Source organism: Megascapheus bottae, chromosome 1 (genome assembly GCF_031878675.1).
Source record: "Megascapheus bottae isolate mThoBot1 chromosome 1, mThoBot2.hap1, whole genome shotgun sequence".
Taxonomy (NCBI): domain Eukaryota; kingdom Metazoa; phylum Chordata; class Mammalia; order Rodentia; family Geomyidae; genus Megascapheus; species Megascapheus bottae.
Window position 1 is genome coordinate 21,469,311 of NC_143509.1, and position 144,179 is coordinate 21,613,489.

A 144,179-nucleotide genomic window follows, 5' to 3' on the forward strand; every position below is an offset into this window, starting at 1 on the left:
TTTGTCCAAACTAGTTTATACATGCCTCATTACTGAAAGCTCCCTATTAATAAATGAAGAGGACTGAATATTCTTGGTTCAAAGAAATAAGCAAATCTATACTAATTGGTTATTTATTTTACTTACTTATATGAGGAGCACATGAAGAAAAGTGCATTAAGAAAGAGGAATTGTCACATTTTCATGTAAATCACCCCCAAAAAGGGTCTAAAAATGACAACTCAAATAACTAAAAATAACAGTGTGAGTCAAACTCTAGGAATTGGAGATTTAGATTGCCGCTTGTTGTGTCTGCATTTCAAATAATGTCTTAAAAATACTTTCTCAAAACAGGCATGTGAACAGGAGATGATGGAAAAATGCCTACGGTCTTTATCCAAAACTTTCTTGTTCTCTTTCTTCTTAGAAGGCAACATCACACCTTCATGTCAAGCTCTGTATAGACAGAACAGGAAACATACGCAGTTTGTTTGAAATAGGATTATAGAGCTGACCTACATGAGTTATGGATAAGTATTATTTGTGGTGGATTGAGTATACAACTGGTCTGTTTCATTTGGTCCATAGGTGTTGCCATAGGCAAAGAAAAGAGGAGAAGTTTTAGCATCATGTTTGTAGAAGTATGATACTTAATGATGCTACCAGATATAACCAAGGTTGAAAAGCTTGGATGCAACTCAAAATAAACTGTCCAAGAATCTTTCTTTATCATATCATGAAGTTCCTTAGGTATGAAAGAACATGTTCTCTGAAACTGATGTTTTATAGCCAAGAAGCTGTAAGCTTTGTCTCAAGTTTCTGAGAAACTTTACCAGCCAGGGAAGATGTGTGAACCTCGTTTAGGATTGAATATCTCCATAGTTTTGTTTTAAAATAACTCAGAAGGCTGAACTAATCGATCTGAGCCAGTGAGGTTCTATGAAATGCTATTTGAAAGCAAAGTCATTCAACTTCAGGAATCAAAAGACAAAAATCAGAAACGAGGAAGGTCTGGCTAGTAATCCCCTTTATTGTCTGAGTCACAGTGAACATTCAGAAATGAAAGGCGTACAAAAGAAAAGGAGAAAATTATTCTGCAGTGTCTTATTGCAAATCAAATCATAATAACTAGGTGTTTTAAAAACAAGAAAATGGTGCATCACCCAGGCACACCAGCCACCCCTCAGCTGACCCATCATTAACAAAGCACCACAGTGGATAGCAGCTTGTGTAGAGTGGGAAAGTGGGGTGCTGGTATTATCACTCCTGTGGAAGTGACATAAGTTGTCTGTGTCACCCCAATAGCTTTCGATTCTTGTCCTCTCACAGGACCTTGTTTTCATCATCTCTCAACTTGGAAAGTTCTTTCCACAAACACAAACATGTAGGGAATCATTAAAATATGCTACTGCTCCATGATGTTATAGTATCTCATGAAGGATTTTTGGTGACATGGAAAAATGTTCTTTATCTGAACTGAGTTGTAGAAAAAGCATGAGTCTAGCTGCATCAATACATTTGATCAGACTCCTAGGATAACCACACTACAATACGACAGACCACATGACTTTCAGAATTTATTTTTCTTGCACACTGGAGACTAAAAGCCATAATCAATGTATTAGCAGATCTGGTTTCTCTGGAGACACCTCTCTTCTTCCCCGCCTTCCTCTTCTTCTCCCTGTTCTTTTCTCTCCCTTTCCCTCTCCCTTTCTCCCTCCCTTCCTCCCTCTGTTCTGTCTCTGCCTCACTGTTTCCTCTCTTTGTGACACTGTCCTCAAATGGCCTTCCTCCTTGTGATCAATTCTGACATCTATTCCTTTTTCTAGAAGATTGTAACAGAGCCCTATCTTAGTTACCCAACTATAAACGAACATTTAAAAACCTTATCTCCAAACACAGGTACATTCTAAAGTTCTTAGGGTGGAGATATCAGCATGTAGATTTTGAGAGGCCCTTACTTAGCCCTTAGCACTGGTTATATGCAGCAAGATTCTTCCCTGGCTGTATGAGGAAATGTAGTGACAGATTGAGAGGAAATAACACAAAAGTTTAATAGAAATACATGAGCGGTTTAGTGAGGTTAATTTTATTTGACTTCAGCAGGAATGAATAAAATCACTGGCCATGAACATCTCAGGGAAATATGGAGAAAGAGATACTTGTGTATCAATGAAATGCCACAGACAGCTTTCCAATTAATAATTATCTTCCTTTTTCTACTTCTTTATGTCAAGCTTCTTTTTCTCTTTTTAAACTAAAAATGTTTACCTTAACAAAGCACAGGCCACAGTCGTATTGGCAAGAACAGCCCGCTCCCGTTGATGAAAAGCAGCCACTGACTTTATAACCTGTACCCAGCTCAGAGGCTCACAGTACATTTTTCAGTCATTCGGGGCATGGACTGAGGAAATGTTAATGATCATCTTGGAAATGTTTAATGGCTGGCATCATGCCTTCCACTTCAATAAATGCATCAATAAAACAAGACACTGAAATGTTTCCTGACTTCCTTAAGTAAGACAACAGTACATAGAGCTAGATTTTGAGTCCAAGCCATTCCATTCAAGTCCTTGTTCTGCCAAATACCCTATGTGAAACTTCCAACAACCCACAGAGCTGCCCTGAGCTTTGATTTAAATAGGTGTTCACAATGCTAAGGTAAGCAAAATCCATTTCTAAACAGCTGGTCCCAGTCTAAGGGAAGAGATTTGCTTATTTGGGCAAGTCTGTGATAACATACCTGGGTTAAAAGACACAGAAGACAGAACCCATGGTACCTCTTCTCCCCTTCACAAGGAAGGGTAGGTCCTCTGAATGCATGAGGGAGACAATTAGATTGAATCTTACTATGGATGCAGAAGGAGGTCAGAAGAGAAGGAAGATGAAAATTTAAAGAAGAACATGAAGAATGAGGCAAAGAAAACAAGATAACAAATAGGGGTATTTATATAGTAGAATATTATGGAATAGAATCTTTCAGCTTTTTAAAAGCAGGAAATGTGCACACCTTAATTTGACTTGTCAGAAAATAGGGGGATTCTGAGTTCAAGTCCATAGGGATACTTTAAAACAAACAGCATACAGAAGATATTACCATCCACACAAACACACATACCTCCATATAAATACTAAGCGTTATTTCTAAAATAAACAAAGTTTACTGTGGCTGCGGGGAATAATGTTATAATGGACCTGGAAGCACAAATAGGCCCTTGACATAGTAATTTCATTTTGAAAAGGAAATTGAAGATGAGGCAGGCAATTGAAATAGGTATTTTTCTTGTAAATTGGAAGAATTAATATTGTTAAAATGTCTGGACTACCAAGGCAATGTGTAAGTCATCTAATATAACCCCGATCACAACGATCAAGGCATTTTTTTCCTATTGAGATAATATAAGCAATTCTAAAAGTCAGTTGTAATCATGAAAGACCTGGGTATTAAAAACAATCTTGCAAAAGCAAAACAGGACTTTATACTTCCTGATTTTAAATTATATTTAAATGCTACTGTCACCACAGCAGTGTGATACTAGTCAGAAATCAGATGCACAGATAGATATAAACCCAAGCTTGCATACTCTAGTAAGTCATGACAGGAACAGTGGGGTATCACTATGGGCCAGAGTGGTTTCTCTTCTTTAAATGGCTTTGAAATAAATCACACAACCACATTCAAAGGGATGAAACCAGGCAGTATATTACACCAAACATAAAAGTCAACTCAAAATGCCCAATGTAGTAGTACCTGTCTGTAATCTCAGCATTCAGGACCCTAAAAGCAAGGAGGTCCTTAAATTCTTCCAGGCCAACCATGGCTGTAACATCCAGTCTCAAAGTCAAAAACAATCAAATCTACTCAAACAAGATTAAGAATTTAAGGGTAATGCATAAACCCATAAAACTCTTGGGAAAAAAAAACAGGCTTGATATTACCTTGGTTATAAATTTTTATATCACGTGAAATGAAACTAAAATTTGATTTAATTGCATTGCCTTAAATTATCTCTTCATAGTAAAGGGGAAAATATTGGTAAAACGAACAGGCAGCTTATGTAGAGATTGGAAGAAATTATTTACATACCATACATCTGATAAGGAGTTAATATTCAAAATGCATAAGAAACTTACTTGAAGCAAAAAAATACGAACACATATCAGTTCTTGAAATTAGAAAAGAACCTGAGAAGTCATTTTTCTTCCTTTTTAAGTTGCTATTTATCTCACAGGTAAATGGTCATGTGTTCCCCATGTAGCTATCTTTAGCCTGAGTCATTCTTACACTTATTTAAGGAAATTGTGCCTGATATAAGAATTCAGAATGAAGATCTGAGTTAGAGTAAACCATTTCTTTTTTGTGTGTGGGTCATGGGGTTTGAACTCTAGGCTGGGCACTGTCCCTGAGCTCTTCAGCTCAAGGCTACAGCACTACGCTTGAGCCAGGTGTTTTCTAGAGGTTAATTGGCAATAAGAGTCTCAGGTCCTTTTGTGCCCAGGCTGGCTTTGAACCTTGATCTTCAGATCTCAGCCTGTTGAGTAACTAGGATTACAGGCGTGAGCCACCTCGCCTGGCTAGATTGAACTATTTCTATTTTCATCTTTCAAGCCATGTGCTCTGAGGTTGTAGCTATCGAAAGAGGACATTTGCTTAGATCTAAGACCTTTCAAAGTCATGTAGCCCATCATACTGAGTTCTGGCTTTCTCCTTTGTGCACTGACAACCATCTATTTAACCCCAGAGAATGCTTGAATTCCAGCATGCCCATCACTCCGGCCAACCCCTCTGCTTCTTCACCCCACACCCACTCCATATCCTATACCATATCCTACCCAACCCGCGTTTGAAAGTCAGGAGTATATTTGTTCTTTTTTCATATATTTTTAGTGTACTTAATAGAAGGGTTACATTATATTCACCAGATTGAAGGTGCATTACTTCATAAACATTGATACCCTTTCTCATGTCTTAGCCCCCATTTCCCTCCACCCCGCCCTCATCTAGTTTTCCCCCATCCTTATCCAATTTCAAATAACCAAATAAGCGTATGTACAATATATCATATAACAAGGTGAAATACGGTAACAATATATAATATAAGCAAGGGACAGCAAAAGTGATGAGAGATAACATAGTACATTAAGGACAACAATCACTCATTATATGGCTTTTGTTTCCATATCCTGGACGTCCTTTCATTTAGCATCATACTATACGGCCTTATGTATCTAGGTTTTGTTCTATTGTAAATCTATGCTAGGAGAGCCAAAGGTTTCTACTGCTTATGACAAATGAGGGAAGCCATTGAGCCTATGTTCCTTCGAGTCTGGCTTATACACAATGGAATTCTATGCTACTGTCAGAAAGAACAACATCACCCCATTAGTAAGGAAATGGAAAGACTTAGAAAAAATCATATTAAGCATATTTGTTCTTAAACTTAAAATTCCCAACAGAGTGCTACAACCACAATAGTATTCAGGAACATGGTTTCATTTTTTTTCAATAAAGCAAAAAATAAATACTTCTTAAGGGAGATAACCTAGGAAGTCAAAAATAAAACATCATGGAAACAAATTTGTGTGAAGAATCCAAGACTTGAAATTAAATTTTAGCTGACTTTAGATCTGTGATGCTAGGCCAATCACTTAACATTCCTGATCCTTAAGTTTCCTTTATAAACCTGTTTAATTAGGTTAAGTTGATAATTTTTAACTAAAGAATTTATTAACATTGATTTTTACATCATATTTCAAATGACGTGTTTAACAAACAGGTATTCAAGAAGGGAATCTCTATATATAATCACTGGCACTTAGATTTTAAAACATAATCAAAATTAGGCTGAGGGTTTGTATGTCATAGATTTTTTTTGTTTTCTATCAATTCTCTTTCTCTTCTTTCAGAAGTACGATTAATGATCAAACACCCTTGATAGTTTAATAGTCAAACTGTATATTCAGGCAAAATTTTAACCTTAAAATAATTATGTAGGTTGGGCATGGTGGCTCATGCCTGTAATCCTGGCTACTCAGGAGGCTGAGATCTGAGGATCAAGGTTCAAAAACAAGAAAGTCCCCAAGTCTCTTATCTCCAATAAATCCCTAGAAAATGGGAAGTATGGCTGTGGCTCCAGGAATAGAGTGGTAGCCTTGAGATGAAGAACTCAGGGACAATGCCCAGGCCCAGAGTTCAATCCCCATGAACAAAATAATAATAGTTAGTCGTAGTAGCATGCTTTCTAGGCCTGAGTTTGAATACCTATAGTCTCTAGACCTTTATTTTTCACTTAAGTTTACTGACAGCCTCAAAATGTAGTAATTATTTTTATTAACTAAATGAAATTAAATTTAAACATTTATTTTATTAAGTGCATGGCATTAGAAGAGAATGAGTTCTCTAACTGGGATAATTGTTGCAGTTTTCTTTTTTGACACTTTTTTAAAGATTAGCAGTCAATAAGAGTGGAATGACTGGAGATTTTAATGCCTCGAGCATTTTAACCTATGTAACAGCTCGGTTCGATCTGCTTGGCAAACACATAGAGAGGATACAGCATAGCGGGTAGGAAACAAGATAGTAGCACACTGGAATGCATGCCAATCAGCAGCCCGTCAGACTGGCTACCCACAGCAATTAAAGACATTTTGCTATATGGTTCTCAGATTTCTCCGATGTATATTGATTTAAGCTTTCTTTGTTCCGTGTATTTTTGATAAACTGGCAGGCTTAAGATGTAAATGTTGTCCAGACAGGATCAAGACCTGAATTATATCCAGCCACAGACATAAACAGCATGACTTTTTAATTTCACAGCAATAACATAGATAAAAATCATCATTAAATTGGTAGGAAATAAAATGGAATACATAGAGCTCCATCCTTGAGACTCTCTTCCAGTCTTGGGCCCAGCTTTATCTCTATGGTTCTTCTTCCAAAATATGTTCTAACACATTCCCTAAGAATGGGGACATCCTCAGATATTTCAGGTTGTTTTTAACTTAAAGACTTTTAAATATATTTTATGTGTTCAGCTTCTTAAGAGTGAATGCAAAGAGATGGTAGTGTCACTTCAGCCTTTAAGTGTATCGCTTAGGCTCTTTTCAGCAGAAATGAAGGAGTATAGGGATTTTTGCTCTACGGCACAGCCCTGATGAGCCAGGCTAAAATTTTGCAGTCTGTGTTGGATTGATCCACTCTGTCACATTGAGCATGTGCTCACGGATCTGATGCAAGGATTAAAATAACTTAGAAGAAAGACCTATTATTTCACCTTGTAGAGCCCTGACATTTAAAGACTTCAGATGACAAAATGTTAGTGGAGGAACAATGTAGATAAATGATCAGCAAGGAAGAGATTTGTAACAGTTTCTAACTTAAATATAAGATGTATCCATGCTGCATTGAAATGATTCAATATGAATCATGAATGCAAATTGAGAACTCTAACTCTGTCTGCCTTCTATCCTAGTACCCATTCTCTGGGGAAGGTGGTTTGAAAAATCATTCACAGAAACCATTCTTCTGTGGGTTGACATTTTTATGGCACTGAGTTTTGTACTCAGGAAATCATGTTTCTGAGACAGGTCCTGTCCTATTGAACCATGACTCTAGCCATGTTCTTCACTGTTTGCTTTTGATTTCTGCCCAGATACACATTTGTACTACAATCTAACTTTTGGGCTTACTCTAACTGCTGGGAAGTCAGGTTATATAATACTTTATCTGGCTTTCACCTGTTGAGTTGGAGCCTTCTGGACTCCACTGATCCACCTAGCCTCTAGCTGTGATCCTCTCATTCTCAGCTTCAAGTAGCTGTGCTGCAAGCCAAGCTGCACAGTACAATGAAGTGAATGTCTCAGAAGCTGTTTGGAGAATGCTACAGATCATCCATTTCGCTACCGACTCCTGCTGACCATTTGCCCAAGAATCTTAGATGGCAAATAAGACCATCTGTGATTCTGCATATCTCTTCCATTATGGCCAGTGTCACATCATTAGTATGTACCATTGGCAGTCCCTTTTTGCCTGTCTCCACCATGACGCCTCTAGTTAATGTGTTCCCTAAGAAATAGACATGGCTACCTTTCTGCTCTTGGAGAGAATATCAGATCTCTAAAACTTGGGATAGACTAATGGAAAGTCTTAAGATAACTTTAGCCCACAAAAATGCAGTCTTCTGTCTTCAAGCTAGAAAGGGTCCAAATACAGATATGAATGATCATTCATGAGACATGAGAAACCCAAAAGTAATCAGCACCTCTACACTTGGATAGTATCATCATGTATGTTATTTCAAGAGGGATATTAATCCCCTATCCAACCTTCCTACTTGGAGAAATGAATCCCAAGACTTAAATTGACCAATCCTTCCATAAAAGCTTTCTCTATATAACTACCAAAGATGTTGACTTGTACTCATTAATATTTTTACCTTCCTTTCAGTCTGCAAAATCCTTGGGCAGGATTCATATTTTAATCATTTATGTCCTCCAGGACTACTTCCTGGTCTAATGTATAATGGATTGTCAAAACGTTTATTAGACTGATAACAATGACTGTTGCTTAAAGTGACATGTCTCATCCAGAGATGATTTTGAGAGCTTTCTTTGTCCAAACAAAATTGGTTGAATGTACAAGACAAGGCAATATAAGGAATTTTTAATTCTTTTCAAAGAAAGATATTTCAGAGAATAAATGTCGGTCACAGAAAATATAGCTCCACTCAGATGTCTTGCTAAAAAAAAAAAAAGACCTAAGTTCCATCCTAGCAACTACAGCTAAGTTCCATTCTATAAATCAAATAATAAGCTATGCTTTATCATTGTGTTGTAAACAGAAGGACTACAGGAGTAATAATGACAGGTATAGACTCTGGAATGCGAATGTGTTTCATTTCCTTACTCAGTGACTCAGCAATGCTGAAGCACATAGGAGAGGCCATAAGGAAATCATGGGAGGAACAGTGCACATGTATGTGTCTCAAGAGTCACCGAGTGAGTGGTCCAGTGCATCAAATGATGCTGAGAGCAAAGTGACCTCTGGGAACCACGGAGGTTATTGGAAGGATCACATAGCCAAGTGGTACAACATGAAACTAATTTGAAGAGCCCAAGGAGACTTCAGACTAGGGGAAAGGGAAACATCTCTCGGAGACAGACATCTCTTTTGAAGAATTTTGCTAATAAGACAAGCGAAATAGCTGCAATAGGAAGAGATGGATGAGATATGGACTCTAAAGAACTTTTTTTTACGATGGAACCTATGAAAGTACGCAATCCTTTCTCTAAGAAGGAGCTCTCAGACAGAGAAAGATCTAGGAATTCCACCTCCTGTATAAAAAATTTGCAGCGAATCTGTGATGAGAACTCCCAAAAGTTTCCAAGAAATCTGAGGTTTAACCTGGATTTACCCTTTGTATATCTAAAAATCCATAAAGAAAACGGCAAAACACTTCTCTTCTTGTGGTAGCATAGAATAAAATAAACTAACTTCTCTAAGTCTAATTTTAAAAACTCGAGCATTTTTATTTCGACATCCAGATCCTATTAAATGAAAGACTTCCCATTTGGTGAGATTTTAATCTGTCATTCTTGTATACATAAAAAGAAAATGTCACTTATTTAAAGATACTAAATTAGGTGGTTTAATTCATGAAAAGATGTGTTGCATTTTTTAGAAATAATAAAAATGAAATTGTGGCTGCTCTCTCCTTATAAGCTCCATATTAAAATTGTCCCTTCCCTAACAGTACAATTCCCTAACAGTACAATGAACAGCGTTTCACTATTGCCAGCTAAATGTGTTTTTAATGATGTCATAATAAACCTAAGACCTTGAGAGAAGAGTGATACTGTCAAAGTATAATTGTTAAAACTTGGAAAATAAACCATTTACCCTAGCTCAATGTTTATTTGCAGATATATGGATTGTTTTCTGACATATATGGTAATTATCTAACAGCAGGAGGAGACATATCATTGGTAAAAAAAAAACGTTTTATTATCATTATCTCTTGTTTTAATCACAAGCATCTGCTTAGGGTTTAGCTATTCCTCCCTAAAGAAGAAAATAGGGCCATTGCAGGTATCAATTTTTAAAAAATGAAATATATGACACAGACTTGAGCTTCTTCTAAAGGTGCCCAGCCCTCCATATCTCGAAAGGTAGCTGCTGCCTTTGTCCTTTCCTGGGAAAAGTGTCTTAGGACACTCATAGACAGCTTGATCCAGTAGTGAATTCAATGTGAATTTTCAGTTCATAGCCTATCAAAAAGATCAATCCTAGAAACACAGATATATCCACTGAGGACCTTGAAAATGAATGTAAAATGAATCTCCAGGTTATTCCTTTTAGAAGCAAGTGTCATATTCTCTGACTCCTAGCCTCCTGCCACTAGCCCCCAGGCACTGGCCTCTTTGGATAATGCTGGCTTGAGACAAGTGGTACTGTATTTCCTACTCTGTAACCATGGAGGCAAAGGGGGCCTAAGTTGCTGCCTTCATCCTTCCATCAGAAAAGCACACTCCAGACTCCTCAATCCTGACTCCTTCTCTATTCCTCTTCCAAGGAATACTATAACATCTAGGACCCACTTCTACCTTTAAAGGATTGCCCTAATTCGTAAATCTGGACCTGGAGATGTAGAAGCCGTGTGTGTGTGTGTGTGTGTGTGTGTGTGTGTGTGTGTGTGTGTGTGTGGTGTTTTTTTCCATTAAATACATTATCTTTTAGTTATACTAAAGGGTAATAATTCAACATGCCTGTTTATGAATACATCTTCCATTACTCTCTCCCGTCTGCCCCCACCCTGAAAGTTACCTGGTTCTACCTTAATACAGGTACACTAGACTTATATTTCCCTTCCCTACACCTCCCCTCCCTTAGGCCATGTTCTAGATCAAATTTTTCTTCTTTCTCCCTCCTCTCTCTCCCATCAGGGTCTAGCAATCATTATTTTTCTCTGGCCCAGTACCAGGGTCTCATTAGTCTACCATGTGTCTGGGCTTGAAAATATAAACTAAACCACTCCAACATCTCCCTTTTGATTTAGAATCGCAAAACCAATCTGAGAGATTAAAATAGCTGATTACAGCTGAGGGGAAGGCTATAAAGTAGAGTGAGAATGGAATGGACTCAAATAAATTAAGTTGTTGGTCATAAGCAGAATGTGGAAGTAAGCACAAGCCAATCAGCAAAAAATAGAGCTACAGATCCAAGAAAAGCATTCACACACACACACACATACACCACACTACCTGCCCCAGGAAGAACTGCTTGGGCCCCTGTAAGCCTTAATTCACCTTGAAGGCAGCTTTTTTTCACTCCTGGTCTTCACATTTCTACCTCATTTTATTTCTGACTAGAACCAATCCCATTTGACTTTACTATCTTGACTGGTTTTCTGCAGTTGAAGACAAAAATTAACTAGAAGTCACCTATCGACATGGACAACTGTCTAAAGCTAGCTAACATGTGGATGGATTTCGATCAGTTGAAGAAGAGGAATGGTCTTCTGTCTGTGATTCTCTGGAATCTATTTCTATAATAAATGGATATTAGCCTATCCCATAGATAACAACTTTGTGACCATATAAATTTCAGAATATTAACTTTAGAATGGGATCCAGAATTATTCTAGTTAATCGAGATAAGGATCTAGTTAGGGTGTAGATGGTTTTTCTTCATTTTACAAAGATCCCAATTATATAAAACACTAGGAAGCATACATGTTTTCTTGGTTAGTTCATTCATTTTCACACACATTTCCAAATCAAGAAATCCTATGTCTCTCAGAAAGTTACTGGAACACAATTTCTCATTTTATATATGAAATATAAGCAATTTAATAAGTGTTGTTTTATGGACCATATTCAGAGACCCCATGTCTGGCCACACCTGATTCTACTACTCTAATATGTGATATTTCTGTAAGATATTTTATATTTGTTCTGTGTTGTATTCCTGTGAAAGTTTTCAATATCACCGGTTTCAAAATATCCTAATATGGAATATTCATTTGAGACAAATATTTCATAGCACATTGCTTTTTAACACAGTATATTGGAAGTCTTTGCCAGAGCAGATTGCAATTGGGCATTAGCCCAAAGTCTGATCTTTAAAGTGATGTGGAATGTGTTTCAAGAAGTCCTAAGGTGAAAACTTTAAGCTGCATAATGATGAGTTTTCTGCTTGTGTACATTATGCCTTTATGCAGCATAAATAAAAGACTAAAATAGAGTTGAGGGTTATATAAGAAATACAATGGCTTAAGTACTAGCAATGTTTCTGAATGTGACTCAGTTATTTCTCAAAAGATGAGTTTCAATCACCTATCTCAAATCACATTAGCTCCAAAATTTTCCATTATCTGAAAATAATGAGCTATGTATAAGTGCAAAGAAAAACACTAGTGACACTTGTAACATGGGTCAGGTTTACCCTGATTAAGCAGTGTGTTCACATCATCAGTTATAAATGCAATTCTCCTGCATCTCTATATATTGCTTAGTTAGAGAGTAGAAGTGTTGTGTAACCAGGAGGAAGTGATTTCAAGAAAAGCTTAGGTAGGAAGCGTCCATTTGTTCTTGTCACTGGTTCCATTGTGAACTCTGCGACCCAAATATGGTGGCAAGAAAAGTGACCTTGAGGGGGGACACTTCCCACAGGAAGTCCTGCCTGCCCAATATGAGACTCAATTTCCAAGAGAAAATTAAACCACGTCCTGACTGATCTAATCACCTATAATATTCTTTGAGAATTGTAGTATAGGAGGTCAGAGAAGAAAATAAATGTGATGAGTACTTTTGGGGGAAAAATCCTGCACATCTGTTCATCTCCTATCTATGCTTCCAGGTCTCATATTTAAATACACAGACATATATGCACATTATGCACATTGCCTTTTGGTTTGGTCCATTGTGGGGCTTACACCTGGGTATGGGCTCAGCCCTAGTGTTCTATCACTTTGAGCCACAGCTCATATAAATGACCAACAAAGAACACCAACAATTAAGACAATTATGCAAAACAAGAGTATTATGTAAAAATGTACCCAAAAACATTCCTTTCACATTGGTGTTAATTATATAAAGTATAATTGTAAGATAGGAATGAAGACTTTTCCCCTGGGAAATCTTCAAAGATTAGTTCTATGTATAATATATGCATTCATTTTCTTTCTGGATAAAAAGAAAGACATGTACATCCTTCTAGCAGATGTAAGAGTACAGAGAGAGAACTTATAGAGTCTATTCCATACTGTTATTGCCTATTTTATGCATTTGAAGAAGAATACCAATCAACCACTTAATTCTTTTCACTTCAAGCATAACTGGCACCTGATGGAGAGCCTTAAGAATATGCTCTCCTTTGCTTAACTATGGAAGCTATTTGCATGGAAAAGGAGGCTCTTTATTTCCTCAGAGTTCATCTGTGCCTGCTGGTTATTCCCCAGCTAAAGTCATAATTGTGTTTGCAACATCATAATCATTTACCCAGCTAACAATCAGGGTGTCACTAAGAAAGAATTATGACTTTAGGTAGGGAATAAACTACAGCAAAGATGAACTCTGAGGAAATAAACATTGTTTTCATGCAAATAGAGCTAGTGATAAATAACCAGGGATGAAAAGTATGATGAAACAAAATATCCTATTAAAACAGATTTGGGAAGATATAAATAGTATATGGTAAAAATCATTTCTTTTTGAAAGTATGATGTGCAGGGTGTTAATAAATTGCAGTTACCATTTTAGGATTTATAACCTTTTAACTTATACATGATGGGAGGAAGCTAGGAACATATGGAACAAAGTTTCAGAAAGTTTTTAATAAAATAAATCCAAATATCCAGAAACACAAGTTTTATATATCATTCAACCTGATCTTCCAACTCACTGCAAGTACCAACTGGTTTTGATAGTCAGTGATTATTGTGGTGGCCTATTTATATCAATTTTAAATTTACTTATTGTTCCATCAGTAATTTGTCTACATAACAGAATAACTGCCAGGAAATCATGATAAGGGATGGTATCAGACAATGTATTTCCAGGCCCCAGAGCATAATCAGGGAGTCTCTCACTACCAATGTGTCCCACTGGGGAAAAGTTAGAGACTGAGAACAATGTATCACCTAGGTCATTCATTCATTCCCCAGTGACATTCCAGACCACAGTAGGCATCTACTAGATTAAGTATGCAAGTAGTGAGTAAAATCGTGCCCAGGTGAAATTCATAGTCTACTTGAAAAGTAGTGTCTTTCAAAACCAGGCCAATGTATTCACAATTATGTGATCAAAAAAATACAAGATAGCCATTAGAAAGAAGCCAGAATGGGCAAGAGGAATTTATGAAGATTTAGAGGAAGCACTTTGAACAAGTATATTTCAAGGCTGAAGAGATGAGAAATAGCATGTGCCAAAACCCGAATGTGATGAGCACTCTTAAGCTCTTTCTAAAAATTGAATCAGACAGAAAGAACTGGTTTTCCTTTCTAAATCAGTGAATTCTATAAAGTATCTGATATCTAAATGTGCCTAGTACAGACAGAAAGATGTTTTGAAATAGCCACTTGGTCAAAATTGTTTTCAAAGCACCTCATATATATGAATGCAAAAAGTGCCTTTTGTGTTCATGGCCCATTAATAAATTTTCCACATATTTACTAGCATTGATTAAATCTACAAAGGGTGCTTATATTCACATATCCATACAGTCAATCAATGTACCTTGGTCAAATTCATCTGCCAATCAACCTCAATTTTCTTTCCCTCCCCAAACCAATCTCAACAACCTTTTGGTTACATTCTCTCACATGTACATGAAAGTAGCTTGATCACTCTTTTTCCTTCTTCACACTCTGGCCTTACACTTGTTTCTGTAATGTAGATTGACAAGAACTGTAAATGAATGACATTTCATATGACTTTTATGGCAATTGAGAAGTCTGGGTATGCACTGTGATCATTGTGTATGTAAAATCATATAGTCATTTTCCCAACAGTTGCTAGAGGGATCCTGTACTAACTTAGGTATTCGTAATATGGCCTGGAGCCTACTGGAATACCTTTAGTTCTCAATTTCACAAGCAGAACTAGGAGCAGGCCTTAAAAAGTAATTTTAAGCTTCAGCTCAAAATGAATGAATGAATATATTGAATCTGCTTCTGGCAAGGGCTCTCATCTTATGTAGATTTCACTTCCTCATTAGACTAATAGCAATGAAATTAAAGAACTCCTCTCAATGTGTGATTATGGAAAGCAAATAAAGGCAGAGAAGTCTTTCCTCCTCTGCTACCCAGACCCTTCATGCTTAAACTCAGTGCTATATAGGAATTCAACTAACAAAGTTATTCCAAAACTGTGATCAGAGCTGCACTAGTTAAATTTAAAATTTAATTATCAGTTTAACATTCATTTTATAACAGGCAATGAATGGCTTTAGATAAAATCTTCTTCATATCCAGATCAGAAAAGTTTAAAGCAATTGCTGCACACCAGTAAGGACATAGTAAAAAATCCTTCAGACCATCACTTGTCTGAGAAAAGCACCAGAGATTCATAAATCCTGGCCAGAACAAATATTTGCTTCTTCATTAGAAGGGAATGAAATGTCTTCAGAAGGAGGAGAGTCAAAGAACTTTAAACCTGGACAACTATCCTGGAAGGGAAAAAAAGTCTTATCTTTTCTATGTAACAGACAATCTCCATTTTAAGGACCAAACTTCTTAGCCAGAGCCTCAGGACCAGATGCCAGAAAGACTTTTGACACGAAGGGTGTTGATTCAAGCATGACTCAATGTTGTGTCTAGGGGCTTTGAAAGAGGAAATGTTAAGAGGGAAGGGAAAAGCTACTGAAGAGTCACACTCTTTCAGAAGATATTTATTTCTCTTAGGACTTTTTTTTTACAAAGTGACTGGCACTTAACTGATAGTTAAGTGTTGCCTTATCTTAATGACCTCCAATGAAGCATATTTATGTTAAAAGAAACAGAAATGACTATTAGTGTCTTCGTCATATTTTCTAACCTGTAAAGTGATAGCATAGGTGCATAATAGTTTAATTTATTGATGCTGTGGTAAAAGCACCAACGATCAATGTACACTGAACAGCCATGAGTCTTTGATAAGGAGTAACTACTAGAACCACATAGAACCACAGAAAACAGAGAAGAGCCTGAAGTAGAGGTCTTGGTGTTTGAGTAGACATAAGTAGCCATCAGAAGGGATTTTCTTCTTATCAGTCATGAATTCCATCAAAAATGGAAAAATGATACTAAAATGTTTACAAAAATTGACAAGTACAAAACAGTATCCCATGTCTTCTTGCACTTTTCAAAATCTTGCATTATGTAAAATCTTCACACCTACAGACCTCAGGATCCAGGGCTAGGTGACACCAGCAAACTTCTTCCACTGTATTATTTCTTGTGACAATCATCTGCAAATACTTTTGTATTAGGGTTCCCAGGCCTCTAATGAATATGTGTGTGTGCTTATATACATGTAGAGAGACAAAGAAAAGGAGAAAGAGAAACAGAGGGCAAGAAAAAGAACAGAAATGAGAGAGTGAGAGAAAGAGAAAAAGATAGAGAGGTGGATCACTGGCAAAACCAAAATCTATGGTACAGACTAGAAAGTTAAAAGACAGGGCTAAAATGATGTTATAATTTTATCCTAAAGGAAGTTAAGGAATTACCTCTAACTCAGAATGTCCCAATTGTTTCCTTTTTTCATATATTTTTATTGTAATTAATAGAAGGGTTACATTATATTCACCAGATAGAGAGTGCATTACTTCACATACATTTCAATTGTTTCTTTTTAAGACATTCAGATTGATGGGATAAGGCTACCCATATCATGGAGAATAATCTTCTTTACTTGATATAGTAATCTCCTCAAAAAGTTTCTCCACAGACACATTTAGAATAATATCTGATTAAACCGTTAGGTCTCACAAGAAACTAAACATTACATTGACCTTCCCAAAATAAGATGTTCTGAGGTCATTTCTGGGAGTTCCTAACATTGACTATGACAAGAATTATGTCTGGAGTCTCTTGGGTCTCCTTCTTAATTCTAGCACCAACTTTTGATGCTAGGAGATCTTCTATGATGTGAAAGAGGCTAACAGAAAATAATACTCCTTAAAGGCTCGATTGTTGATAATAACCACTATGATGTTGCTGTCACAAATACTCCCTGTGATGACATAATTACTCCAATCACCATCAAACAATGAACCATTACATATTTATCAAATTTGCAAAGCAGAATCTGCACAGTGGTTTAGTGTATTGTACGTATAGGAGGTCACTTGGAATGAAAATAGCTAAAACTTCTAATTTCATTAACCTTTATTAGTTTACAAACCTTGAAGCATCAGAAACATTAATAGTTCAACCTTTCAGTACCTGGACAGGTAATCTGTTACTGCTTCAGTTTTTGGCTTTACTCTGGGTACAAAAATGTGAAAATCATGAACAAATGATCTTTATATCTTCTTTGACCATGGGAGTTTGATGACCTGCTGCTTGTCAAGAAAATCTTCTTCTTCCTCATCTGTACTGCTTCTAGAAAATGAAAGAAAAGATTGCATTTGGGAATCTTTTTCCAGAGAAGCTGGAGATACATTAAGGGATCAATACACAATATACAGAAGCAAGATTCCACTTTCATTTGTCTTCTGATCGATATTATATACATACATTGAAGTTTTTGGAAGCTAGCAGGTAAGAGGTGGTATAACCACCACTGAGCCATAATTTTCCCTATGCCAAGGATACTAAGGCCTCCCTTTAATGAGAAATTCTCATCATTCTCCTAAGAAACACAGCCATGATGGACAAATGAGAAGTAGATGTCATGGTCTCTGGTCACATCTTTTGTTGTGAGAGTCAGGAAGCTACTTCATCAGCAAGCCAGGACTCAGAATCACCATTAACCATCTTCATCATCAGTTTGATCATTTCATAGAATCATAATGAACACACCCCCAGAGAAATCACATCTCTTGTCTCTGGTAAATTAATTAGGATAAGGTGGTCAAGATATGCTGAGACCAAAATTATGTTCAGTAGTTATTTTATTGTGCTGCATGTTTTATTTTGGGGAGAGGGGAATTGGGAGGATGGAATTGATATTGACAGATGACCTCCTTGAAGGGTATGTGACAAGTAGGAAACAAAGGCACCATGGGAGAACCACAAGAGGGCTTGTCCATTCTGAGGTTATTTAGATTATGTCATATAGATCGAGAGATAGAGATATAGATAGATATAGATATCCAAATGTGAAATCCAGTTCATCATCATTCATCTGTGGACCAGTGCAGATAGAACTTTGATAGAATTTTTACTCATTCAAGAAGAGAAGCAAATATAAGGGGAAAAGTCATGACTTCTCATGTTTTAAAAAGAAATAAAATATTGTTCGTTATATTGTTTGTTCTCTTTATGTTCTTTGTCCTTCTCTTTTGGAAATAATGGTGAATTCATGTGCATTTGGTTGAGTTTTAATGACATTTTATGGAAAACAGAAACTTCATATTGATTCATTTCTTAAAAGCTGCTTAGTGTTAAAAAAGAAAAAAGAGAAAACAATTCAAGACCCAAAGCTAAATGATTTCCTTCTTAGAATGACAATAACAAACTTCTGATTAGTTTTGACTGAAATATTAGACTTCAATCAAAGAAATTTACAACTCAAGGGAATTTTATTGCACACTGATCTTACTTAGAATTTCTAAACTGAACCACCCTCCTTCTCTAAAGATTGTAGTAGGTCAATAATGTAGTGACACAAGAGATTGCTTTCCAAAAACAGTAATTAGAAATAACCTATATTTTTTACAAATAGATCCCTTTCTCTGTCACTCCCTTATGTGAGGAAAGAAATGAAATGTGATTACACAGATACGAATACTGTTAATAATCTAGATTCTCTTTCAGGAAAGAAATGTCTCAATATTCCAGCCTAGAAACTTTGTTTCCCTTAAGAATGATTCTATAACTCTAAAATACTCTTATGTAGTAAGTCAATTAGTTCAAGGAAGATATCTGGATTTCAGCATAAACAGAACTGCGGTAAGAATATTAAATTCGACATGTTCTTTTGCTTTTATGATACACATGGTAAAGCAGAGAACTGTATCTTCCTATTAAAGTAATAACTTTACAAGACTTTCCCACAGCCATGGATTTCACTAAATTCAGCAAAGAGCCCAAACATTTTACAAAGACTGGCCACAGAAATGACACTCATGGGAGGCGGGTTTTTTTTGTTTATATAGTAAAGGTTATTAACTGGATTTGTCAAAACTTTACTATGAGCTGTCTTAATGTACAACCTACCTTAATTCCTCTGCAGGACAGGATTCCCTCATGAGTGAGGTGTTAAGCAAGTCGGTGGAACTCTGACTTATATCAGGCCAGTCATTGTGGGGTGATGGTAACTCTTCTGAGACTGGGATGCTAAATTTTTCTGAAGGATCTGAAATATTTTCACACATTGTTAACAGAGGATCCCTAGAAATAAATGTAGCAAATAGAGTTGGAAGTTTACCCACAATAAATGCAAACAGCACAATGGGAGTCAGTACAGATGGTAATTAACCCTACCCTAACTCCCAAATGTTTGCAGGAAAGTGGAGTGGGAATTTAATTGGTTATGAGATTTTGATCTGAGATTACAAATGAATATGTGGAAAATTAAACTATAGAATGCTTGCTTAGAATGTTAGGCCCTGCGTTTTACATACATACTCGCACACACACATATGTGTATCATGCCCTCTTAAAACCTATCAACTTTTAAACACACATTGTATTTGTAACATGAATCAAATGGCCTGAATCTCAAAGGAAATCAAGTGGTAATCCTTTAAAGTTAGACTTATATACGACTTCTCAGATTATCTACAGGTAAAACAATTTTTTTCTTCTAAAAAATAAAACCTTTACATGCACACCCTAAGGAAGATGCTAGCTTTTGCAAAGCTACTTACTCCTTTATGACTTCCTTGTTTTGGGCATATAACCAATTTTATTTGCAATTCCCCTCCTTCTTTTTTATGAAATCATACTAGCCCATGATTCAGCACAGGTAGGGATCAACAGTGCAAGTTAAGTAAACAAAATGTTTTTGTACCATATCTTTACATTAATAAACCCCTCATTTTAGGCTTTAATTTTTGTATATACAAAACTATGATGGCATTCAAGCTGTCATTTCATGCTATTCCTCATTTCATGTTCATGGAAGTAAGTCATAAGCTACAAGTATTACATACTACACTGCATAGATGCTTTTATTTCCTTTGCCTTAATTAGAGTAGAATGAAGGTTTTAGCCAGACTGAGATTTCCTACTGAAAGTAAATTATGTTATTCCCAGGAAACGATCTCAGTACACTTAGTGAGGTAAGGTGTCATTACAATTATTTTACCCCAGTGATGTTCAAATTATAAATACAAGGATAAATTACATGGGTTTCGTTTGATAATTTCCATTTCACTTTTCCTCACGGATTCAGAACAGGTTGATAGGATCCTGGAAGATTCTTAAGCTAAAAAGTTTAAACCACTTACTCACTTCCATCCTCACTTGTTAGGGGTTAGAAATTGGAGGAACAACAAAAAAAAAGCAATGTACTGTGTAAGTCAGAAAACTGCAAAGCAGAACAGCTTGAAATAAGCCATGCTCTTTTTGCTTGCCATATACTCTGAATTACTGTATTCCAGAATCTAGTGTTTTAGTTGTACACTTGGGTTTCCTTTTCTGGTTTCTAAAGGTGAGAGAATCTAGCTAGCCAAGAGACATTTCTACAATTTGGTAAGAAGGAAAGGCCGCTCAGTGCAGTAGACAGAACCTGATTTTGAATGGACAAAACTAAAGAATTAAAGTTTCACCAAAATGTTTAGATGTGAGGAATCCTACCAGGAAAGACATTCCAATTCTATTTATACAACAAAATAAGACTAGTTAAAGCTAAATTGGATCATACAAATGGAATAAGTCTATTTTTGAATCACCAATTTTCAAATTTATAAACAAAAGTAAAGGTGTCACATCAATAAGGGCAAAGGTGGCAGCACTTCATTTTAGTAATGGAAAATTTCAGACAGAGCAAAACAGGATTATTTGTAAAAACTATATTGCAAGTCAGTGTCGAAACTAAAAGGTATCCAAAAAAACTAAGAATCTGTTTCTTTCTAACACAATAACAAACAAGGCTGGATTGACATTTCTACAAGAAAATTTTACTTTACGATGTGGAAGTCAGCTGATTGAGAAATGGATAGAAGTCTAATCTTTCCTTATCCCTGGAGTAAGAGTCTATATTTCACTGATCAGTGAGGAGTCTCATAAGAACAATCATAAATCAATATGCTTTCAGGGTGGATTCAAGACACATCTATTAAGTTGTTCCAAAGGGGAAAGCAGAAAGGTGAATTTTTTTAAATCACAATTTTAAAAAATGATCAAAATACATAGCAGCCATGTTTAGAAAAGCAGCAGAGAGAATTCTTTTAAATAAATATATGCTAAGAAAAATCCTTTTCCCACTGGACAGAACTGGCAGGCCATTAGCATCCTGCTTGGGTCTTGTGCCTCTTGGTTTTCTTTCTCCATCCTTCTACCTTCTGGGGACCTGTACCCTCTCTCACAGAGACATATACTGATGAGAGGTGAGAGTTTTAAATCATCTGGTGGTTCTGTCATGTAAGGCAGAGGCAGATCTGCCCATGTCTGGGAAGTCCCTGCCTTGTTCAGGGCCTTCCAGGCTGAAATTAAAATGAGAAATTTATAATGGTGACTTCCTTGCCTACAAGTTGCAATGAAGCAATATGAAAAGTCCAATTCAGTAATCCATGCCTAGAATCCTGGCATCAGCCCACAGGCAACTGAAGCCATATCCTACCCAATTCAAGTTTATCCAGCCTGGGAAACATAGTACTATTCTGTGTCTTAAAAGTGGTAAAAATTAGTCCAACCATCGTGAATGGATGTCTTCATCCTCTGTTTTTTAATTTCATGTGCTACAGGGAGTAACGTCTGATTTATGTTTAAATTTTTAAATACTTTTCTGTGAACTAAAGTCACCTAAAAGCAGAATGATTGCCCACAGAGCCACCAAAACTGCTGCCTTTATAGGGAATGGATAATTTGATGCCTGGACATCTTCATTATTTTGGCATAAAATTAATTTATTACATAATGATCAACTTTGAACAGAAGCTCCAGTTCCTGCCAGTGTCAGGTTAAGTTTTGTTGTCTTTTAATGTATCTTTTCTTGTTTAAGAAAAACATACTTTCTCTCCTTGATTAGTTAGTTCGGTGAACCAGCTCTGGGCTTATGCAAACATAAGATTTCTATGAAGTCTCAAGACCAACTAACACCCTTACGCCATAAATAACTGCGAGTTTCAAACAAATGAATCTCTCTGGGCTACTGAAGAAGTAAATATTTTAAACTGCCTTTTTCACGAATACTATTTCATAATGCATATTTTTGTAAATTTCCCCAGGCCTTCACATTATCTCCAAACTGATAAGTTACCTCAGTAAGTAGATTGTACTGACACTCATTAATAAAGGGAATACTGTGTAATTTACGATGATATCTATGGAAAGAATAATAAATAAAACCCCTGAAGCAACACAGAAAAACACAGCTTTTAGAACTGAATAAAACTTAAGCCCTGTAAGAGCACCCTATCTTATTGTCTGTGGGAAATCTCACTGAATCTTTCTTCTGTAATTCATCAGTGTTTGAGGGTATGCACAATTAGCTATATGGGAAAATAAAGATAATTTTCCTGAACAGAATATTCATACCATAATACCATTCAACCATCATTTTTTTGGAATATCGTTTATTATACTTAGCTTCTATGCATAGAAATGGATGCAGACAGAGACTGATGGGGGAAAAGAGAGGCTAATGAGAGGGAGAGAGAGATTACCTGTGTACCAATACCTCATGCCTATAATCCTAGAAACTCAGGGGGTTCTGATATGACTATCATAATTTGAATAGTCTCTCCTTTTGGCCTCTAGTATCTATAGTAACTTGAATGAAAAGAGAAACAGTTTATTTTCTGTCTTTTGATCACTTTGCTCCTTGGAGTACTTGGAGCTGAGGAAGAACCTCACAGAAAACCTAAGAAACTAACAGAAAACAGAATAGAAAGGTTGCTCACCACACAGACATGGTGTTTGTGGGGAGGCAAGCACATGTGAGCTTTACTCAAGGATCACAATGCCCTCTGTGGCTTTATGAAGCCAGACCACAAAGAGGGTTTTGCAGACAGCATCCTGAGGGATGAAACAGCCATGGTATCTTTCTGCCCCAAAAGATGCTAAGCAGAGGACAGTATTCTTGTAGGGAATCCGACAGGTTTTTTGTGAGGTTTTTAATTCACTGGAGCAACTGTTACCTCTGTGACTACTGGTTGACCTGGGTGACTGGCCACATTTTCCCTTACTCAGAACTTGCACCTCATCCAAACTGCACTTTCCCGGTGGAAGCAAACCAATCCCAGTTCAGTGTTTGATCCTCTGTGAAGGAGCATTGGGAGAGGTGTGCAGTGGAGAGGTTGTGCACTGTGGAAAGGGCCTTCATGGCGAAAATGTTCTGAATTCTACTGTATACACCAGAGCTGCTGTAAAAGAAAATAAGTGGCACAGATACAGAACCAAACTTAGAAAATAAAAAAAATAATAGAGAAAATAGAAGAGTTAGAATGGACTGACTAAGCAGAAAAAAACACTACTATTGTTCATTTCTACTTTATCTTGGTAAATTATGGGATTTATAAGTTTGTCAGAATGAAAGTGTTTTGTTTTCCAGTTAAGACATGTAGATTTAGTTCAGACCTGACTGTGCTTCATTCCTAAAGCCTTTCTTGGAAGAATTCCCTTCTAGATTAATTTTGATGTTTGGTACTTAAGAGGAATAAAAAAAGCTGGGAGCTGAGGTCTCATGCCTGTAATCCTAGCTACTCAGGAGGCTGAGAGCTGTTGATCATAGTTCAATGCCAGACCAAGCAGGAAAGTCAGTGAGACTCATCTCCAATTAACCACCAGAAAACGTAAAGTGGCAGTGTGACTCAAAGTGGTAGAAAGTTAGTATTGAGTAAAAGGACTCAGGGAAAGCACCCGGGTCCCAAGTTCATGCCCCATTACCCACCAATTAAAATAAATAAGAATGAAGGTAGAAGTGGCTTTTGAAAAAATCTTTGCCTTTTGAAAAAATTATTTAGGGGGCCAGGAGTTTGGTCTAGTGGTAGAGTGCTTGCCTAGCATGCATGAAGACCTGGGTTCGATTCTTTAGTACCACTTATATAGAAAAGGCCAGAAGTGGTGCTGTGACTCAAGTGGAGAGATCTAGCCTTGAGAAAGCCCAAGGATAGTGCTTAGGCCCTGAGCTCAAGCCCAGGACTGGTAAAAAAAAAATTACTTATTTATTTATTTATACAAATAACTGAAAAGCAAAAAATTAGGGATCAAATAGAGACAGAGCTCCTGAAATAAATTTTGACATTGGACAAGCAGAGTTACAGACAATTACAGATTATGATGTGGCTGGGTGACTTACCACAAATCTCATCTACCCACCCAATACCAATACCCTGGCCCGAAGCTAGCAACAGGAATAGGAAAGTCACATGGGAACTAAATGTCTCAACCACACCACAGTAGCCTGAAGACAGGTAAGTGAAGGAAAATGAGGAAAATGAATCTACAATCTATTTAAAGCCTCTAAAATACCACAAGATCTCAGCAGGAAGAAACAAAACAAAAACCTATAAACTTGTAGATGTCCCCAGAGAAGCACAGCCAGATACAAAAAGTTTGGTGTTTAACAAAAGTTAGGGAAAGAAAAGTAAGCCCAGATTTTCCACCATTGGAGCCAGTTCTGAATGCTCTCCTCTTCCTTGTATCTCCGAGGAGCTCAGATCCATAAAGGAATATGAAACACAATGCCATGCAGAAACTCCATAGAAAACACTGGCCAATCTCACCACAGGACTAAGGGATTCAGCATTAATTAAATGTCTTTCTTATCAAAAAAAGATGTAAGATGTAAACAGAGCAACCCATAATTATTTTTAAGACAACAAGAAACAACACAGTAACTGACTTTGCCCACCCAGATGAATCCAAAGATATGAAATAAGTACACATCAGAGGGAAAAATATATAAAAAATAATCATACATTGAATCCACAAGTCCTTTGGCTAGTAAAGAAGTAATAAAGACAAACTTTAAACAGAGTAAAATTTATCTCAAAGATGATACAATATTTCAAGCACTAAAGAGGAAGTAGCTAATGATTTCTCCATTTCTTGATTGGATCTTCATTTCAGAAAACAGTAAGCTGTACCAAACACTATTAAAACATTTTTAAAAATTAAATTCTTTTTGGAGGAAGATGGCGTGGAGACAATAGGGATGCTGCCTAGCTCTCTCCCACAAAAAGAGAGAACCAGGGAATCCCATGAGCCAACTACCTTAAGAAATCCACAACAACAAACTCAAAAAGCAACAGAGAAGGACTCAAACCGGAAAAGAAATGCAGATAAAGCTCACATCCAACTTTCTCAAAGAATTCAAAACTCAATGACCCCTCCCTCACCCCTCGCCTCTGGCTCCAAGCGGGGAAAGCCACGGCGGAGGGCGCCGGCCCGGGCAGCCCCGACCACTGCAGAAATCGGCATAGGACCCAGCTAGCAAGTGGCAGAAGCCAGACGCAGGAACCAACACAGACCAGACCAGCAAGCAGCAGAACCCAGACGCAGACCACAGGCGGCAGCTGAGATCAGAATAATTCTCCAACACCGCAGAGAGGCTCACAGCAAAACGCAGAGGAGTAGCCCAGCGTGTCCCAAAACTCATCGGGAAAGCAGAACTGGTGGCAAGCTATAGAACTTAACTCAGACCCCCCACCCCACTCGAAAAAGACTGGCAAATGCAGAGGGACAAGGAATTTTGAATCCTGTCCCTTCCCTCAACAGCCCCCTCCCCCAGGCCATTGACGGGAGACAGACAGGCGGGTGGACGCTAAGAACCAGCATCCCACCAAGGGAGACGGAGGTGTCCCTGCTCCCACTCTCCCAACAGCCTCCTCCCACAGAACTAAGACTGGAGACTGACAGGCAGGCAGGCGCTAAAACCCAGCACCCCACCAAAGGGAGTAGAGGTGTCCCAGCTCACCCGCCCAACAGATTCCTCTCCCAGGCCACTGGATCTGGACATTGCGGGGCGCTGAGACCTTGCCTTCCAAAAGCGGGTGGGGTGTGCGGGAGTCGAGGAGCCAGCATCTGTCCCACTCAAATCTTGAGCCGGGCACCACCCAGCTGGGAATCTCCAGCAAGACAGCCCCAAGGGGCCCCCCACAGTCACAGACTCTGGCCAAAGCAGCAGAAACACAGCAGGGAACTGAAGGGCAAACCAGTAGCAGAGCTCCCCTTCTGAGAATCAGAAAGGGGCAGCCCCACCCTTGGAGCCCACGTCCTCAGCTGGGCCCCGCCCCTGGGAACAGAGCAGAAACCAGCTGGTCCAGCTGAGAGCTCTTGGAAATCCCCAAACTCCAGACCCTTGGCCGGGGCCCACCCCTGGAAACAGCACAGGAAAACGAACCATCCGTCCAGTGCGCTGAGACTGAAGCATGCAGATCCATCCTACGGCCCACTGTGAGGCCACTGGTTGGGCTGAGAGCTAGTAGCACACAGCCTCTGGGAACAGGCCAAACACCTGCAAAAACTGCAAACTCTGACCTAGTCAGCAGCAGAATCAATTTGGCTGAGAACCACAGGTATACACAGATTCCCAGAACCACCGGCCCCAATCCAAGTAAAGACCGCCACCTACCGACCACAGAGCAAACAACAATAGTTCTCGATGCCTAGAAGAGCGCAAAGACAAATTACGAAATACATAATCAAAGTCCCACACAAAGCCCAAAAGGAAACAAGAGCAAAGGGGCAAGAGAGATGTCACCATCCCAAGAAATGGCACCTGAAGAGACACAAAATATGACTCAAATCAAGGAGATGATTTTGGAAATGAAGGCTGAATTCCAAAAACAAAAGCAAGAAATTTCCAAGGAACTCTTTGAATTCAAAAGAGAAGTGGAAGAAAAGTTCAATACCCTCTTAGCAGACATGATCAGCTCAGTGTCCACACTTCAAGCAAAAATGGAGGCATTAAGCAGCAGATTGACTGATATGGAGGATAGAGCATCAGGAACGGAAGATAAAACACAAGAGCTGGAACAGAGAATCAACACGTTGGAAAGATTAGTCAGAATCCACCAGAGAGAACTCCAGGACCTGGCAGATGCAGCAAAGAAGTCTAACCTTTGTATAATAGGGATTGAAGAGGGGGTTGAATTTCAGGACAAAGGAATGCAACCCTTATTCACCAAAACCATAGCAGAGAACTTACCCAAACTCAAAAGGGAAAATACATTATTGAAGGTTTCAGGACTCCAAACAGGCAAGATCCTAGAAGGAACTCATCTAGACATATCATAGCAAAGACACTAGACCTGAATACCAAGGAATTGATCTTAAATGCTGCAAAAACAAAGAAAGAGCTATACTACAATGGGGAAAAAATTTGAATTACAGCAAATCTCTTCACGCAAACCCTAAATGCAAGAAAAGGTTGGAAAAATATCATTCATGTCCTGAAGACCAACAACTGCCAACCCAGACTGATATATCCAGCAAAACTAGCATTTACATTTGAGGGAGAAACAAGAATATTTCACTCCAAAGAGAAGTTTATGAATACGTGCACACTAAACCAGCATTACAAAAAATATTAATTAATCGAGAACAAATTGTAGAACATCAAGAACCCCCATCAAGAAGCAAATATCTATCATTCACTAAACACAAAAGGGGGGAAAAAGAGAGAGAAAGAAACTTAGAAGTAAAAATAAATAATGGCAATGGACACTGACCACTTCTCCATAATTTCCCTAAATGTGAACGGGCTGAACAATCCAATCAAAAGACACAGAACAGCAGACTGGATTAAGAAACACCACACATCCATATGTTGCCTCCAAGAGACTCACCTCACTCCAAAGACAGAAACAAATTCCAAGTGAAAAGATGGAAACGAATTTTCCACTCCAATGCACCATGCAAAAAAGCAGAAGTAGCAACCAATTTCTGACAAAATTAAGTTCTCAGTAAAATCAGTACATAAAGAGAGAGATGGCCATTATATATTAGTAAAGGGTACAATCCATGCCCATAATATTACAGTTTTAAACGTTTGTCAAACAAACTCTCTTATAATTATAGAACAAAATAGACTCAAACACAATCATAGTGGGAGATCTCAATACACCACTCTCAACAAACGACAGGTCAACTCAACAAAAGTTAAGCAAAGACACCATCGACTTAAACGACACCATAGCCCAGCTGACCTTAACAGATATACACAAGGTCTTCCACCCAACGGCAAAACTTTCTACATTTTTCTCAGCAGCACATGGAACACACTCCAAAATTGATCATATAATAGTTCATACAGAAAACCTAAGCAGATACAAGACGACTGATATAATCCCATGCATTCTATCAGACCACAGTGGAGTCAGACTAATTCTGAACAATGCAGTCAAAGTCAAAAAACATTCAATCACTTAGAAACTGAATGACACACTTCTGAATAACTCCTGGGTAACAGATCAAATCAGAAAAGAAATTTAAAACTTCCTTGAATGTAATGACAATCAAGAAACATCACAAAGAAACTTATGGGACACAGCAAAGGCAATTCTAAGAGGCAAATTTATTGCCCTAGGAGCATATATTAAAAAGACAGAAGAAGAGCATGTAAATAACCTAAAAAAAACTGAAACACCTAGAGGAGCAAGAAAAACAAAAATAAAATCAGAAATATCAGAGATTGAAATAAGATCTACTATACAAAAAAATTGATAAATCAAAAAGTTGGTTCTTTGAAAGAGTCAACAAAATAGACCCCTGGCAAGATTAATCAAAAAAAGGAGAGGGGAGACTCAAATAAACAAGACTAGAGACCCCACAGGAACAATAACAACTGATTTCCAAGAAATTCAGTCCATAATGAATAGGTACTACCAGGACCTATATTCAAAGAAACAAGAAAATCTAGTAGGAATAGATGATTTCTTAAATAAATATACGCTACCCACACTGAACAACGATTAGGTAAACAAATTGAAGAAACCAATCACTTACAATGAAATTGTAGAAGCAATCAGGGAAATGCCAACCAAAAAGAGCCCAGCTCCACATGGTTCACTGCAGAATTCTACAAGACGTTTAAAGATGAAATAACACCTATTCTCTTGAAACTCTTCCGAGAAATAGAAACAGAAGGAGCAATACCAAACTCATTTTATGAAGCTAATATTACTCTCATCCCCAAACCAGGGAAAGACCCAACAAAAAAAAGAAAACTACAGACCTATCTCCCTAATGAACACAGGTGCAAAACTCCTCAATAAAATATTAGCCAACAGAATCCAGAAACTAATTTAAAAAATCATACACTATGATCAAGTAGGCTTCATCCCAAGTTGCAAGGCTGGTTTAACATTTGCAAATCAAACAATGTAATACATCGCATTAATAGAGCTAAGGATAAGAATCCTATGATAATTTCTCTGCATGTGGAGAAAGCATTTGACAAAATACAACATCCATTCATGTTGAAAGCTCTAAAAAAATAGGAATAAGAGGTACATTCCCCAGAATAGTGAAAGCCATATATGAAAAACCTACAGCCAGTATTATACTAAATGGTGAAAGACTGGAACCATTCACCTTAAAATCAGGAATTAGACAGGGATGCCCACTCTCTCCACTTCTCTTCAATATATGGCTGGAACCCTTAGCCAGAGCAATAAGGCAAGAAAAGGACATCAAAGGGATCCACATAGGGACAGAAGAAATTAAACTATCCCTATTCGCAGATGGCATGATCCTCTACTTGAGTGACCCAACAAACTCCACTCCCAAACTTCTAGAATTAATAAACTACTTTAGCAAAGTGGCAGGATACAAAATTAACCTTCAGAAGTCAGTAGCCTTCTTGTACACCAACAATACACAAACAGAAGGCCAAATCAAGAAAATGATCCCATTCGCAATAGCCCCCAAAAGAATAAAATACTTAGAAATACACTTAACCAAAGATGTAAAGGAATTATTCAATGAAAACTACAAAAGCCTAATGAAAGAAATTAAAGAGGACACTAGGAAATGGAAAGACATCCCATGCTCATGGCTAGGGAGAACCAACATAGTGAAAATGGCTATACTGCCAAAAATGATATACAAATTCAATGCAATCCCCATCAAAATCCAAAGACATTCTTTACTGAAATAGAAGATATAATTGAAAGATTCATATGAAACAAGAAAATAGCCAAAACAATTCTAGGCAAAAAGAGCAATGCTGGAGGTATTACAATACCAGACTTCAAACTCTACTATAGAGCCATAATAACAAAAATCGCTTGGTATTGGCACAAAAACAGACCAGAAGATCAGTGGAACAGAATAGAAGACCCAGAAATAGAACCACATACCTATTTGACAAAGGAGCCAAAGATATACAGTGGAACAAACACAGTCTATTCAATTATTGGTGCTGGCAAAACTGGGCAGCTACATGCAGAAAACTATAAATTGACCCTAGCCTTTCACCATGCACAAGTATTAACTCAACGTGGATCAAAGACCTCAATGTCAGACCAGAAACCGTGAAACTGCTACATGATAAAGTAGGAGAGACACTGGAACTCATAATCACAGGCAAAAGATTCCTGAACAGAATCCCAGGGTCACAACAAATTGGAAAGAGACTCAATAAATGGGACTACATAAAAATAAAAAGTTTCTGTACAGATAAAAACATAGTCGCAAAAGTAGAGAGACAACCAACCAACTGGGGCAAGATATTCACCAATACTACATCTGATAAATGATTAATATCCAGTATCCACAGGGAACTCAAGAAATTAATCCCCTCCCAAACCCAATAAACCATTCACTAAATTGGCAAGGGAACTAAAGGGAGACCTATTAGAAGAAGAGATTAAAATAGCAGAAAATCATATGAGAAAATGTTCATCATCCATGGTCATAAAGGAAATGCAAATAAAAACAACCCTAAGATACCACCTTACCCCAACAAGAATGGCCAAGATTTTGAACTCAGACAATGACAGTGGCTGGCGGGGTTGTGGAGAAAAAGGAACCCTACTACACTGCTGGTGGGAATGTAAACTAGTTCAGCCACTCTGGAAAGCACTGTGGAGGTTTCTTAAAGAACTGGAAATTGACCTTCCCTATGATCCCACCATACCACTTCTGGGCATCTAACACTGAACATCATAACCGAAGATACAATAAGGACACCTGCTCAGCTATGTTCATCTCTGCACTATTCACAATAGCCAGGCGATGGAAACAATCCAGATGCCCTACTGCAGATGAATGGTTACAGAAAATGTGGTATATATATATATGCAATGTAATTCTACGTAGCCAAAAGACAAGATAAAATAATAGCATTCGTAGGGAAGTGGATAAATCTAGAGTGAATCATGTTGAGTGAGACAAGTCAAGACCTAAGGAACAAAAGGCACATGGTATCCTTAATATGTGGTATTAAATACAAAGAGTACAAGAGCGAGGACTCAATATCTGCATATCCAAAGCTATGGACATGGTAATGGAAATATAAACATAACTATATAGATATAAAAACCTATGGTTCTATAGACATAATGTTTTATTTTCTAAAATTAATATGTTTCTATGACATACAAACCCTTAGCCTAATTTTGATTGTTCTAAATACTAAGTCCCAGTGATTATAAATAGAGATTCCTTTTTGAACACTCATTTGTTAAACCTGTCATTTAAAATATGATGTAAAAATCAATGTTAATAAAGAAAACAGGGGAAAAAATAAATTTAAAAATTTAAAATTAAAAAATTAAATAAATTCTATGGGAAAGACAATCATAGTATATTGTTGTTAACATTTTATTTTGATCACTGTACTTTACCAACAGAAATTATTTTGAGGATGTATAGCAGAAATATTTTGATGATGTCACCATGTCTATTACTCTTTGAAATAGTCCAAAAAAGGAGTTCTGAGAGGAGAGAGAGAGAGAGAGAGAGAGAGAGAGAGAGAGAGAGAGAGAGAGAGAGAGAGAGAGAGAGACGCGCACACACACACAGAGACGCAGAAAGAGAGTTGAAACAGGAAATGGATAGAGAGTTTTCATATTATTTCTGTGTTACTTGCAGATTTTCCATAGCTTTTCAATTACAACAAAATAAAATGCTACCAAAAGAGTCACAGAAAAAATTAAAGCAATCCCTTTAGGAGACGACTTTTCATTTAAGTTCCATAATAACACTGTCCAAAACAAAATGAACTCTCTACCTGACTTACATAACTGGGACTGTACATCCCCTTTATAATAATAATAGTAATGATAATAGTAAATGAAATGACAAAGAGTAGAAAAACTAGTAAACATTAGAATGTTTGTATAGAAGAAAAGCTGGAGATAATCACAGAATATGCAAAGGAAAAATTTAGCTAATTAAAACTATTGGAGAAAACACAATCATGTGTCACTTAAAGATATTTTTTCCCTTTGTGCTCAGGAAGTTTGTTATGCCATTGTTGGCATATTATGTGGGCTTAACCACTGGGGCTGTCAATGTCATGGCTATGAGGCCACATATTTTATACATTTTTTTCAAACTGGTATCAGACCATATCCAAGGAAACAAAACACAAAGGTTGTTTTTCAGTAAAAGAGAGGAAATCTTTTTTTTTGCATGTGTGTGCTTGTTTGTTTTGGTTATAATGTGAAGACTGAAGCAAAGGCATAGTTAACATTAGTTAGCATGAAAAGCATAGCATTACCTGCAACATTCCTCAACACATTCAATTCTTCTTCCAGAGAGTCTAAGGTTTGCAGATCCGCAGTGGAGTCTAAGGAAGGCTCATTGTATTCTGTTTTATCAATATATTCAATTTCAGAGATGGCAGAAGCGGCTCTGGATGACAGCCTGGTAGTGGCTGTGCTTGATCGAGGACGGGGGGAGAAAAGGCAGGAACTTTTCTTAACAGAGTGGGAAAGTGGCAAATTTGCTGAGGAAGGGCGCTGTGATTTCTGGACTAGAACAAAAAAAATTATACATATATATTAGCTGAGTGCTGATGAAATGAAATCCTAGCTACTCAGGAGACTGAGGTGACAATCAAGATTCAAAGCCAGCCTGAGGAGTAAGTTCGGAAAACTCTAATGTCCAATTGGCTGGCAAAAAAACTAGGCTGGGGCATAGATCAAATGTTGAAATATCAGCTATGAGCAAGAAAGTTGAGTAAGACCATGGCCCTGATTTCACACTCTAGTACCATCACACACACACACACACACACACACACACACACACACACTCATCTTTTTAATTTTCCAAGTGAAATTTTAACAATGTAAAATATTAGCCTCCTTGACTATAGGGAAATAACCATGCACTGATGATTGTCTCATCTAGCTGACCACAGTATGATAATCTCAAACTCCTTTCCAGAAGTGACACAATAGATCACTTGAGTGTTTTTTTCTCTGTTCAGAAGACAGACTAGTTTTCCCTGATTAAAGAATGTTAGCTAATGCCAAACAAGTCCACTTTACACATCACAACACACAGTCTTCATGCCTGTGACATGATTTTAAGTTGCAAGGCAAGAGCAATCCCTGTGCTGGGTGGTGGGAGAAGGAAGGCAAATACCAAGGCTAAACCCAGTACCACTACTTGTGAGCCACCTGTACTGCAGGCCAAAAAGAGATGGGGGACAAAATACACTAGTGAGGAGAAAGGGTATGTCACTTCTCAACAAAACACAAGCTCCTAGGTGACTGAAGTCACAGCTCTAATCTCCTAGAATACCAGTTAATTCTCTGCTACCCCACAAGGTCATTCTCTGTACTTTTACAGGTGTAGAAACGCTGTGTTGACAGGGCTCATCAGGCTATTTGTGCTCAGAAACTATTCTGAACAAAAATAATTGACACCGTATATCTCCATAGTCACATAAGTCATATCATGAGTAGACATGTATATACGTGTATATAGAGATTTGACATGTGTACCTATGTATTAATCTATCTGTATGTGTGTATATACACATATGTATAGGCAAGGATAGGTCTATATTGTGCCTGTATATAACGTGTGCACATGTATGTATTGTATGTACATACATCTTTAAGTTTTTTGTTTTTGTTTTTGCAGAGATTTGGGATTGAATTCAGGGCCTCTTGCACACTTGGCAACTGTGTACCCACTTAAGCCATACCCTCAATCCTTTATTTTTGTTTGTTCAGATATGTTCCTGTCCCTGATCCAGACCATGATCCTGAAACTTTCCCCTGCTCAGCTAGCTGTGATTACTGGAAAATTCCAAGACCTCTGATTTCTGCAAGGGACACTTCTTAACTTTTGTCCAAACCAGGCTTGAGCTATGGGGTTCCTATCTCTGCATTCTTCCTAAGAATCTGTTTAATGCACAGAATCAATGGTGGTTTCCCATTTTATATACAGCATGCACAAAATCAATATTCCTTCAGACTACTAAGAGAGCAAATGTGCCACTCCTAGATGGAAAGCCCCAGGATCAAAACCACAGAAACATCTCCAGCCTGGGCTTATAACACGAATTCTCTACAGAACCCAAGGGTGCTGGGTCTGTGAGGAAACCACACTTCTTTTTGTGGATCTCCATCAAGGCAAACGTTAATTCAATTCAGGATGCTTATTAAAATAGGAACAAATGGAAGATGTTATCAGTAAGGATTGGACTTCTGCCAACCCAGGAAAACAGGAATTGAGGAAATTTTAAAATAACATTGATGTTGTTTGGAAAACTCGGCAATAGCTGAACTCTTCCAGCAGCATCTGGATAGCACAGCGACTGAGGCTAATTGAGCTCAATTGAGAAAAAATAAATATACACAGGGGATGGGTCAGACCTATGCTTTGGATACAGCAGGAGACTGCACTTCTTTCTTACTGGAAATGCACTCTAGTGCAGTTTACAGAAACCAAAACAGAGAACGAAATAGAAGCAGCTCCTATATGGTCCTTGCTTTTTCTTTTTTTATTGTTTCTGCTTTTTTTTATTATTTCCTGCTTGTTGAGGTAAGTAGATCTTTGCTGTCTTTAAATTTATAAGCTTATTAATGTTATTGCCAAGGTACAGATTGGACCCAACGTTAAGATGGCAATAATGAAAAATGCCATTGTTAAACTGACCATACCATAATAATAATAATAAATAGCCTCATGTGCACATTACAACCATAAAATATTACCTTTGGAATAACTTGTGCTATCCCTGGCAATGTAATCTTAGGAAATAATTAATAAGAATCCATTATGCCCTAAATGTAATAAAATACATTTTCCTTGGATTTAACTAAAGAATACGTGTTCAGTAGGTATTTAATGAAACTCCACTGAACACTAGATAGATAAAACCCAATAATATTAATGGGCACAAAAATGCTGGTAAGAATATGAAAAATATGTCACTCTCTGGATAGTATTAATGCTGCAATAATGGTCTTCTTGTTTTAAACATAACACAAACACTTGATGAAATACAATTCCATCAACATCATTTTAGGATAGTGTTTTAGTAATGTAAGAATACTATCATGAACCAAGAACTCAATATTTTAACCCTAAATGAAGTTTTCGAGTATTATTGTCTATTGATATTCTTGCTAAATCATCTCAGCTGAATGGCAAATGAACTTTTAAATGTTTTGGGCAGTTGGAAATGAACTGTGTTGGCAAGACCTCGTGGCTTCATCCCACTGACCTAGAGATCAAATTATGGCAAACCATATCTACCTGTAAAATTAAGGAAATGGACAGCAAGCTTTAAATTCATCCAACTCTTAAGAACCTGTGAATTAATACTCAGCCCACTTCAATTTTGAAGTTGGTTCTTAACTCCTAAACCTGCCAGCCATGGTATCACAATCAGGATATTTAAAAGTGAATGAGACATTTTCCTTATCCTCAAGTCTTCACTTTTTACTAACACTGTCTTTCTGAAGTACAGGTCTGAGTTTCGACACTCAGGAACACTGGTTGAAATGCGGCAGTGTGCCAGGTCCCGTTCTCCGACTGGAGACAAACCAATGAACAGGACAGGCTCATACTCATTTTCTAACCAAGTGACGAGACAGCAGGAAATATCTAAGATAATGTCAGAGGACCACAGTTGATTCCATGAGGAAGATGGAAACGACAGAGAGATTCAAGACACTAGCGTGAAGTAGAATGGTCTTAAATGTCCTCCTAGAGAGATGACACGGGTGAGTAGGGAAGAATTGATTACAGAAAGAAGGATATGAGGATGAGGCAGGAGGTCAAAGGACATCCTGCTAAGGACAGACCCTGGCATGAGGGACCAGAGAGGAACCAGTGTGACTTCAGTGGGGCAGAAGAAGGTATTGGAAGAGACAGGCTATATATTCAGGTGAGGCTTCTGTAGGAAGCATCCTTTCAAGCATCAGAAGAACATGATTCTAGTTATGGTTCCAACCTCCAGAAAGTATGATTCATGCTGCAGAAATGATAGGCTATATATAAATATATATATTAATAAATATAAATCATTTTGGACTATAAATATAGACAATTTACTCACTACCTGTAAATAGTAGAGCTACATGGAAATAAACCATAAGGAGGGGTTTGGGGAAAGTGCTCAAGGAAAATTGGAAGACAGGTGAGGAGTGGTGGTAACTGGCTAGGCTTCACAGGAACAAAGAGATGACATGGGAAGATTTGGGCTGGGCTGAGAAACAGAAATCAGCAGGGTGTACTAATGAAATCAGTGTTTCGGGGGGTGCTAGAGTGAATAGGAGCCTAGCTGGTTCCAAGGTCAGATTTGGTCTGTTTCTGGGACAGAGTCAGGAAAGTGGGGTGGGGAGGGGTAGCTTGTATCAAGGAGTACCAAAAATCAACCAATGAGATGCCGAACACCACTCTTATAGCTACCATATTTTTACATGCATTTTGAGATCCTACAGGAAGTGGCACAGTATCACAAGATAAGATTTCTATGCTTTTTGGCATATCCAGAAGAAACACTTTGTTCTACATCAGATCACAACCTCTGTCCAGAAATCCATTTCCAGATTCCCTACATGGTAAATATTATTTGGTTTACACTGAAATCCACAGTCTCTAACATCTTCTGTATTTACACCTTTCAGTGGCGAGGTCAGTATTTTATTATCTCTATTCCTAAAGACCTACCAAGTGCATGGCCAATGGCTCATCACTGTAATCCAATCCTAGCTACTCAGGAGATCTGAGCAGCCAGCTAGGGCAGATTGATCTAAGGGACTCACCTCCAATTAAGCACCAAAAATCTGTAAGTGGAGGTATGGTTCAGATGGTAGAGAACCAGCTTTGATACAAAAAAAACTGAATGGGAGACTCTGAGTTCAAGCACCAGCTTGAACCAGCACAAAAAAAAGAAGAAAGAAAAACTAGATACACTATCATTAATTATCTATCCATTTGCAAAAGTTCATCATTCATAGCCCTTTGTTATAAACTTTATCATATTTCATGCAGTGTAATTTACTTGTTTGAAAATCTATACAGCAGGTTTCCCAAAATATCAGCTTTGATCGTACAGAGTTGTTGGTAAGTGGAAATCATTGGGCTAGAGGAATCAGCTTATCTGACAATGATCAATAGAACATGGCATCCTCCGGATTGAATTATTCCAGTTGATTTGTTACCACTGACCTTGGAGAACCTCTACACTGGCCTCTATGTTCTTGGGACAGGACACAACGGGGTTTATGTTGTACTAAACCTCATCCCTTCTGACAGTGCCTAGTTGAAAAAGTAGGTAGACCTAATGTTTCGAATTGCAAATTATTGACTGTGACTGATCTGCTCAAATTGATACTTTAAAAGCATTTTTTAAGATGTGTGTTTACAACAAATTTCTCATAGAGCCAGGAGCTGGTAGTTGCCAGGAGCTTGTGGCTCACTCCTGTAATACTAGCTACTCAAGAGACAGAGATTAGATAGTGCATTTGAGCCAACCTGGGCAGGAAATTCCATGAGTCTCTTACCTCCAACTAACCACCAAAAGGGCAAAAGTCGAGCTGTGACTCAAGTGGTCGAGTGCTAACCTTGAGAATCAAAAAATCAGAAACCTTGTCCAGGCCTTGAGTTCAACCATGATTGCAGTATTGGCACACACAGCTGTGAGTGCAAGGTTGCATGCTCACATATACAATTTCACAGAGTATGCACATGCATTTAATTTAAACAATCCCTGGTTATTTGAAACAGTTCGTTTGGACTGCCTGTAAAGATGCCTGGATGTTTCAAGCTGCTTTAGCATTTGATGTGAAAATAGGTACGGAATTTTAAAGCCAAAAACATTTGTCATAAATAGATGCTGTTTCTATTGCAAAAAAAAATGTGTCTGATTAATTCTCAATCTAAGTGCATATAGAAATAGTCAAGGGTAACCAAAGAGATTTATTCATGGATTTTAGTCAAGAGAGACATATAAAACATATAGATAGATGATGGGTTGGTAGATAGGTAGATTAGATAGATAGATAGATAGATAGATAGATAGATAGATCTTATATATAAGTGTGTGTGCATGTGTGTGCATGTATATGTGTGTGTGTGCATGTGTACAATCAAATCATATGTGATTAAGTTTCTTACTTGGAGAAGCTTTAAACCAAAGCAAGACCCTATCTTGTTAATTTTCCTTCCCATTCTGTGAACTTTCTGGGACCAGGAAAATGTAAGTAAAGTCTTTATCCCCAGGGAAAAACCCATACTGACCACACACCCATCATATTTGTGTTAACATGCCTTAATTCACTAAGGCAGGATGTCTGGGATAAATCCAATACTTCTCCAGAGTTAAAAGAAATGGAGTATATATTCTATGATAATTACTCAAAATATACTGTATCTGGAATATCTAGAACTCAGCTTCACAAATAGAAATCCATTATGCATTATCAGAAAAAATAAATAAAGACTGGTAAATCTTTGGTGATTTATTTTTGAGAGGAATAATAAATGTTTCTTACCTTTTTGCTTTTTAGAGTCGGTTGGTTGATTGGTTGGATGGTTGGTTTTAGAAGAAAAACTCAGGACATTTAGTTAAAATAGATTATTACTGCCAAAACTAATATTCAGTTTCTCTATAAACTGCTAAGAAACAAATGATGAAATGAAGCAAGCCACCATTATGGCTTTCCCTCTGGTCTTACCCCTCTTTTGTGGCTTCGTACTTGGTGATGGGTTCCGGGTGCTCTGTAGAACACCCAAGTTATCCTCAGTGTCTGCACGCAAATTTACACTAGTGTCCAGGATCCATTCTCTGTCTCCTAGAATGGAAAAATGACGAGAAGATATCATTGTGAAACCCATCCTTCCTCATAGACCATAAGATCCGAATAGTACACCACATCAGGTAATACTAAAGAAGTTATAGATATCACCTACTCCCTATCAGAAGCCCAATGACATGGCTTTGCACAAACAGAAAAAAATTCTAAAATTCACATAGCAACACAAGTCGTATTAAATAGCCAATGCAAGCTTAGAAAACAAGAGCTAAAGGATTTACGTTTCTACGTCTTAACACATACCACGAAGATATAATAATCAAACCATGTAGTTTAACTAATAAAGGAGAATACAGAACCAAAAACAAAACCCTCACATAAATGGAGGAAAAAAACATATTACTTTTAATTGACAAAACTGGATACATCTATGGTGTAAAGCACAATGTTTTAAAATTTGTATATACACTAAAATGGCCAGGCCAAGCTAATTATCATACGCCATCAGTGAGAAATTTATTAGATTGGTCCATGGAGATCTAATTCCACATTTGCATTTGCATTTACCTGTGAGTGTAACCTCAGTACGGGAATGGTTGCTTTCTAAGCTTTCATGAGATGGAGGTAAGTTGAGTTTTTCATCTTTATTACCAGTAAAGAATCTCTCAAGTCCTTGGTATTGTTCAGTTATAGGTTTACTTCTGAGTGCTATTTCTTTTAACAACTAGGAAACAAAATGTTCAAAAAAATAAGTTTACTTTCTAACTTATTAAAACAAAGAAGAGCGTTTGTTTATTGGACACCTTCCCACATACTAGTACAAGTTCTGTTCTAGAATTTATATTCTAATTGTAGAGACATAAAAACATGACATTTATATACAAAATGTTCTGAGAAGCATATAAACCAAAATTATCTGCAAGTGGCCATCAATCTAAGGAATACATGAGTTTAGGAAATAAAACTTTTCTGTCTTCTTTCTCTTGCCTTCTTTCATTAGTGACAGTATCTTTGAACTATTGTCCTTAGTATCTAAACATAAAGTAATTTCAAAAGATGAAATTATACTGCCAATTAGAGCATTTCTGATCTGATAATTGTCACTGAAAATATATGCAATTAACAAAAAATAATTACAAAGCAAGTGCATGACTGAGGCAATCAGAAAAGAAGTAACATAGAATTCCTTTAATAAGAAACAGACTAAGTTTTAAATAGAGGTTGTGTAAATTTGAAGATTAAGTTTATGCCAATAATCTAATAATTCATTCTGGTATGTCCTCTTGTTGAAGGACAGACTAGAAACAAAAATTTGAAAAGTATGAACTATCAGAGAAATTACTGGTATTTAACAATTCCCTAATTAACCTAATTAATACCCAAGTATTATCTGTGTCAAAAGACGAAACAATGCACAGCAATTTCTATAACTCTATGTAAATTTATAAATCATAAAATGAAAAGTATTCCAAATTAGTAACCAGTTATGCATGATATTCAAAGATAAATCCAAGTCTATTCTTCCAGGACATCGTTCTCATTTCCCCAAGATTTTGATCATCAAATACCAAATTTCTTGGGCTCTAAGGAAGCTCCTATTTGTATTATGTAACTGTAAATGTGGAAATATTTTCAAAATCTTAGAATATGCATCTGAAAGCTTACAGTGGTTGCATTTTCATTTTTGTCCAAGTACCCCAAGTTAGCTGTTGATAGTTTTGGAACTAGAACCAATCATACTCTTATTACACAAAACTTAATGCATGATCCCATAGAATGATCCACACCTCTCTTTATGAAGAAACAGTTTTAGTACCCAGATTTTGTCAGGAAACATAGAAGCCAACAAGTATCTTGCTTCTCTGATCATAATTATTTTTCTGGAACAGCATTGGCTTCAGCATGCTTTTTACTCAGGAAATCACTTTTACCAGGAGTAAAGAAGAAAAATGAACATTTCAAGTCTAATCCTAATGGATTTAATGAATCGTCTTGAAGAAAGAATTCAGTCTGGAGAGTGAAATGAGATCTCAATGCTTCCAGTGACCAGTCTTAGAAAGTTTGGTTCACAGGCCTCCTGAGGGTACCTCTGTCTTTAACTTTGTTACTTTCCTTAACTACAACTTACCAATTATTCATCATACAGATGGATCATCTTCCTCTCCACTCAGCCACTGAGTTTGAACCTTATTACAAAGAGTAGACATTTGTGTGTGTGTGTGTGTGTGTGCATGTGTGTGTGTGTGAAAATACTGTCACTAATTTTTACTCCTCTCTCACAGTTACACTGGAATTCATATAAATATTACTTTCTTTATAAAAAGAGCCAACTCTTTTGTACAACTACTTAAAATTTGTAAAGTTTGGGTTTAAATATCTGTATTTTAAAATTCTTTACTCAGGGGCCAGGAGTTTGGCCTAGTGGTAGAGTGCTTGCCTAGCATGCACAAAGACCCGGGTTCGAATCCTCAGTACCACATACATAGAAAAAAAAAGCCAGAAGTGGTGAGGCTCAAGGGGTAGAGCTCTAGTTTTGAGAAAGTCCAAGGACAGTGTTCAGATCCTGATTTCAAGCCCAGGACTGGCAAAAATCAAAAATAATTTTAAAAAATAGAATAAAGATAAAATAAAATAAAATTCTTTACTCTTAGCAAGGCACGGTGGCTCACACCTATAATCCTAGCTACTCAGGAGGCTGAGATCTAAGGATCAAGGTTCAAAGCCAGCTGGGGCACAATTAACCTGTAGAAAATAGGAAGTGGGGCTTGGCTCAAGGGTAGGGTGTTAGCCTTGTGCTGAAGAGCTCAGGGAAAATGCCCAGACTTAGGGGTAGAGCGGAAGCATTGAGCTATAGAGCTCAGGGACAGCACCCAGTCCAAGTTCAAGCCCCATGACCCACAAAAAAAAAATCCTTCAGTCTTTTTAAGTTGAACTAAATTGTGTATTATGTTCTTGATATACTCTTCCTATGTATTTTAAAATAATCATTTAAGAGTATTCATATAAAGTTTAAATGATTGTAAATGCTTATTAAATTGTGTCACATGAAAGGGTATCAATGTATGTGAATTAATGCACCTTCTATCTGGCAAATATCATGTAACCCTTTTACTAATTACAATAAAAAAAGAAAATAAAAAAAATTGTGTCACATTTATACTCTACAAGTTCTTCAACAATTAAACCGAAACATCCTATATTAATAAAGAGGTGTCATCCCTCTTAATGGAGTTTAATTGCTACATCACTTCACTTTATATAAACAGATATTATGTATCTGTGAGAATTTATAACACATCCTGTTTTAGAATAACAGAAGGTATACTTCATTTATAGATTTTAAAAATATTTATCATTTTACCATGTCCACTAAGTGTCTGGATTTTCCAGTTTTTGCTTTTGCTTTTTTTCATTTTTCTCTTTTGTATAACACATGCCTACGTTGGGTCTGTTATCATCTCTGATATAATTTATATAGACTTTGGTACCTTGTATATTGTATATATATTTATTTGTTTATTTGAAATAGGGAAGGGAAGGGAAAAATCCAGAGGAGTGGGAGGGAATGGGGGAGGGAAAGTGGAAGAAAAACATAGGAAGTGGTATCAATGTTCAAGAAGTAATATACCCACTACCTGACTAATGTGACTACAACCTCCTATAATCACCCTTATCATTTTAAAAAGTTGAACAATTAGAATGTCAATTTTGTTTCTTAAAAATTTACTCACATCCAGAAACAAGGACATACAAAATCCACTAGCACAATGATGTTCATTGCAGCACTATTTACCACAGCAAAGATATGGAACCAAGCCAGATGTCCCTCAGTAGATGAGTGGATCAACAAGATGTGGTATTTATACACAATAGTATTCTATGCTGCTGCCAGAAAGAATGACATTGCCCCATTTGTAAGGAAATGGAAAGACAGAAAAAATCATATTAAGTGAAGTAAGCCAGACTCAAAGGAACATAGGCCCAATAGTCTCCCTCATTTGTCATAATCAGTAGAAACCTTGGGCTCTCCTAGCAGAGATTTACAATAGAACAAAATCTAGAGACCTTAGGCCAAATTGTATGACACTAAATGTAAGGAACTCCAGGAGAACAAAACAAAAGCCATATAATGAGTGACTGTTGTCCTTAATGCACTATGTTACCTCTCATCTCTTTTGCCATCCCTTGGTTATGTCATATTGTTACAATATTTCACCTTGTTACCTGATATATTTTATATGTGCTTAATTGGTTATTTGAAATTGGATAGGGAAGGGGGGAAATCAAGATAAGCGGGGGAGGTTGGGAGGGAAATGGGGACCATGTCATAAGAAAGGGTATCAATGTTTGTGAAGTTATGCACCTTCTGTCTGGTGAATATAATGTAACCCTTCTATTAATCACAATAAAAAAAAGAACAAAAACATTTACTCACAAAAATAACCTCATAGGTTGTCTAAATTTTTTCATGAGGGAAAGAGTTTGAAACACACAGCAAATTATAAATTGTCAGCCAAGTAAGCCAGACTCAAAGGAACTTAGGCTCAATGATTTCCCTCATTCGTCATAATCAGTAGAAACCTTGGGCTCTACTAGCAGAGATTTGCAATAGAGCAAACTCTTCATACATGAGGACATATAATGTGAAGCTAATTGAAAGGACTTCCAGGATAGTGAAACAAAAGCCATATAATGAATGATTGTTGTCCTTAATGTACTATGTTGTCTCTCATCTCCTTTGCTGTCCCTTGGTTATCTCATATTGGTATAGTATCTCACTTTGTTATCTGATATATTGAACTTATTTGTATTTGGATATTTGAAATTTGATAGGGAAGGGGGGAAAACCAGGACGGGTGGGGAGTGTGGGGGGGGAGGGAAACGGGTACCAAGACATGTGAAAGGGTATCAATGTATGTGAATTAATGCACCTTCTATCTGGCAAATATCATGTAACCCTTTTACTAATTACAATAAAAAAAGAAAATAAATTGTCAGCCAAAGGTCCCTCTCTCCTGAGATTTCCATTTCCATTCCTCATGGTACCCTCATGGTCATTTCTCCTCTGCTGACCTTTAAGATTCTAGAGTCTCTGAAGGGGACTCAATTCCCATTGATGTCATCCAATGTCACCACATCTGTGACAAAGTAGGGAGCAGAAAGCCAGGCCCCCAAGTTGAAATATCGTAGCAGCAGCCAAAATATTTCTTCCTCAGCTTTTTTTGTTCTCTTTTGAATTCCTTCTCCAAAAATTCCATTTTCAGTTAAGTATTAAGAACTATAAAAAGGGGGAATGTACCCAATTTCCAAGTCACTTATTACTATTATGATTCCTGAGGGTTTCTAGTATATAGAATAGGTTTAAATATAATTTTACACGTGATAACAATGAGTCACTTAAGCTCTATTTCTTTGGAGTACAAATAATTTTTGTTAAATCTACACGCCCTGTTCGAGCAAGTCCTGTACTGTTCTCTTTCATCAATAGGAGCTACTCTTGGTTTGTTGTTAAGTTCGCTGAGAAAAAGTGAAGCTATATACACAAGAATGGATAAGAATGCACTGGATCAAATTACATTTCTCTTTAGAGATGCTTTATAGAATGAAGCATTACAGTAATGAATATAAAGGGCTTTTACCAGTGGCGATGTGGTAGCTTTAGAATCTCCTAGGCAAGTCCTTCCATGCAGGTTGCTATGCTCCAAAGATTCCCCTGTGTCTTCACAAAATTTCTCCTCAATGGAAAGTATATCTACATCTGTTCTGGAAAAGGAGTCCTTGCTCTCCAGCGCTGGGTAGTCACCATCCTGTATTTCCTTACTTTCTGTACTGATACCTTTCTCTCTTCCATTTCTTGCAGAAGAACTACTTTCCCCTATGTAGTCAATGTCAGGAGAATGAACAAGTTTATCCAAAGTGTTGTTGGCATCTGTATCTGATGTTCCTGCTGTGGAAAGCACACATTTACAAGAGGTAAATTAATAGATTTCATTAACATATTTAAATTGTTCATAAACCCAAATTTTAGTAATCAAAACTCTATTATAATTCTGTTACTGAGGATTCAAGGTTAAAAAGCCTACTATACTTATATTCATAAGTGGCAATCACAATTTATACAGTCAAATATTAATGAAATAAACTAATAGAAGCTGGAAAGAGGCTATTTTACAGTGAAATTTAGAATATATATGAGTCTACGTATACTCATAGATATGGCTGTAATATATATGTGTATATACACGTATAGACACACAATTAAATGCTTAAGAACTGTTCAAAATGCTGAGCACTGGTGTTTTGCACTTGTGATCCTAACTGGAGGCTTAGATCTGAGGATTGAGCTTCAAAGCTACCCTGCACAGACAAATCAGAGAAACTCTGATCTTAAACCAGAAAAAAAGACAAAAAAGTTCAAGTGGTAGAGTAACAGCTATGAATGGAAAAAGAGAGGAAGCAAGGCCCTGAGAACAAATCCTGGTATTACCACAAAAAAAAAAAAACATTCCAAGTCATGTGTCATTAAGAACTTGCAAACAAAACAATGAGTCATCACTGTGCAAGTACTAGAGTGGAATAAATCTGAATCACTGACAACAAAAGTAGTTGAAATTCTTTGTAGACACTATGGTAGTGATTTTGTAAATTTCTTACAAACCTAAACATACCCTAAACATTCTTCTGGAACTTGAGCTCAGCTTTTTCTGACGTAACTGGTGCTCTTCACTTGAACATCACCTGTAAGCCTTCATTTTGCTGATTAATTGGAGATATGAAGATCTGCTAAGATTGGCTGTCCGTGGTCATCCTGAGATCTATGCCTCCTGAGTAACTATGATTACAGTCACGGGCCACAAACAATCAGCTCAAAACCCACTGTACTCTTATGTGTGACCCAACACCATTTCCCTTAATGTAATCCCAAATGCAGTAAAACTGTGTCTTATTAAGTTTCATTAATAATTGAGAAAGCCTACAAGCAGCAAGATGCCTTTCAGTAAGGAAATCAATCAAGACATTTACAGTTGATTAATTGGGTATCATTTATTGGTAAAAGTATGATCATTGGTGATGCAGAGCATTCAGGAACGTGGTGATTTCTGCTCAATCCTGCTACAAATCTAAAACAACTCGAAGAACAGTAATTTGAGAGTGGCTTTAAGAATTATTTGGTCATATGTCATAAGAAAGGGTGTCAATGTTTGTGAAGTTATGCACCTTCTATCTGGTGAATATAATGTAACCCTTCTATTGATCACAATAAAAATAAAAAAAATAAAAAAAGAATTATTTGGTCATTCTTTTTCTCATTTTCCCATTGGATATTGGAATCTGGTACTTCCATGTTAAACAATGCTCATTTACAGACCCGATCTTAGCCTAATAAAGGCCTGGATTACAAGTCAGTTCATACTTGGCTTAGTCACTGAAAATGGCCTGAACAGAAAGGGTCCCCATTTAGACTCATTCCCTGCTTTCTCTTACTCCAGTTAGGAGAAAACCATGAGGTTTACAAATTATTTAAATCACTCCTAGAATCTCTCAGGTTGTTTGGACGTGATATATTTTCTTTGTATTGGGTCAGTCAGATATAACTTTTGAGTGGAAGATTGAAGATCACATGGTTCTAATACTGAGATCAACCAAATGAGCTGTAAGGGAACTGATGACATTTGATGCTGATGCAGAGATTGAAAGAAATGAACCCCAAAGCGACTCCAGAACGGGTGAAAATAAAAACTTGCGGAGTCCAGGGTTTGTCTGTTCTATGGACAAATTCGTCTAGACACCTAACATTTATTGTATCTAATTTTAAACAGGAAGAGGAAACATTACCTTGGAAATTCTCCTTACCACAGGAAGAGTCGCATCTGAGGCAAAAACTTGAAAAGTCTGTTTTCCCCTTGTTTGTTATGTGGTGTTGATAGATGTCAATTTCATAAGGGAAACCACTCTTCTGACAATCAGGAAATGCAGAACTTTCCAAATTTGAAGACAAGCACAATTGTCAAGTTAAAAGGTGTGTAATAGAATAGTCTGGTATTTAAAGCAAAGATTCCTCAATATTAAGGTCAGCTTTGTACCATGATATTGGTTTAAGCTTTATTTTTCACAGTCTAAACTTACAGAGAACTAAATTGTATGCGTTAATGGAACAAGCAACTGATCAAATTCAAGTTTGCAATAAAATTTCAATAGCTAGCTATGTCATAAAATTTTGAAATAAGTTTGATGTTCCTTCTTCCAGAGGGAGAATTACCTGAAAAGCCCATCAAAATTTGATTGCTTAACCCATGAACATATTACCTGTTCAGAAATAAACAGTGAGGTAGTGGCCCAAGACTGTAATCCTAGCTACATGGGATGCTGAGACTGGTAGGTTCATGATTCCAGAGCAGTCCAGCGAAAAGTATAGCTGAACAATCTGTAGTGTGCCTTATTGCCAGCAAACTGGAGACCTGCAGTTGGTGGGTTATGGTTCAGGCACTCACACATGTAGGGGAGCAAAAATCAATCAGGGCTGAAGATATGGCTTAAATGGCAGAATGCCACCCTTGCACATGCAAGATCCTCATTTCAAACCACAGTACAAATAAACAATAAAATAATATAGTATTGTGTGGTACTTAGATTTTGATTTTAATAATGATTCTCCATCAAGATATGTATCATTTCAATAACTGATTCACAAAGTAAACTGTTATTCTTCATTAATTTAGGGTATCAGGTATTAAAATTCACACAGGAAGTAATGTAAAGAAAATCTTTTAATTTCTCATTTTCATCATTTCCATATCTTTCAGGGATACCCTGAACTATGGGGTACCTATGAACCCTAATACCTATGAATACTTTTAAGGTTCATAGCAAACTAAAATAAAGAGAATTTCAGGGAATAACGTTCATAGGAAATACATGAACTAAATTCTCAACAACCTATTAAACAATCCAGAAATGAAGCAACATTACAAACTTATCACTGGAGTCTATTTCTTTAAGTTGCTGAAGGTACCATTTGTAAGGAAATGGATAGACTTGGAAAAAAATCATATTAAGTGAAGTAAGCCAGACCCAAAGGAACATAGGCTCCATGGCTTCCCTCATTTGTAATAATTAGTACAAACCTAGGACTCTCCTAGCAGAGGATCACAACAGCTCAAAAGCTATGCATACACACTCGTATAGGATGAAACTAAATGAAATGAACTCTAGGTTATGGAAACAAGATGTATATCTTTGTGATTGTTGTTCTTAATGTACTATGTCATTTCTTTGTACTTTTTTCCCCTATGGTTAATCTCATGTGGTTACTGCATCTGACTCTGTTACCTGGTATATTATGTATGTGTTTATTTGTTTATTTGAAATATGGAAGGGAAGGGGGGAAAATAAAATGATTGGAAGGGGGTGAGGGAAAATGTAGACAAAAACATGAGTAGGGGTATCAATGTGGGAGAAGTAATACACCTACTACCTGAAGAATGTAACTGTAACCCCTCTAATACATTACCGTGACAATAAAATAAAATTAAAAAACTAAAAACAAAAAAATGCTGAAAGTGGATATATAATATTGTTGTACAGAAATTTTTAGAAGGCATAAGTAAAATTTACATTAAAGGCACATGTCTGACCCCATAAATTTCTCATTTAAGGAGATCCCTGAGTGTCATGTGTTTCATTTTTAATATACACTTCCTGTGAATTAGAAAGAGCTTACCTCAGCTGACTGTCTGAATCAGCTAGTTCCACTTTATAAGGCACAGCAGCTTCCTGTTCCTCCATTTCCTCTTCACAAGTCTAATTAAATATATGTAACAGCATATTAATATCTTTAGTAGATTTATTATACATTAGCCAGATAAATGAGGATGGCAGAGTATTTTCTCCTCCAAAAAACTAATATCATGAATATTCTAATCATAGCCTGAAATTCTAGGAGAGCTAAGCAGCAGATCCAATACTTTTTGTTTTGGAAGGGCTTGGAATTGTCAAGCACTGTGTCACAACTAGTATACAGGGAGACTGTAGTAATAATTTCTACTTTATTAGGTAATTACTAAGCACCAAGTAGACTTGTGATTTAGTGGTTCCTAGTTCTCTGACTGCCGTGTTATAAATGTATTCAATGCACCAAGAAGTTGAGAAATAAGAGGTGTGCATATGTATGTATGTGCCTCTGTGTATTTGCACAATGTTTCAAACTAATCCAGAGGAGAAGTGAAAACAATGGTAATAAGAGAACAATAATGGAAAATGGCTACTCAGGAGGCTGAGATCTGAGGATCAAGGTTCAAAAGGAGCTGAGATTCCAATTAACCTCTAGAAAACAAAAAATGGGACTTGGCTACAAGGTAGGTGGATAGCCTTGAGCTGAAGAGCTCAGAGACAGCACCCAGGCCAAGTTCAAGCCCCATGATCCACAAAAAAAAATGGAAAATGTTATCAACTAACCACCTAAACAAGAAAGCTGAGCCATGCACATCTTCTGTAATTATAGCTGCTCAGGAGGCTGAGATCTGAGTGTCATGTAAAAAGTCAGCCTTGGAAGTAAAGTCCATTATACTCTTATCTCCAATTAACCACCAGAAAAATGGAAGTAGAGCTGTGGGTCAAAGTGATAGACTCTGGACTTGAACACAACAAGATCAGGTACCACATCCAGGCACTGACTTCAAGCCCAGTAAATGAGAACAAAAAGACGAAGAAATAAGTAATGGAAGGGAGAGAGGGAGGGGAAAGAATTAAAAAGATACTTTCATCATTCTCATCATTTTATGAGAAAAGTGGTTAATTCTGTAACTGAACTATTGGAAATTCAGAAGTACAGTGATTTTTGTCAAACCCTAAACCTTTAGCCAGGGGCTCTTAGCTCTGTCTGATGGGTCATCCTCTAGATTATTCTATTGTGTGTACTAGGGATTCCTGTACAACTTACTGTGACAATGAACTTCTTAAATCCTAAATGATATGTCTTCCTTTAAATAGACAAGTACACTTTAATTTAGATTCCATTTAACATACACTATATGACAAAACTGAGGTTTATCTACAAGCCTGATAAAGTATAAAATTAAACCAACCAGACACCAAACTACATCCCAGAAGTTAGCACAGTGTAATGTTTTCTCACCTCCACAAAGAAGTAGAAATACCAATTCAGCTCACAAATTTGCCTCTACATTTAAAAATACACCACCTTATTTTTGTCAGTGTGTTTAAATTTAAACATGTACAAATTTCTCTTAAATTCAGATGAATTATGTAAGAAATTGTATCTACAATGATATGGAGGGAGGTGTAACTGTAGGAATATGGATTTTATTTGTTGAGGAACGTAAATAGCAGCTGGATACTTACATCATCCAGTTCTATTATCCTTAGTGATGGCTCAAGTCTCTCTATTTTTATTTCTTCCACGGGCAGATAAAGAGTGGGATGCTGCATCTTGATCTCCTCATCTAGAAAACAAGATTGGAGACAACACTGAAGAATGTGACCATTTCTTTTCTCTGATAATTCTAAAGAATCTGATTACTTCTTATCTGATAGTTTCCTGTCATGACATCATTTTGCAGTCAGTATAAGAATCATCTTTTCCATGCAATCCATACAAAGAAATACTGCTGGTATTCTTCCATTCTAGATAACTATATGGATTCTTAATTTTTATGTTTATATTTTGGTGGATTACTGGTTGAATTCAGGAATTTCACACTAAATAGGTGCTCTACCACTAAACCACACTTCCAGCTTTTTTTGTACAGGTCCACATTGAGATAGGGTCTCCTTTGCCTGGCATCTGCCTATACCTTGACAGCTATCTTAGGCTTTCAGCTATAGCTGAGATGACAGGCATTTCCCATCGTCCCCTGCTTCTCCTCCCTAAGGCAGAGCAAGTGCCTGACTTAGAATTTTGGTCTAATCTCAGCTTTCCACATCGCCAGAATGACAAGTGGGTACCACTACACCTAGCTCTCAGTTAACAGGGAGTCTTACACATTTTTCTGCCTGGGTTGGCCTTGAACTATAATTCTCTCAATTTCAGCTTCCCATATAGCTGGGATTACAGTTATGAGCTACTGGTAACCAGCTGGCATTTGCTTTCTAAATGAAACTTTCTGAGGCAAAGTCAGGCTAGAGAATGAGGGCAGAGCATGCCTGATTCTCATCTGGGAGATAAAGGCAACTTAATTCTTGCTGGAAGTAATTTTTCATATATTTTATTGTAATTAATAGAAGAGTTACATTATATTCGCCAGATAGACAGTGCATTACTTCACATACATTGATACCTTTCTCGTGTCTTGGTCCCCATTTCCCTCCCCCAACCCCAGCCCCTCATCTTGTTTTCCTCCCTTCCCTATCCATGAGTAGCTGGAAGTAATTTTCTTTTCTTTTTTTTTGCCAGTCCTGGGCTTGAGCTCAGGGCCTGAGCACTGTCCTTGGACTTTCTCAAGGCTAGAGCTCTACCACTTGAGCCTCAGCACCACTTCTGGCTTTTTTCTATGTATGTGGTACCGAGGAATCGAACCCGGGTCTTCATGCATGCTAGGCAAGCACTTTAACCACTAGGCCAAACTCCCGGCCCCTGGAAGTAATTTTCAATGATAGATTTCCAAAAGATTTGATCAAAGCCTGGCTGACCATCACTATTATCTTCATTGTCCTCTTTTCCACTACTGGAGCTCTGTGCCTTTCTTGTTTCTTTTTCACACATAACTGGATCGGACAGTGTGTCCTGCAGCTCCTGAGGGGTTCTGCCACATAGGAAAGACACAGTAATTAAGCATCAACATGTGTCCCCTGAAATTTTGTTACTTATTTACTCAAGTGTACACAGAACTACCAACGAATACTTAACTGCACTGTTAATTCATGTCAGACTTAATTCAAAGAAGAAAATGGCTATAGAACAGAATCTCAATGGGTTAAATGTTTTGGAATGCAACTGGACATCACACAAGACTATATTTTTTTAAACAATCACATATCCTACTGTTTAAGATGAAAAACAAAGTGATGATGTAAGTCTAGAATTCTCCCCAAGGCCACACAGAGCCTCTGCAACATGCCATGCCATTTCAAAAGCTCATTTACAAGTGTGTGTGTGTGTGTGTGTGTGTGTGTGTGTGTGTGTGTGTGTGTGTGTTATCTCGCCAGCATGATCAATCAGCTGATGGAGTTCAAAGAGAATTGGTGGGCATTTGTCTGAGCTTCCAGCTTACCAGTGGGGTGATGAAATAGACCCCTAGGATTTGAAAGAGAGATGCTGTTGCTGGGGCAGCTTTATCTAATTAACATTGAGGACCGATAGAGGTAAGGCAAATTGAAGGCAAGGGAGAGGCCCAGGAATTCCCAAAAGGGCAAAAGTGTGCATCACTGGGGTAAGAAGGAAGGTCATCTTTAACTAAGATTAATAGCTACTCAGCTCCTCTAGGCAAGTGTATGGGCTGTCTGAATGACATTAGTAAATATTAAGTTGAAGTTCAAGAAACAACTTCAAATTTTCCAAGGTGTGGTCTATCTTCAGTATGTTAAATTTCGATGGGCAGTGTGTTCAATAAGCACTGGGGTTATCCTGGCTTAACACATGATGAGATTGAGTCAATAATGGTGCAGCTCTGGACATATGGAGTGATTCAGGGAGTGGGTGAAAAGAGGAATTTGAATTTGTACAGCCTGCCCCTTATTCCTATGTCATTAATGGCACTGGCACATTGCATCACATCTTTTTCAAATTGAAAACACAATATTGGCTAATATTCTGATAACACTTGTCTTTGCACACTTGTGAAGATAAAGAATGTATGTTTTCTGATCGTTATAAATGACTTTTGTATTTCTCAGACTTCTGTATAAGCAAACTGAATTGGGAACCCATACATCCATAATGAAGTCATAGACACAAACACCAATATGTACATTCAGAGCCAGTGTCTGAACACCGGATACTGCTTCCTAGTTCAAGCTGACCCTGCTGTACCAATAATTCATCATATAGGCACAGAAATATGCTGATAGCCAGATACCTCCTTAAGAAGTGATCATGTCTCTGATTTTGACCCAAAGACTTAAAGACTCAGGAAAATGGAGCTGAGGTAGAAGCCATTGTTTAATCTATACTCAGTATTTTTCCTAATGAACAAATTTGTACCAATAAAATTTAACTGATTTGCCCAGGAATAAAGAACTAACTATCCCAACAGAAAGCTAAGTCTGGAATTTAGTCTACTCAGACACTAGAACAAATGCTTTTTGATAAAGATGGTACCACAGAGACAATAAATGAAACAAGTGAATAAATGGTATTCACTTCACTGTCTTTTGCCCTATAAACTTCAGCAAATATTTATTAGGCATTGATTAATTAAGCTGAATAAGCATGACAAGTGATTTAAAATCTGATCAGAGAATGGCTGACCAGAGAGTACTTCTTTTTTTTGTAAATGCTCGTTCTCTCTATGTCAGAATATTAGAGGATGAAATGGACCTTTTCAGGCATTGGCTAAGTATAAAAGATGGTGAATCAAGGGTTTGACAGCTTGGGAAAGATTCTCTCCATCTCTTCACTCTTCAGAATGTGGTCCAGGAATCTGGACCACACCTGCACTTTTCAAGGGGTATTAGACATTCAGAGATGCTGACTGTCCGTATTCAGACCTACTGAAGAACTTTGTATTTTCTGATGATTTTTAATGAGGTGTGGAGACTCAGCTCTAGAGAAACAGAGCTTAGGATCTTTACCCTGCCCCTCCAAAATCCTGTGTATCCATACAATGGTGAAATTATGACCATCACATGTGCTAGTAAAGTATGTGTTCTGGTTCATAATTTTGGTTGACTATCTTAGTAGTTTGTAAGCAGTGGATAAAATAGTTGTCATTGATCAACTTGATAGTCAACCTGGATGGAAGGGGAAATTTCTAAAGACAGAAAAACACACCGCTGGGTATGTCTGTGAAGGTGACTCATCCAGAGATGATTAGATCATGGCACCTTTGACTTAATGAATGGATTCATCATTGATGGACAGTCTGATGGCATGCTTTGAGGAGGTAAACAGGAAGAGGAGAGTCTAGTTGAAGGCATAGACTTCAGGGGCATGTCCTCAACCCCTTCCTGTGTTTACCTTTCCTCTCTCTTTTGTCTGCCATGACAGGGACAGATGCCACCACATGCCACACGCTCCCATACCTATAATGCTCTCCACAAGGAAACAAAGGCAAAGCATGTGGTGCCAAAACCCCCAAAAGGATGAGCTAAAATATTCTTTCATGCCTCATGTTGTGTCTGTCAGATATTTTATCACAATGACGAGAAACATCACTAATAGTGCATCTAAGGGTATAGTCTCAGAACAAACCATTTGGGGAGATTATTCATAAGATTATAAATTTAGAAGTCTACTTAAATTGAAAGTATTCTGGGAACACTCTAGCCATCAATGTTTATACAAAATGTTAATGATCTAATAGCAAGATTAACCATTTATTACAATATTTTCCCTATGATTCTTAAAAGTCTATCCTGTTTTTGTTCCTTTTTTCTCACAGACCCAATTTTATGTCTCAAGGCAAATTCTAAATCAGGGTTGCATCCTCTATAAGTATAATTAAAATGACTACACAAACAGAAGAAGCTTCAAAGGGATTTAATATTGCTTTAAAAATAATTATGCAAAGATGAAGCGTACATATAAAATTGCTATAGAAAGGCAGGAACAACCAGCTTTTATGTTTCCTAATAAATAATTTTTAAAATTCAGCAAATACCTCCTGTGTTTTCTAAGCCATAATTTGTCCATATATGATAGACTGTCTTCAGTAAATTCAATATTAATTGGTTCACTCCAAATTTTCAGATTAGTTTGCACTTCACATTCTTCCGATGAGGCTACAAACACAAGCCCAGTGTAAATAATTCATAAGGCTAAGCCCATAAATTCCCCATATCTTCTCTCAAGATACAGAACATACACTTTCCTTTATTAATTTGTTTATTTCAATAAACAAATTCACCAGATAGAAGAGAAGGTGCATTACTTTTCAAACATTGATATCCTTTCTTATGTTTTTGTTCCCGTTTCCCTCCCCTCAACCCCACCCCTCATTTCCCCTCCTATTTCAAATAAACAAGTGAACATCTATATAATATTCCAGGTAACAAAGTGGGATTCTGTAACAATGTGAGATTAACCAAAGGGCAACACAGAGAAAAGAGAAAAACATAATACATAAAGAATAACACTCACTTATAATTAAGCTCTTGCTTCTATGTCCTATAGGTCCATTAATTTGGCCTCATCCTATATGGCCTTATGTATCTAGGGTTTGAGCTATTGTAATCCTCTGCTAGGAGAGTAGAACGCATGATTTTGTATAGCAAAGATGCTTCAGCATTTGTCTGTTCAACAACAGATTAAGATTTAAATGATGCTAAGGTGCCATTTCTTAATGAATTAAGTGACACTTGTAAGCAATTTTCTTCAATACTCCCTCACAATAAAAGAATATGATTGTAAAGGTTTACTGACATAATTTTTTTTAATTCTAACTATGTCTGATTATCTTTAATAACAGAAATAGTAAAAAAATGGAATTACTGGATCAGGTTTTGGCAAAATAAGAGTCCATAAACATCTCACAGACTTTCCTTCCAGGTTGGCTTTGAGCCATGATCCTCAGGTCTCAGCTTCCTGAGTAGCTAGGATTACATCTGTGAGCCACCAGTGCCAAGCTTCAAATATAAATATTTTTAAAGCAACAATTGATGGTGATATACCATATTGCTTCAGATACATTACTGTAGCAACGAAATGGGAGGGACCCATACATTCTAGGGTTCTAGATGTGTGTCATTGTAATGATATTTGTACCACCACTCAAATTTCCACTTCCTCATACAGAGATTCTTTCCATCACCCCCACAAATATATATTCAGGGATAGTAAAGAAACGCTGTGATGGAGCCACAATCCCATGCATCCAATAAATGAAAGAATCAAAGCAAGATTTTATTCATCACCTTATCTCCACAAGTCTAATTGACTGTGGATTTCGGTAATATTCAAGTGAATACTAGGAGAAAGAGTAAATCAGTGGTAGAGGAGTAATAACAATAATAATATCCCAAAGTCTTATGGATTTCCTTTCTTCATTGTATATTTATGCTAACAAATAGCCAAAAGTTCTACTTGTTAAGGCTTGTAGTAAATAGCACATTGCACACACTTGTGGCAATGTGGTAGGATGATTTCATGTACAGGTGCCCCCAGATTTTAAGTCTGGCAACATCATAAACCAATTCCTCAGTGTGGGATCCCCAAGCCATGTGTCCAGACTATGTATTATTCATCCTACTGTGCGGATAAGACAGGATGCTGTAAGACTCTGTCCACTCTGGGTGCCCCACCCAGTACCTGAGAGCCCTGTGAATAAAACCACCTGGTCATTGCTCTTCCCTGCACCAGATTTCCATCATTCTTCCTTTGCCATTTTATCAAGTATGTGCTCACATCTCTCTCTCTCTACCATTCCAGATGTCCACTGGTTTGGGGAAATAAGACATCTCAAACCTTACCCTCTGCAACTCTCTCCAGCTACAGGACAAAGCCTCAGCAAATTGGATTAAGGGTGGCACTGCTGAATGACTTAGTAGCCAAGGGTCCCCCAGTCCCTCGGCAGTGTGTTTCGGATAGCTGGGTTGTTTGTATAGTACCAACCACAGCACCCACGTCTCCCAAGCCAAACCCAGAGCAACTACAGGAAGCCCAGTTAACAGGTGGATCACAGTCCAGATGCATGCTCGGGCTGAAAGTAGGACCCCAACTCAAAAATAAGAGATGTGGCTTAATGGCAATGTAACTTCTAGCAAGTATAAGTCTCCAAGTTCAAACGTTAGCAGAGGGGGGGGGGCAGAATATTTTCAAACACCCAATGAATTGTCTTGCCAAAGTTCATGGTAAACCTTGAAATCATATTTTTCAATGTACACCTAGAAATCTATTTTTCTGTCTCACAGATTCTCCCATTTCACATGTCACAATTAGAACTCTAAAATGGAATTGTTACCCTAACAACTATTGCTCATGAAGAAAAAGGTGAGAGACCACTGTTATACTACATTTATCTGACAGCCTGAATGTACCTAGGAAACAAAGGTAAAATACCCCCTAGGACCCAATTCAGCTGCTGTGAATAGGAAGCCACACACCTGCCAAATGGTCCCTGAAAGACAGACAGCAAGTGGCTGAGATTTTAAGCATTGCATTTCTCTTCAGAGAAAGGGGATTGCTAAAGCCTGATTGTAGGACCACTGAATGGTTCAGTTAACAGCCCTACCTGGTTTTCCCGCCGGTGAGTTCCGTTTCTCCTTCTTGTCAGGATTTCCAGCTCTCCAGTGGTTTAACGCCTCTTGGAAAGATTGGGCAGAAGCTGCTTCGTCAAAACCTCCTTCACACAGGAGCTGCTCTACGGGACTTGTGCACTCACCCCTTTCCGTCGTGCTTCTTGTTACCTAAACCAGTGCAAAATTCATTCAACTGTCCTTAAGTGCATTTTCTAGAGTCTTAAAATACAGGTAAGGCTAATGACTTATTGTAAATCAGCTGTGTGTGCTAATTTGGGGTGGTCTTTTTTAAAAGGAATTTATTTTGATGCACTAATGCTTTCTTGCATTGGCAATTATAAAATCAATCAATACAATAGGCTTGATTGCTTCTTTGGTGTTTATTCATCAGTCTCTACCCTGAAAAGCCACAACAACCTGTATCTATTCTGTCGACTCTGTCCAGGCCCCAGGCCTCCAGTTCCCTGTAATTGTTCCTCTACAGAGAAAGCACTGTCTCTATTTTTATACTGTGATTACAGGCAGATACCACACGCCTGTGAAAATTCTGAGCATATCATTCTGCCCCAAAGCGTCTTTTTGAATCTCTGCAATGCAGGCTTCTACCAGATCACATGGGCCTCTAAAAGGAGGCAAAAGGTGTGAGCCAAGTGGTAGAGGATTCTCCCTAGTAAAAGTAAGCCCCTGAGTCAAAATCTCCTCTTGATTGCCATACAAGGAAGAAAGATAGGAAAAGAGAGGAGAGGAGGAAGGGAAGGAATGAGAGAAGAGGATGGGAGGGAAGAGAGAAAACATTGATTCATGAAAACACTTCCCTGCTTGAAAAATTCAAACACAATTCCTCTGCTGGGAAGAGTTTTGGCTGATATAGATTGCACTCCCTTGCATGTCAGTGAATATGAGCCTAAATCCCGATAGACCTCGGGACAACTCAGACTTGGTTAGCAAATAACTAGCTTCCTCCCCAGCCAAGTCACTCAGCTCCAGAGCTGCTGGGGAAGGGAACATGGCCTGTTGTAAAAGGGGAGGACTCAGGCTGGGAGTTTGGCCTAGTGGTAGAGTGCTTGCCTAGCATGCAGGAAGACCCGGCTTCCATTCCTCGGTATCACATACATAGAAAAAAGCCAGAAGTGGTGCTGAGGCTCAAGTGGTAGAGCTCTAGCCTTGAGAAAGTCCAAGGACAGTGCTCAGGCCCTGAGCTCAAGCCAGGACTGGTTAAAAACAAAAGGGTGGGGGGGAGGACTCTAGGAAATTCCAAAAAAAAAAAAGAACCAACGGCCAACCAGCAGATGTGACTCATGGCTGGAATCCTAGCTACTCTGGAGGCAGAGATCTCTCCAGTGAAAAAGCTGGAATTGGTGTGGTAACTCAAGTGGTAGAGCACTAGCTTGGAGCAAAATGGGCTCAGGGATGGCACCCAGAATGCAGGAAAAAAAAAGAAGAAAGAATCCTCACAATTTTATAAAAAAAATATGGAGAGGAGATTATTTAAAAACCTATTTAGCACATCATAGTATAAGTAGCTGGTCTCGATAGCTACCAGAATTACATGCCAATCTGTTTTATAAAACAGCCAGGTTCTGGTGACTCTCCACTATAATCCTAGCTACCCAGAAGGCTGAGACCTGAGGATCACAATTCAAAGTTATCCCAGAGAAGAATGAGAATGTGAGACTCTTATCTCCAGTTAATCACAAAAAGCTCGAAGTTGAATTGTGGCTCAAGTGGTAGAGTACCAGCCTGGAGCAAAAGAAGTTGAGGAACAGTACCCAGTCCCTGAATTAAAACCCCAGGACGGGTACAAAAGAACATTTTTTAATTATGAAAATTCTTGAACTAAACACTGGGAAAGCTTTTGTATTTTTAGTCACTCTGAAGTCTTGACTGATATAAAATTGTTACATTGCCTCATGAACTTTCATTTAACATTTGCATCACATTCTTATTAAATTCTTGACATGGTGTCAATGCCTCAAAAATTCACCTGGTCAAAAGATCATTCATAAAAAAAGATCAATTTTTAATGCAATCTCCTTCTTAAACATTAGTTTAGAGTCAACACATATTTGACTAATAACACACAAACCCATCTGAAATATAATATGATACAGGAATCTCGAAAACTCTGTACCTGCAGTTAGATCTGTAGATTCTAGCCTGAGCCCATAGGAACCAGCTTACCTCAGAGCTGCTCGGCCGTGCAGGTGGTGATTTGGGTCCACTCTGACTTTTACTGGCATCTTTCATCGAAATAATCCCTTCTTGATATTCATCTGGATTTGCTTCTTTTATGAATTGATGGGCAGCATCCAACACACTGGATAATATTTGGGATTTTGACTAACAAACAAAAAGGAACAAACTGTGACTCAAAAGCCTAAGGTAAGCCCCTCTAATTCAAACACCACACACCAAACTGTCAGCATGCATTGCATGCCACAGAAAAGTCAGTACATTTTAATTAATATCAAGAGAAAGCCAGGCACCCATGGTACACGCCTGTAATCCTAGTTGCTCAACGGCTGAGATCTGAAGATTGTGGTTCAATCCTGGGCAAGAAAGTCCATGAGGCTCTTATTTCCAATTAACCACCAAAAAGCTAAAAGATAAACGAGCAAAAAAAAAAAAAGGCTCAGGAGAGCACGCAGGCCCTGAGTTCAAGCCTCAGAACCAGGGGAAAAAGAAAAGTTGACCTTTTAATCAAGCATTACAACAGTGACAACCCACGTCAGAGGATATTAGTTCTCAGTGTCCCATCTGTGCTACACATCCTGGAAACACAGTTAATACTTGGGTCAACTCCGCAACATAGTTGGTTTTAATCTCTGTTTTAGGTATAGAAATTGAAGTGAAGAGAATTTAAACATCTTGTCCTTGGGTCAGTCGGTGAGTGTGTGGCCACACGAGCCCACTGCTCCATCCACTCTCAGCCTTCCAAGATGCCCAGTCCAACTAAGTAAGTGTAATATTTGTTTGTATATTGTGAGGGGAGAATTAAAGGAAAGGAGCTCATTCTGAAGTAGTGAGCACTCCTTGGTGATAAGAATAGTTTTCTTGGGGGCCAGGAGTTTGGCCTAGTGGTTAAAGTGCTTGCCTCGCATGCACAAAGACCTGGGTTCGATTCCTCGGTACCACATACATAGAAAAAAGCCAGAAGTGGTGCTGAGGCTCAAGTGGTAGAGCTCTAGCCTTGAGAAAGTCCAAGGATAGTGCTCAGGCCCTGAGCTCAAGCCCAGTACTGGCAAAAAAAAAAAGATTAGTTTATATTAGTGTTGCTGTTTAAACTGTGGGTTGAGGCTAAGGGGAGAGGGCAATGGTTTCTCTCTCCAGTTGCTGAGGAAGCCCCAAGTTATTCCTCATTTCTGTCTTGGCTGACAAGAAGCCCTTTTCTAACCACCTTCTTTCCTGGCAATCTCTGCTGCTCTTTCTGGAATCACTGATGTCACTCAAAAAGCCCTGTCCCCTCTTAACAACCTGGAGCCCCTGAACAACAGAATGGCCTGAATTGCAAGTTTTCTCCTATCAGAGACTGGACTAGTCAGTAGCCCACTGGGCTTGCTCTCAGTCCCAGGAGAGAAGATTCAGAACGTTTAAAGATTCCACGAGAATCTGGTATTGGGAAGACAAGAAAGAGGCCTCACTTCTTAGCAAATGTCATCAAGACAGAATTTGGAAAAAAATAAAAGTCAGCAGAGATCCATGGAAATATTCCTATTTTTAAGTTTTTCATCCAGTTACCAATTTAAATAGCTAAGTCAATTAAGATTCACTTAAGTCCAATCCTGCAGTATTTTAGTGAACATCAAATTAACCTGTGCTGTTTCATAATTAATGAAGTACATAAATATGACAGATGTGGCCTACATGCTTATCTTTGTTGTCTATCTTATGTAGCACCATTGACAAATTCTCTCTGAAGTCATCAAAATGCCCATGTAGATCTAGGTAGCCCTTGTTTCTGAAAGAAATGCTATCCATGCTAATAATCAACCTCCAGTGCTAATAATCAGCCTTCTAGAGATGCCTGACTTTTAACCAGTATTTTAAAACATAATCTAACAGAAGCTTGAGTGTGCCTAGAATAAATGTCTGGATTTTGGAGTGGAGTCCAAAGCTTATGCAGGTAATCCCAGCTACTTACAAAGGAGTGATCAAGAGCATCACCATTTTTGGCCAGTTCAAGCAAACAAAGAGACCTCCGCAAGAAATAAACCAGGTATAGTGGCATTCACCTGTTACCTTAGCTATGCTGGATCCGTAGTTGGGAGAATTGCAATCAGGTTCATCTTGGAAAAAATGTGAGCTCCTTTTAAAAATAATAACTTTACAAATTAAAAAAGTAAAATAAAATAAAAGAGACATGGCTCAAGTGGTAGAAAACTTGCCTGACAAACAAACCCCAGTATCAGCCCAAAACATGGTTTTTGGATTTCAAAGCAGTTATCATGTCTAGTTTTATCTCATGTCTATGAAACAGGAATTTTATATAAAGTATCATCAAGATGGAATAATCACTTACCTTTGCACTAATGTAACTAATATAAAACAGAAATTATTGTTATCCTATGTGTTCTTCTATGAATATCCCAATAATATTTATAACTTTTTTAGTTTACATAATAAAATCTCAGAAATGGAAAAAACAGTGGTAAGTTAAATATACTACTAAAAACAAGGAAAATCATGGATAATTGATAAGGATTATCTAGCAAACGATCTTAAAGTCCTATACCTTTACTAGATTAAAAATAAGTAAAATGTCAATAAATAGAAATATTTTTGGGGGTGGGTGGAAGGAAATGGGGAAAAAAACATGAGAAGTGGTATCTGTATGAGAAGTTAATGCACCTTCTATCTGGAGAATATAACTGTAACCCCTCTATTAATTACAATAAAAAAGAAATGATATTTTTCAGAAATATCACATATTTTGATATGTTCCATTATACACATACTACATATATATACTTTATTACTCCTATTTTTAAAACAATTATATGAGGAAAATTAACAGGTATTTGTGGTTCTCATACTATAGGTAAAAAGTAAGTCTACATAATAATGCCTGGGCTCTGTTAAATAGTTGTAAGATGTTAGGCCTCTTCTAGGTCACCTTCTTTTCACTTTCAAGTTTATTTTAATCTTCATAATGCAGACAATATATTTGATTTTGGTTATTGAAATTAAACATATTAAATTTTGTCTGTGGTAGATATTAACATTTTCCTTGCTTTAAAAAACCCACAAAACTTCAATTCTGAATAGAGCCATGTATGCAAAAGTTAAGTGGTTTAGTATATATATATATAATATATATGTATATTGAATGTTTATTTATGACCAAGGATATAAATAAATTACAGCCAGGTGCAGATGGTTCACACCTGTAGTCCAAACTATTCAGAGACTGAGATCTGAGGTTCAAGGCTGAAATCTAGCCCAGGCAAAAAAAGTCTATGAGTCTCATATCTAATTAACCACCAAAAGAAATGGAAGTAAAACTATGACTCAAGTGGTAGAGCACTAGCCTTGAGAAAAAACACCTCAGGAACGGCCTTCAGGCCCTAAGTTCAAGACCCAAGACCAAAATAAATAAATAAACTTCTGCATTTATTAAATAGAGGTATTTACAATTCACAAATAATAATATACAAGGATGACTACTGTCTAGAATTTGGAGCTTATTTGTAGAAGCTTTGTGGTTCAGAGTTTTTATACAAATGTAACCCTTCATAATATTACAATTACTATTTTGACTAATAAGTAACAAATTGGTAATTACAGGAAAGTTATGATATTTAGCATGGATTAACTGTATATTCACTATAAATGTGTGGCATGCATTAAAATATTTTCCAAGTTTAGATCTCAATTCAGAGGTAACTCTCTTTTCATCTTCTGCACATAAAATTTGAAATCAGAGCTGGGTCCTGGTGGCTCACACCTATAATCAAGTTATTCGGGAGCTGAGATCTGAGGATCAAAGTTCAAAGCCTCCAAGGGCAGGAAAGTCCCTGAGACTCCAATTAACCACCAGAAAACCAGAAGTGGCACTGTAACTCAAAGTGGCAGAGCATTCCCAGGCCCTCAGTTCAAGCTCCACATCCTTTTTTTGTCCACACAAAAAAAAAGAAAAAGAAAAAAATCAATAGGTGCTAATGAAAAATAACAAAGAAAAAGGGACCACAAGATATAAAATTACCTGGGCAACTGCTGTACATGTGAAAAATGCTTTCAAAGTCAAACTGAAATAGTTCTCCGAAGATGCAGTAAATCATCAGATTCATGGCAGGACAGAAGCAGAGAGTGGAGCTCAAAGAGGGAGATTTACAGCAGTGTTTGCAGTGTTTTCCAGGTCCCTCACTCTGCCCTGGCATGGTAGGGCAGTTCCATCGACTCACTCACCTAAATTCTCACTTGAACTTTCTTCCCCCCCCTTAGAATGATATTATCTTTCAAATTGCACTTCAGAAGAATCCATCACTCTGACAATGTGTCATTAATCAAAGTAAAGAGGCTTACTATTTTTTAGCTTTGGCGAATGGATGGCACTATGTGAAAGTTAAGGTCGAAGAGTTAAAAGATTCAGTCCTTTCAAAAAAAATCATGTGCTTTATGGTAGTGTGGGTACTTCAAAAGTCTAACCAGCATTGTCATCCAATTTTTTGGGCTGTCCAGTGATAAATATTTATGATCGTGGTGACACAGCCGTAGATCTTTATATGATCTAGAATTTTCTAATTCAATACCAAGTGGGCCCCTAAGCAACTGTGAACATTTGAAACGGAATTTCGAAATTTCTTCTTCCATGGCATTGTGGCGGCAGTTTTTTTGCACTCAGTTTATGAGACTGACTCTTGCTATGTGGTCCGGGTTGGTCTCAAACTCACAATTCTCCACCTCAAACGTGTTGGGATTATAGACATAGACTTCTTTACTCAGCCAAAGTCTTGATTTATAGCATTGCCTTTCACTGATGTAGAAACAACATTTTACTGCAAACACAGCCTTGCATTAAAAAAATCTAGCAATCCTGAATTCTGTAGGAAAACACAAAATTCTGTCTGAATAATAACTACAGCAAAAAGAGCTGGGGTGTGGCTCATGTGGTAAAAACACTTGCCTACCAAGCATGAGCCCCAGAGTTTGGACAAAGATGTGAGCGACTGTTAGGATCAAAAACTAAGTGCAGGGGCCGGGAGTTTGGCCTAGTGGTTAAAGTGCTTGCTTAGCAGGGATGAAGACCCGGGTTCGATTCCTTGGCACCACATACATAGAAAAAAGTCGGAAGTGGTGCTGAGGCTCAAGTGGTAGAGCTCTAGCCTTGAGAAAGTCCAAGGACATTGCTCAGGCCCTGAGCTCAAGCCTAGGACTGGCAAAAAAAAAAAAATTAAGTGCAAGCCAGAAAGAGGAAGAAACTGAGTAGAAGTAAAGGAGTTTCCAGAAAACAAAACTGGAAAACAAAGAATATGACACAATCACTAAAGTCTTCATAAAAAATACAAGAAGTACAGAGTGAAGAAAATGAGTGCTCTAGAACTCAGCAGAGTCACATGTTAACATCTGGTTCTACTCAGCATCTGTCTTAGGACAGAGAAGTGGTACTGTTGTACAATATTAATAATCTGAAAGCAAGGCTACTTACTGAATTTACCCTAACCCAGACAGAAATTAAACCCTAGAAATGGAAAAATCACATGGCTAAAATTTATTCTGTTTTCCAGCAACATATAACTTAACGTAGAACTTAAGAGAATTTATTCACCTTTCCTGGAAAGATCTGATTTGTTATCAACTTTTATTAATCAAAGATTTATTTAATGTTATTCTTCCTTGACACATAAGAGGATAATAAAACCAAGCAGAGATCTAGACAAAGATAGTTTATGATATGTATAGTTTATTATTCAACAGATAAATGATGTCAAATAAAAATAATGTGGATTCAATATTTTAGCACTATTGCAAAATAAGATGACACCAAAAAAGACACAAAAAGCATCCAAACCAGCTAAAATAAGGTACTATTACATAGAAATGTAATAGCTCAGAAAAATGAACATTGTCAAATGTTCTAAAATCACTTAGAATCAAGAAAAATAATGACATGGTTTAGTTCTAAATAATTATGCCTTTCAAACTATATTACAGAATTAAAAAAATCTACCCAAAGAAAATTCTTACAACTAAGCAAGAACAAGAAAGAAACCCAGGAAATTCACACCTGTAATTTAATTTCTGCTTGGTGCTTCGATATCATGTAATTATGCCTACATTAATTATCTTATCAAGTCCTTCCATTGTTTAGGGGCTGTCTTTTTGTGTATGATGAATGCATTCAGATAAGTTAGAGGCATTCGACAATTATTCATATCTGAACTACACGAGGATCAATAGTACTTCAGATCCAGTGATCTGATTGACAGATTTTGAGATTGAGTGGAATTCCCCAGGGACAATCACATTTTTTCATATTTGGTTTTCAGATATAGTATTGGATGTGCATCCTGACAGAACACCACATACCACAGGATCAATGAGAAGAAGAAAGCAAAGGGAATTACTTCATAACTCGTCAAAGCCCAGGAAAAATCACGAGGCCTCACAGGAAACCCAGAACGCTGTGAGGACTCTCCAGATGCCAGCAGTAGCACGCTGAGGCAAGTTTGACTTGTGCCTCAGCTACTGAATCTCTCCATCCCACCGTTCGGACATGGAGCAAGGTGATCTTAATTCACTGTTGATTTTCCAGAAGCCTTACAAGGTATGTATTATACCACTCATGAAAATACCCCTAGGTCCACCATTTCGTATTGTTAACTATAGCATTGGTGTGCTACAAATCTCTAGGCATTTGTTACCTTTTCTTATGTATCTTATTTCTTCTAATTCATCTTTTCTCATTGTCTTTAATTTGAATAACATGCATGAATAATGCAGGGAGTTTTTAGTATGATTATTCCCTTCACCCATGCTGTGTACTTGAGACTCAGTCCCTTTCTCAAACATGGTTGAGAGACTTCTGTCTGTCTGTATTTAAGTCTTCCTACCCTTCACTATCCTTTCTCTTCTCTTCTTCCACTCCCTAATTCCTCAGATAGTCTATCTTTTACATTCATTTCCCTTCAATATCATCCTCATCATCACCAACCTCAAGACTGCTTTAAGTCTAGGTCCCATTCATGAGTGAGAATGTGCAATGGTTGGCTTTTTCCAGTGCTATTTGTTTTCCTCAACATAATGGTTTCCAGTTATATTTTCCTTCATATGGGGTAACTTTATTTTTCTTCCTAGTAGAGTAATATTCCATAGTGTCTACGTACCATCTTTTCTTTATTCATCCACCAGCTATTGGATACCTTGGCTGATTCTACACTGCTACAGAACTGCCACTGCTCCACTGTCAATATCCACCAACCATTTGCTCCCTATCCCTCTACAAGGCTAAGTTACAGACCGTGCTCAGTGGAACTATGTGATATATGCCCTTTCTTGCCTTACTTACATTTAGTATGTCTTTGCTTGGTGCATATTAGGTGTTTCTAACACACCCATACATATATATGAACATACATATAAACATACATCTACACATAAAGACATATGTATACATACATAGAGCCAAATACACACATATGCATACATACAAGAAAGTTAGATAATGCATATGTTGATTATCACAATTATGGTGATGTTGAGGGTTCATTTTTATATGCCAAAATCTGTCAAGATATATACATTAATTATACACCATCTTCTATATTTCAATCATCCCTCAATAATGCTATAAAAAAATTCTAAACATGGAGCAAATATTTCCACTCATTCTTTGGGTAGACTGTTATCAACAGAACTTTGCTTTCTAGGCTTTAAATGTAAAAGAAAAGAAAGAAGGCTGAATTTCTACTCCTTCTTTCTCCCTGAATAATGAAGTATAATCTGTGCTGCCCCTGCTATGAGCAGAATACTTCATATATAGATTGTCATATAATCTGCTCTTCTCAACAGCCCTGCCAGATTCTACACTTGCATACACCTGGTTTTCTGGAAGATTCCCTAGCATGGACAGCCCATAGAAGCCTGGCTGTCCCTTTGCGGTTGACTGGAAACTTATCCACCTTAGTCCTACAACTAACTAACCTGCCTCCTGTCAGCTGTTTCTGTGATACACTGCTGAGCTCTTTAGGAGTTTATTCTTTGCTCAGGGTGCAATTAGATGCCCCCTGTCCTGTGTCCCTTCATCATTCAGGAGTCTTCCCTTCCTTCCCTGAGCACTGCATGCTGACATCTAGCATTCATCATCAGATGCAACTGTACATTTTTGCATAGTATGAACACCATCTCACATTCAGATCTCCCAGAGACTTCTTTCAATATGTCTCCAAGCAATCTATACCAAGGGCCACAAAGACATGGAAAAATACCACACCACTGGTCCTCAAGGAAATACAAGTCCTCAGAACCACAAAGAATTGGTCTTTCCTAGTCAAAAATGGATTTGTATGGGCAAGTCTAGGTGCTGAGACCATAGCAATGCATAGAACTTAGTCTTTCTTGAAGGACTTGAAAGGAATGGAAATGCATCCGAAGATGGAATACATGAGTGAGTGGTTAGTAGCCGTAGAGTCCTAAAAATTCTTTGCTCAAGGAAGTGCTAAGTGACAACAATCGTATTGGAAGTTGTGAACACAGACCTTTAGTTCAAGGGACAAGAGCTAAGCATATTTAAGAAGAACTAAATTTAAAATGACAATACTTAATTATTAGTATGCATTTATATTATTTCATAATATAATAACTAGTGGCAAGTCGATATTTGTGTCAGATATTTAATAGCCTGGATTGTAGAGCATGCAAGTCAATACTCCTTTGGTGTTGGGGGACATGTACACTTGTCAATCACACCTACCATCCACACATGTCCATTACTTTGTTGACTTTGGGCAGAGAAACTGAGCATACCCTACAGAACCCTGTCTAAAGCCTCCGTTTAAGGACTCGCAGAGTTGTTCATTATCCAGCAACCCTTCAGACAGGCTCTACACCACCAAATAAATAAATAATGGCTCTATTTTGAGAAGAAATAGATTCCATTCACAGAAACAACATGTATCTGAATTTGTCTTAACATCGATGGCATAGCCACCAATCTTGACTGGATCAGTTGTAACCATGACAGTTTTGTTTCTACTTTACAATCCCAACAGCTATTTCTCAGTGGATGAAATGAAATAAACAATTGGCCTTCCCAAAGTCTAACCTACACAAAAACTTGGAAATTATCTCCAATTTGACTCTGAACTCGAGAAGGTTCTGTGTTGGGCTCCTGGGAAATAATTTCTGCCTTTCCCCTCTGGGATCTGTTAGGACAGCTCTGGGCCCCCCCACCTGTGGGCAAGTAAAAGGAGGAAGATGGGGCAAGAGGAAAGCTAAGCTTCACTGACAAAAACACACAATAAGTGCCACAATGACCACTGAGGGGCTGTTCTAAATTGAGGCTAGAGGATGAGTGGATTTGTGGGGTTATAATTGGAATGCTCACCCCCAAAAAAAATTTATGCTGAAACATAACCCCCAATGTGAGACAATAAGATGTGAGAGCAGGTGAGATGTTTAGGAGTTGATTAAGTCACTAAGACAGCATTCTCATGGACAAACTAATCCATTCATGGATAAATCAATAGACTGATCGATCAAAAAGTGCCTTGGATCTGTCTCATATACATAGATTGCAAATCTCTTATTTTCTATTTTTAAATTTTTCAAAGTACTTGCCATTTTACAAAGCAGTCTATGGATACAGTACATTTTGATCAGTGTCACTCCTTTTAATACAGCCCTAGATGTACCTCTTTCTCCTTTACTTTTCTTCATTTTGTAGTGTGTTCAATGGATTCTTGACTGCATTCATACCCAACAGTCTCCACTTCGTTCATCTCCCCTCGCCCCTCAAGCCCCATCGCCCTTCTTGCAAGTGCCAGTTTCCTCTTATTGATTTTTTTTAATTTAATTTTATGGTTTTGGTGATGTACAGAGGGATTTACAGTTACCTAAGTAAGGCAGTGATTGCATTTCTTGTCTAAGGGTGTTACCCCTTTCCAGGTCTTTCTCCCATTTTCTCCCTCACTCTCAATTCCCCCCCCCACTTGGTGAATTAATTCCCAACGTATTGTCTTATGACTATTGCTGTTATGTACGTTCATTCTTTGTCCTTTGTTGTTCCCCTTCCCTTCCCTAGTTCAAATAAACAAATATGTAATACACAGGGATCCAAAATCAGATACAGTGATAACAGGGGATACATCATAGAAGAAAAAATATGAAAAGAAAAAAATAACTTCACATAGATCATCAAAACAATTACAAATAAAAACTACTTGTTTTCATATCTTGAAGTTCATTTCATGTAGCACCATCTTAAATGATCATTTAATGATCACATTTACATAAGCTACTGAGCTACTGTGATCCTCTTCTAGGAAAATCCTAGACATGCAATAGTTATTACAAATGAGGGAAACCATGGAACCACGTTTTGCTGGGTCTGGCTTCCCCCACTTACTGTGATTTTTCTTCCAAGTCTTTCCGTTTCCTTAGAAATGGGGTGATTTTTTTCTGATGGTAGCATTGAACTCTATTGTGTGTGTGTGTGTGTGTGTGTGTGTGTGTGTGTGTGTGTGTGTATGTGTGTGTATCATATTTTTTATTCATTCATCTACTGAGGAGTGTCTGGGTTTGTTCCATATCTTAGCTATAGTAATGTCGCAATGAAAATGGAAGGGCTTCATATCTAAAATATACATAGAACCTGTGTTGAATTTGTTGGGCTTTGACTTTTTCTATGACATTACACCACTTGGGTTCTGTCTAGAGTCTACCATATATAATCGAATGCATGTTCTGCCTCTTATAAGCCCCTTTCCTACCACACAATGGCCCAATTCCCAGTACCACCTCAGAGCTCTGTAGCCTTCCTGCCAGCAAGGAAGGGTGGCCTGAGGCTGCCACTCAAGTGTAAACTGACCAATTTCCAAACCTGAAAGCCACATAAATTTGTACCTTTAATAAGTGACAATGCCTGTGGCCTTTAGTTAGAGAACCAGAAAACAGACAAATCCTATCACAGGCTACTCCTAGAATGGGCAGTGGCACAAGTGGTACTTCCCCACGGGAAAAGCATGCCTGGGGAGAGAGCCAAGTGTGACCTAGAGCACAGATTGCTCCACACAGAGGAAGGAGAGCGCTAAGTGTCAATGAGGTAGGACATACAGGACACTTACCACCATCCAGGAAATTACAAGAAAATCCAAACTGACTATCCAGGACCTGGAAGTGCTGCTTTCTGCTCAGTATTGAGATAATAACAGTGTGCAGGTGAAAGCTGCTAAGTATCATTGTTAAAAAAGAAAACAGAAAGATCTACTATTGATTTACTGAGGTCACATGGTATTGTGACATTTACGGAGATTTAGTCATTTATGTTCCTGATGGTTCAGGCAAACATTTATTTCCAAGTATACCCACATTTTACCGAAGCATGTTGTCTTTGGAACTATCAGGAAATATGGAATATTGACCCAGACATTTCTTTCCTCTACTTCTACCCATTTTACTGCTCCCAGTTTCCATTTTTGCTGTTAGTGGTACTGGAATTTGATGTCTGGGCCTACATTTGCTCTGCAGGCACTGTATGACTTGATGCATATAACAGCCCTTTTACTCTGCTTCTTCAGGTATAGTCTCATTCTTTCGCTCTGAGCCAGCCTTGGATCAGAATCCTCCTCCTTTACGATGTTTGGTTGGCTAGGCTGATAGAAATCAACCACTACGCCAACTTACATGTAGAGATTGAGGCTTGATAACTCCTTGCCGAGGCTAGCTTTCCAAGGTATCATCTCAATTAAGAAAAAGATGCCTTTCATCTAGCGTCACACTATATGGCCTTATGTATTTAGGTTTTACTCTATTGCAAATCTCTGCTAGGAGAGCCCAAGGTTTCTACTGATTAGGACAAATGAGGGAAACCATTGAGCCTATGTTCCTTTGAGTCTGGCTTACTTCACTTAATATGATTTTTTCTAAGTCTTTCCATTTCCTAACAAATGGGGCGATGTCATAAAAGACATATAATGAGTGATTGTTGTTCTTAAGGTACTATGTTATCTCTCCTCTCTTTTGCTGTCTCTTGGTAATCTCATATTGTTACAGTATCTCACTTTGTTATCTGATATATTGGATATATTTGTATTTTGTTATTTGAAATTGGATAGGGAAAGGGGGAAAACAAGATGAGGGGTAGGGGGGAGGGAAATGGGGACCAAGACATGAGAACGGGTATCAATGTATGTGAATTAATGCACCTTCTATCTGGCGAATATAATGCAACCCTTCTATTAATTACAATAAAAATATATGAAAAAAATAAAATCTATTTATACCTCTCAAAGAAAGAAAAAGATGCCTATCATGATATATTAATGATTTATTAAATCTAACCTCTTAGGTACATGCCAAACTTAACAGGCTATCTTTCATTTCTTTTCTCCATTCTTATGTTCTCTCTGATACCCTCGTCTCTTCAGTCTGAGTATTTCTTATGAAAAGGAAATGAAAATGTCTGACATATTAAGACCTTACTTGTTACCCAAAAGCATTTCATTTTCAATCATAGTGTGTGTGGATGGTCTTCCTATACATAGAAATATGATGTTCATACTTAGTCATTCCTTTCATGCATCTCTGCTTCAAGTGAGCATAATTAATTATTTACTAAAAGCCAAAAAAGGTAAAGACACTAGATGTTTGGAATCACAGCCATAAATCAATCCTAAATCAAATGAAATGTCCTTAGAAGTTAGTCAACATGGATATAGTAACAGCTTGCCTTCAAATTTTCAAGGATTCATCATTTAACTAAAACAAGACATGCCAGCCCAAATGATTGGGTTGTAGATTTACAGGACTAACAGAACTGCAGAATGAGGAATGGGATTGTTTACAACTGTCAGGTATAGCTACACTTCCTAACAACCAGTCACTGCATCATACGCTAGAATAAAAAGCGAGGTGTAAAATCCATTTGTCATTCATTTGAGCTCTAGGCCATATGAACTGGCATCCATTGGACTGCCACTCATCTGTCCCCACGTCTCATATTAGGTAGGAATTCAGCCATCAAAAATACCTCATGACTTCCACAGCTAAAAAAATGCCTGAAAGACTCAAACACAGTAACCCTGCCTAAATGAAGTCTAGGCAGACGAGGTATGGTTCAGTGACCAAGTGGCTATCCAACTTGACAAATACTCTCACCTACAATCAAAGAGAAGGGAGAGAGAGGAAATAGGGTGAAGAAATAAACTTATTTAAGAAAAAAAAGGAAATGTGGAAAAATGGCGGAGGGACAACTAAAGACCAGATTTAATGGCAAGGGGAAAAAGTATAAACTAGAACAATGTCACTGGCAAAATATCATTAGAGGTATTTATTATGTCTGAATGATTGGATACCTCCTTTATTCAGTGTTTTAATTGCAGGCAATCAAAACAATAGCTAAGAATAGTAAATAATCTACTTGCAAAGTTGTGAAGGAATATGGTATGCATTTTGAAAGTTTCCTTCAAATAACTTTATTTACTCAGATATTATTACATGTAGTAAAATATTTATTTTGACATGATTTCTAACAAAGAATAGGTGATGTGACTGGTATGATATATGATATGCCCATTTGTGATTATCACTGACAAACACATAAATGAGGCACAAGATATCACTGCATTTCTTCTTCCTTATAGAAAAGCAGTAATGACTCAACTTTAACAAAAAGAAGATAATATAACCTTCCATGGACTGGGGAAGCCTGGAGCATATTCTGCTAGGAAAAATAATTCAAATCATGCAAAAGTGCTGCATAATTTCAAACATGCACAGAATTTTAAATGCTAAATTTACAATTTCATTTTAGAGGATATATTTACTTAAATTATTTGGAAAATGCTGTTTTCTTCCAACTCTTTCATTCCTTAGCAGAGTCAGTAGTTGAAGTGCTGTGATATAGAAAGAGAGCAATAGCAATAGAATAGAATTTGTTTCCAGAATGGCATCTCTGTGCATAAGGCTAAGGCAATCATCATAACTCTCCAAACTCCAAACTTAAGCCTAACTCTAACCCCAAACCTAAGCCACTCTAACTCTGTTTAACCGCAACCTCTACCCTAACCCTAATCCTAAACCCAACACCAACCTTAACCCTAAGTCCCAACACCAGCCCCAACATTAACCATTATTTGACTTGATGAATCCATGTATTTGAAGCAGTCCATCCATGATTCATGATTATTCAATATGCCTTTTAATTTCCACACATTTGAAATCTATTCAAACTAACTTTTGAAAATAAATGTGCCTTCTGCAATTTAAGATTCACTAGAAACTAAAATATCATTTTGCTATTTGTGACTTAACAGCCTTCTCTCCTCTGCAATCAAAACTAGAAGATGTGATGCTGGCAGTAGAACAAATGAAAAGGGGAAAAAAAGAAAGGAAGAAGAGAGGAAAGCAAATGATGATTTGTCAGCTTGGTTTCAGAAAGAGTTTCATAACATATACATCTAGCAAAACCTAGCATGTGCATTATAAGGGACCAAAATTAGTACCTGTCAATTACACTTGAGTAAGGATAGAGAATTATCTTCAGGTTACTCTAATACTCTGGGCATAGAATTGGCCAACACGAAGGAATTGTAATCAAAAGTCAAGTTTCTCATTACAAACATGGATTCCAGTTTAAATATGTAAAATAAACATGGCATTTCCTTTCTCCATCCTACATTTACAATGCTATAAGATCATGATCTATAAGTTATAGTCCTATGCTATGTTAAAACACAAGGTGCATTGTCCTTATGATAATAATATGGGATAGAAGAACCTGAAGGTTCTAAAGTATCATTATACCCTTTATATGATATCAACATTTGGAGAAGAAGCCATGCCATGTTACAACCCAGCATGTACCTTAAAATCCAGAGACAGACAGAGACAGGGAAGGAGAGACAAAGACAGGGAGAGAAGAGATCAGAAGGAAAGAATTGTATTCAGATAGGGACACTGGCACTTACCTACTAGGGGAAGGAAAAGAATGGTGTCTTCTTCAGTGTATCCCCTACATGAGCTTACACAAGGCTAAACTCCACTGAGTGGCTACTCAGATGAAGGTGACTAAACACTGAAAGAGACAAGCCTCAGATGGATTTACAATAGAGTAGTATCTGGATTATTTTCCAAGAGGAGCTTTTTCAGTTCAATCCTATATTATGTATACATAAGCAACTAGACTCAGTGAATAAACACGGAAAGAGACGAGCCTCATGTGGAGTATCTAGACTATTCCAAATTGAGCTTTTTCAGTTAAATTCGATGTTATGTATACAAAAGCAACCAGATTTGCTTTCCAAAGGCTTTGCTTTGGTCTTTTAACTGTGGCTTTTTTTCTTTTTTTCTTTTTTTATTCCTTCTTTTTTTTAATACTGGGATCAAACTCTGGACACTGCATTTGCTACACAAGCACTTGGCCACTGAGCTATAGCTCAGCTCTAGACTTTTTTTTTAATTTTTATTTTTTGCTAGTTCTGGTGCATGAACTCAGGGGCTAAGCACTGTCCTTGGGCTTTCTCAAGGCTACATTGCTACCACTTGAGCCACAGTACCACTTACAGACTTTTTTTCTATGTGTATGGTACCAAGGAATCGAACCCACACATTCATGCATGCGAGGCAAACACTCTACCACTAGGCCAATCTTCCAGCCCCCTAGACTCATTTTTAATAAAGATATATTTTCATTTCATAGGATCATCCAATTTTAATCCCCTCAAAAGAAAAAAAAAGAGGAAGGAAACAGGTTCGTGTCTTCCATGTCTTAGTCCCCCTTTGCCATTCCTACCTGGACCCTGAACATACCGAATGACGACTCTTAATACCCAGCTCTGGTACCTGAGTTAGGTATATCGGATGCTTTATGATGGCCATAGTTTATGTCATCAGCCTACTGGAATGCTCTCAGTATTTCTACTGAGAAGACTAGTAACGGTTGAAATCTACTAAGCACTCTTTTATTTTTCTTTTTGCCAGTCATGGGGTTTGAACTGAGGGGTTTGAGCACTGTCCTTGGACTTTCTCAAATCTCTACCACTTGAGCCTCAACACCATTTCTGGTTTTTTCTATGTATATGGTACCGAGGAATGGAACCCTGGTCTTCGTGCATGCTAGGCAAGCACTCTACCACTAGGCCAAACTCCCAGCCCAAAGCATCCTTTTTAAAATAGAGGTGGTTAACAGACCTATGGCCACCTAATCTTTGACAAGGGAGCCAAAAAAATAGAATGGAAGAAAGACAGCCTCTTCAACAAGTTGTGCTGGCAGAACTGGTTAAGCACCTGCAGAAAACTAAAGCTGGATCCTTCTTTGTCACCTTGCACTAGAATTAACTCCAAATGGATCAAAGACCTGGAGGTAAAAGCTGACACACTGAAAACTTTACAAGAAGGAATAGGAGATACACTAGGCCTCCTTGGCACAGGTCGAAACTTTCTTAATAAGGACCAAGAATCACAACAAATCAGAGAAAGGCTGGATAAGTGGGACTGCATTAAACTGCAGAGCTTTTGTATGGCAAAAGACATAGCTAGTAAATTAAATAGGAAGCCTACAGAGTGGGAGAAGATCTTCACCAACCAAACAACGGACAAAGGCCTCATATCTAAAATAGATCAACAACTCAAAAAATTGAATCACTCCAAAACTAAAAGTAACAACCATCCCATTAAAAAATGGGCCAAAGACTTAAAGAGAGTCTTCTCTGAAGAAGAAACAAAAATGGCCTATAGACACATGAAGAAATGCTCAACATCTCTGGTCATAAAAGAAATGCAAATCAAAACAACTCTAAGATTCCACCTCACTCCAGCTAGAATGGCCAGGATCAGGAAAACGAATGACAACAGATGCTGGAGGGGATGTGGCCAGGAGGGATCACTACTACACTGTTGGTGGGAGTGTAAACTCGTTCAACCACTATGGAAAGCAGTGTGGCAGTGCCTCAAAAGGCTAAACATAGAACTCCCCTATGACCCAGCAATTCCACTACTTGGCATTTACCCAACCACCCAGAAACAAGGACATACTAAACCCACTAGCACAACAATGTTCATTGCAGCACTATTTACCATAGCAAAGATATGGAACCAACCTAGATGTCCCTCAGTTGATGAGTGGATCAACAAGTTGTGGTATTTGTACACAATGGAATTCTATGCTGCTGTCAGAAAAAATGACATCACCCCATTTGTTAGGAAATGGGAAGACTTAGAAAAAATCATATTAAGTGAAGTAAGCCAGACTCAAAGGAACTTATGCTCAATGGTTTCCCTCATTCATCATAATCAGTAGAAACCTTGGGCTCTACTAGCAGAGATTTGCAATAGAGCAAAATCTTGATACATAAGGACATATAATGTGAAGCTAATTGAAAGGACCTCCAGGATAGTGAAACAAAAGCCATATAATGAATGATTGTTGTCCTTAATGTACTATGTTGTCTCTCATCTCCTTTGCTGTCCCTTGGTTATCTCATATTGGTATAGTATCTCACTTTGTTATCTGATATATTGAATTTATTTGTATTTGGATATTTGAAATTTGATAGGGAAGGGGGGAAAACCAAGACGGGGGGTGGGTGGTGGGTGGGGGGGAAGGTGATGGGTACCAAGACATGTGAAAGGGTATCAATGCATGTGAATTAATGCACCTTGTATCTGGCAAATATCATGTAACCCTTTTATTAATTACAATAAAAAATTATAAAAAAAAAGTAGATGTGGTTACCTCCCTTACTCTGGGTACCAGAATCCTCAACCCATTCTACAAGGTCCTTGTCCCTGCTTATCTATGTCTTGAAGACCTGCTTCTAAGAACAGGAGCCTCAAAATAGCCACGATGAAGTCATTCTGCTTCCAGAAGGCATTCGAGAATACATGTTAAGCAAATTATTGAAAAAAAACGAATTAAATAAATGACAAATCAATGCATCACTAAATGCAACTATCTCCCTGAAACAATTGTCGAACGCTTAGGATTTCCACTGGACTGTCATTTAAAAGACTCAGTTATGTTAGAAAAACAGGCAAAATAAAGATGAGTGCATAGCAACAAATAAAAGTTCGTGATATGTGAAAAGCAAAGCAGAAGTTGGTGAGGCAGCTCTCTAATATGCCAAAATGTAATGACAAAGACAAAATACTTTACAATATATATGAAAAGAAACTGGAGATTTTTACTAATAGACTAGGTAGAAATCATTTGCAAAATAAGCCATGTGTTCATTTAAAACCACAATGGATAGAAAAATTGCCCAATTTTAAATGTCAGGTGTACAGGTAGAATGCATTATCTAAAGATTTTAATCAAGCCAAAGTGTTTTAGGACCTATACTAAAACAGTTTAAATAGCAAAATACAATCTTGATTAGTGTTCAATTAAATAAGTTTAAGATATATGTCACGACTGTCTGTGCGTAATAGAATTTTAGAAATGAATATAAATCATCCAGGATTCTCAATACTGTTTTAAATGCCTTTATGTTGAAACATATTATAAATACACTACAGTAAAACGTTGTAGAGCGGCCTACCTGTAAAACTGTCGTTCGGTGGAGCTTGAGTGCCCCCTTCTGGTGAATTTTTGCAAAGCAGCCAGTGCAATAGTCTTCACCACATTCAAGGCATACCTTAAAAGAACGAGGTACATGTATCTTTAAAAGTATGTCTGTCCGATTTTGAGAAAAGTTCACCTGCAATATCATTGTACATGTGTCCCACATACCAGCTCCCACCAAAACAAATATTTCAACCTTTCAGTACAACTAACATGTAAACACTCATTACATCCATAAAATATGTGTAGTACCCCCAAGGTAGCTTCATATAGTTTCTAGTTATGACACAAAACAACCAGCAGTTTTACAGCTTCTCGGCCTAGTTTTAAAACAGTGTCATGACCTCTCTGTCAAAAAAAATCATAATTATTTATTTCTTATAATTTATTGTAGTGACTTATTTCATGGTGTATGTGGGCATTTAAATAACACAGTTCATTTTAAACAAAATACATAACCAGACACTTCTATGAAACGTGTCACTTATCAATTCTTACAAAACAGTTTATAAAGTACTCTTTAAAAGATTTCCAAAGAAAATATAAGGGGAACAAAGAACTGAAAGAACTGTATTCCAATGTCTACAATGTTTTTAACTACTGAAGTGACATCCCAGCTCTCTATGTTGTTAAAATGCAATTTTAAATGACACAAATCATTTTTTCAGGTGTAAGATCTTCAAAAGAGAACTAGAGAAATATAACTATAAATTTGGTTCAAAGATGACTGAAAGTAGGAAAAAGGAAAATGCTTTTATTGTTGTTAGTCCCAGGGTTGAACTCGGGGCCTGAGCACTGTCCTTGGACTTTCCCAAGGCTAGAGATCTACCACTTAAACATAAGCACTCATGTTTGGTTTTTTTTGTGTGATCCCAAGAAATCAAACCTAAGTCTTTGTGAATGCTAGGCAAGCACTCTATCACTAGGCCAAATTTCTGGTCCTCTTTTTTTTTTAACCACAAATAAAGTTACCAGTGTGCTTTTCTACTATGTAGCAACCCTACACTGCCAACACAATAAAGAGCAGAGAAATGGCTCAGAGCTAATCTCCCAGTGTGTGTGGTCATGTGGAGAAACTAGAAGGAGGGCTTGGGGAAGGAAGAGAGAGAGAGAGAGAGAGAGAGAGAGAGAGAGAGAGAGAGAGAGAGAGAGAGAGAGAGAGAGAGAGAGAGAGAGAGAGAGAGTCAGAAGCCTCTCATGGCTCCATGCCCCTCTTCAATGTCCAGTCAGACGGCAGAATTCTCCTCCCTATTTCCTTTTTGTGCTGGGATGTGTCAAGTAAAGAGAAAAACTTTGACTTTAAACCCAACAGAAAACTCATTCATTTGGGGCAGAACTAGAGGGCTTGAACTAAGCTTTGAGCCTGCTAGTCTGGCATGCTAAGACTCCAGCATGACTTTGAACAAACAGTTTTGGTGTTGTTTTGTTTGACTGGACACCATGTGAGCTAGGGTCCCTATCTACTATTGGCCTTCTGTTGTTGCTTAGATACATCATGTGTCACTCAACTATAAAATTGCCTGTGAAGGTGGAGTGGTGAGCACTTCCCTGCCTGAGTCTCTTTTCTCCCAGTCTCCAATTCCTGCATGACTTGAGATGGCAGGTGTGTGCCACTGTGCTCAGCTCTAGCTTGAAATGGGGTCTCAAGAACACTTCCTCGTGGGCTGACCTCCAACCTGGAGCCACCCATGCCCAGTTTTCTAGTTGCCAGCTCTCCCAGAAGATGATAAGCCAACTAATTTTAAATTTACACCCAAAGTCCTCACGTGAAGACCTGGTTATATTCAACAGGTAGACACGTTAATCAAATATAAATGATTGGGATGGCACCATAAAGAGAATAAAGATGTACTAAGTCATAACTAACAAAGGTGAGCTGAAATCAAATAGCACCAGCAATAACCTGAACTAACTTTCCTCCTGTCTTTCTTTCTCTCTTTCCTTTTCCTTTCCCTTCCTATTCCTTCCTTTCTTTCTTTTTCCTTTTTCTTTCCTTTTTCCTGCTGGTCCTTGGGCTTAAATTCAAGGCCTGAAGTGACCATGCTGAGTGCTTTTGCTCATGATTAGCTCTCTGCCACTTGAAAACAGCTCCATGTCAAGCTTTTTGGTATTTAATTGGAGATAAGAGTCTTGTGGACTTTTCCCCTTGAGCTGGTTCTGAACCATGATCCTCAGATCTCAGGCTTCTGAGAAGCTAATATTACAGGTATGAGTCACTGGAACCTGGCCTATCCCCAACTTCTAATGAATAACCACTCAGTGTTCTAGAGGCTTAGTCTTCACAACAGCCCTGTAAGGTTAGATGAGTGATTGCATCTCCTCATTGTGCATTAAAGCTAAAAAAGAACACAGTAACTGAGAATTTGTCCACAGTCGCCCATGCCAACATAGTGGTAGAGACGGAAATTGAACCCTCCTCGCACTTAAACCTCAAACTTTCAACCACAAGATACATTAATAATCATTAATTCAACCTCTGACTATTAATTATAGTACTAACCACTTACTGGAAAATCTTGATAAAACCTGCTTAAAGTAAAATTTAATATTTCAAATAACTTAATGGCCTAATATTTACCAGCCTAACGGATATTTTTCAAATGTGATTAACTGTACAAAACTGGATCTATTAGTTAACTAGAGGAAAATTAAACATCTCTAGTGTGGGAACTCTCTGTGATCTCATTTGAAGAGCTACAGTGTCTTGAGAAAATTATAACATCATCCTAGTTGCATAATTTTAAATCTCTAATTAAATGGTAATATATTACATTAAATAGATTTCTAAACGTGTTCTGCATCACTATACTTTAAGATACCTTTGAATTTTCAGTGAACTTCTCTCATTTGGCCATTTCTATTGTACTGTGTAATATAAAATGCATTCCAGCATATAATTCTAAGGCAAGTATTTGTTAAGAGATCTTAAATGAAAGTAAACCAAGCAAATCTTTGTAGGCTGGAAGATCAACACTAGAGTTGCAGAGTAAGCTTTCTCCCATGTCTGGTTATAGAAGCATATTTGGATTTCAATGGAGTTCAAATGACTGTGAAATGGAAAGATCTTAAGCAGCTTGTACCACTGGCAGGAAAACACAAAAATACATTGAGAAGGATGCATTCCCAACACCAACACATCTTAAGGAATGAAACACGGAGCCCAGTGTTAACGAGTGCTTTGCTGACCTAATGAAGGCCAAAGAGTTTGTACAATGCCTTCAAATCCATTTGATTTCAAATTTTCTGTGCAGGCCAAATTAGTATGGAGTCTTATTACTTTCACTTTGGGTGCATAGAAATAGCCTAAAGCCACTTCAATTTCTTTAAAAGATAAGCAGCTAAGAATATTTGAAATTTATCTCAGCTAGCAAAACATGACCTTCTGTCACTAAGCCATGTGACTTAGCACCCTAGAGTGTACATAACACAGCCATGCCAAGTACTTCAGACATGTTAGCTCATTATGATTAACTTTTCAAAATAGATTGATTTTGATCTTATGATCTTTTTTAGAAATGAGAAAACCTTGATAGAATTGTAATTTGCAATTTATTAATTGGAAGAACAGCTTTCAAAACACAAATTTTTAACTCTGATTTCCTCTGTGCTATTTCTCTCCAAGGAAGGTGAGGAAAAGAAAATAAATTCCTACTAGCCACTCCACAATACTAGAAGTAATACTAGCAATGCTAGAAGCTAAGAACCAAAGATAATGTAACACGACCGTGCTTTACTTCAGCCTGACATACATTTTACCTTGTTTATTGCATTAATGAACTTTGTTTACATCTCAGCTCAAAAAAAAAACCAAGACAACAACAATGGAAAAAAAAAACATATGTGTTTTTGTAAGGAAAGAGAATGGATCTGGGTGCAAGTGACGCCGTCTGTAATCCTCACTACTCTGGATGCTGAGATCCGAGAGTTTTAAATCAAAGTCAGCTAAAGCAAAAAATCTGAAAGAACAATAACCAGCAAAAATCTAGACTGCAGGTGTGACTCAAGAGGTAGCATTTCACTTGTGACAAAAATAATAAATAAATCAAGCAAAGGGCATGAGGCCCTGTGTTCAAGCCTTAATGCCAGCACAAAATGAAAACAAAAAAGCAAATGGAATGAAGAAATGAAAGGGTAATTGAGGTCTGCCTGTGATTTAAAGTAAATATATATGATTATGTGAAAATGTCATAGTGAAATCTCGTTTCATAATTAAGATAGGCCATAGCATGTGCTGCATATAAAAATAAAATGAATAAAATTCTTCAGGAATAATTAGGACCTAAATTCCAGCCACTGTAGTAACTGTTTTCAGGCAAACAAGTTATATTATTGTCACTCTTGTCTGCTTTCCAGACAAGGCATGTATCACCCACCTGAGACATTTGCCTTACTTTACTTTTTCTCTTAAAAAAAGTAAATTCAAGCCTTATTTACAACACACTGTTTGTACCATAGCTTTTAAGAAGTGCCTACCTCAACTGAAAGAGAGAGAGAGAAAGAGAGAGAGAGAGAGAGAGAGAGAGAGAGAGAGAGATCCCAAGTAAAAAAAAAAATCAAAAAAAAGAAAGAAAGAAAAATTCATCCTACATGGACAGCAGTAGCCTAATACCAAAACTAGTCACAACAAATAATTTACCTTTAATAAATATAAATGAAAAAATCCTGAACAAATGTTATTAACTGATTGAGTGTATAAAGGCTTCTGTCTATAATTCTAGCTACTCAGGAGACTGAGTAGTCTACTTTGAAGCAGACAAATCAGACTTTTATCTCAAATTAACCAGCCAAAAGCTAGAAGTGGAAGTATGTCAGTACTGTCAGAGCCTCAAGTTCTCGCTGTACATTTTCACCCTTGACTGGAGCTCTGTCACTTGAGCCACTACTTTTATAGTCATTGAACATAAGAGTCTTGATTTTGTCTGCGTGGGCTGGTTGCAAATTGTAAGCCTCAGATCTCAGCTTTTGGGTAGCTATGATTTGGAGCATAAGCTACCAGTTATCACAATTCTTTGACTGGTCAACATATTGTATCAATGAAAAAATTTTACCTCTTCTATTACAATTTCACTTAGTAGCTTTTAAGATAATAGGAGCAAAAAAATCTGTATAATAATGCAATACCATGAAGTGTACTTAGCAATATAAATGAACAAACTACAAATAAATTTAACAGCACAGATTAATCACCATATGGAGTAAATAAGGCCAAGGGGTGGGGTGTGTGTGTGTGTGTGTGTGTGTGTGTGTGTGTTATGGTCTACCAACCCAACTACATAAAGTGAAAGAACAGACATACTGAATCTGTGATTTGAAACCAGACCAGCAGGTCCTGTTTGCCTTTCAAAAGGCATCCATTTACTTTTCATAGACCACATCTTAACAAGAATCACGAATGAGAGGAAGAATATATGATGGAGGCAAGAAAAGCCCATTTCCCAGGGGAGTTTATTAGAATAGAGGACTGAGACTTAGAAAGCTAAAAGAATGTTCTTGTTTAGTTTGCATTTTGACTCTAGACGTAGACATGGCTGAATGCTTGGGCTAACAGGCATGGCTGGAAGAAGAGAAGTCACTATGGAAAGTGGGATCCTTAGACAAGAATAGAAAGATGCAAGCTGGTGCCAGTAGTCACGCTTGTAATCCTGGATATGTTACAGGCTTCACAGGATTGCTTTACAAGGCCAAGAAGATAAGGAAATTCCACTAGACTTTATTGCCACAAAACCACCAATAGCTGGGGTGGAGATATAGTTCAAGTTATAGAATAACAGCTAAGCAAAGAATTTAAATGCATCAAGTGCATGGCACCAAGTTTAAACCCCAGTACCACTACCAAAAAAGAAAAGATGGAAAGGAGGGAGGGAGAGCAGGAGGGAGGGAAAAGAAAGTGCAATTCAGCAAGTAAGGGCAGATATCCATTTAGAAAGAACATCATCACAATGAGAGTAAGAGATGGCTGTGAAAGGAGATAAAATTGGGACTGATGGGTAAAGCCATGGAACTTTCATATTTTTTACCATAGTGTACGTACTAGAAGAGCAGATTTTTTCTCACACTGTCCACAAATCTTCCCTTTTATCTTGGGTTTTTCAACTCCAGGAGAATTTGCCATGTTGTACTTAACTGGCTGTCTCACCACCTCTGGAAGGAAAAGTATATCAGACTAATCACTTTTTTTTGCCAGGCCTGGGCTTGAGCTCAAGGCCTGAGCACTGTCCTTGGACTTTCTCAAGGCTAGAGCTTTACCCACTTGAGCCTCAGCACCTCTTCCGGCTTTTTTTCTATGTATGTGGTACCGAGGAATCGAACCCAGGTCTTCGTGCATGCTAGGCAAGCACTCTACCACTAGGCCAAACTCCTGGCCCAGACAGACTAATCACTTTTAAATGTGATGTTTAGTTTTCTGATTAAGTCACAAAATGGAAACATTTCAAAATCCCCAATATTTATTACTTGGTGAGAATGATAGGTAGTCAAATCTAATCATTTGACTGCAATTCCTATAGCACCTTCTTGGAGAGCTCACGAGCCCAAACCACATGCAGCCACCATACCCACCAATCAAAACTATGCTGCATTGAACAGAGCACTTTGAGAGAATTCTTTCACTGCTTTCCCATATCTGAGTCAAACTTAAGTAAAGAAAAGGCTATATACATATATAATAATACATATATGTGGACATATACATATATGCATATGCATTCATACAAAAATACATGAAACATTGTATATTTATAGCATATTTATATACATATTTCTATATTTATATTAATATTTCTATAACTCATTATACCAAACTATGCAATTCATTTAAATTCAAATCTGTTTATCCTCCAGGAAAAATAGTTTATTTTCTTTGGAATTACTATCAGTTCAAAACCATGATCTGTGTTTCTTTACAATTTCAAATCAGGCCGGGAGTGTGACCTAGTGGTAGAGTGCTTGCCTAGAGGGCATGAAGACCTGGGTTCAATTTCTCAGTCCAGCACACACAGAAAAATCTGGAAATGGGCTTGTGGCTCAAGTGATAGAGTGCTAGCCTTGAAAAAGCCAAAGGACACTAACTAGGCCTTGAGTTCAAGCCCCAGGACTGGCAAAAAACAATCAAATTAAAGTATTAAATATAAAGCAATCTTTCGATATGAACCTGTAAAAATGTGTTATTTTTACAACTATATTGTCAGTTGGCATTTTTGCCATATAACAAAAGCTCCAAAAAATGAATAAAACTTAGTTTGAAAATCAAAAAGTCACTGGTGTGGGTGGCTCATACCTTTAATCCTAGCTAGGTTGCTGAGTACTGATGATTTCCAATAGAAGCTAGCTGGTATAAAAAATAAAATGTTACAGAGATTCTAGCTCCCATTAACCACCAAAAAGTTGCACTGGAACACCATCTAGCTGTAAGTAATAAAGCTGGATGAGAACTAGAGGTCCTGAGTCATGCCTGGTCATGAAAGATAGGGACTGAGGGAGTTAAGGTGGTGGGTAAGGCTCCTTATGCTATGCAGAGTAGGTTCACTTTAATCTGCATGTAATTTGGAAGAAACAGAAAGAAGATGAACAGCATCCTTCTCATGTAGTAACACAGCCACAAACTGCTTGCCTTGAATCTCGTCCTTCAGTAATTTCAATTTCAGTTTTCCACCAGGAAACTGTGAATGAAATAGATTTTATTTGTTAGATATAGATTCTCCTGTTTAAAGAAATGTTAATTAAATGGCTAACAAAATCATAAGAAAATTGTGGCATTGAGGTATACCTTGGGCAAAAATTTGTGAAAGAATAATACAAAACTAGTAAGAGATCATTACTAAAGTACATGTAAACTTAATTAAAATTTGATTGAAAAGTGAAAGGAAATATAAATACAATATGTATATATACCAATTTTTAAAACACGTACTGGAAATCTTTAAAAAAAAGAACCATTACACATGATCATGCCTGTAATCCTAGCTACTCAGGAGGATGAGATCTGAGAACCAGGGTTCAGAGCCAGCCAGGGCACAAAAGGACCTGAGACTCTTATCTCCAATCAATCTCTAGAAAATAAGAAATGGGGCTTGGCTCTGTGGTAGGGTGGTAGCCTTGAAGAGCTCTGGGACAACACCTAGGCCCAGGGGTAGGGCGGTAGTCTTGAGCTGAAAAGCTCCAGGCTGAGTTCAAGCCCTATGACCCACCCCCCAAAAAAAATCAAAACAGTGCCTGCATTCACAATGCTGTAGGGCTGAGTGAACCCTTTTCATTTCTGTTCTTTGGAAAGCACACAAAGTCCAATATTTGTACAGACTGACTAAGCAGAGCTCTGACTGAGCTATTCTGCTTGCACAACTATAGGAATCAGGTTTATTCTCTTTTCTGCCGAATTTGAAGAATCACATGTTTTAACATCATGGCCTTCACCTTAGAGTATATTACTTATGAGCTCTGACTTTCCTCTAGTAATACATACACACACACACATATATATATACATATACATGTATATGATTATACATATCGACATGAAAAGAAGTTTCATTTCTAGGTATTTAAAATAATCATTTAAAATCCTCGGATCTTAGCATTTTAGGAAATCAAACAGACCTGCCAGCTGAATGTGTCCTCCCTGGTCTTGTTAAGACCAACATTTCAAAGCCACAAATGAGCAGAGATATGGGGTGCATTGATACAGGCACGGTCAATTCACACACGTTTTCAATTTGCAATGTGTGTGCTCAATTGCCCAATTTGTCTACGAGGTTCTGAATGGCAGCCTCTCTATCTCTGGCTGTACTGACTGTAGTCATCTCTGAACAGTGAAGCCTAATTATTCTCTGTGGTTTTGCTTCAAATGATTCTTATTGTCCACATCCTGTGAAATAGCTGCTCAGATGCTTTCCACACCACACACAGCAGAAAAGAAAATGAGATGCAAGTAATCAAGGACTCACACTTTTCATTTTTTAAAAACATAATCCCAGTGATGGAGAATTTAATCTCATTTTATTTCATAGCCAAATTGTGCCACATGACTCCCTTAATGACACATCTGGATTGCCGGTGTGGCCGGGGTTCTAAGCTCCTTGAACAGAACCGGACAGATAAATGAAAGCAAAATACAACAGTTATTAAAGAAACCTATTTTCCCCCCTTATCATGATTTTCCCATTCTGTGAATGGAGTCAGATTTGTTTCAATTTATTCAAATTGCCTGGCAATAATTGAGTGAGCAAGCAGCTAGAGGCTGCTGTGAGGAGGTAGAGGGGTGGAGAATCTCCTCCTTGTTCAACTGGTAATGTGTCTCTTTCAGGAAAGGCTGGGTGTTGGACTGGGGTTAGATCAACGTTACACACACACACACACACACACACACACACACACACACAGCAAACCACCAGACCCTGTGGAAGGGCAGAATCAATCCGTGGGAAGGAGCTGCGTCCTGGACACTGCAGAGGGGCCTCGCTGGGATCTGGGCTGCCCTGCGGTTCCATGGAGCCACATCAAGTGTTGATTCACCGACATGGGACGCTGAGGCCTCCCTTCAAAACCAGTTCACCCAAAAGTCCTCCTTAGCGAGGCCTCTGCCCTCCTGGCCTCACCAAGTCGCGTCCGCCTCCAGCAGCCAGGGAGCACTGGGCGCCCGGCTCTCATCCTCCGGCCAGGCCGGCTTCACGTGGTCCTCGCCCTGCCCTGAGGCCTCTGCGCAGACCCCAGCCTCCACCATCAGATGTCCAGTGCTCCTCACGGCCCACGCTCTCCCCGCATCCTGGGGTGCAGGCCTCTGCCAAGCTGCGGTGGGCAGCCCCTGCGTGCCTCCTCCGCGCCCTCCAGCCCCATTGTGACCAAACCTGGCCCTCAGGCTGCTCACTGCCCAGCTCAGCTTCTTACTGCAAACCTCCCTCCCCCACCTCCTTTCCCGCCCCCCGACCGCCCTGGCCACAGACAACTTTGATGAAATAACATCCTGGGCTTCCCAAAAAGCCAAACTGGGTACCTCCAGCAGACTGCCAGCCCCCAAGCCAGATGCCCACAGTGATCCTCTGGTTCTTTCCAGGCCTTTCCTGCCTCCCTCCCAGCTCTGAATTTACTGAGAATGCTGCTACACCGTCCTGTTACAACTTTCATGTCTTGTCATGTCATGTAATTTCATGCCCTGTTATAACCTCGACAGATAGGTAGATAAGTAGGTGATAGATAGATAGATAGATAGATAGATAGATAGATAGATAGATAGATAGATATACGTTTTATGTAGAGAATATGCATATATATATATATACATTTTTGTTCCACCATTCTCACTTCAGAGAAAAAAAATCTTTTAATAAGTCTTTTAATAAGTCAACTTCTCAAAAACCACACCGATGTCTGACACCTCAACAAATTCAATCCCTCCTCTATTTCCTTTAAAGTAGTTCATTTCCCCATTCTAAAAAATTACATTTATAACTATATCTCAAACATGGACCACTCCTCCAAAAGCTAATAAAAACACACCTCATTAAGAGAATGACTCTATAAAATAAACCACTTCTTTTGATACTGAGATATTTAGAAGTGCCAAATAAGTTTCTAGGTTTGAGTTGACACAACAAATTTTAGTTATAAATAGGTATGTGTGTGTATATAAGTTAAAACTTCAAAGCCTTGCACTCAAGAAATCAGAAACTCAGTCTATAAATACCCTTTAGCTTGTGTTCATCTTAAATAAAATGCAATATTATCATTTACAATATACAGTAATGATAACGCAAATGCATAGCTCAAAACTGAGAGGCAGGGGCCGGGAGTTTGGCCTAGTGGTAGAGTGCTTGCCTAGCATATACAAAGACCGGGGTTCAATTCCTCAGTACCACATACATAGAAAAAAGCTGAGGCTCAAGTGGTAGAGCTCTAGCCTTGAGAAAGTCTAAGGACAGGATTCATGCCCTGAACTCAAGCCCAGAACTGGCAAAAAAAAAAAACTGAGAGGCAATTTTCTCTTTCATATCACCCATGGAGACAACACTATGTGAATAATTATATTTCACTCAGGATATGAAAGAACTGTGCATATATGAAATGATACAAAGTTAGGAATAAAGCCTATAATTTGTTAGACTAATTCACATTTGCTTTCACTATGTAGTGTTCTTTTACATATTTTAAACCAGAATTCAATTTAATGGAAATTTTTTTCTGTTTGGATTTGGGGGAAAAGTCCAAATCAATTTTATAGGTGAAAATCAAAAATATATTGGGGCCGGAGTTTCGCCTAGTGGTACAGTGCTTGCCTAGCATGCACAAAGACACACATTCACTTCCTCAGTACCACATGCATAGAAAAAGCCAGAAATGGTGGTTCAAGTAGCAGAGTGCTAGCCTTGAGGAAAAAGCCCAAGGACAATGCTCAGGCTCTGAATTCAAACTCCAGGACTGGCAAAAAAAAATCAAAAAAATATTGGAATAATGAAAGCTGCATATTAACTGACAAAAATAAATTTAAACATCTAATACTCTGGGAAGTTGTTAAAAAAGAATAATGGATTCCCAAGTATGGAAGAAAATGCAAACCATGAAAAATAATTTATATCCCCCTTGGTTTGCAAACTGCCTAGTAATCAAATAGTATCCCCTTACCTTAATTGCATTTCCTTTATTTTGTGACACTGCGTGTGACTGATTGCCCAATCTACCCACTTTTCCAGACTTCCAGTGATATCCACTTGACCTTCAACAGACATAAAACAAAAGAAAATGTGATTACTGAAACATTTCTCCTTGTAATGAAAACAAATACATTTTCTCGGTTTCAGGGAATAGAAATTCAGATGGTAATGTGTAACAAACCACCACAAAAGGAAAGCAAAATACCAATATTGACCTAATATCATAATTTTGAAATGTGATTTTGCATGTGATATTTACAGAGAACTGAATAAAAGGCAATCTCTACACATAGATGAGTAATTCCTGATTTTGACATTTAGAAGGCCTAGAGATAATCTTACAGATTAATAGGAAACTTTACAGCAATTTACACAGTTTTACAAACTAATCATCCATTGATACCCCTTCTCAATGTTCAAGAAGTAATGCATCCACTACCTGACAAATGTAACTGTAACCTCTCTATACATTACCCCAACAATACAATACAATTTAAAAAAAACTAAGCATCTACAAATGCAAAGAGAAGAAGGCAGCCAAACAAACCCCACTCCACCCCACCCTCAAATAGTCAACAGATCTGTTCCTTGATGAATGTCTTCTAAAGACTTAATAGCTGTTCCGACTTTAAGAAATGACATGGGGCAAAAGGAGCCAATGTTTACTTTCACCACTTGCAAAGTAATTTTTAGCTGAGCTTCACAGAATTTTTCTGAGAGTAACAGCAGAAAGAGCCCAATTTTCATTTAAAAAGTAATGAGACAACCTAGCCAATGTCATATACTTAATAAATAATAAATCCTAAATTAGAACACTGGGCTTCTAGCTCCTTGCCCATTGAGTGGCAGGTTCTCATTTTGGCTATGACATTGCCTTCTGTGTGACCTTAGCAAAGAATGTAACTATTCTAAAAGCTCAGTCAAGCTTTAGAATGTGTTTCTGGAAAAAAAAAAAACATTAAAAAAAGACACAGGTTTCTGGCATGAAGGAAAATTCATCTTGGGGAGTTATTCTAACTCACAGACTAATGTTATAATTTTTTGTAAAGTCAAACATCAAACTTTATCTTCCCAGATGACAGATACCATGAGACACCTTGAAGAAAACAATACTTTGTTTATAAAGGGAGAGTATGTGTGTCGTGCAATCTTTTGGAATAAGTGGATTCTAAAAATACTTATCACTGATAATATAATCAACAAATTGGGATTGACATTGTTCAGAAGGTACTTTTCAAATCATAATGGATTACAACTCATCGTCTTGACTTTGAGAACAAAACAAAAGTACATTTAATATGCAAGGGGGATAGTGATATTTACTATCCGTAAATGTACTTGAAGCATTATCTCTCCTATTGCATAAGCCATTATAAATCTTTGAAGGCTATTTAGAAGACAACTTTTCAGTGTTGATCACAGTATAAGATGTGCATGCCACTTAATTTAACTTTACCAAGGAACATGTTTATCCCATAAATGTCCTTGCATGTAAGCAAAAATTCGTGTTGAGCTGGGTGTTGGTGGTTCATGCCTGTAGTCCTCGTTACTAGGGAGGCTGGATATCAGTTCAAAGCTAGCCTGGGCAGGAAAATCCATGAATCTTTTATTTCCAATTAACCACCAAAAAAGCTGAAGTAGAGGTATGGCTCAAGTGGTAGAGAACTAAGCTTGAACACAAAAGCTCAAGAACATCACCAAGTCCCAGAGTTCAAACCCTAGGACTGGAACACACACACACACACACACACACACACACACACACACACACACACACACAGAATAATCACAAACTATGGAAACTAGACCCAAGAAAATGAGGTAAGTTAGTGTTTGCCAATATCCATTAAGCAACACAGCAAGATATGAACATATGGAGTAAGATATAAGTTTATTAAGCACCATAATGATATAAATTATATTTCTCAAAATTTAGAAAAATGGGATGAGAAGGGTACCATTTCCCTCACGCTGCCATCGGTCAGTCCCGATGGACTTCAAATAGTTTTGTAAATCATTTTTATAGTAAAAATGCTCAGTTGATTCTTTTACCTCTCACATAAATCAAAACCTATATTCAAGTGTGACATTTGAGGTATTCACTAACAAAATGACAATTACATAGTATTTGCTAAAAGAACTTCAAATCTGCTCATAGAGTCTACTGATTCTGGTGTAGGTAAATGAAAACTATAGTAAATAAAGCTGCCCTAACATAAAGCGCTGCTGATAACAATATTCTGAGAGTTAAGGAAATGAGCATTGTTGTCTTAAATATTCTGGACCACAATCCATCTAATTTGATGTAAGAAGGGAAACATGAAGGAATAAGCCCACATAACATTTAGAAAAAATGAAAGCCATAGAGATTTTACCAAACAGTGGGTTTGAAAACGTGGGAAGCCAGAGAGTGAAATCCAATATTCCCATTTATCAGAGGAAATTATGCTATCCCTACACTAAATATTGTGCTACAATATTCATAGCTCTTAAACTAGTTTTTTACATAATTCAGCTGAATTAGCAAGGGTAATTAGCACAGTTACTGTAAAGCACAGTTAAATTAACATCCTAAGAAAGATTTGATTTATTCCTCTCATTTCTCATGGCTCTAAAACTTTCACTCACTGTGTGTCTTCCTTTTCTTTGCTTTTTGTGGATTGAAATTCTTGGAATTTCCTTTTCATATCTTCATTCTCCAATTCTAACTGTATTTTCTCCATTCGCAGTTCTTGAGCATTTCTGAAGACAGGAGATTTAAATGTAGGATATTTGTTTAGAGAAACCAAACAAACCCAAGGGAAAAATAATTTTATATCATCTTTTGCCCTTACAGTGAGTCAAAAGTTACTACTACTAAGTAAAAACCATTTCTATGTATTTCTACTAGTTTGGTTTATAAAGTTAGCATCTGCTCTCATGAAGTAATATCCTTAAGTGTTGCACATCTTTAAATCTCATAAAGTACTTTTTCATATTTAATTGCTGAAGGTTTACAATCAAAATTCACTTTATATAGGTGCCATGGCTTTATACTTGTTCCTATGGCAAGCAAATAGAACATCTTCTTATCTTCTTATCCTCTTATTTGCATCTTGTTGATTTTAGTATATCCAAGTAACCAGAAGCACAGTATTGAAAGCAAATAATTCAACCAATAATCACCCAAATTTTCTGCAACTCTGTGTAAAACTTGGAGCCATCCTGATCACCTGCAGTCTGCAGCCTGCTCTCTAAGGCTCCGTGTTCATATCTCACTCAGCACCCCACACCCTGAGCTCCACTGTCACAGGACTCTGGGTTCACACACCCTCTGCAGGCCATGGGGCAGCAAAGACCAGGCCTACTTCTAACCAACTTCCCTGGGACAGCATCTACAATGTGTGCATCTACTTTCGTTCTGTAGGTGAATGTCAATATAGATACACACACACAGCTAAAACACATCTTCTTTTTCAAAAAAACAAATGTATACATAACTTCCACATGGAAAAGATCCTATCACTCCATTTGGATACAGGTGGTGAATAAAGTCGTAATGTTGTATGCATATGTGAAAACCAGGTAAATGGGAGAGATGGGGTGGAGTTGGGAGAGAGGAAAGGTGAGTTTCACCAACTTTCCTGAGGAGACTGGCTTTGAGCCATGATCCTCAGATCTAATCCTTCTGCTTCTGGTTGAAAAACAATGAATGACACCTTCATCTCAACAAACAAACCAGGGGTGAGGGCTCAATCCTTAAATGTCAGCAACATGGAAGGCCTGGGTAAGACAATCACTATGTCAGGCTAGCACTAGCAAAAACAAATGCTAGACCCTGCCTGGAAAATCATTGGCAACCAAAAGGGCTCACGTCTTGGCTCAGATAGTAATGACCCTTTTCCAGAAGCCATGAAACCTTGAGCTCAAATCACAGGAGCACCAAAATAAGTAACTTCTTAAATAAATACCCTTGCAGTTAATGATATAAAAACATAAAGAAAAGAAAGACATGAATTTACAAAATTTGAGTTCAATGCTAAAGACTTGTACAAAAAGAGTAGTTTACAACATATGTGGAGGATTCATAAAATATTCCTACCCAGCAAATAAGGAACTATGAATGCATACATTTTTTGTACATGTGTGTATACTTACTTGTATTTTAGCTTTACAGAATTCCCAGGTTTGCCCCAGGGGATAACTACAAAATCTTTGGTGTTCATGATTCTTGTTTTAATATTCATTTAAGATTATTCTAGTCTGTGAAAACTTCTGAAAAATAACAAAGACAAACGAATTACTCTGGACATAAAAAGTACAAGTTACAAGTTCAAAAGTACATATATTAAAAGAGTTCTCTAGGAAGAAAAGTCTCAAAAGTTAAATAGCAAAAATTAGCCAAGTAAGTCAAGTTATAAGTTGAAAAACTACAACATCAGATGGAACTGAGGTTTCACTACTACATTTTCTAACAAATTACTAGATAAATAGTTAATGAATGCATTGGAGTCAGGCGCTGTTGCTCATACCTGTAATCCTAGCTACTCAGGAGGCTGATATCTGAGGATCAAGGTTCAAAGCCAACCTGGGCAGAAGAGGACCTGAGACTCTTATCTCCAATTAATCTCTAGAAAACGGGCAGTGGGGTTTGGCTCAGGGACCGTGCCCAGGCTGAGTTCAAGCCCCATGACTCCCCCACACACACATACACACACTAAAAGAATGAATTGGATAAGACGATGTAAAGCATTGGTTATAGTATTTCTATGGTCACAGATATAAAGATATATTTAGTTATTGCCTCTGAGCATTTTGATAAAGAACAGATCACTTACTTATACTTACATTCCCTTAAAAATTACATCATTTATTGATAGCATAGCCATCTCAGTTCATATTCATATTTTCTTTGATGTTTCCACAACTACAAAATTGCCTGTTAATATGATTCTCAAAATGTATTTCCATTACTGAACCATGCATGCAGGCATATCAGCTATTCATTCCTACCCAAAGAGAATTGAAAAGATTACATACATTGCAAAATGAAAAGAATTTTTGGAACACAATCCAAACCCAAAACTCTTTCTTTAAACATATGGCAATGTAAAATGAGAATTAGAAGTATGTAATAATTACCCCCAAAGGCATTTATATATCCTTACTTATCAAAGAAAATTTTAATGATACTCTGTGGCTCAGATTGGAAATTAGCATATTTCAGAAAGAAATTTTCAACAAGAAATGAAATTGAAAGGATCTTGTCTTTAATTCTGAGTTAACCAGAAAATTAAATTATTCAGGGCACCCAGGATCCTGAGTATCCCAATTATACATGCTTCTATAACAATTTACCCTGTAATACTGAATTACTAATCAGAGGCATTATTAAATTTTCATATGGAAAACATCTAAGTTCCAAAACCTCCTAAAGAAATTTTAACATTAGCCATAGTCTTAAACGTCCAAACCATAACGTTGTCAATTTACAGACGGCTTCCTATTTGCCTATAACCCTAATAAATATTTGTTAGTCTTTGACAGAAGGAAGGCACTCAGTTGAAAGTCATACTAAAATCAAGGTCCAAGGAGATTTGTTTTCTGGGTTCAAATGAATTTGAGTAAAACAGCGTATACAAACCCTGCATATAAAAGCCATAAAACAAGGTAGAATTATAAGGGCCATAAAATTTATAGATGTAATAATATAGGAAGCATGAGGAAGGAGAAAATTCAAGCTGGCCAGCATTTATATGAAGCTTTAAAGGAGAAAGAGAGCTTATGGCTGAACATAAAGGTTGGATAAATATTTCAGTTAGTGAGGGAAAAATATCAAAGCAGCTGTTGCATTAAGACTAGTGATTGATTTAACTTAGTTGATTCACAGAGTACATAGTGAGGAAAAGTGAATGTAGGTATAGAGGCTGAGGCTTAATAATGGTGGCTGTGAGTTCAACCCATAGTTTTTCTGCATGCTAACCAGGAGCTCTACCACCAATCTACCCCTAGCCCAAAACATAAAAACATAGTTTACATGCCAAGTTCAATCATGTGAAAATCATTTTTTTTTGCTAGTTCTAGGCTTGAGCTCAGGGCCTGCGCACTTTCCTTGGGATTTCTCAAGGCTAGAGCTCTACCACTTGAGCTTCAGTACCACTTCCGGATTTTTTCTATGTATGTGGTGCCCAGGTCTTGTGCATGTTAGGCAAGCACACTACCACTAGGCCAAACTCCCGGCCACATGTGAAAATCATTCTGTACCTAACAAGAATAAGCGGAAGGTTTTGAGGAAAAGAAAACAAAAGATATGTCTGGATATTTTGCTGAAAGGCTTCACACAATTCTAGAATTGGAGTAAACATATGAAAATTTCACATAACCAAATATGTTCCCCAGCATTGCTCCTTGAGAGGCTATCTCATGAATTCAATGATAAAGCATGTAATATATTATAATAATATATGACACATAAAATATAATGCATAACAAAGTCTTCATAAAATATATCTACAGCTAAAAAAATTGAATCTCTCCAAAACAAATCTTCACAGAAACAACTATCCCATTAAAAGATGCACCAAAGACTTAAAGAGAAATTTTTCTGAAGAAGAAATAAGAATAGCCTATAGACACATGAAAAAATGCTTAACATCACTAGCCATAAAAGAAATGCAAATCAAAACAACTTTGAGATTCCACCTCACTCCAGTTAGAATGGCCATGATCACGAAATCTAATAACTTATGCTGGCAGGGAAGTGGCAAGGAGGGATCACTCCTACACTGTTGGTGGAAGTGTAAAGTCATTCAACCACTATGGAAAGCAGTATGGCGGTTCCTCAAAAGACTAAACATAGAGCTCCCCTATGACCCAGCAATTCCACTACTTGGCATTTACCCAATCGTCCAGAAACAAGAACATACTAAACCCACTAGCACAATGATGTTCATTGCAGCACTATTTACCATAGCAAAGATATGGAACCAACCCAGATGCCCCTCCATAGATGATTGGATCAACAAGATGTGATATTTATACACAATGGAATTCTATGCTGCCATCAGAAAGAATGACATCACCCATTTTTAAGGAAATGGAAAGACTTGGAAAAAATTATATTAAGTGAAGTAAGCCAGACCCAAAGGAACATAGACTCCATGGTTTCCCTCATTTTTAATAATTAGTACAAACCTAGGACTCTCCTAGCAGAGAACTACAATAGCGCAAAACCTAGATACCTAAGACCATAGAGAATGAGGCTAAATGAAAGAATCTTCAGGATGTGGAAACAAGAGCTTTGTATTATGTGATTGTTGTTCTTAATGTACTATGTTATTTCTTGTCTCTTTTGTTGCCTTTGATTAATCTCATATTATTACAGTATCTGACTTTGTTACCTGGTATATTGTATATAAGTTTGTTTATAGGGAAGGGGGGAAAACAAGATGAGGGGTGGGGGTAAGGGGGAGGGAAATGGGGACCAAGACATGAGAAAGGATATCAATGTATGGGAATTAATGCACCCTCTATCTGGCAAATATCATGTAACCCTTCTATTAATTACAATAAAAAATATATGGAAAAAAAAGAAATAGGAAAGGGAGGGGGGAAACGAGATGATTGGGAGGGGTGGGGGAGGGAAATGGGAACAAAAACATGTGAGAAGTGATGTACCCTCTGTCTGGCGAATGTAACTGTGACCTCTCTATACATTACAATCAAGAAAAAAAATATATATATATAATGTATATACATACAGCATATTTCAGCCAGGAAACAAAGAATACCTTACCCACCTCTGACACTCTACTCTATGGAAAGAAATCATAATTAGGAGATCCCAGAATTAGGAGACTAAGAATTAGTCCTAGTATTCTCTTCCACAGGAAGGTGTTGGTAGTTTGCAATGTATATTTAAAAAACTGGAAGAGCTGGAGAGTTTCCAACACGTAGAAATAAATAAATGCTTGAAAATATAGTAATACCGAGTCCTACATTTCACCATTCTATACTGTATATATGTGTCACACTAGCCTTCTTGTCCTGCTAACCAATTTACCTGAATTTGATCATTAAGTACTGTACATAGTTATCAAACTCTCGTCTCTGCCACCTGAACATGTACAAGTATTATTATGCATCAATGTCAAAAGGCTGAAAGGATAAGAAAAATAAAATAAATGATTGTATGGCAGGAGCCACTATCAGTCTCTCATAGTAGATCTAAATTTTTGAAAGGAACTCATTCCAAAAATCAAATCTAACCCTGAAAGGAATGTTGACTTCCTTGAAGGAAATTCGGAAAAAAAATTATTCTTGAATATATTTTTTAAAAAATCACAAAAAGGTAATTTTGCATTTTAAACAATAGTTGAAAATATTTGCAATGCCAATGCAGTTTTAAAAAAAGAGAAAAGTGCATTGTTGGCTTCTTTGTAATTCCTGCTGCAAGCTCAGAAGCCCCTGGTAAATGATCTCAGTACAAGGAAAGCTCATAGATGCAATCGTGCTATTTGAGGTGTTCTCAGTAAAGGGAAGTTCTCAGACTCACCAAGTCTTGTCTCTGAAGGAGTGTCAAATAGAGCTAATGGTGTCCCAGGAATGGAAAATTAAGGAGTGGTATGTAATCAAGGAAAGAGAGGGCAGCATTCTCAAATGGAACTCCTTCTCCTCCTCTGTCTTTGGGAGTCCTCCTTGTAGAAATTACCTTTGTCTATTTCTCAGCAACCAGAAGCTATAAAAGTTGTCTCTACAAATCGCTAGCCAGATGGGGCTCAAAAGTACTGCGCATGGCATTTTTGTCTCTTTCTATTCTGGACTTCCGCTTGCATCTCTCCCCCAGTATACTGGACTCCAAACTACTTGTTTCTGTCCTGAAAATCCATAAGGTTATCTCATTCTCACTGGAAATGCAACACAACAAAAGAAGGCAAAAGTAGCCTCTCTGGTGCATCAGAATAATCTAAAATCCTCATTTCCTTTACACACTTCCATGTATGGTACAATTACATTTGAATGCACACAACACTCAAGGCAAGCTGATGTAGAATGACAGATCTTGCCTACACAAAAAAATGAAAGAGAAGTCTGTAGATCTCATTAGATTTAGATGATTCTGATTTATAACTCTGCAGGTAATGTGATTTGACCAATAAATGGTCTTATTCAGAGGGCATTTCACTTCACTGAATGCAATTAGAAAGGCCTCTTCTCAATTAAATGTTTTATCACATAAGCCAATTTTTTATGAAGAAAAAGTAGGAAGACTATAATTGTGAGTCATGCTGTTCTGCCTGCTCCTTTCGTAGAGCCAGTAGAGAATTAGTCACCTTTTCTTGAGACACAAAAGCTGTAACAATGTCACCAGCATGAATAGCCAAGCACAGAACTTTAGATACCTAATGAAGCCTGAGGGATACACTCATATTATGTAAACCTCATAGTTACTGCGTCCTTAGTTTACTCCATTTTCTTTCCCAATTAAATACCAAAAGATTAGCGATGATTTGGAAAACCTTCTAGCTTTCTGAGTCACTCAATTGAATTGTTTCACTGTCTTCAGCCCCATTTCTGCCCACATGGAGGCTTCTAATAAGACCCCAAATTGCCCATGTAATTGATGATGTCATTTGGGGAAAAGCTCAATCACCAAGGTAAGCTGCCACAGAATGGGGGTCTGGGAGAAGGATGAGGTGCATGCAGTCAGGGGTCCCCCTAGAAATGAACATGAGACCATAGGTAGGAGGAGAAGCTGGACAATCTACTACTTTCAGGATGAGACATTGACTGCAATTAAACATGATTTCCCTTTTCTTCTTTTGCCCTTATGGTTAATCTCATGTGGTAACTGTATCTGACTTCATTTCCTGGTGTGTTGTATATTCATTTATTTGTTTATTTGAAATAGAAAAGGGAAGAGTGGGGAAACAAGATGATTTGGAGTGGGTGGGGGAAATGGGGACAAAAACATGAGAAGGGGTATCAATGTGTGAGAGGTAATGCACCTACTACTTGGTGAATATAACTGTAACCCCTTATACATTATCCTGACAATAAAAGGAAAAAAGTTAATGATTAAAAAAACATGACTCAGGCCGGGAGTTTGGCCTAGTGGTTAAAGTGCTTGCCTAGCATGCACGAAGACGCAGGTTTGATTCCTTGGTACCACATATATAGAAAAAGCCGGAAATGGTGCTGAGGCTCAAGTAGTAGAGTTCTGGCCTTGAGAAAGTCCAAGGACAGTGCTCAGGCCCTGAGCTCAAGCCCAGGACTGGCAATAAAAAAACAACAAAAAAAAACAAAACATGACTCTGAACTAGCTGATTCTTCCAATAACTCAGATCACCTTGGCCCCTGCCCCCAAACAATTTTATTACCATAAATAAAGTGATTTTAATTTTTTCTTCATACATACATATATATGTACATATATACATATATATACCAGTCTAACTAGTAATCCTTGGATACAGTCCCATGTTTAGGTCATTAGGTGTCATAGATGGCAAGATGTCAAAGAAATGTGAAATGAAAAAAAAAATAATTTCATTAGAAGGATTGGCTTCAAACTATCAGAAGAATGCTAGTTTATCTGATTTTAATCTTTTCTTAAGTGAAAATACACTAGGAAAGGTATTACCAATGTATTTCCTTTCCTAAGTGAATATATCATATTTAAATGTTTAAAAATCTAAGGAACACTACATTGAGGATTAAAGCAGAATCTCTGCACAGACTGCTCACAGGCACACACCATCAACCCCACACAGTGCCATTTGGCAGGAAAAAGAAAAGAGGCAAATATATGGAAAATAGGAAGGAAAGACAGTCTTCATTTACAAGTGCCATGAATGCTTACACATAAAATACTATATAATTCAGGAAATGTCATCATAATTCAGAGGATGTCATCTCAAAAGAAGAAAGAAACACAAGCTCTAAGAAAATTAATATCACTGGAAAAAGTGGTGCTTCTGTAAGGACAGCAAACAGACCTCAATAGCTCACACTACCTGCTTTAACTCAAAATAAATGTGAGATCCACAGTAGAAAAACAATATGCAGACTGTTAGGGCAACTTTGAAAGACAAAGGGATTTGCTTCTTAATGCTTGGTACAATATTTCAGATACTCCCAAGTTTCCAGTCCTGTATCAGACCTTCACTTGTACCAAGTATGAGAACAGAAAACTGGACCCACTCTTACCAGTTGCAAATTGTCACAATATTAGGTTAGGTTCAATGTGCTTAGCTTCAACTGTCCCTTTTCTGTATTTCTTGGCCAAATTGGGAAAACTTCACTGATACCATTTCAAGTTCCAGGGAGGAGAATTTTCTCACTCAATCCTAGAAGAGCCCATAAACTTCTTGTTTTGCCAGTCCTTGGGCTTGAACTCAGAACCTGGGCACTGTCCTTGGGCTTTCTCAAGGCTAGCGCTCTACCACTTGAGCCACAGCACCACTTCTGGCTTTTTCTGTGTACATGGTACTGAGGAATTGAATCCAGGTCTTCGTGCATGCTAGGCAAGCACTAGGCCAAACTCCTGGCCCAAGTCCCATAAACTTCTATCAGCATTCTTCCTAACTCATTATTTCTAAGGAAAATTTGGAACAATAACTGAATCTGGATCAGGGCATTGGCTGGGAGAGATTCATAGTAAAAACTAGCTCTGTGTCCTCAAAGCCATAGTGACCAATGTATTGCTAAATAGCCCCATTTTTAAAAAATAAAAGATTGAGGTCACCTCTATCCCATCTCCCGCCCAGGGGTACTTACATTAAAAAAAAAAAATCTAAGGAACACACGAAGGAATATGCTCCTCAGCCACACACTTCATGCTTGAACAATGTGTTCAACTGGGCCAAGCCCACCAGCATAAGCCCTAAAGGGAGTCTGCTCATATGAGCTCCTGGCCTCGTTCATCCTTTCAGTCAGAGGAAATAGATATCCTAAACTCACCACCAAGTTTCAGGTCAAAAGACCTTTAAATGGGAATGAGCTTGAAGTCTGGACCAGAAAGATCCTCTTGATGTGCAGAGTATGGAAGTTTTCATATCTCTGACCTAGAAGCAACAGGATCTTCAAAGACCTCCAGAGGGTTCAAGGCTTGGGGAAAATAAAAGCCTTGGAAATTAACTAGCACACAGCATGGTTGCCCTGCCTCATTCAAACCTCTCCTCCTGTCTCTTACACCATGAGGACCCTTCCCTAGCTACCTCAAAAAGTTTGAACCACACACGGGTCAAGAAGTGTGCAATTATTACTGATTCCACACCAACAAGACTATGTATGACTGCAAACAACAATGAAAGCATTGAATGCCTTCTATATCTCCCTTTTATATATTTGTCCATGCCACATTTTTGCATACTATTACCCTGGCTATGTTCTTTGAGCATTTTAGGCATGCAGATGTTTAAGTTCAGTGGTTCTGGTGAAAAAACAGAATTCCTATTTTACTCCTTTGAAGACTTGAAATCTAATTACCTGAAATCTATCCACTTAAAATCGTTAAGTTATATCATAGAGGATACTTGAAGTGATCTTCCTTCTTTCTCGCTTTTATCTGTCATGCATAAAAAGGAAATTAAGAGGGACTTTGATATTACTTCCCAAAGTTTATAGCAATGTCTCAGTTATCACTGAGAGCTCTTGGGTACCAAATTGATCTTTCCAATGTTCGTCTCTACATTGTTCCTTACATCCAGTGGAAAAATAATTCCAAGTGGTCCTGTTTGGAACTGCAGGTTTTCTTCTAAGCATCCCAACCTTCTTGAGTCTCTTGCTTTATATTCCACAATGTGGCCCATTAAGTTTCACTTGCTATTCAATGCCCAGTTTGAAGGCTACCCTCTAGTGAAGATGTCTTCAGTCAAGAATGAGCTACTCTCAAAGGGTGCCATGTGTATGTAGCTCTTTTACTATGTATCTGCTGTCTTGTGTTCATATTTATTTACATCATTACATCATATACAAGTGCTGTTTTCCAAATTGAAAGTTCATTCTGCCTTTGATCCTTCAATCTTCAGCAATTACTACGATGTACACAGGGTACAATGCTGATTTTTTAAAAGGTGCTAAGTTGCTTTTCTTATTGCTATTAATTTGTTGTACGACCTGCTCTACAAAAAATTTAAACAAAAACAGCTGTTTCCTTTTTAAAAAAATCTGCTTTTATCTTGTTTTCAAGTATCCTATCAAACTAATTTACAGTCAACTAGTAATATATCACATCTGTTCTGTGCCAAATATTAACTACTGATTAACCAGGAGAAGCAGACCAGGTAAAATGGTCAATCCCTCTGAAGGTAATCTCCAGAGAAGGAAACAGGAAAAAGATCAAGCAGAAAATAATATAATCAAAAGAACTGTTCGTGTGCTGAAGAATGTACAGAAAGGACTTACTTTCAGGTAACTCATTTATAATAACTCTGGGAATCATGCAGGATGTCAGCTTGTATGACTCGTTATTAAAGCAAGTGGAGAACTTCTTAGGTCGCCATAAGTGTAGATTCAACCCTAGGTACCTTCCGTTCCATGAGACCTTTTTCTAACGAGACTTGCTAACTTTCTCGTTTGAAAGTCAGGCCAGTTATAACTATAATGGGTCGTATGTATCTCTAATGTCCATTTTGGACAGAAGGGGGTAAAATACTTCAGAATCGGGATTCCATATTCCTGAACTTGCCCAGAGTAGAGTGGAAGTGGGGGCCCGGAAGGCCGCAGAAAATGACAGGGAGGAGGAAAGGGAGGGGAACAAGGAGGATAACCCGGAGGATAACCCGGACTATAACAGAGAGGATGACCCAGCGGGTAACAGGAAGGATAACAGGGAGGGTAATAGGGAGGGTAACAGGGAGGGTAACAGGGAGAACAGGGAGGAGAACAGGGAGGGTAACAGGGAGAATGGGGAGGAGAACAGGGAGGGTAACAGGGAGAACAGGGAGGAGAACAGGGAGGGTAACAGGGAGAATGGGGAGGAGAACAGGGAGGGTAACAGGGAGAACAGGGAGGAGAACTGGGAGGGTAACAGGGAGAACAGGGAGGGTAACAGGGAGAACAGGGAGGGTAACAGGGAGAACGGGGAAGGTAATAGGGAGAACAGGGAGGAGAACAGGGAGGGTAACAGGGAAAACAGGAGGAGAACAGGGAGGGTAACAGAGAGAACAGGGAGAACAGGGAGGGTAATAGGGAGAACAGGGAGGAGAACAGGGAAAACAGGGAGGAGAACAGGGAGGAGAACTGGAAGGGTAACAGGGAGAAGAGGGAGGAGAACAGGGAGGAGAACAGGGAGGAGAACAGGGAGGAGAACTGGAAGGGTAACAGGGAGAAGAGGGAGGAGAACAGGGAGGAGAACAGGGAGGAGAACAGGGAGGAGAACTGGAAGGGTAACAGGGAGAAGAGGGAGGAGAACAGGGAGGAGAACAGGGAGGGTAACAGGGAGAACAGGGAGGAGAAGAGGGAGGAGAACAGGGAGGGTAACAGGGAGAACAGGGAGGAGAAGAGGGAGGAGAACAGGGAGGAGAACAGGGAGGGTAACAGGGAGAACAGGGAGGAGAAGAGGGAGGAGAACAGGGAGGGTAACAGGGAGAACAGGGAGGAGAACTGGGAGAACAGGGAGGAGAACAGGGAGGGTAACAGGGAGAACAGGGAGGAGAACAGGGAGGGTAACAGGGAGAACAGGGAGGAGAACAGGGAGGGTAACAGGGAGAACAGGGAGGAGAACTGGGAGAACAGGGAGGAGAACAGGGAGGGTAACAGGGAGAACAGGGAGGAGAAGAGGGAGGAGAACAGGGAGGAGAACAGGGAGAGTAACAGGGAGAACAGGGAGAAGAAGAGGGAGGAGAACAGGGAGGAGAACAGGGAGGGTAACAGGGAGAACAGGGAGGGTAATAGGGAGAACAGGGAGGAGAACAGGGAGGATGGGGGCCCAGCTGCCTCCCTCCGCCTTCTGCCTCCCTTGGTGTCTCCATTAGGTCAGGGCGGGAGAAGCTGCTGGCAGAACTCCCAGGTCAGGGCCTCTCCAGGCCAGGGCAAAGCAGGGCCTGCGGGCGACACCCCAGCCCAGCCCAGGGACCCTCCGTCCCCACGGCCCGCTGTGCGCTCCCACGGGCCGGACCCTCTCCGCGGCCGGAGCGGACCCCCACCCCACCCGAACCCACCCCACGCCTCCGCACACACAGTCTTCCGGCTCACCTGGACACCCTGGCCGTCCAGGGCAGCCCGGAGCTTCCGCCTCGGTCTCCTTGGTGACCGCGTCACCTCGTCGTCCTTGGCAACCACAACGCTAGGTCCTGCCGCTGTGTGCCGGCAGATGGCGCCAGAGAGTCCCGGGCCTGGGTGACAGAGGCAGGGACGCATGGACCAAGGAGAAGCATGGACAAAGACGATGTGTGAGTGAGTACACACGAGTACTCGCCCAGGTAGTCAAAGAAAGAGGAAGATTCAAGGCCACGGGGCGAGGAGCATTCCAAAAACAGAAGACGACGCTCGGTCTCCAGAGCTGGTCCAGGAAAGAGCAGTGGTCTCTGTAAAGGTGGGTTTTGACTCTGTAAAGGTGGTTATCTGATATATTGGATATATTTGTATTTGGTTATTTGAAGTTGGATAGGGAAGGGGGGAAACAAGATGAGGGGAAGGGGGAGGGGGAGGGAAATGGGAACCAAGACATGAGAAAGGGCATCAATGTTTGTGAAGTAATGCATCTTCTATCTGGTGAATATAATGTAACAATAAAAAAATATATGAAGGGATAAAAAAGAATACTGAATGCCTGTAGTCACACCACAGGAAAATAACTAAATCCATCAAAACACACTGTATAAAGTGTCTGTCTCGGGAAGTGGGGCTGTGGCTCAAGAGCTGAAGAGGTCAGGGACAGCGCCCAGGCCCAGAGTTCAAGCCCCATGACCCACAAAAAAAGTAAAAAATTAAAAAAATAAAGTGTCTGTCTCAAAGCATTTAAAGAATACCATCATCCAGGCACCTGTCATCCTACCGACTCTGAAGGCTGAGCTCTGTGGCTCATGTGGTAGAACGCTAGCCTTGAATACAAAGAGGTTTCAGAGCAAAGGCTCACTTGTTCTTACCCCCTCGCATGTCTTTCTGACCTGCAGAGACTCTTCTTGCAGAGTTTGTCCTCCTTGACCAAGCATGGGCAGACCACCACAGGCACTGCTCATGTTCAAATGACCACAAAACCCACAGCAGGAAATGGGTACAACCCAAAGGGCAGGGTAAGGGAGAGGGGTAGATGAATGAAAGGGGAAGGAAGAGGAGACATGCAGGGTTAATGCCACAAAATGAAGCAAAGTAAGGGGAAGGGTTGAAGTGGGGTGAGCATGCTGAAGGGGTGACACTGATCAAGATGCATTGCAATCATAAACTGCTTTATTAAAGGGCAACTCCTCTGTACAACTACTTAAAGACAATTTAGAAAAACATCATCATAATAATATATTCACAGGATTGAAAGAAAAACTAAACCACAAACCTTGTGTCTCCAACTTCAGTGGCTCATGGTAGCAAATGCTACAAATACATTCAAGATGAGGTTGAGTCTAGGCATTCACTTTCAGTGAGACCAAAGAAAGACACTCTTAAGGGCAACACAAAAGCGCAAGGCTTCTGTGCCTTGTACTTATATAGTAATATTTGTGGACATGAACTCCAAGAAATGAAAACAAGAATATAATTTTTCTTTTCTTAATTTTTGTCTTGTTTGTTCACTCATCTGTCTTTGTGGAGAGCGAAGGGAGCACAAAAATGGAGGTGAACAAATTCAGTAGTGGTACTCACTAAACTCTACATGGAAAATAAACCATACAACTTGTGGGTCAGGACAAAGGGGAAAAAAGTGGGAGAGAGCAAGGATAAGGAGGATACTGTCCAAACAGAAATGGACTCAATTCCTGATTTATGAACCTGTAACTTCCCTGTACATCAACTTCATAATAACAATAATATTTTAATGAGGATGAGATACCATGAAAAATACTATAAAAATCTAGATATAAAGTTAAAAACACAATTGCAGGTATTTCCACGCCGTACAGTCCAGGATAACACAATACCATCTTATTCTCAAAATGTTTATTTGAGTATCATTACTGTTTAGAAGGTTTCTACATTCAAGAAATGCATATGCTTATTTGTAGCACTTTTTAAAGTTATTGTCCAGAGATACATAATTATCTTCCTTTTCAATAAAATAATTAGAATGATGGTGTTATTACATGATAAATATTAACCAATTTACTACGTAACTTAGAAATTTTGCACCAGTATTATTTCTTCTCGGTGCCTATATATAGTCACTCTATACAATTTCCTATAAGCTGACTTTACTATTCAAACTGCTTCCTTTTATAGGAATGAAATAAATGCTGATGCATGTGCTGTTTATATTTCTAGAACATCCTGTTTAAGTATTGAAATTATGTGTGTGTGAGAGAGGGTAGGGGAGAGAGATTCTGCAAAGGCTTAAATTCAGATTCTTATATTCTCACTTGACTTTTTTTACCCACATCTGACACTCTACTACATAAGCCAACCTGATAACTTAAAGCCCAGTCAATCTAGCCTTTGACTAGTTTGGCATGTTATTTGGAAAGAGGAATCTCATGTACTTTTGTGTCCAGGCTGAAGATGTTGTTTTCAGGTTTCAGAATCCTGTGAAGCTAGAATTACATATGAGAGCCACCAGAACCAGGCTTTGAAGGAAGATGGGCCACACTGTATCAGCCACTTCCCCAAAGTAACATCTCAGTTTCTCGCTGCTCTGCAGACTCCTGGACACTTTTATAGACAGAAATTGTTGGTTATCCCAGGATTGAAACATTAGTGTACTTCAGTCTCCATATTTACAAGTATTGCAATGTAGTTTCACATTTATATGGAGCATCCATTGTCTTTATTGATCAGAAAGTACTAAATATATCATCCTGTTAAATATGTGCTGTGTTTTTTAAGTTGCCAAGAATAACTGAGTTGTGGAGGTCAACAAAATATTACAAATGAGACCTCTCAAAAGCCTAAATTAGTATAGTACAAATATGATTAAATGCCACGTGAGTGAATGAACATAAGAAGGGGGAAAAGATATAATAGGTGATATTGCTCTTTTATAATTTTCTTCAACATTGTAATTTCTGGCTATCCCTCATGACAGAGACGTAGGCAGTGGCTAAATTTCTATAACACAGAGCAATTATTATGGATGTTTCACAAATGGAGGAGAATCATCAGGGCCCATGATATATTTTCACTTCTTATAGTGTACAATGCCTTCAAAGTTGTGAAATACATGTTCTGGGTGTCTAACTGGCAAAGTTTCATTAAGAAACGTTCAGTCAATATGTTGCAACTGTCATAGGAGCCTTTATAAAACTGTGAGGATGTTTTTTGAGAAAGACATTCATCCAGCAAACTTAAAATAAACTGATATGAAATCTGCACTCCACTGTCTTTGCCAGCAGTGTCCACTGCAAGGCACTGGCAGTCTGACTGAATTGATTACTTGATGTTTATAACTCATTTTAGTGTCATGTGTGCTTTCACTGCCAATAAGCATATAAGTCGCAGAGTAGTAAAAGGAAATGAAAAAAAGAAAAGAAATGAAATACAGAAGAATTTTTAAAAGGGAATGGAAGTAGAAGGAAAGGGAGGAAAGAAAAGGAAAGGGGGTCGGGAAGAGGGAAAGAAAGGAGTGGGGAAGGCTGGGGAGAAGAGGGGAGGGTCAATGAACTGACATTGTTCTCCAAGCTAATGTTGCCACAACCAATACTCTAATAAATAATACTATTTCCATTGTTCATGTTAATAGGTACAGCAAAAGCAAAACTAAAACTCACAGGATGAGGTCTTTTGACAGTCAAATGCAAAAGAAGAACATTTTACCTGGACCTGAATAGCACTATCCTAATTTTCTCTGTAATCTCAAATTTCATAGAGGCTACTATTTCTTGTTTCCACTCAGAGGTCTGATGAGCAGCTAGAGCAGACATCAGCAATCTTGTGGTCCTATGTTGACCAGCAGTGGTCGGTGAGTCTTGGCAGCTGCACTGCGTCTTAACACTTAGCCCAATTCACCCTCAGGATGATATACTGGATAAGAGTCCACCATACTCTTTCGTCTGAAAATGTAGAACTGAGACTGGAAGTCTGTCAGGGTGCCATGGCCTGCCATCTGAACAGCAGATAGGAAAATGAGAGGATTAAAGGAAGAAGCAATGAAGGAGACAGGGAGAAATGGAGAGATGAAAGGAAGTGGGACTATGATTCTAATGGTTTAGTGGTATCCTTGAGCTGAAGAGCTCAGAGACAGCACCCAGGCTCAGAGTTCAAGCCCCCGAAACTACCACAAAAAAAAAGACCATTCATTTTTTTTTAAAAGGAAGATGAGAATACATCTTTCTGGAAAGTTTTTCTTTCCTGAAGACATTCTACATAATGCCTTTCTATATCCTTAAAATACATTCATTTTGTTAAATTGGCATGGATGGATTAGATTATGCAGAACAAAAAAACTATAAGTCAAATGACTACATAAAAAAATCATAATATAAAACTTACTTCCTATATAAACCAGTACAGCTCTAAATTTCTAGAAAATTTCTTAAGCTGCTGGAGAGGATTAATCTATGATTCTCATAGTTTTAAATTCATGTTTCTATGCAGATGTAGATAGGACAGTTCTTTTGGCATACTTTTGAAGTTATCTCCTTCAAAAATTCTAAAAGTTCTTTAATCACTTTAATTTCTTAGCTTATTTGCTTTCTGTTTGGCTGTGCTCATTTTGCTAGCATATAATTACTCATAATTGATAGAGCTTTAGGGGAAAGCTACTGGAAAAGAGAAAAACTGGCATTTCAGAGAAAAAGTCAATCATTTCTGATCCTTGCCAAGTTTTAATAAGTGAGTCCTACTGTCTTTGTGAGATTTATGTACTGTAAGCTGAACTTAATTTGAGAATTTGCATTTTCTCTTATGCACACAAGCTGAGAGGCACAAAACAAGAGTTCCAAGGTTTGTTTGACATAAGATGTCTGAAAGTAATTTTCTTTCATCAGCTTCGTTTTCCTACAGTTTTGATGCCCAAGGGTAGATTTTTCATTAGATTTTTTGTGAGATGTTTTGCAATAACAGCATGACTTTCACAGAGCAAAGCATGTTAAAGGAGATTTCTCAGCTTTCTCTCCATCAGGGAGCTCACTAGAATTACCATTCTTAGGCCCACCATAAGTTCATGTTACCTATATATGTGTTCACATGCTAATTCAGAAAGCAATAATCTGTCTCACGCAGCAAGCTTTGGTAAAAAGCTATGTTTGCTCAGACACTCACCAAATCATGAGCTCTTATTGTGTTCCAAGTATTCTGATGATGTCTATAACCATAAACAAGACATTTACTGTCTGTGTTTGGGGAGAGTTGATCAAGACAGGGAACACTGACAATAACTGCTGGAAAATAACTTCTCAAATTTGGGAGGAAATTGACTCAATAGTTGGGGATCGAGAAATTCTTCATGGCTTACAATGTGGTTCAGATTGTTGAGTAAGAGATCCAGAATGTTTGGAGAATGTGTGCAGATGGAGAATGTTCTAGATAGAAAACACTGGCAAACTTTCAGTGAGATGATTTTGGTGATGATGATGATGATGATGATGATGATGATGATGATTTATAAATTATCCTCATTTTAGAGTCTGTGGCTAACATGCTAAACAGATACTGGGCTCAACTTCCAACATCACACAATAAAATTCCAAATATGAAAATTTTAGAGAATCTGTACCTTTTGAAAACTAATTCAACATGCAAGACACTTAGGAATCATTCAGAAGAAGAGATGAAAAGAGGTAAGAGAAAGTCATGCAGTTTTGACAAAGAAGAGACTACTTAAGAACCCACTTCTAGAAGACACAAGTGGCTTTACACCACAGTAGAAGGAATCTGAAAGGAAGCTAGATGTGATTCTCATTTCTATAATCACAGCTACGTGGGAAGCAGAACTGTTAGTGGGTACCATCTCAAATAAGCAACTGAATGTGGAAGCACATACCTGTAATCCCAGTTATGAGGCAAAGATAGGAGGATAACGGCCTAAAATCAGACAGACTAAAAAAGCTACAAGAGTCCACGAACAAAGTACTAAAGCAAAAAGATCTGTGATGTGTCTCAAGTGATAAAGAACCTTACTAGCAAGCTCAATGATCTGGGCTTAATCTTCAGAAAAGAGAGAGAGAAAAAGAGGAGGAAAGAGGAAGAGAACAGAGGAGAGGAGAGAAGAGAAGGGAGAGGATAAGTCAGTGTCCATGCATACATATTTATCAGAAGACTTGAATTAGATAAGAGACTTAGGGATGAAGAATAACTCCCCTACCACACACACACACACACAAGTATATGCAGAACTAATGTAGGGGTAAAAATATTCAAATTACATACAGTTAGGAAACAATTATTCATTCCTCTGTTCTAGAGGAGGTATTATTTTAATGAACTTTTTTGTTTCTGTAAGTATATGGCTTATCAAAAAGAAAATATGGTATACTCATGCACTAATTTTATTAGTTCATTCCATCAAAAGAGTGAAACAAGTCAAGAAGATAGACCCTTTCCTGGAGTGAAATGCTATTTTAGGTTGCATAGTCAAAGCAAAACCTCTTTGATGAGATTGTGTTTACAATGGTTCCATAAATGATTGGGAACCTGCTGTGTGAAAAGCTTGAGGTGTCTTTGAAAGAAAACATCAATGTCCTGGGGGAGGAAAACTCAGAAGGTGGTATGTGCATGAGACAAGTAATTACAAGGCAGGAGGGCAGGAGAATGGGAAATCAAAGTTAATATTGAAAATTATGGGCAAGGTCTACACAAAGGAATGGTAAATTTCTAGACTTAAGAGATTACATCAGTGACCAGAGACTGCAGACAGAGAACTGACAAACAAACAGAAGCACCAGAGAGAAGTTTAAATGTAATAGCCCAGGCAAGATAATCATAAATTGATTATATTAAAGATTTACTAACTGGGTAAAAATACAGGATGACTAAAAACACAACATCCAACACAATATTATATTAAGCAGGATAAACGGTGACTTCTCTCTCAAGTGTAAGCAAACCAGAATCAAATTTAGTCTTGAGATACAAAAGAATCTCAGAAACTTCTATTAGGCAGCTTTGCCTTGCACAATACTTGAATTTCGTAGAATGGTTTTATCCACCTTGTCATCAAGTTTCCAGCCAAGCCCAAAAGATGTGAAGGGAAAGAATAGTCACGTGAAGACACATCTTTTATTCCTCTTTCAGCAACTGTTCTGTAAACATCAGCTCTTAAAATTTGCACTCGAGGTAATGAGTTGAGACTTCTCTACTGGTCATGTCTACTTTGAGAACTGCTTCTTTTCACAATGATTGATTTTCTTTTATACTTTAAGGAAAGGTTTCTTTTCACACACTCTTCAGGAGATTTCAGTCCAGCCTGATCAGGAGGATGTAGCAAATCAGAGAAACTCAAATCATGACAGCCTGAAATCAGAGTAGAGCAGGAACAGGAAGAGGCTGGAAGAGGCCGGTGGAGGTGGGACCTCAAGACCACAGTATCCTGCTTCCTTCAAGCCTTCCCCACTTTCCCCAGGTCCATCACCTCCTCAGCAGTCTGCTCCAATTTTGAGACCATCAAGAGATTAAATAATTCTTCATTTGCCAGGGCTCTCATGATCTAATAGTGTTTAGAAATGCCACTCACATTCTTAAAGGAAAATTATACTCTGTCAATGTACAGTGACAGAGAATAATAATGAACAGTCAATTAAGACCACAATGAATAAAATTGCCATATATCTTCATGTGTCGGTCCCTGTGTGAACAAATACATTCTTTTCCTTGAAGTAAACAGTTTTATTTCTTTTGTGTTCTACAAGTAGAACTGCTGGGTCAACTGGTAACTTCATATTTAACTTACTATGAATTGCCAGACTTGTTTCCAAAGCATTCTCACCACCAGTGTGTATAAATTCCAGTAGATGCCCAGCTCATTTCCTTACCCAGACCCAAACTGTAGTCCCATTGGACAAATCTTACTCACTGAAACACACCTGACTCCAAAGAAAGCTAGAAAGACAGTCTGTAGTTAGGATGAGAGCTCTCATCCCACACTCCTGGCTTTTATTCTGAAAGTCAGAAAGATGAAAAGGTAATATCAGCCACTGCTTTCATTTGAAGTAGATGAATTAAAACTGTCTTTTAGAACTAGGATATTAGTAAGATTTAACGATTTGACATGGTAAATCATGTCATATAACAGTTTACTCATATATTTCTTACTGTGGCAAATCTGGAGTTGAATGTAGAGTTGGGGAGATATGGGGTGTGTGACCCCATATAGGCCATGTAGACACTGAAGTTAAAGCCAGGGAATTAGATCAGGTAAACAGTAGAAAAGGTAGCTTGCAAGATTCCATCCAATGGTTCACAATCTCTCTCCCCCCCCCCCAGACAGAACTGTTACATATAAATAAAACTCTCTTTGTTTCCATGTTTAACCAACTAAAACAATGGACTATTCAGAGATTACATTTCCAACCCTTTCTTCTGGCAAGGGTGAATTAATAATATGAGTACATCCTTCAATTATGAGGGACAATCTTCCTGTAGCTCCCTTATATAAATAAAAATAATATCTATCTTGAGATACCACATATGGATTGAGATTTAAAAATAATGATTCATGAGAAATACATTCAACTGAAAAACTTCCACAAGGAAGATATGGACCCAAAGAAACACAGGCTTCATGGTTTCTCTCCTTTATAATAACTAGTCTATGCCTAGGATAGTCCTAGCAGAGGATCACAATAGCTCAATAGCTATGTACATGTCACCCTATAAAATAATTTTCATCAAGATGAACTCCAAGATATGCAAACAAGAGTGTTTTTGTTGTCATTTTTAATGTGTTATATGAAGTTTTTTCCTTTCAATTTTTTCTTTAGTTTATTCCCTATTGTCACTGTTTTTTATCTTGTTACCCTGGGTATTGTATGCAACTTTTTCTGATCTGGGGAAAGAAAGGGGCAGCACAGAACACAACAAGACAAAGGGCAAACCAACACAAAAGTAATACTCACAAGACAATAGGTTGGAAATGAACTCTACAACTTGCAGGTTAAGGTTGGGGAGTTGGGAGAGGAAAGTGGGAGAAAATGAGGGAGGAGATAATACTAGTCAACAAGAAATGCACTCATTATCTTACTTATGTATTTCTAACCCCTCTGTATACCACCTCTACCATAAGATAAAATTAAATTTAGAAAATCTCCACATATTTTTTGCATTTCCTCCTTAGGTTTATATTTCAAAACTTGCCAGGTTGCTAAGTATTTCAAAAATGTTTCAAAAATGAAAGAATGATGTTATCTTGCAGAGTATTAATAAATATTTTCTGAATGCATTTGTTTTTTCCCAACTATTGACTCAATCCATTATTGATTCTAGAGTTTAAAAACAGCTAATGTGTCTGTCTGTATTTCACGAAGGAGGAAACTGAAGTAGATCTATTAAATTATTTGTTCATAATAGCACATCAAGTTAATGGAAAGAGTCAGAGTACAATGCAATTATCTGACTTGTAGTTTTATTGAACTATTGGATTACAAGTCACAGTCAGTAGTTTAACCTTTTCTTGTCTACATAGCCCTGAAACTTGCCCTCCAGTACTGTATAAATGCTTCTTCCAAAATGATTTTATTGGCCCTTTCAGTTAAACTCAGATAAACAAAGATACAGAGATAGGTGATAGGAAATAGAGAAAAGACATTCAAAACAGAAAAATTCATTGACTCCACGTTTCCCACACAGATCAAGCTCTGTTTATATCTTCAAGTATTTCTTTTCTACTCCTTTCCTGTCCATTTCCTTAATTGCTTTCTTTTCACATAGCTGTGACTAGCTAAATATAAAGCCAGACAATATTTGGTATACAGAAATAGTATTTCCCAGTCCAGGTGAAATTCAACAGAAATCCATTGGGTGGAGTTGTCCTATAACCTAACATTTAAAAATGGGCCTCAACATTTTCTTAGCCCCTTCCTAATCTTTACACAGCGAATGTCAAAATACCATTTCTGCTTGAAGACATTTTTTTTAAAGTTTTATTCACACAATTATGGTTTAGATTCTCGGCTAAGATATAATAAGCACAAGCCTCAGGCACACAGATACAATTTAGGTTTTTAATAATTCCGTCAACTAATATACTTGCTTATTTTCCAAAAAAGCAAACCAGATGAAGGGATTCAAAAAGAAAGTACCGATTGTTTTAAAACAAACGAAACAGGCAATGTTATTCTGTCTGATGCTTTTCCTATAATTCCAGATGATCTGGAGGCAGAAATAAGTAAGACCGTAGGATAATGCCTGGAGAAAATGGACAAAAACAAGTTTTCAAGACTTCAATCTAGCAACAGAAAAGTCTAGATTATGAAGGTTTCTACTTGCCATCTCATTCAGGATAGCCTGAATTCAAATCTTATCTCAAGAGAAAATTAGAACAAGTGGTTCAAGGAGTTGAGTAGCTACCCATGTGAGCAAGAACCCTGACTTCTAACACTGGTCCATCTACCCAAAACAAAAGCAATAATAACACAAAGAAAATGTGTTTCATTGTTGCTGTGTGTCAGGCCTTTTCCTGCCATCAAGATTCAGTAAGCCTTTTGTATTCCAGCTCTGTGAAGACAGAATGCTTTGTGCCTAACAGAAATAAGGCTATATTAATTTTGATCTATACTACCGTAATGTGCCATAGAAAGCTGCCAAAAAGTTTGATATATTTGGAAAGGAACTCCTTATTCCTGAAGGTTTTTCTCCGTATACTCTGGGTAATCGCTCTCTGGTAGCATTTCTGACTGAAGTGCAAGTGAATATCAACACCCAACCTTAGAAATTCAGATTTGGTGATGCAAAGGTAGAGCTCATTTTATTTCTATCTTTAATTTTCCATGATGAAACCCCAGCCTGGGAAATGAGGGAGAGGCTGGAGGTTACCTGAGCAGATATTTTGTTCCAGTATGTTAATTAATCCATTTTGAATCCATTCTCAGTCCTGAGCCACTGGGAAGTTCTGCATAGGCTGTCTCATTGTGATGGTCCGGAATTATTGAAGTTTATTCTCTTGGGTTTAAAATTGCCCTTAGAACTGTCCTAACATTTTCTATGCTGTCCCCTGACTGTGGAAGCTGACTGCTCTCCAGTGCACTTCCCTGGAGATCTGTCAGTGGTCCCACTAATGCCTCATCATCAAAATGCATCATGACTGAGGATGGCACCAGGGCTTGTGAGTCTGAGTGGCTGAGAACTCAGCAAGGCTGTGGGGAGCAATATTCACTTAGCAGCTGAAGCACAGCTGAAAGTACACAGTGAGACTGCTGCCGCACGTGGGGCCTGCAATGGAGGAGGCCAGGCAGAAAGCTACTCATTAGCCCTGCATGCATAGAAATGGGAGATAGAAGAAAATGGTCTAAAGGTAGTGAGCATACTGGTAAAAGACAGCAACAGGAAAAGCAGGAGAGAAGAAGTAGAATGATTGGTGCCCTTATTTTATCACAAAAGTGATAGAGGAAAGCCATTGGAAAGAATAAAATCACTAGGAATGAAAATACAACAGAATTTAGAGCAAGGATTATGGCCAGAATTAGCAAGGGGCGGTGGCGGGGCGGGGGGGGCAGGGAACGGATAAAAGAAATATAGATGAATCACTAGGCACATGGCTTTGAAAGTCAAAGAAGGAAAATCTCTCTACTGGATAGAAGGAGGAAACTTCAGCCAGAGTGGACGGTAAACACTTTGTTCAGGCAGTCCTCTTATTAAAGAGTTCCGGGATGAGAAGATCATGTTGCTTGCCAGTGGACTTATTTGCTTTTTATAAATTCTTTTGCTCTGAAAAGCATGACTGCTACCATTAAATGCAAAGGCTTATTAACAGTAACGATATTTAGGTTTATCTGAAAACAGTGGTTCCCAAGTTTTAAAATGCATAAATGTATAAATATCACGGGTAGGGGAGGAGGGGAGTCTTGTTTAAAGATGTCAGTTCCTGAGGAGATTCTGATTAGAGACCTTCACAAACTATGCTAGTAACAGAATATTTTTTAGCCCATCATAGAAGGAAGAAATACAGGGGTTGAGAATAACAGGCTAAAACATTGTTAGAGATACGACATTCTTGTAACAAACTGAACAGAATACAACACTCATATTTTAGGCCTTCACAAATTAAGGAGAGAAAAATAAAATTTGTCAAAGAAACTTTAAGAAGTCTTCAGGCTAGACAATTATGAAACTGATGGCCCTTGAATCAATATTTAATTATATTTAAATAAATATAATGTTAACTTTCACTAAATCTTAATTCTGGCATAATTGAAACACATCTTATTTGTATAGTAAGCGATATGTTTATGATCTAGTATCCAAATGAATTTACATATAAAGTAAATGAGTAGCAGAGTGCCAGTAGTTTATACCTGTAATCCATACTACATAGTGTTGAATGGGGAACAAAAAGAGAAGCCACATTTTGAGAGGTGGAATCTTGAAGTCTTGGAGACTGCATAGTTGACTCCTGTCTCAAAGACCAGCAGCTCTGGAAATATACTTAACATGGTTAGGAAACTGAGCCATGAAAGTCAAAGAGGACAGAAAGAACAAAAGCAATATCAGCAAACCAAGTCAGCTCCAATGAAGAGCTGAACCGGGATGCCATGGAGACTGGAGAAAAGCCAGGAGACAGGGCAGGAACAAGGTGTAATGACACCTCAGTTAGTCCTGGCCCAAATAGAACCAGGTCAGGAGGCAGGATCACAGCAAACTCCCAGTCCCAAGCCCTGAAATAACAGGTTTAACGCCCACCCTTGTCTCCAGGGATTCAGGCACATTCATTGTCTGGGACACAGGGCCTTCACCTTTCCCCTCCATGAGAACAAGATGCCAGCCCCTACACCAACCTGCCAAGATGGCACTGGCCAGACCTGACCACCTTATTTCAACAGGAGGCTGATATTTGAGGATCAAGACTTAAAAGAATTAGTTTTGGAAATGAAACCTTTGAGACTCCATTTTCAAAACAACTAGCAAAAAAGCAAGCAGGATGCCTGGCTCAAGTGGTAGAACAACTGCCACAGAAAAGAAGCTTAAAGCCCTTTGTTCAAGCCCTAGTATTAGCACAATCAATCAATCACAAGTAGACAAAATTGGAATTCACATACCTGGATTTTTTTCTTATCTGTTCAGATCCAGTTTTGGTTTGATGACAAGTAGCACCTGACTCTGTTTTGCTCTATTTTGTTGAAACTAAGCATCAATGTCTTGGAAAATGCCAATCAAGCTTTTCAAAATAAACACAATTTATCTTGTTTTTCAAATCATCAAAGTTGTGTATATTAACATTTTTTTGGAAATACTAAATTAATGATTTTACTTGCCCGCATCTCCTAAAAAGCACAAATTGAAGGCTGAGACATACCAAAATCCCTATAGGTACACTGAATTTAATTTGTTTGCCATAAAAAGTAAAGAGAATTTGCATCAAGAGAGGAAGGAAGGGAGAGGAAGGGGAATGTGAATTACATTAATTCAAAATTACATTATCTACCCATTGCAACATATGCATACATTTGAAATACACTTGTCCTTTTCTTAAGATGTAAGAAAATTATCAGAGGTTTTAACTTGCTTATTTTCTCTTTCTTGAAGCATTGCTTAGTATTTTGTATTAATATTTCATTCACAAATGTAACCTGTTAAAATAGAGAGCTGTGTTGACCACAAGAAGTCAGAGGGTAAAAAAAAATCCCTCTGCCTCCAGGAAAACTATAGTTAGTGCAGTAATAAATAAAAGGAAAAGGCTACAGGGAGCTTTTTATGCTGAAAGAAATGCAGACCATGACAAAACCGTACAGACTAAGAAAAAAAATCATCTTTAGGAGTATGTTCACTTGAAATGCTGCTGAATCAAGAAAAAAACTTACATAATTTTAGAAATACTATGCTAACTCATTGAAAAAGCAATACACTATGTATGTTTGCTTGTAAAATGACATTCAGCTCACCATATTGTAAATCACAGACAAGGAAATTCAAGCAAAGAGGAAACAGACAACTTCAAAGGTCACTGAAGATGATCGTGTCCTGACATGCAAGAGAAAAATGGGTCTCATTGGTAGACAGCCCATTTCATTCGAGTACAGTGGTTTGCCAAATATGCCATAAAGAACAAATAAATGGGCTCTAATTATTGTTTGGTCATAAAACTGTTCAGTCAAGCAAGATAACAGATAATGAGTCTCTACAATGCAAAACTGATTTGTGGACTCTCACAATCTTCACTTTGTTTATGTTTTGGAAAAGTATAGCTGTATCCATTTTTTTCTTCTTTTTCTGTCTTTGCAATATTTTATTACAGGAATAAAAAGCGGATGATGACTGAAATGCAAATGCACGTCATCTTGAAGGGTCAAATATATTATTGTTGACCAACAACAAAAAAGGGATAAGTTCCTGTAAAGGCCAGATGATAGTCAGTCCATAACACACTTTTACTGTGGGAATAAAAAAAAAATATTCAGTCCTTCAGAATGATATTCTATCTGGATTTTATGTGCTTTAGAATTATAGAACATATATTACTGTATGTCTGTTCAGTTAGCTAGAAAATGTTTTCTCTGCCTGGTGGATTTTGCTATGTAGTATATATCAGTCTGCTACATAAAGACTTCATAAGCAGTTACTGCTATTAATACTACCCATTTATTTTTGTCTAAAAATTGTGACAACCCATAAAAGACACTTTAAGATGTCTCAATTTTGCATTTAAAAAACTGAAGACATACGTGGCACAAATTAATTTTAAGGAGGCAGAACATAATCACAGGACAGCATGGCTCAATTCAAACTTAGTCCAGAGCCATTGGAAGACTGACAGAAATGGAAAACGCTTAACTACAAGAGAAAGTGTTTAGAGAGGTCGTCTATATAAAGCCACAGTTGCTGAGGGTTTAAAGTCATTCAAGCTGTCATTCATTCATTCACAAAATATTTGCAAATTCATAACAACAATGAAAACCATTTCTGTTAATACTACGCCATAACAATATTCACTACCAAGTATAATAGAATGCCAATGGAGCATCAGTCACTGTACTGACGAAGTTCAGAAAAATAAAAACACTTAAGAGTTCAGATGTATCTACTGGAAACAGAGTTTTAACCATGTGCCATTTTCCATGTTTGCAAGTTCTGGAGGTGGACAATTTGTAAGTGCTCTGAGGATGGATCCGGGAAGCCTAGGTGAAAAGAAATTGACCTAGCTGCATGATGAAGAGAAGGGTTTCATGCAATGAGGAAACCCTGGATATAATTCAGATCACCGAGGCATGAGAACCAATAGTATGCTCAATAACACTTATGACATGTGTATTTGTGAATCCGCATTTCCACTACTTATTGGAACTAAATGGATGAACAAGATTTTATGTGAGAACTCAGATAACGTAATACCTTATGGAAGGATACATAATGTGATGCACACCTCAGTCCTCTGTAGTATTGTAGCTGAGTTGGTTGTATTGAGGACTACAATAGAAAAACCACTATCAATTTTGTATGTTTTTTTTTGTGTGTGTATGTGTGTGTGTCAGAGACCAAGGAGTTAAACGGAACAAAGCAAAGACCCTCTAGCCTTGAGCAAATCGCATCTGGTTGAGTCATCTGCACAAAATACTTCTCGGAATAACCGCAGGTTGTTGCTTGGGTTAGCACAACGGCCAAAAGAACAGCCTGACCCACCCCTAACCTTGAGACTTCTCCTTCTTGTTATCACAAAAACTCTCCATCCTCCCCCCCCCTCTATACTCCCTTCCTTACACTCAGGGTATATAAACCCTGCTTTACTTTTAATAAATGAGACCTTGACGCGACTCAGATTGTCTCTGTCTTTCTTTATGCGCCTGGTCTCCTTCCTCTCTTTCCCCCATTGGTTTTCTTCTTTCAGGAGGTGCCTCTTCGAGCCGCATGAATAGCTGAACCCGCGGGTCGGGAGATGTGTGTGTTGCTACTGAAATGGGCTCAGAGCCATATCTGCATCCACTTCTGGCTGTATTTTTTTTTTTTGCTGTTACTTAGATAAGAGTCTCACTGACTTTCTGTCCAGGAAGACTACATACCTTAATCCTCAAATCTCAGTCTCCTGAGTAATGATATTGACAGATAAAAGCTCAAGTTTGCAAATCAGCACCTGACAGAAGAATTTGTGTTAAATATAAAGTGCAATAAAGATTTCTACAAATGAACATTTGAACTGATTTTCATAAATACATTTTAAAGCTCAATAGTCAGGTCCTTCTTCTAACTAGGATACAGAGACCTTAACTTTCATAGGAGCAATTTAAAAAAAAAGAATAACAAAGCAATCATCTCATAAAATGTATCAAAGTTCAATGGACATGCCAAAGGCTAGATAAACAAGTTTTCATCTAGAGCTTAACTTTTACGAGTTGTGATGACACTGGCAGGTGTGGAGGCCAGGATTGCAGAAAGCTATTCAAGTCCCATAACTTCTCTTTGAGATGAAGCCAGCTGAGCAATCAGCCATGATAGGGAATGATTGGGGCCTGAATGAATGTCACGGACCATAACTAGGAGCTCCACACATTTGTATGCGCGACAAAATGAAAGGAATGCAGAGCCAATAGAGGGAAAAAAAAATCAACCACCCCTCTCTCCACCCTCTCTCCTTATCCCAAATAGAAGAACCTTCCCTTAGGAAAGTGAGTGCTTGGGGTTAGACTAACCAGAGGTAAGTTTCACCTCTGAATCCTTGGTGAAATTCTAGTAACTCCTTCACTTCAGCCAACAGAAGAGGAAAGAATATAGCCATTTCTGTTTTGTTTTTTTGTTTTTTGCCAGTCCTGGGCTTGGGCTAAGGCCAGTGCCTTGGACTTTCTCAAAGCTAGCACTCTACCACTTGAGCCTCAGTACCACTTCCGGCTTTTTTCTATGTATGTGGTACCGAGGAATCGAACCTGGGTCTTCGTGCATGCTAGGCAAGCACTCTACCACTAGGCCAAACTCCCGGCCCCAATATATAGACATTTCTGGGGGAGAGGAGAATAAGAAGAGTACTAATCTTCAATCTTGACTTTTCTTCCATAATATTCAAGGGACAGCAATAAGTTAAAAGACCAGGAAAGCAGCAGCAATCATCAGGCTTACAAGGAAGAGGAAACAGAAGAAAGTACGGATTATTTGGATCCTGAAATTATCAGAAGGGTTTTAGAACATGTACGGAAGGAGCCCATTAATAGATGTGTAATTTCAGCACAAAACAAGGAATACTGGAAAAACTGTTAAAGCTATATATTTTTAAAAACCCAATGTTTCAAAATAATAATATAAAATAATTAAGCAATGAGTGACATTCAAGACAAGTAAAGGAGATTTTTCTAAAATAGAAAGCCTGAAGTGAAAAGAATAGGCAATAACGACAATGCACAAAACAGAGCTCATTGACTTGTGGAACAAGATCCCACATCCAACTCTGCAAGCAACTGAAGTGATGGAATGAGAGAAGAGAGAGAACCCACAGAAAACTGCATGTTTTCCTTCTATGCTTAAAGGTACGCAAACATTTAAGCTGTATAAATTCAATGTAAACAGAGCAGAGAATTATTATGTGCCTTTGAGGAAACAACCTATTGCCCTGACAAAACATGCTTCTTCTACTTTTAGCCACGGTTTTGTTTTCAAGTCTTCTTCCATGAGTGTACATTCAGTTCCACTAAGACTTCTGTGATTAGGGTTTGCATGATATATCTTTCTCAACCATTTTCTTCCATGCTGAATTAAAAATTAAATTCCTGGAGATACTATACTACTAATTCTTGCTTGCTTTTAATCCCCTCTTGGGGGGGGGGGCAGGGATTGCTTTTTTCTTTGATGTATGTAGTCAATTTTAATTAATTAATTAATTAATTAATTTTTGCTTGTCCTAGGGTTTGAACTCAGGGCCTAGGCACTGCTGTTGAGCTATCGCAAGGCTAGCGCTCTACCACTTGAGCCACAATACCACTTCTGGCTTTTTCTGTGTATGTGGTCAAATTCAGGGCTTCATGCATGCCAGACAAGCACTCTACCACTACGCCACACTCTTGTCCCATGAAATGTGTAACCAATTTACATTTAATTATAGGTATTTGCACACAAAGTTTGATTTTTTAAAATATATTTAGTTGTTCCTTCTAAGGGAATTCAAGAGATGGGAGTGTAGACCATATGCAAATGATAATCTAAGGTATGTATAGTGCAGAACTGTGGATGAAATGTTTCCCAGTTAGGACAATTCTGAACTTGAATTAAGCACAGGGACACATCCAGGAGATCAAAAGCACACAAAGCCAAACACAGACTCTATTTCTATATAAACAAGGGACCCAGTGAAAAACTATGTTAAGTAGAAAGACTTAAATGTTTCATGCAAGATTTTACATTTGAAGAACTAAAAGATCTACCAGGAAAGATCAATTTTTCTCTCACTAGTGCTTGGTGGCCTGATGACCTATGAGTACGAGAACTAGGCTGGAAGACATTTATGTTGTCTGTAGGAGACCATTCCTACAACTATATTTTTACTGTGCGAAGATTTGTGGTCCCTTATAATTTATAATGGTATAATATAATTTTTTGTCTTTTACCATTTAGTATGTTTACTTGTAGATTTATAGTCACATTTACAAGATACAAGGGAAGCCATGCAATCTATGCTTCTTTGGGTTTTAGCTTACTTCATTTAATATAATTATTTTCAAGACTTTCCATTTCTATGCAAATTGTACAATCATTCTTTCTCAGGGATGCATAGAATTTTACTGTTTTATATATATATATATACACAAATATATATATATATATATATAACATTTTCTTGATCCATTCATCCACTGAGGGGCATCTAGGTTAATTCTATATCTTGATTATGGTAAACAATACTGTAATGAACAAGCTGATAGCTTTAATGTTGCCTGATTTGTGATCTGTTGAATAAATGCCCAGGAGTAGACTTGCTGGGTCATAGAGAAGCTCTCTGTTTAGTCTTTTGAGAAACCTCAATATTACTTTCCAGAGCAGTTGATCCAGTTCACATTCTCACCAGCAGTACAGTAGAGTTCTCTTTTGGCCACACCTCAGCCAACTGTTATTATTAGTTTTTTTGATAATGGCCATTCTTATTGGAGTGAGATGGAATCTCAATGTTGTTTTAATTTGCATTTCTTTTATGGCCTGAGATGTTGAACATTTCTTCATGTGTCTACAGGCCATTCTTACTTACTCTATGGAGAAATCTCTCAAATCTTCAGCTCATTGATTTATGAGGTAGTTATTTCTTTGAGGAGTTTTGGGGGGGATAGTTTTTTGAGCACTAAGTAGATTTTAGATTTGAAGCCCTTGTCTGATGAATAGCTGGTTAAAAAAAAAGGATGGAAGGAAAAAAGAAATCTCTGATTGTGGGTTTTTTTTTTCTTGCTAGCTCTATCCTGTACAACTTGTAGGAGAGAGGAATGGAGGGGGGAAATCTGTTAGAAAATAAGGGAAGATGTGACACTGTCCAAAAAGAAATGCACTCATTACCTGACTTGGATAACTATAACTCCCCTGTATGTATAACTCCTCTGTGCAATAACAGTAATATATATATGTATATGTACATACATACATATTAAAAGGTGCTGTTTTCTCCAGTCAGCCTCCCAGAAACCATAAAGTCAATATTCATTTAGTCTGCTGGGTGGCGCCAGATCACCACATAACTCTAGGATTCCAGCAGCATCAAGCATTTGTAAAACCCCAATGAATAAATACTGTGTGTGTGTGTGTTTCAGATCCTTCTTCTATACTTTAAATTTCTCCAACAAAATTCAAATAAACATGTCAGTAAGAAAAAGCATATAAAAATGTGTCACATGTAAATACATTGATTTGCCACAACTTTTTTTCTGGTTTCAATGCTAAGATTGTGTGTGTCTGTGTCTGTGTGTGTGTGTGTGTGTGTGTGTGTGTGTGTGTGTGTGTGTCTGTGTGTCTGTGTGTCTGTGTGTCTGTGTGTCTGTCTGTGGGGGGGGGTGCCAGTCCTAGGCTTGAACTCAGGGCCTGAGCATTGTCCTTGATCACTTTTTGCTCAAGACTAGGCTCTACCACTGGAACCTCAGTACTACTTTTGCCTTTTTTGTGTATGTGATACCGAGTAATTGAACCCAGAGCTTCGTGAATGCTAGGCAAACTCTCTACCACTAGGCCACACTCCAGCTCTATAAGGACAAAAGACGAAAACAAATGTCACTACTTTAATGACTTCTTTTCCAGGGAAAGAGGCAGCCATAGGCATAATATTGTATGTCAAAATGCCTGAACATTGTTATTGCTGGTGTGCTTGTAGACAAAGCTGAGATTATCTTGTCTTTGCCACATCCGCAGCTTCATATAAGTGCTGCACCATGGCTTTTGGTGACACATTCTCCACCCACCCATAGTGCCTCAAGGCTACATTTAGCTACAACTTTCTCCTCTGGGCTTAACTGGGAAAACTATAGTCTCATGGTCCTGTTCTCAGAAATAGCTACTTGGTTGAATAGACAACTCAGAAAAATTTGTTTGAAGGATTCTCTGGTGGAAACTCTTCATTGTCATGCAAATCCATACCCTGTTGATCTGTAATAGAATTCAGAGGGGGATCTGACTAAAGTTCCCAGACTCCTCTGTGGTTGTCTCCTGAGAGTGACTTTGGGTATCACTGAGGGAACCTGAGTGGAAATGATAAGTGCAATTTCTGCCTCTTTAGTTTCTAAAAGAAAACCACTGGCTCTTGACATGTGTCCTTTCCCTTTTCTCTGCTTTGATCCATGCAGGTGATGGCATTTTCCTAGGAAATCACAAATCATATAAAATAATCGGGGCAGACTCTTTTTAAAATAGCAGCTTAGCTTTTACCTCACAAACACGAGTGTCAATAGAGCGTTGGATTTCATGTGCCATGTTTTTACCTCAATCAGCATGGAGACCTACTTACTTAATTACAAGGAGTACCTCTAGTACAAGAATTCACACTGTGGCAAATCAGCCATGCAGCCATGCTTGCTTCTCTCCTAACACTGATGACTTGGAATGCAAACAGCATGTCTCTTTCTAGTTTTAGCTTCGCCAAGTTTTTATACAATGCTTGGTGCACAGTTAATGCTTAAAAGTGTGCATTAGAAATGGTTTGTAGCTTTTCAAATGAGGTCACCCAGGAAATGAACTCACCTGCCTATACAGAGTGTGAGCCTTCAAAATGTTAAACTTAATAAGCCTAAGATATTACTGCATAGCCATCTAGAACATCAAACATGAAAGTGGCACAGGACCAGGGCTAATTCTGAACCTGTCAGAAAATGTGGGAGTTCATTAGAAAATCATCAGAGAGTAATATGGAATTGCTAATGTTATTGACATCTGAACTGTGCTTTGATATTAGGTGTTATAAAAGTGAACAGATGGGGTAATATCTCAAGGCTCAATAAAAGCATGGAAAAGGGGTACTCTGGGACTAATTTATCAGATGAAGGCTAATAAAATCCTCAAGTCCTTAAGTGTTCGTGCTCCTGCTTTGATGCTGTGTAATAGCAGTCCTGGCTTCCCCCATTGCAGTATACAGGCTATTTGTGCGAGTGAAGACATCCAGGAGCGAAGCTACTGACCTCACAGAAGCATCTTTCTGAAAGATCATTGCTCAAGAGCATTTCCTGGCCTGCTCTATGCGAAATAATTTTGGCAGCAATTGTGTGTTTGGTCTGCCAAGTCCAGGCACCCATCGATAACAGCTCCTGAGAATGACTTTTGGTCTCAACTTAGTCATAAGAGCAAAATGAGTCACCAAAAAGTTTAACTTGCTTTCTTACCCTAATATAATCGCCAGAAATAAAGCAGCTTCTTAATGGTAATATTCCAGAGTTCACTAAGAAATCATAGCTGTGGGATAGAGAGAACTAAGGTAGATCTCAGAAAAGAAATGTTACAATAGATATTTCTGCCTACTGTTCCATAAGTTATAAAGTGAAACATTACCCTCCCATCCACCCCTCCCCCCCGTCTTGGTTTTTCCCCCTTCCCTATCCAATTTCAAATAACCAAATACAAATAAATCCAATATATCAGATAACAAAGTGAGATACTGTAACAATATGAGATAACCAAGGGACAGCAAAAGAGATGAGAGATAACATAGTACATTAAGGACAACAATCATTCATTGCATGGCTTTTCCAAGACATGTGAAAGGGTGTCAATATATGTGAATTAATGCACCTTCTATCTGGCAAATAGCATGTAACCCTTTTATTAATTACAATAAAAAAATGCAAAAATAAATAAAGTGAACCATTTTCCTCAACTTGCTTCAAGCAGATACTTCTTTCGATTTATGTTCCGTTGCTTTGAAGATTGAGCAAAACAGGATGAAATGTAGGTCTGGAGTTGGGAGAAACAGAAACAAACTGATACGCCTGATTTCATTTCAGTTAAAGCTGTTCTAACCCAAGTTTTCCTGCTCAGCCAAGCATTATGAAACAAATAAAGTTAGGGAGGAAATTGTGTGTTGATAAAGCACTTGATTTGTTTCTTCTTAGAAATCCTAAGAAACAGGGCATGAAGACTTCTAATATCCTAAACAAGAATGCTTACATGTACATAAAAGTTATATATATATATGTATATATACTAGTATAATATATATTATATAAACATAATATTTGTATAACATACATATATTAGTTTAGATGAGAGTTAAGTGCCCCAGAAAAAATTGGTTAGAACACGCCAAGTTTCGTAAAAAGAATCATGTGAGGGCTTTTACCAAGATATTACCTATAATAAAACATAAAGTTCAAAATTTACTGAAGCTTTGGTGCTTATGTGCTGAAAATCCTTTTGGCTGAGCTCCAAGTAAGTTAGCTAGGCCATGTGGAGGCAGATAGAAAAGCTGGGGAGAGTGTTTCATTTCTAATGGAAGTCATTGTCAAACACTTGTGTTAATTTTCTCTGAAAATTACCATCTTTGTTTATAAACCTCAGCACCCACAAACCTGTAGACAATACCAATCTTGATCAGAGCTGGATATAAGCCCCACGTGGGCCAGTCAAAGCAACTGGAAAGGGATTCCCATTGTGATCCCCAGCCAGTATGGATGGCTTTAGTTGGAAATCTCAGAATTTTGTCATCTTATGTCACACATGAAGCAGGCAAAAAGCTCATCTGCAGAGACAAATCAAGTTATCAAGATGCCATAGATAGGAAAACAAAACTGAATAACTTTTGGAAGCCTCATGCCAGGCACATCAAGGTTTGAATGTGGGTTCCTCTTGAAGTCGAATAGCAAGGGAACACCACTGTATGTCCACATTCCTCTTCCCCGTGTAAGTATGGGTGTGTGTCTATACCCTCAGCGGTTCAAGAGACATTAAATAAACAGTGCTTTCATTCCTGGCTTATGTGGTAAAGACTTCTATAAGCACCAGGTAATAGAAATTATTTTTGCTCTTTTCTTAAGACATGTGCTATTAAAACATACTTTCTGTTCCTTTAGAAGGACAATTTAAAACCTTGCATTCATTCTCTCACTCTCCTCATGGTTATATTTTGTTCCACTGATTCTTCAGTCATGTAAAAGATGGTAGAGCTATTTTGCTGACTCTTCCAGGGTGAGAGAAAAGTTTGGGGTGTTCTAGTGCTTGAAAGAGTTGTTGATATTCTTTCAAAGTCCTTACATCTGTCATTTGAAGACTTCATAGTATCATAGTATGAAAATTATACCACCTAGTTTTCATACAATTCCTGGTTTCTAGACCTTGCTTCTAATTTTCCTGTCCTTCGGTCAGTGTGTGTATGCATGTGTGCGTGTGTGTGTGCGTGTGTGTGTGTGTGTGTGTGTGTAATATATAAAAATAATATATGATATATGCCATGGGCCGGGAGTTTGGCCTAGTGGTAGAGTGCTTGCCTAGCATGCACGAAGACCCATGTTCCATTCCTCGGTACCCAAAGATAAATGTAAGTAACACCAAAACCAAAGAGTCATTGTGAGAGATCAAGTCCTTATGTTTATCTTTGGGGTCTGAGGAGGATTTTAGGATGTCCACCATCAAGTACATGTTCTAAGAAGGAAGATGAGATCAGAAGAGAAAGAAGCACACTTTTCCTTGAGAAGGTTTCACGGAGCCTTGCTAAGGCTCCTTGCACGTCAACAGCAGTGGGGAGCCTAGAAGTTAAAAAGTTATATTAACCTACAATACATTTATTGTTGCTATTTTCTATTGACAAATCTTCAGATTTCTTTCACTTGGCAAAGAAACATTTTTCTCTGCTTTTTGAATCACGTTTTTGTAGGTGACTTTTATGTAAATAATTTTTATGGATGTAATGAACACTCCCTTATACAAATACCTACAATTTGAGGGCTCTAACCATGGACTCAAACAGCACCTGAAGGGTGACTTTCTTAAAAAAAAAAAAAAAAAAGGAATACAGATCACAATTCAAACACACCTCTACACAACTGCCTGTGACTGCATAACAAAAACTTAAGTCATCTCAATTTCCTGTAACTTTATCTCTAACCATAAACAGAAACTGAGAGCTTTACATCCTTATCAGCATGATTCAGTGAAATTAAACCAATCAGTTACAGACAGGGCAGCTTAAACGGCTCTGTTTGTCTGGAAAAGAACATTAATGTATAACAGTTCATGAGTTGAAAGGTCAAAATGTATTCTCTTTGTGTTATAGAGTGTAATGTAACATTGTAAGAAGAGCTCTGTGGTGTGTGTGTGTGTGTGTGTGTGTGTGTGTGTGTGTGTGTGTGTGTGTGTGTCTCCTAGGTCCTGGACCCAGGATCTAGGTACCGTCTCTGAGCTTCTTTTGCTCAAGGCTAGTGTTCTACCACTTGAGCCACAGCTCCAGAATCTGTGGTAGTTTATTGGATATAAGAGTCTCACAGAGAGCCCAAGGTTTCTACTGATTATGACAAATGAAGGACATCATTAAGCCTATGTTCTTTGAGTCTGGCTTACTTCACTTAATATGATTTTTTCTAAGTCTTTCCATTTCCTTACAAATGGGGTGATGTCATTCTTTCTGACTGCAGCATAGAATTCCATTGTGTATAAATACCACATCATGTTGATCCACTCATCAACTGAGGGACATCTGAGTTAGTTCCATATCTTTGCTATGGTAATTAGTGCTGCAATGAACATCGTGCTAATGGATTTAGTATGTCCTTGTTTCTGAACGATTGTTGTCCTTCATGTACTGTTATTTCTCATCTCTTTTGCTGTCCATTGTTTATCTCATATCATTACCTTGTTATCTGATATATTGTATAAATGTTTATTTGGTTATTTGAAATAGGATAAAGAAGGGGGGAGAACGAGATGAAGGATGGGGGTGAGGGGAGGGAAATGGGGACCAAAACACAAGAAAAGTATGAATGTTTGTGAAGTAATGCATCTTCTATCTGGCAAATATAATGTAACCCTTCTATTAATTACAATAAAAATTCAAATTATTAGAAATAAAAAAAGAGTCTCACAGATTTTCCTGCCTAGGCTGGCTTTGAACCACAATTCTCAGATCTCACCTTCCTGAGTAGCTAGGATGACAGGCATAAGCCACCTGTAAAGTCAGAGGCAGCCTTTCTGGTTTGTCTCAGCAGTAGAGGTGGAGGGGACTAGGATACCAGCTGCAGCCAGAACTGGGACTAACAGATTTGTCACCTCCTAAACATAGCCTGTTGGGTTACCTTAAGCAGTAGGCCCAAGGTATCCTAAGAGACAGTCATACAAGCTCACACTTTACAAGCTCACCTTAGCTCACGTGCTGCTGATAAGAAGCCAATACAAGGCTCATGTGTGGGATATGTGAGGGCTCTGTGTGAAATAAAGTCCTCGCCAAGTGGTCCCTGATCATCAACAATAGTCCTGCAGTCAGGAGTATAATTAAAACTGCTTGTTAAGTAGAGATCACTGTGGAAAAAGAAATTAAAAATGAATCCCACACAGAGACTACTCTGAATAGAGATGATATCATGATCCAAGATCTCCAGTAGAGATGCCTTCTGGGATTGGTTTTGTTTTGTGGGAACACATTGGTCATTGACTGTATTACTTCAAAGTCATCGGCCTTTGAAATAAAGACTCAGATAGGATTTTGTCCAACTCTGCACTGGGCAGGGGAGTTGGCTGAGTCCTGGAGTCCCAGGGACTTGGAGAAGTCCCATTTGACAAGTCCATGAACACACTGTTGAACACCGGAAAGCCTCGCCTCTTTCATTTCCTTTACACCATGTTACTTACCATGCATCAAAAGGAAGAGACTAGATTTTTTTTTTTTTTGCCAGTCCTGGGCTTGGGCTCAGGGCCTGAGCACTCTCCCTGGATTTTCTCAAGGCTGGGGCTCTACACTTGAGCCACAGCACCACTTCTGGCTTTTTGCTGTGTATGTGGTACCGAGGAAACGAACCTGAGTCTTTGTGCATGCTAGGCAAGCACTTTAACCACTAGGCCAAACTCCCAGCCCCATAGATTTTTAACTTCTTGAATCCCATGGTTCAGATTTAGAAACTAACACATTTTAAAAAATGCGAGAAGATTGTAGATCAAAAAAGTGCTCGTAGCATGCGGATTAAAGCAGAGGTCTTAAGTATTAAATTCGGGCAAGACCTGCCTGATATTTTCCCTGTAACTTTCAATTTCCCAGTCCCTTATTTTCTAGTACAGCAGAATTTTTTAAACTTCAAGCCCCCCTCCCTGCAAAAGTTAAATTGTTCTTTTTCTCAAGTCTTTGACCTCTTGGCTGATGTAAGTGACCCTTCTAAAACACACTTTGGATTATCATTCTGTAATGCCAACTAAATCTAATTCCAAAGTATCCATTGGAGTACTAACACCTAAATGATTGTCTTTCTCAGTGGCATATCGAATATGTGATATAAATATATATAGTGACAAATGTGTGAATATATTATAATGTGAGGTATATATATATATATATTATATGATGTCAAAATGTGTGTGCCACATCCATTATACACTGTTGTGAATCCTAAGAGATTTAACAAATAATTCATTGGCATAGAATTTCTTTTATCATGACTAATAAATGAATCTTAGTTGAAGCTGAAGATTAAAGACATAATTCCAGCAGCGCTTTGTTAGCTGTGTTTCTAGATGAGGGTAGAGGAATAAATTTTGAGTTGGATCCACACAGTAGTTCCTGTCTTCCACAAAGAAAAAAATGTTTAGTGCACAGTACAAACTAGAAGAAACTATGAAATTAGAGAAGGAAATGTCACCAAACTTTAATATAATATAGATAGGATCAATATTAGGGAACTCAGGACAGCTATAACCAAATATTTTTGGAAGAATAGCAATTTTTAGGGACATACGGCAAGAAATATACTTAAATTCAAGTTTAAGCATCACTAAATTACATCCTCTCAATAATTAAAGCCTCAGTTCTTTCCTTAGCCCATTTTATTAAAGTCATCTTTGGGCCCTGTTTGATTCATTAGCTTCCTGGATGTGGCACAGCAAGAAAATATCAGTTCCCCAAGACAGAGAGACACTGCCAGCTTATTTGTATCCCCAGAGCCTAGAACATTGCCTGGAACCTGATGGAAGCTCAGGTCTTATTTGTGAGAAGAATGAATGAAGCCTCAGCGCAGATGTAAATGCAGCATCTGGAGGAAGATTCAAAGAAGGCAAACAATCTGAAGGACACACAAAATGTCTACAGTACACCGGACTTACGCTATTCTTACTCTTCCTAAGCCAATGGAAGTATCTTTCTTTGTTGTTGTTTATGATACTAATTTAATTTTTCCACTTGTTTTTTATCTTCTGAACTTCCTTTTTTAAAATTTTTTCCAGTATTTTTATTGTAATTAATAGAGGGGTGACAGTTATATTCGCCAGATAGAATGAGCATTACTTCTCACACATTGATGCCCATTCTCATGTTTTTGTCCCCATTTCCCTCCCCCTCCACCCCCTGGAAGTACCTCTATAAGCCTAATCCACAGTAAGGAAGAACTTGAAACATATACATATATATATATATACATTTATATATATATCACTACTAAGAAGTACAATGGCAAGAAAGCTCAAGTATCACTGCTGGAATGGATACTTATTTTAACAGTTGCAGTTAATTCTGAGGTAATCTTCATAATAAACAATGCTGTAGGTTTTGATGTCCACAGAGGCCTATAATTGGATGCCAAGACATCAATAGAATGAGAAAGATGACAGAAATGTCACCTTGGCTGTTTGCCATGTTGACATGCCCCTTTGGCCTGAGGGCTGTTTTGCGCTGAAGATTATTGGGAAGAAGATATAAGAAAAGGTCTCTGGAAATGGTGCTTGCCTTAAGTGGCAGAATGCTAGTCTTGAGCACAAAGAGGCTCAGGGACAGTGTCCACGCCTTGAGTTCAAGCCTCACACAGCATGCTGCTATATAAGGGCTTCCAGTGGTGAAGTTTTCTTTTCTTTTTTTGTCTTTGAATTCAGGAATGTTCATATTTTATTTTAAGTTCATATTTAAGTTCTACTAACAGGCTACAACCATCAACCAACAGAAAAGAGTAACATGATGGTTCTTAAGCTTCAATTGTTTCACTGAAGAGTGTTATGCATGATATAGTATTTCAATACAAAAATGACAAATAAAATACTGATGATTTATCTTGTATTCATATATCTAACATTTGCCAAGATTACTTTGATGTTTCAAGTTATAGATTTTTTTTATGAATGCTCTGGGACGGGGGGAAAGAGGGAGAGAGACAGAGAGGCAGAGAGAGAGAGGGGGGGAGAGGAGAGAAATATCTTCCCCCCAGCTCCTGCATGTCCAGGCTTAGTAATGGAAACTATGGTAGCGACATATTTCTTTGATTTTCACTGGGTGCTCAGCAAGTTTTCTGTAAGTAGCAATAGATTTCTTTTACTATTTTAATCAACAAGGTTTCTTTGATAACTCATTTTATCAAAAGGCAACACCCACCTTATTTTAACTAGCCACACATGCACTTTTATCTAGGAAAGAATTTCTGCCTGAATAAACAATGGCAAAATACCCTGATGGAATTATTAAAAATCTAGATACAGGAAGCGGTGCTGTGGCTCAAAGTGGTAGAGCAGCCTTGAGATGAAGAGCTCAAGAACAACCTCCAGGCTGTCAAGTTGAAGCCCCATAACCGACAAAACAAAACAACACAAAACAACACAACGAACCTAGATATAAATGCTCATTTGTTTCAATTATATTATTATTTGGAAATTTGACATATACATACCAATTGGGGGCAGCTCTCAATTTACTTTTTGGAATCAACTAATTATTCATTGAGAGTTGTAATGCTCTGAAAAAAGCAAATTAGATAATCCAGTTAACAACATATTTCATTTAATATAATCTTTATTCCTTTACATAATTCCATAGATTTTGAATTTATGTGATTTAGCATTTTTTTGTGCCAGTCCTGGGCTTGAACTCAGGGCTTGAGCACTGTCCTTGGATTTTTTCAAGGCTAGAGCTCTACCACTTGAGCCTCAGCACCACTTCCGGCTTTTTTCTATGTATGGGGTACCAAGGAATCGAACTCGGGTCTTCGTGCATGGTAGGCAAGCACTATAACCACTAGGCCAAACTCCTGGCCCCTGATTTAGCATTTTTTTTAATTTTTTTTATTGTAATTAGTAAAAGGCTTACATGATATTTGCCAGATAGAAGGTGCATTAATTCACATACATTGATACCCTTTCACATGTCTTGGTACCCATTTCCCTCCCCCCCCCCCGAGTGGTGAAGTTTTCTAGAAATAGAAAGCATTTGATAGCCTTGGTTTGATAGCTACAAATTGGTTTGACATCCTACCAATTATAATTTATGTAAGCATGCCACTTTTGATTAATGTACACTTTAGAAAACATGTGGAAAGCCCCCAAACAAATGCATATCTAATTTTACTTCTTCATAAATACAAGCCCACAGGAATACAGAAATATAAGAGTATGATTTTAAACAGAAAAATGATAAGCAGAAAATATTTTTGGAATTTTATTGCATTAATCAAAAATTTCCCAAGGATTTGTTGTTTTCAGAGCTCGAATCTTGCATTCACAATGAATCGAAATCTCTTCCCTTGTTTGCTTGTGTGTCAGGATTTGTCACTCTCCCCATAAACAAAATTGATTCTAGAGGGAAAAAAAACACATGGTAAGAATTTCTGGAGGGAATAGTAATGATTATTTTTTCTTTTCTTTTTTGTTTTCTTTGTTTATTGTCAGGGTAATGTACAGAGGGGTTACAGTTACACTTGCCAGATAGTAGGCACATTACTTCTCACACATTGATACCCCATGAAAATGGGGACAAAAATATGATTATTTTTTCTTTATAACTTAAAATATATATAGTATCTTCTCTCTTGAGGCAATGTCTAAAAACAAAACCATCTTTTGTCTAAAAGACACAATTAGGTCATCATTTAATTATTTTCTGGTAATTTAGGGGGGTATTAACATAACCAATTGTCATGGCGAATGCGTCAGTGTCTGGTTTTCTTTTTATATAGAAAAGAAAAAAAAAGGTGAGAGAGAAGTGTACTTCTAAATATAGAGCCACCATCAGCAAAGGCGGCATGATAAAATGATGACAGTCACAGTAGAGTTTGGGATCCCTGACAGAAGCCATCTTCCTTTCATGACAGGATATAAGCCTTGGGGTTAAAAACACAGCTTCCCAGATCTCATCCTTTGCCCTGAATCAAAGCTCACTTCCCTGTGAAAAACAGTATTTTCATACCACTCGCGTTTTCAAATCCTCACTTGAATGATAGACCATAGAGCAGAAATGCTACCACCTGATTCCAGCCATGTGTGCAAGCTAGAAGTGGTTAAGGATGAGAGGACACACATGCACGCACACACACATACATACATACAAACACATGCACACACATACACACACACACACACACACACAAGCATGCACACAAATAATAATAACAGAGGCATCAAAACAAGTCGCTCCTCTCCTCCACTGGGAAAGAAAAGTCCCTTAGAAGGGTCCAGGTCCGATGTCAAAGTTGACAACTTTGTGGTAGATCATTTACCTTACTCAGATATATATATATATATATATATATATATATATATATATATATATATATATATATATATAGTTAATGTGAATTTTTAAAGTGATAGGATAAGTTTCAAATTTTAAGATAAATATCTTCCAAGTAGTAATCTCAATTAATTTATTGCTGTTCTGTTCTGAGTCAGACACTTACTTAGAAGAACCAGTGATGTGGGTAGAGGCACAATTTCCAACAAATTTTATTATTGTTTTATTTTTATTTATTTATTTATTTATTTTGGTGGGTCATGTGGTTTGAACTCGGGGCCTGGGCACTGTCCATGAGCTCTTCAGCTCAAAGCAATTGCCCTACCCTGGAGCCAAGCCCTATTTCCCGTTTTCTAAGTGATTAATTGAAGATAAGAGTCTTATGATCTTTAGTGCCTGGACTGGCCTTGAACTCAGGACCTGAGCACCACTTCCTTGTGGTACCAAGGAATTGAGCCCCAGTCTTTGCTCATGCTAGGCAAGCACTCTACCACTAGGCCAAACTCCCAGCCCAACGTTTGGCTTATCTACCATGGAATAATTTATGTTAAATCATTACAATCAATCCCATCTTTCCTGAAAAGATAAAAATTATTATAGGAAGAAGAAAAATAAAGTCTCTACTGTTCAGATGGGAAAATGCAGTTACCTTGCCAGGGTGAATAATCCATTTAGTCACAATAAGAATCTGCAGTGAAGCTTCTGCTACTGGAGGCTGAGAGATGAGAATCACCATTTAAAGCCAGCCCAGGCTGGAAAGTTAGTGATAATCCTATCTGCAATTTACCACCATAAAGGTGAAAGTGGTGTTGTGCCTCAAGTGGTAGACCTATAGCCGTGAGCAAGAAAGCTCAGCGACAGCACCTAGGCTCTGGGTTCAAACCCCAGGATCAGCATATACACAGACAAAAATGAATTTGTTCTAGACTTTTCCATCTGTTTCTTTCACCCAGAAGAGCCACATTTTTTATTGATCCTTCATATAGCCATAAACACAGTCGCCACTAATTGGGAAGATTAATCATGCCCCTGAGCTGAGCACACCTATAACCCTAGCTACTCAAAAGCCTGAGATCTGAATATCTGAGTTTGAAGCCAGCCTAGTCAGGAAAGTCTATGAGACTCGTGTCCACTAAATTACAAAAAGAGACAGAAGTGGAGTTATGGTCCAAGTGGTAGAGTATTTTTGAGCAAAGAAAAGCTCAGGGACAGCATCCAGGCACTGAGGTTAAGCCTTCAGAATGGCATAAAAATAAATAAACTGGCAAATAAATCAATAAGTAAACCAATAAATGAGTAAACAATGGTTTTAGGAGGCAGGCCAAAACAAATCAGTATTTTTTCTATTTTTTTGTCTCCTTACAAAGATGTCCCCATATTTAATTTTTAAAGAAATCATACAACATCCCCATTAGATGGAAGCAACTTTTGCCTCCAGATATTAAAATATACAGCATAACCACAGCTAACGATTAGAATAAAAGATTTCTCAGTGACTATCTTGCAATCTGACTCTCCTTTCACCACAGGATCTGAAAGAACCGTAAATACAAAGTATTGTCTTATGTATAGAGTTCTTTTCATTTCAAAACCATGATTCATTTATTTTTCAGAAATGGCACATATCTTTTACATTCCTTTTCAGTTTCTTGTTCAAAGACTAGGAAGCTGGCTTACATACTTAATCTAGAAAAAGAAAAATATGTTCTTTAGTTTCCTGGAAATTTAACTTAGAGCTTTTGATAAATGTGCTCCAAAGAACTACTCACATGGTAGAAAATTCCCAGTAGTGTAGAGAGTTTAAACAAGAAGACTTGTTTGGTCAAAAGAAAAATTTAATTTTGGAAAAAAAAACTGTGTCTGAAACCTAATGTCACTTAGCTTCATATTTCAGAAAGTCAACAGAGTATTTTATGTAAAGCAAGAAACAATTTAATAATCTACAATGGTACTGTGAGTCACAATCTCTATTGCTCTCAAAAATGTATTGATTTCATTTGTAACAGAAAAACCACTACACACACACACACACACACACACACACACACACACACACACTTTTTTTTTTTCTTGCCAGTCCTGGGGTTTGAACTCAGGGCCTGGGCACTATTCTTGGGTTTTCTCAAGGCTAGTGCTCTACCATTTGATTCACAACACTTTTGGCTTTTTCTGTGTATGTGGGCACTGAAGACTCAAACTCAGGGTTTTGTGGATGCTAGGCAAGCACTCCACTACTAAGGCCATGCTCCCAGCCCCAAATCACTACATTTATATTGTTTTAGGTTAATAGTCCATTCTCGTGTTGTGTCACAATTTACAGCTTCTAATAAATGACTAGCCATTCATTTTTAAACATACTTTAATGGAATAACCCAAGTTTAGAATGTCTTATTACAATAATGATCACAAATAAAATAAATGGATTCTTTGGGGTTTTGAATTTTCACTGCTATTTTAGAAAAGCCTTATAACATAACAGGTCACCCATTTAGGAACATGGTCAGCAAATATTTACTTGCATACTGATGCCCAATGTCTTTCAGTTTTCTGTATTCAGTAATCCTATACAAGTTGTAAGAAGTAAGTCAAATAGAGTGCTCAGATGATATTTTAATGCAGACATTACCCACTGGTGGGACTGATATGGTGTTAATATAATGTCAATGATTCTGAAATTATTCCATTCTTTCCATAATACAGCTTTCAAAGGGGTCCGTAGTAATCCCACAATGTTATTAAAAAGAAATTGATGCATGTGGGGGTAGGCCAAAGCTATCGGGTAGACAAATTAACAGAGGAAGAAGTGAGAGAGAGAACAGAGACCTAATCGTCAATGTATATCCTATGGAACAAGGAAAATTGAGGAATAGGAGAGATTGGAAGAGATGGGGGAGAATGTCAAAAGGGGTGAAAATGACCAAAATGCACTGTAGATGCTTTGGGCTCATAAACTGACAGTGCAATATGACTGCTCCATACAACCATCTAAAGTTAAATATCAGTAAAAAAAAAAACTATTAAAAAAGCCAATATCAATATTTCTAGCTGATTGAACAGATTTGGATTCTGACTTTAACTCTCATCCTTTTCCCTTTCTAGAAACTTTTCAATTCTCCAGCCTTATTTTACTCTATTATCTGCTCATTTATATGCATTGATTTATTTGTCATGAATGCATAGTTTGGACAGGCTTCACATATTCTTTAGGTTCAGGTCTAAAATAAGGAAAGTATGGCTTAGGAAAGACAAGCAACTTATATTAATAGTTAAACCAGCTAGGACAAGAGCCCACATTTGACACCAGGTCCAAAGGCTCTCCCAGGTTAATGATGTGCTCTTTTGCCACATTCTGAGCTGAATGAGATACGATATCTCCTATGGTTTATTACTATCACATGGACATTGTGTTGGCCACAGGATCCTAAGAGTGAGTTTAGAGATCTCCCCCACTGAAATCCCATTTCTGGTTTCTTTCATTCTTTTTTTTTAAATCATAATCTATGGAGGCAGTCTGATTTTCTATAGCTTGACATCAGGCCAAAAGCCAATGGGTTGCACTGCCTCTTCTTCCTTTTGTATGTAACTGTGTCATTCTTCCACCAACTGCCCAGATTGGATATTTTTAATGATGCCTGGACCCTCTGTTCCATGCAGATCCTGAACTATGAACTCACAGTTCCACAACTTTTAATCTCCACCCTTGCTTTGACATCATGGAAACACAGTCAGCCTCCCGCTCATTCTACCATTTTCTGGTTGCATTCTCTTAAGCAAATATCAGCCCAGGAACTGTGTTAGCTTTAGAGATGGGAATATAAGATGTATACACCATCAAGTAAGCCATTTTTATTGTATTCCCATTCCAGGCTCTTGCCATGTTTTAAAATACAACATGGAATACATAACATGTGCTTAACAAATATATGTGAGAAGGACAAATAAGTTCAGATGTGGACATAACTGGCAACTTAAGCAGTAGCTCAAAATATTCAAAAAATGTTACCTGTTGGGTTATTCTTCAGAATAAACAAAAATGGATGGTTTGCTATGAACCTAGTTTGTGTCAGACTCATAATCACTGGAAGATCCACACCTATTAAAAAAAAAAGAGGCAAGCCATTATTTAGCTATTCACATTGAAGCATCTGTAAAGCAGATGTAGGCACGATACATTCTGTAGACAGGAAATGTCATTTGTGGCAGGGAGCTAGCGCTTTCTAAACACAGAAAAAAATTATAATAAATTAAAGAGCCACAGAGAAGGACATTAAGTATTATATCATTTGTGGAATAAATCTATCTTCGCATTTTTATTGACAAAGGATGAAAGCCAGATTCTAGATTGAATTTAATGGAATCTGTTGAAAACAATGTTATATTTTACCAAGTCATTTTTCTACTCATTTTTCCTCTGCATCATAAAATTTAATCTTATAATATTTCAACTATTAATTCATCTCCAGATATGCTTGTATTTCATTTCTCTATTTCTGGTTTATGGGAATCACATCTGAGTTTGAAATTACTTGTTTTGCATTTACTTTCCTGATATCATTCTGTTAAGCTCTGTTTTTAGGATTTATGTTGTCAATGTATATGACATTGTTATAGCATCTGGCAGTGTTAAAGATGAGAACATTGAGATGTATAGGCAGTTTTTCTTTCTAGGTTAAGTATTTTTCCAGTCAAATCAGGTATTTTTTTCACTGCTACGTCAATGATTTTCTCCATTTATTTTTCAGATGCAAGAAAGAGATAGGAACAGAGTTAATCAGAACTGAAATTATTAAAATGTAACATCAGTAATGTGACTTCAAGCAACTTCTAAACAAAATATCAGCCTGATACTGCCCAGATTAACAGTGGACGTGGGCTTCTGTTTTAATGAGGGAGATAAATCAGAAACCACAGTCAGTTATACTCCTGTTCTCATTAGCAGTGACTATTTGGACAGTTTGTTCTTAAGCAACTCCTGAGCAAATCCTCTAAGTGAAAATTCCCAGACATAATACTGTAACCTCAAGAGGATCAAGGTGCTTCTAATCCACATTCCCTTCCTGGAATGATGGTGACGTACTAGATTATTCTAATTATAAAGGGAAGCAGTGGGCAATAACACATATGGCTCCAAGCCTGAAGACAGAGAACCTGATTTCAGTTCAAACCCTGCCGTGTATTTGTAGCATGATCCCAGCCAAACTCCTCCACATGGCTTGCTCCACATGGTGCAATGAGAGATTCGGTCAGTGATTGCATGACCTGAAGAGACTCCTCCAGGTCTGTGTAAGAGCAGTTGGAAAAATTACTTAGGAGCCAGAAATCTCATCCACGTGAATCCTTCTGATTTCATCAAGGATATAGTCCATCTCCTAAAACCAAGGTGTGTGTGTGTGTGTGTGTGTGTGTGTGTGTGTGTGTGTGTGTGTACTAGGCTTTCAACACAGAGATCACTCTTGGTAAGCAAGTGCTCTACCACTTAAGCCATTCCCCCAGCCATTTGCTTTAGCAGATATATTTTTTTTTCAGAAGGGATTAGCCAGGCACATATGATCCTCCATCTACAGACACCCACATAATTGGAATTGTAGACAAGAATGACCATGGTCTCAGTCTCCTGAGTAGCTGAGATAACAGGTGTGTGACATTAGAAACCAGCTTCATTTATTTTTTTTCTCATCATTTTTGTTTAAATTAAACTAAACTTAATTTTTTATTCAATTTTATTTTGTTCCAAAAGTTCTATATAAAGGTTCACAGTTACATAAGTAAGGTGAGCAGTTGGCTTGTGATTTCTTTTAAGTATTATTTTGTATAGCATAGTTATTACTTCAAAGGTCATTGTTAAGGAAGTGAGGTCTAGAAGAACAGCTCATAACAAGGAATGTTTCACAGATCTCCTGGTGAGTGAAACATACAGACTCTACCTCACAGGTCTGAAAGAAGGATGCCCACAGCTGGTCAATGGACTGCACTGGAAATAACAGAGCAGATAGCAAAACACAGTGGAAGGCTGTGGTTCTTAACCTTGGATTGAGAACTTCACTGGTCTCATTTAGAAACTTAGAAAGATATTAGAATTTTCTATTACCTCTAGAGATACTGATTTAATCATTTTAAAGTGTAGTCTGTGCAGAGGATTTCCATAAGCCACTATTTTTTGTGAACATCAATTAAAATGAAGACTCACTTGGTGTAACAGGAACTGAAACAATTAAATGTGATTCAATGTGATTAACTGCAATTACTTAAGAGTAAACATTTCTAAATAATAATGATTTCATATTTGAGTCCCAAAAGTTGTCTCTATGTGTTTCATCTGTGAGTTTCCAATTCGCAAATGAGAAAATATCAATAAATCGTGCTTTAACTTCTATCCCACTCCTTTCCCTGCTCTACTTTTCTGTGTTATGCTGCAACTCCATAGCATGGAATATGAACCTCAAAAGGCATTCCATGTATATTGTCTACTTTACTTCCTGCCATGTGCTACACAGCAAAGAGTACATTATGAGCATATGACAAAAATATCAGTTATTTTCCTCCTCTCCAGTCTTTCCAGCTAGCTTTTTGAGAAACTGTTGGTCTTACCAGTTGATGTAGAAGCTTCGCTGCCATCTTCATTTATCTCCAAGAAAACTTTTTGCATGACTTTAGAAACATACACTTCAGAAGAATCTGATGGACAACACACAAAGGTGTATTTAAAATTTCAAAACAGAAAAAAATTCAAACCAAGACTTCTTTTTCATGTGCTGGATTCACTATACTTCCAAATAAGCAAAAGGAGAGGTATCAAAAGAATGAATTATTTCTTCTTTAATAGTTTTCTAATTAAAACAGGCCAGGTAATGGTGGTTCACCCCTGTAATCCTACCTATTCAGAAAGCTTGAGACTTAAGGATTATGGTTTGAAGTCAACCCAGGCTGAAAAGTCCCCATGAGACTCTTCTCTTCAATTAACCACCAGAAAACTAGAAGTGGAGCTGTGGCTCAAAATGTTCTCGCATTGAGCAAAAGAGTTTGGGGACAGCTCCCAGCCCTGAGTTCGAGCACCATGACAGACAAAAAAGAAAAGAAAAGAGAAGAAAAGAAAAGCACAAGTGTTTGAGATTTGACTCCGGCAGACCTGAAGACCTGACATAGACAAAGAGCAAGAAAGAAAGCCTAACTTTCCCCCATTATGCAAGGTAAATGGAGAAAGGTATTAGCCTCAAATCAGATATCCCTTAAGGGAAATATTTGAATAGATACAGGGTTTTTCCTTCTTAGCAGTGGTCTATAGGCAGAAAGAAAGGAGCTTTCAGATTTAAATGATTCCTATCCTTTGCATTCAACTGAAAAGTCAATTTGCACTTTACATCTTGAATTCAATTCTAATATGAATTTAAGACAAAAATTTTCTGTTCCCTCAGACTTAAGAGGCTATGAAAACATGAAGCCTTCCTGTCATCTGCTACACTTTGGAACTAGGAACTAAGATGTGATAAAATGTTCAGTGTAAGATACTGTCTTACAACATTTTTTCTGGTGAGGATTCGAGCTGAGCTGGAGTATCTCTTGGTGGAATTGATGTAGGAGTGAGTACTACCTTGTAAGGATTATCTTCATGAAGGAGGAGCAAAGCCATGAGTTGAGAAGTCATGATAAGCTGGCTCTGCAAGATGAGAAATTACCAGTAACATTCCTCAAAGTGTCAACAGACATCTGGCAGGAAGGTGGACTGGCAGGAAGCAGGACTCAAGCCAATCAATG

At 37.9% G+C, this 144,179-nt stretch overlaps 2 protein-coding genes and 1 long non-coding RNA gene across 7 annotated transcripts in view; 1 reads left to right on the forward strand and 2 right to left on the reverse strand.

The window, feature by feature from the left end:
* Positions 1-16,752: 16,752 nt before the first annotated feature.
* Zbbx (zinc finger B-box domain containing) lies at positions 16,753-105,399 on the reverse strand. 4 transcript variants are annotated; one of them, XM_090338521.1, is made up of 20 exons: positions 105,347-105,399; positions 94,307-94,423; positions 92,798-92,911; positions 90,141-90,231; positions 86,140-86,188; positions 84,562-84,671; positions 78,508-78,603; positions 59,996-60,154; positions 57,808-57,982; positions 55,240-55,360; positions 52,112-52,224; positions 50,825-50,925; positions 49,185-49,264; positions 47,300-47,442; positions 45,103-45,407; positions 40,031-40,187; positions 39,386-39,502; positions 32,959-33,213; positions 19,338-19,476; positions 16,753-17,558 (listed from the first exon to the last, which is right to left on the reverse strand). In XM_090338521.1, the coding sequence occupies exons 2-20, from the start codon at positions 94,393-94,395 to the stop codon at positions 17,480-17,482; spliced, it is 2,493 nt and encodes an 830-aa protein (XP_090194647.1). In that variant the 5' UTR covers positions 94,396-94,423; positions 105,347-105,399; the 3' UTR covers positions 16,753-17,479. The 4 variants fall into 4 exon arrangements, with proteins under 4 accessions (XP_090194647.1, XP_090194630.1, XP_090194640.1 ...); XM_090338504.1 differs by having other exon boundaries at positions 45,103-45,410; XM_090338514.1 differs by lacking the exon at positions 105,347-105,399 and adding an exon at positions 103,556-103,849 and having other exon boundaries at positions 45,103-45,410.
* LOC150068493 (uncharacterized) lies at positions 57,567-74,744 on the forward strand. Of its 2 annotated transcripts, XR_016536493.1 has the most exons (4): positions 57,567-57,626; positions 57,850-58,045; positions 66,301-66,578; positions 74,284-74,744. It is a non-coding gene; the product is annotated as an uncharacterized LOC150068493 (long non-coding RNA). The 2 variants fall into 2 exon arrangements; XR_016536492.1 differs by lacking the exon at positions 74,284-74,744 and having other exon boundaries at positions 66,301-66,675.
* Positions 105,400-135,368: 29,969 nt separating the features above from the next.
* The window catches only part of Serpini2 (serpin family I member 2), a 25,952-nt gene continuing 17,141 nt past the window's right edge, over positions 135,369-144,179 (reverse strand). Inside the window, exons 7-9 of the mRNA XM_090335243.1 lie at positions 143,016-143,102; positions 140,431-140,520; positions 135,369-135,493 (exon numbers count right to left, since the gene is read on the reverse strand). Of these exons, the coding sequence (XP_090191369.1) occupies positions 135,417-135,493; positions 140,431-140,520; positions 143,016-143,102 (254 nt within the window). The 3' untranslated portion in view covers positions 135,369-135,416. The remainder of the gene's footprint in view (positions 135,494-140,430; positions 140,521-143,015; positions 143,103-144,179) is intronic.

What these genes read in the sequence shown, in the direction of transcription:
- Zbbx (XM_090338504.1), bottom strand. Translation starts at nt 94,395, where the DNA reads ATGAATATTAAAACAAGAATCATGAACACCAAAGATTTTGTAGTTATC. An exon ending in ATAAAGGAAATGCAATTAAG is followed by an intron (nt 86,189 to 90,140) that starts GTAAGGGGATAC and finishes TTTCATTCACAG; the next exon opens with TTTCCTGGTGGAAAACTGAA. An exon ending in TGTGTTGAGGAATGTTGCAG is followed by an intron (nt 19,477 to 32,958) that starts GTAATGCTATGC and finishes AAAATATTTCAG; the next exon opens with ATCCTTCAGAAAAATTTAGC.